This window comes from Loxodonta africana, chromosome 2 (genome assembly GCF_030014295.1).
Source record: "Loxodonta africana isolate mLoxAfr1 chromosome 2, mLoxAfr1.hap2, whole genome shotgun sequence".
Classification (NCBI taxonomy): Eukaryota; Metazoa; Chordata; class Mammalia; order Proboscidea; family Elephantidae; genus Loxodonta; species Loxodonta africana.
In genome coordinates, this window is record NC_087343.1 from 231,189,574 (window position 1) to 231,333,752 (window position 144,179).

General features: G+C 39.8%; 2 protein-coding genes, 1 long non-coding RNA gene, 1 other non-coding gene and 1 pseudogene across 4 annotated transcripts; 2 read left to right on the forward strand and 3 right to left on the reverse strand.

The window, feature by feature from the left end:
* Nucleotides 1-5,445: 5,445 nt before the first annotated feature.
* LOC135230408 (uncharacterized) lies at nt 5,446-39,630 on the forward strand. The gene is made up of 2 exons (XR_010321094.1): nt 5,446-8,033; nt 27,715-39,630. It is a non-coding gene; the product is annotated as an uncharacterized LOC135230408 (long non-coding RNA).
* Nucleotides 8,027-26,567, forward strand: LOC135230407 (olfactory receptor 2H2-like; annotated as a pseudogene).
* Nucleotides 39,625-75,757, reverse strand: LOC100658060 (olfactory receptor 2G3-like). Its single transcript, XM_023540329.2, has 3 exons — nt 75,505-75,757; nt 61,364-61,456; nt 39,625-42,085 (listed from the first exon to the last, which is right to left on the reverse strand). Exons 1-3 carry the CDS (start codon nt 75,554-75,556, stop codon nt 41,196-41,198), a joined length of 1,035 nt encoding a protein of 344 aa, XP_023396097.1. The 5' UTR covers nt 75,557-75,757; the 3' UTR covers nt 39,625-41,195.
* A 45,732-nt stretch (nt 75,758-121,489) lies between these two features.
* LOC135230409 (olfactory receptor 2G3-like) lies at nt 121,490-123,710 on the reverse strand. Its single transcript, XM_064279668.1, has one exon. The coding sequence runs from the start codon at nt 122,439-122,441 to the stop codon at nt 121,506-121,508; it is 936 nt and encodes a 311-aa protein (XP_064135738.1). The 5' UTR covers nt 122,442-123,710; the 3' UTR covers nt 121,490-121,505.
* Nucleotides 123,711-128,756: 5,046 nt separating this feature from the next.
* Nucleotides 128,757-128,859, reverse strand: LOC111748337 (U6 spliceosomal RNA). Its single transcript, XR_002784096.1, has one exon. It is a non-coding gene; the product is annotated as a U6 spliceosomal RNA (small nuclear RNA).
* Nucleotides 128,860-144,179: the final 15,320 nt, after the last annotated feature.

Sequence of the window (144,179 nt, forward strand, 5' to 3'; positions counted from 1 at the left end):
TATTCACTGACCTGCCTGTCCTCTATCCCAGCACAAATTATTGTTAGTATTTTTTTTTTTTTAATGCCACAGACTACTGACCTCTACGTCACTTTGAAGATTTTAGTTTTCAATCGTTAAGGACTAAACAGTTACCTTCATGGCTTGTATCAAAGGCCTTGGTTAAGGAATGGAGGTTTTATTAGCAGTTGGTGGTCTTAGCTGGGGAGAGACATCTTGGGGTTGAGTCACTGGGAATGCTCTTCCTATTCTAGGAAAACACAGCCCAGTTTCTCTGATGAGACTGCTGGGACTGCCCTTACCTGAAACTTGCCTTTGAGCAGATGTAGACTTTTTTTTTAGACAGATTATTCCCAATCTAGAAGAAAAACCTGCCTTCCATTGCAGCTTACTCACTGGGTGGGCTCAGTGCTTGTCTGGACTTTTCCTGGTTGGCTGGTGAACTTCAGGTTTTGCTCTAGCTATGGCCCCAAGAGCCCCCTCAGGGACTTTGAATAGTGGTGCGTGAACCTTAGGTCAAGATGGCTTCAGAGGAGAGATTTCAAGTGGTAAACAGTCTCCTCGACCTTCTTCCTGCCCATTTCAAAATTATCTCTCAGGTTAAACTTGATCTGATCTTCTCCATTCTATCCCATAAGGACTTCGCTGTTTCTCCCCAGGCTTCCCATTGGGAATAGTACCTTGTTCTCATATAGCTGGGAAGTTATCCCTGATGTTTTGTTTAATTAGTGTCTGAGGGTTTTTTTTTTTTTTTTTTTTTTTGAGGGGTTAGCTGATAATTGATGTAGTGTGTGAGCCTGGAGTACTTGCAATTAAATGATAAATCCTTGAAGATCAGAAGAACGGAGGAAATGGACCCATAATGGTGAATGAGAACTATGTTTTTAAATTCTGAGAGGAGAGATGGGGGTGCTCTAAAGTTAGAGCAAACAAATAACTTGTATAGCATGCAGTTCACTTACAGTGTGGGCCTCGAAGGAGGCTTCAACACCAAGCTCAGGCACTCACTGTCCATGTGCCTTCTAACAAGTGACCTAACCTCTCTGCCCTGCAAAGTACAAGAACCACTAGTATTGCCCTCTAGAGATATAACTGATTAAAAATTGAACAAAGAGTGAATAATCTTAATGGTCAAATAAATGATAATGAATACTTAATGCATCTATAGTGAGCGGAGACTATAGATGAGGGCGTCAGAAGATATTGATGTTTTCAAGTATTCTAGAATGAGGAGAGAGAAGGCTGGACTGCTTGGAACAAAACTAAGCCTTCTGTTGTGGGAATAGGGGTATCATAAGGATTCCTCATGTTTCTAGATTTAAATGCCTTTTCAGCTGTAGCTAGGGTTAGAGGAAAGAGATGAAAGATTTATGTTATAATCATAAGAAACAACTCTATGCCAATATTTATTTAACATGGGAACAACAGATGGTAGTGGTAAAATGAACAAACAACAAAAAGAACAACAACAAAAATGGACCTTTGCATTCAAATGAACTAGATTTAAATCCCAGATCCATTCATTAATTGTTTACCTTGAATGAGTTACATAAGTCTACTGAGGCTTAGTCTCCACTGCTCGTCTGTCAGTTCATCGTGCTGTGGTGGCTCACGTGTTGCTGATATACTGGAAGCTATGCTACTGGTATTTCAAATACTACCAGGGTCACCCATGGCAGACAGGTTTCAGAGGAGATTCCAGACTAAACAGACAGGAAGAAAAACCTGGTGGTCTATTTCTGAAGAAACTGGCAAGTGGAAACCTTAAGAATAGCAGCAGAACATTGTCTGATATAGTGCAGAAGATGAGCCCCTCAGGTTAAAGACTATCTCAAGAATAAGCTTGACACATTGAACACTACTGGCTGAAGACCAGACGAGTTGCAGGGTCACATCAAAGATATCATCATACACGAAGAAAGCAAAAGGTCATTAAAAAGACAAGAAAGAAAGAAAAGACCAAAATGGATGTCAGAATACTCTGAAACTTGCCCTTAGAGTTAGAGTAGCTAAAGTGAGTGGAAGAAATGAAGTAAAAAAGTTGAAGAGAAGGTTTCAAAGGGCAGTTCAAGAAGACAAAGTATTATAATGAAATGTGCAAAAACCTGAGTTAGAAAGCCAAAAGGTAAGAACATGCTCAGCATAACTTAAGCTGAAAGAACTGAAGAAAAAATTCAAGCCTTGACTTGCAGTATAGAAGGGCTCTATGGGCAAAGTATTGAATGATATAGGAAGCATCAAAAGAAGATTGAAAGAATACACAGGGTTCCTGTACCAAAAAGAATTGGTTGGCATTCAACCATTTCAGGAGGTAGCATATGATCAAGAGCGTATAGTATTGAAGGAAGAAGTCCTAGCTGCACTGAAAGCATTGGTGAAAAACAAGTCTCCAGGGACTGACCGCATACCAATTGAGATGTTTCAACAAATGGACACAAATGTCAAGAAATTTAGAAGACAGCTACTTGGCCAACTGACTGGAAGAGATTCATATTTGTGCCTAGTCCCAAGAAAACGATCCAAAGAAATTATCTAACAATATCATTAATATCACAAGCAAGTAAAATTTTGCTCAAGATCATTCAAAAACTGTTGGCAGCAGTACATGGACAAGGAACTGCCAGAAATTCAGGCTGGCTTCCAAAGAGGACTTGCAATGAGGGATGTCATTGCTGGTGCCAGATTAATCTTGACTGAGAGCAGAGAACACCAAATAAAAAAGTAGAAAAGCTGTGTTTTATTGACTAAGCAAAGACATCCAACTGTAAGGACCATAACAAACTAAGGATAGCATTGCGAAGAATGGGAATTCCAGAATACTTAATTGTGCTCTTGAGGAACCTGTACATAGATCAAGAGGCAGTGGTTCAAATAGAACAAAGGGACACTTCGTGATTTAAAGCCAGGAAAGGTGTGCATCAGGGTTGTATCCTTTCACCATAGTTATTCAACCTGTGTGCTCAGCAGATTGTCTGAGAAGCTGGACTGTAGAAACAAGGTGGCATCGGTATTGGAGGACGATTCCTTAATAACCTGTGTTATGCAGATGACACAACATTGCTTGCTGAAAGTGAAGAGAACTTGAAGCGCTTACTGATGAAGATAAAAGGCTAGATAGAGCGTTCAGTATGGATTACACCTCAATACAAAGAAAACAAAAATCCTCGCAATTGAGCCATTAAGCAACATCGGGATAAACGGAGAAAAGGTTGAAGTTGTCAAGGATTTCATTTTACTTGTATCCACAATCAAAGCCCATGGAAGCAGCCGTTAAGAAATCAAATGATGTGTTGCACTGGGCAGAGCTTCTCCAGAGGACCTCTTTAAAGGACCTGTTAAAAAGAAAACATGTCACTTTAAGGTGTGCCTGACCCAAGCCATGGTATTTTCAATCACCTCATATGCATGCAAAAGCTGGATAATGAGTAAGGAAGACCAAATACGAATTGATGCCTTTGAATTATGATGTTGGCAAAGAATGTTGAATATACCATAAACTGCCAGAAGAATGAAAAATCTGTCTTGGAAGAAGTACAGCCAGAATGCTCAGGGCAAGGGTGGTGATACTTCCTCTCATATGCTTTGGACATGTTATCGAGAGGGAACAGTCCCTGGAAAAGGACATCATGCTTGGTAAAGGAGAAGGTCAGCAAAAAAAAAAAAAAAAAAAAAAGGAAGACCCTCAAAGAGATGGATTAACACAGTGGCTGCAATGATGGGCTTAAGCATAACAATGTTTGTGAGGATGGTGCAGGACCAGGCAGTGTTTCATTCTGTTGTACATAGGGTAGGTATGAGTGATAACTGACTTGACAGCACCTAACAACAACAACATATTTGCAGCAAGTACAAATATGTATGTAGGAATATCTGCTGCCATCCGTATGTATGCAGGTGGGTGTACTTCCATATGTTCTCCCACTGCAGTTAATGAGCACAGTAAGTTCTTATTTGCTTGGAGTTTCTGATTTAAAGAATATGTCACTGTGTATCAATGTCTACAGTTGCCTTTTGTAAGAGAAAAACAGAGGTAATCTCACATAAGAATGGAAGTAAGATCAACTAAGAAAGTAGATGAATAAAAGAATGAGACGATAGATGCATTTATTTTTTAAATTATTGAATATTAATAACATTTAAAAGCTGTGGCAGGTATGCCTGGGAGATATAAACAAACTGTACACTGGCTAGCAATGCAAGTATTTGGAATGTGGTTGAAGAGAGAAATTAAATATATTAAATGGTTAGGTAGCAGGCAACATAGAATTTTTCTTTACTCCAAGAAACTGATACGAAATTAATTTCTATAAGACCTCCACAGTGACAGATACCATGATGACGTGGTAACTGGAGTATCCAGAAGGTGAAATAGACTGTTGATGCAAGTGGGGGATTGGGGTAGGGGAGAACCATCATTCTGGTGGGAGCACTTGCATGTGGAAATGTTTGGGGTGACTGATGTCAGCAGACTCTGCCTGGAACAGAGATCATAAGTTGGGGACTACCCAGAAATCGTTGTATGTTGTTGGGGGGTGGAGAATGGGGAACTTGGTTGTGATTGTTCAACTAATTTTAAATTTACATTATGATGCAGTCTATAAAAGAAGATTCTGACCCAGAAAAAGGAAGGCAAAAGGGATGTTTGTTGGAGGGAATGTGTGAGATGTCAGGGGCCTGTTGAAGCATCCTGGCATGATGGAAGCTGGACCTTGGCTGCAGTGAGAGTGAGTAGTGGAAAGGAAGGACCGGGGTGCACTATCAACAGCAGAAGGGAAAGTATGGACATAGCATGTGTGCACAGCAGGGGGAGGCAGGAGGGGGTTCTGAACTTCATTACATCCCCTATGCTATAGCTTCAGAGCCTTACATCCATTATGTCCTGCATAGAGCCCTTTCAGCTCTGTGCACAAGGGAAGTTTGTATGAAGTCTACATGAGACATTGTCTTAACCTCAATCTACACTCCTTTGTTGCTACTCTGTAGTTTTTTAATGTGCTCTGACCAGGAGTTTACTTCAATTCATGATTTTTCTCCACCACCTCTAACTACCACTTCCTTTAGTATTTTTCATGAGCTATCAAGACTGAACAGAGTAGAAAGATGGTACGGAAAAAGGCAAGTGTAGGGGTCAACTTTGAGAGGAATCTCCAAGTCAATATCTCAGGGTTTTGAGGGAATACAGGTACAAAGAAAAATCCATTAGACTGCCCAGTGCTGGTTGCAGAGGAAAGATTTTCAATAAACAGAATATTGGGTCCCTATACGTTTTTTTGTTTGTTTATTTTTTAGGAGCCCTGGTGGAGCAGAGGTTAAGCATTTGGCTGCTAATCCAAAGGCTGGCAGTTGGAATCTACCAGCTGTCCCTTGGAAACCATATGGGACAGTACTAATCTGTCCTATAGGGTTGCTATGAGTCAGAATCCACTCAACAGCAATGGCTTTTTTTTTTTTTTTTGGCTTATGCTTTTTTAAAGTCAGCTCCCTCACATGTGACTATCAGTAACAACAAATTACCAACAGTAACAGGGTCTTATATCCACAGACATTCTCATATGAGGTATCAATGTCCCCAGGGCTATATGTGCAGTTTGAAAATGTCTCCGAGGTAATTTTGATTTTCATTAACGCAAGATATTTTGAGATTTACAAACATGTATTATTAGGAAAACTGCAGTCAACTCCCTGGAACTGAGGGAAAGAAGGGATGAGCATATTTGTTAAATTAAAAATCTATAGTGGGAGATTAACTGGCACAGGCTTTGTGACAAGACATGAGAAAAGAGCGCCTTGCTACCAACCTCTGTCACAACACCCAATAGAATAGCACCTCATAGTGAATGTCATAATCTACACAGCATCTATTCAGGAAATCATGGTGGCGTTACCACAGCTCAATGTCAATGCCACCCAGTGACCCAACTTTAGATGAAGAATGTTGTATATTTGGAAAGAAGCAACATTGTTTATATGGAGCTAGAAAAATGCAAACTTTAAACATAAGTCACTTAAGCATAACTAAAGGTAGTTTTTCTCTAATGAAAAGAGTAAAGGAATCAAGTAATGCTGTTGCCCAAGCTATGGCAAGTCCCAAGAAGGAAGGAGCAAGGCCTCCTGCAGCTGCTCTTCCCCATTGGTGGTTGTCTTCCTCTTCTACTTCAGTGTCACTGCAGTCTACATCCAGCCCCAAAGCCATTTTTCCCAGAAAGGAGGGAAATTCCTGACTCTTTTCTACACCGTTGTGACTCCCATTCTCAACTCCCTCATCTACACCTTGAGGAATAAGAATATGAAGGGTACCTTCAGGAGGCTATTTGGAAATGACAGAATGGCCAGTGAGAACTGAGGGGCTCAGACTTAAGGGTGAGTTCAGCTTTTGTTCAGTTCAGCTTCTCACAGCATGGTCTTTGTGGTGCTTCATGTGTGGGTGATTTTCAATTATCAGTACAAATACAAAGGGTCAATGGTGTGCTTTTATAGACAGTGGACCAATAAAATTAAATTAACACACCACGTAGAGTTAATGTTAATTTTAAATACAAGTATAACATTGTTCCAGTCAAGGTATGGTCAGGAAATAGAAACAACTCCAGTTCTTTTAAAAAAGATAGTTTATTATAAGGAATGGTTAACTGGCTATTAAGGACAAGGAAAGGGAAATTGAAAAAGAAAAAGAGCAACCTCCTCTAGAGTTGGAGGACACAAGGAATGGATTGGAACTGTTAAAACTTATGGCTCAGAGGAGCAACCCGTTAAACAACAACAAGAACAAAAAAGGTTGCAGTCAAGTGGATTTGGGCTCATAGCAACCCTATAGGACAGAGTAGAACTGCCCCATAGGGTTCCCAAGGAGCAGCTGGTGAATTTAAATTGCTGGCTTTTGGTTAGCAGCCAAGCTCTTAACCACTGTGCCACCAGGGCTCCAGAAGAGCGACATAGGAAGCAAAATTCTTAAACCTCCTACTTCTGAGGAGGGACAAGGGCTGGTTATGCCAGTATCATTGATGGAACCTAATGCCCTTGTTCTACTCACCACAGCTGAGAATCTTCATTCAACTTAATTCAACTCCTCCTGCCTAATAAACTTCCACTGACACGGTGAAATAGTTACTAGGGTCATATTAACAAGAAGAGAAAGCAAACAGGAAGCAAACAGGGAAGAGAAAGGCTCTTCTCATCTCACCCACCAACCTGCCTGCCAGTATCGCCCCCTATGGGTGATGACTAATAAGAAAACAGCAAGCAAAGAAGAAGTGTATTGTGCACACTCCCAAATGCAGCCTCATGAAAGGGCTGATAAAAGTATGGATTTGGAGCTCAGAGACACACCTTAATACCTGGCTCACATGTGTGGTACATCACACAAGTCTTCACAGTATAACAGGAATCCAAAAGACAAAGTTCTAATTAAGAAGAAGACAAATATATAGACAGGTTGTTGATTCTGCTCAGTATTCTTCTCGCTCTTCACTTTCTTCTGAGAACACCATGTCAATAGACCGTGCTAATGAGCCTACCCTGCAAATGAAGCGTCTGTGGTCACCTGAGAGGGAATTGGTCAGTGTAGCCCTTGCTGGGAGGGGCCATGACTTGAAATTGACAAGGAGTTGTGTATATAAGCAGCCAAATCCACAGAGGTTTTAGAGACAGAAACAAGTAGGAAGAGATGTAGCAAGAAGAAGCAGAAGGAAGAAAGAAGAGAGAAGAAGCAGAAAAAGAGGAGGCAAGAAACCTCCTAAGGGAGCTGGAACGTGGGTCAAGGGCTGTAACACTGATGATAGCAAGAGGCCCAGAAGGGACCCAGTGACAGAGTCGTTGGTGACAGATGGCTGGGCCAAAAGGAGGCTGTCTTCAGGGGGCTGAGAGGAAACTGTCCCCATGGGGCTGAGGGTAACCTGTCCTCAGGGGGCCAAGAGGAGGCCTACACCACCAAGAGGAGCTGAGAGCTGTCCTGCACGGAAGAAGGGAGACTTTGACTACATGCTTCCTGACCTAGATCCTGAGTTGTAGCCTGTTCCTTAATAAATCACCTCACTGTAAGTATACCTGTGAGTTCTGTGTGGCCATTCCAATGAATTATCAAACCCAGCAGAGAAGTAGAGAGTGCTGTGGAAGGGACAACTTGCTTCAGAATTGGTAAAAGTATTGGAGAGTGGGGGCATATCTGACTTTTATCTCTTAGCAATCAGGCTTGTGCTGATCTTGTTTCACATTATCCCCCTTGAAGTTAGGCGGGTTCTGATGCTACTACTACTACTACCATTTTACAATTATGAACAGAATGTCTAATTTAAGCAGCTCAGAAAGCAGGAGGGAAGTCCTTCATGCTGAACTCCTGCAGATCTGCAGCTATAATAGTTCAGAGCCGGCATGGTTAGGTTCCATGGTGACTGAGAGAAAACTCCCTTCAACAGACATTCAGTTGTGAAGCTAATTTCTTTTGGGAAGGGGTGCCAGTGGCCTCATCAGTTTCACCAAGCTGAATCTTCATGGAATCGGCAGGAAATTTCCAGGGCATTAGTTACTGTTATGTCTTCCACACTGTGTGCTCTAAAATGCTAATATAAGATCTCTAATCCCAGACCTCCTCCAAATGCCACAGTGTCCTGAAAGTAGGTCATTTGCTCTAGTTTTCACTTTCTAGCCAAACCTGGGCTGAAATACTGTAAAATGCATTTGAGAAGAAAGCAGGGACCTAAGTTATGTCTTCGTGAATAGCTATGATTTGATAGATGGAAGGGAGAAGTGAACGAATTTCAGGCCGAGAGAGCAATACAAGCAAACCACAGTGGTAAAAAATAGTCAGAAATGCTGTATGCAGTTTGAGGAAGTAAAATTCCAAAATGATGACTAGGGCTGTTGAAGGCAAGTAGTCAATGTGTAGAAGCAAGGACTCTCACTCTAAAAGACAGAATACTTGGGTCTGACAGCAGTTCCATTCTGGAAACCAATAAAAATGATGGTATTTTAAGGGCCATAAATTCTGGTGCTCATTTGAATATCATTCCTGAATTTGAAAGATAAAGAAGAAAATCTTTAAAATTAATAAAATCCTCTATAATCTTTTGAACATTTGTATGACTAGCAGCAGATCTTAAGACCAGAAGCTTGTCGTAATATTTGTGTGTACCTCATTTTAATTTGTGCATTATTGTTTTCTATTGATTTTACAAGTAAATCAGATATGTTAGTTCACCAAGAATGAGCCCAAACCAAAAAAAACAAACTTGTTGCCATTGAGTCGATTTCAACTCATAGCAACCCCATAGGACAGAGTAGAATTGCCCCATAGAATAAGCCAAGTGTAACGCAAAATAGTGGTTGTTAAGATTGGCTGATGTTTCTCTTGTCAAGGTGTTCTGATGGTTCAACCAAAGCTGTGACAATCACTTTCATTCAGAATATTGTTCCACGGTGGTTATTTCTCAAATCCAGGAATGTTGGGGGAGAGTTCTCAGAGATGCCAGAAACCAATGAAGGAGGGTTTCCAAATACTAGGGTGAAGCATCTGAGAGCCAGAAAGGCAATACAACCAGTTCATCTCTGCCACTCCTTGGGTCTGTTGTTGCCTCCTTCGTCTTCGACACCCTCTGGCCTAGCACATGCCAACTTTAAGCCTCATAATCACAACTGTACACAACAAGTGTGTATACGTTTGCTCATTCAAGAACACCCCAGGAAAAACACGGGTGCTGTTAAAATATGGATGCTTGTATGGGAGGCATTATGCTGAGTGAAGCAAGCCAATCTCAAAAGGACAAATACTGTATGAGACTGCTATTATAAAAACTCACAAAAGGGTTTACACACAGAAAGAAATATTTGATGGTTAAGAGAGAGGGAAGGGATGGGGAGGGAAAAAACACTAACTAGACAATAGATAAGTGGTAAATTTGATGAAGGGTAAGACAGTACACAATACTGGGAAGTCAGCACAACTTGACCAAGGCAAAGTCATAAAAGCTCCATATACACATTCAAACTCCCTGAGGGACTGAATTACTGGGCTGAGGGCTGGGGACCATGGTCTCGGGGAACACCTAGCTCAACTGGCATAACATAGTTTATAAAGAAAATGTTCTACACCGTACTCTGGTGAGTAGAATCTGGGGTCTTAAATGTTTATGATGGCCATCTAAGATACTCCACTGATCTACCCCATCTGGAGCAAGGGAGAATGAAGGAAAACAAACATACAAGGGAAAGATTAGTCCAAAGGACTAATGGACCAGAACTACCACAGCCTCCACTAGTTTGAGTCCAGCGTAACTAGATGGTGCCCAGCTATGACCACTGACTGCTCTGACAGGGATCACAATACAGGGTCCTGGACAGAGGTGGAGAAAAATGTAGAACAAAATTATTATTTTTTTAATTGTACTTTAGATGAAGGTTTACAGAACAAACTAATTTCTCATCAAACGGTTAGTGTGCACACTGTTCTATGACATTGGTTAACAACCCCACAACATGTCAACACTCTCCCTTCTCAATCCTGGGTTCGCTGTTACCAGCTTTCCTGTTCCCTCCTGCCTTCCAATCCCTGCCCCAGGGCTGGTGCTCCCCTTTAATCTTATTTTGTTCCATGGGCCTGTTAATATTTGGCTGAAGGGTGAAGATCAGAAGTGACCACATTACTGAGCTGAAAGGGTGTCCAGAGGCCATACTCCCAGAGTTTCTCCAGTCTCTATCAGGGCAGCAAGTCTGGTCTTGCTTTTTGAGTAGAACAAAATCCTAACTCTCAAAAAGAGACCAGAATTCACTGGTCTAAGAGAGACTGGAAAAACCCCAAAAGCATGCCCCCCAGACACCCTTTTAACTCAGTACTGAGCCACTCCTGATGTTCACCCTTCAGCCAAGATTAGACAGGCCCATTAAACAAGCAATAATACATGTAGCTCAACCATGTATATGAGACTAAATGAGCACATCAGCCCAGGGGCAAGTATGAGAAGGTGGGAGGGGATAGGAAACTGGATAATGGAAATGGGGAAACCAAGTTTGAGAAGGGGAGAATTGACATGTCATAGGGTTGGCAACCAATGTCACAATACGATGTGTGTATTCATTGTTTAATGAGAAACTAATTTGCTCTGTACATCTTCATCTAAGCACAATTAAAAGAAGAAAAAATATAGATGCTGGTAAAACCAAGCAAAAGGAAAAACAAAACAAAGGAACAAAAACAAAAAACTTTCCCAAATCCATGGGCCATCAGAGACTTGTAATAACCTATTAGGTGGGTTGATGTGTCTAAAATTTGGCTTAAAAGGGTCACAGCAACCGTGGCAATAATTATATAGGAATTTAAGAAGCCACAACGGTGAAGCTGACATGGTCTAATAGACGACATGCTATTACGGAAAAGACCTTAGAGCACAGGTAATGGAAGACAGTTCTTAGAACAAAATGACCAGTGTTTACAGAATAATACAATCCTAGACTCATACGTGTCTGTCAGTTTGTCATACTGAGGGGGCTTGTGTGTTGCTGTGATGCTGGAAGCTATGCCACTGGTATTCAGACAGAAGCAGGGTCACCCATGGAGGACAGGTTTCAGCTGACCTTCCAGACTAAGACAGACTAGGAAGAAGGACCTGGCAGTCTAATTCTGAAAAGTATTAGCAAGTGAAAACCTTATGAATAGCAGCAGAACATTGTCTGATATAGTGCTGGAAGATGAGCTCCCCAGGTTCGAAAGCACTCAAAAGATGACTGGGGAAAAGCTGCCTCCTCAAAGTAGAGTCGACCTTAATGATGCGGATGGAGTAAAGCTTTTGGAACCTTCATTCGCTGATCTGGCACGACTCAAAATGAGAAGAAACAGCTGCAAATATCCATGAATAATTGGAACCTGGAATGTACAACATATGAATCTAGGAAAATTGGAAATCATCAAAAATGAAATGGAACGCATAAACATCGATATCCTAGGCATTAGTGAGCTGAAATGGACTGGTATTGGCCATTTTGAATCAGACAATCATATAGCCTACTATGCTGGGAATGACAACTCGAAGAGGAATGGTGTTGCATTCATCATCAAAAAGAACGTTTCAAGAGCTATCCTGAAGTACAATGCTGTCAGTGATAGGATAATATCCATATGCCTACAAGGAAGGAAGACCAGTTAATAGGACTATTATTCAAATTTACACACCAACCACTAGGGCCAAAGATGAAGAAACAGAAGATTTTTATCAGCTGCTGCAGTCTGAAATTAATCAAACATGCAATCAAGATGCATTAATAATTACTGGCGATTGGATTGCAAAAGTTGGAAACAAAGAAGAAGGATCAGTAGTTGGAAAATATGGCCTTGGTGATAGAAAAAATGCCGGAGATCGAATGATAGAATTTTGTAAGACCAACGACTTCTTCATTGCAAATACCTTCTTTCACCAACTTAAACGGCAACTATACACATGGAACTTGCCAGATGGAGCACACAGAAATCAAATCGACTACATCTATTGAAAGAGACAATGGAAAAGCTCAATATCATCAGTCAGAACAAGGCCAGGGGCCGACTGTGGAACAGACCATCAGTTGCTCATATGCAAGTTCAAGCTGAAACAGAAGAAAATCAGAGCAAGTCCACAAGAGCCAAAATATGACCTTGAATATATCCCACCTGAATTTAGAGACCATCTCAAGAATAGATTTGACGCACTGAACACTAGTGACCTCAGACCAGACCAGTTGCGGAATGACATCAAGGACATCATCCATGAAGAAAGCATGAGGTCGTTGAAAAGACAGGAAAGAAAGAAAAGACCAAAATAGATGTCAGAGGAGACTCTGAAACTTGCTGTCGAACGTCAGGCAGCTAAAGCAAAAGGAAGAGTTGATGAAGTAAAAGAACCGAACAGAAGATTTCAAAGGGCGTCTCAAGAAGACAAAGTAAAGTATTATAATGACATGTGCAAAGAGCTGGTGATGGAAAACCAAAAGGGAAGAACACGCTTGGTGTTTCTCAAGCTGAAAGAACTGAAGAAAAAATTCAAGCCTCGAGTTGTGATAGTGAAGGATTCATTGGGGAAAATATTAAACAACACAGGAAGCATCAAAAGAAGATGGAATACACAGAATCATTACACCAAAAAGAATTAGTCAATGTTCAACCATTTCAAGAGGTGGCACATGATCAGGAACCAATGGTACTGAAGGAAGAAGTCCAAGCTGCTCTGAAGGCATTGGCAAAAAACAAGGCTCCAGGAATTGATGGAATATCAATTGAGATGTTTCAACAAACAAATGCAGCACTGGAGGTGCTCACTTGTTTATACCAAGAAATATGGAAGACAGCTTCCGGGCCAACTGACTGGAAGAGATTAATTTTTATGCCTATTCCCAAGAAAGGTAATCCAACCAAATGTGGAAAATATAGAACAATATCATTAATATCACATGCAAGCAAAATATTGCTGAAGATCATTCAAAGCTGGCTGCAGCAGTATATCGACAGGGAACTGTCAGAAATTCAGGCCGGTTTCAGAAGAGGATGTGGAACTGATGATATCATTGCTGATGTCAGACAGATCCTGGCTAAAAGCAGAGAATACCAGAAAGATGATTACCTGTGTTTTATTGAATATGCAAAGGTTTTCGACTGTGTGGATCATAACGAATTATGGATAACATTGTGAAGAATGGGAATTCCGGAACACTTAATTGTGCTCATAAGGAACCTTAACATAGATCAAGAGGCAGATGTTCGAACAGAACAAGGTGATACTGATTGGTTTAAAGTCAGGAACGGTGTGTGTCAGGGCTGTATTCTTTCACCATACCTATTTAATCTGTATGCTGAGCAAATAATAGGAGAAGCTGGACTATATGAAGAATGGGGCATCAGGATTGGAGGAAGACTCATTAACAACCTGTGTTATGCAGATGACACAACCTTGCTTGCTGAAAGTGAAGAGGACTTGAAGCACTCACTAAAGAAGACCAAACACCACACCCTTCAGTATGGATTACACCTCAACATAAAGCAAAAATCCTCACAACTGGACCAATGAGTAACATCATGATAAACGGAGAAAAGATCGAAGTTGTCAAGGATTTCATTTTACTTGGATCCACAATCAACAGCCATGGAAGCAGCAGTCAATAAATCAAAAGATGCATTGAGTTGGGTAAATCTGCTGCAAAAGACCTCTTTAAAGTGTTGAAGAGCAAAGATGTCACCCTGAAGACTAAGGTGTGCCTGACCCAAGCCATGGTATTTTCGATCGCATCATATGCATCTGAAAGCTGGACAGTGAGTAAGGAAGACCGAAGAAGAATTGACTGCTTCGAATTGTGGTGTTGGCAAAGAATATTGAATATCCCACGGATTGCCAAAAGAACAAACTAATATGTCTTAGAAGAAGTATAACCAGAATGTTCCTTAGAAGCAAGGATGGCGAGACTGCGTCTTACCTAGTTTGGACATGTTGTCAGGAGGGACGAGTCCTTGGAGAAGGACATCATGCTTGGCAGAGTACAGGGTCAGCAGAAAAGAGGAAAACCCTCAGTGAGGTGGATTGACACTGTGGCTGCAGCAATGAGCTCAAGCATAACAAGGATTGTAAGGACGGCGCAGGACTGGGCAGTGTTTCATTCTGTTGTGCATGGTGTCATTATGAGTCAGAGTCGACTTGACAGCACCTAACAACAACAACGATCCTAAAAGTGAAAAGGAAGCCATTGGTCTAGAATGTCGATAATTAGATAATATAGACTAAAGGAATATATTTCAAATAAACAAACATTGATTGCCAAAATAAGGCTGTACATGGAGCCATTAAGAGACTGCTGAGCAGCTGTTTAGAAACAGAAGTACGACTAGAACTGAAATCAACATAGCTTCCATTTTAGCCTGCTCTTATCAGAAATGCAGGCTATCCATCAATATCTTTGTTAGACTGAAAAACAAAAACAAGTAATGACTAAAGAGTTGAGGGTTAAGAAAAAGTAAGGGGGAAAATCACATACACACACAAATTAACCTATTTTGAAATTGTCTTTCTAAATTGTGGCCCAGAAACTGCCTCTTCTTTCTCTGCTTTTCTAGGATGTCCTGTTATCCTAGTTCTTTTCACATTCCTCCTGCAGTTCTAAGTCTGAAATGCCTGCAAGAACTGCTCACAGACCAGAGGGAGGCAAGTAAGTGAACAAGTCTCTAATCCTTCCTTGAAGGATGCTAGTGTTGTTATACAAATGCATCATAAGGATTACTTGTGGATTGGGGAGAGTAAGCTTGAAAACAATTATGTCAGTTAAAAAGTCAATAGATGCAGTCACAAATATTGAATGATAATTTGATTTATATTGGTTTTATTACCGATTATTACTGACAAGTAGGTACTGTACAAACACGTACTGGCTCAGGCTGCAAAACAACAGATATTTTGTGGATGTTCTTCCTGTTACAGTCACATTGGGGTATGCTGAAATGAATGAAGCGAGATGCCTGTCTCGCTTAATTGAAAGTCTCTTGCAAATGAATGACATCTTGTCTACTCAAAAGGATGAAGGGCAGCCCATATATTTCCACTACTCAAAGCTAAATTTCTCCCACTTTTTCAAAAGCCTGAGAAATTCATATCTGCAATCAATTGGCACAGCAAGTTCTTATTTGGTTGGAGTTTCCGATGGCAGGAATTTGCAACAATTTATCAGTGTCCTTTTTTTTTTTTTTTTTAAAGTAGACACTTACATGAGATCTCACATAAGAATGAAAATAGGATCAAGTTCTCACTTAAAGAACTGTAGCAGCTATGCTTTTGAGACACACACACAGTCATAAAAAAAAAGTTGCCTTCGAGTCAAGTCTGACTCATAGCGACACACACACACACATACACGTACACACAACTCAAGTATTAAGAGTGTGGTTTGGGAAAAAATTTAAATACATTAAATAGTTCGGTAGTGGCCAAGATCACATTTTCTTTTGGTTCAAGTAACTGATGTAAAACTAGTTTTAGTAAAGTGTGGTGATCAGAGCAGCCAGAACATGGAATGGAAACTGACGTAATTGGGAGATTGGAGTAGGGGAGAACCATCATTCTTGTAGATGAATAAAATTAAATTATTAATTTTGCACGTGGACATGTTTGGAGTGGTTGATATCAGTAGACTTCATGCCTGGAGGAAATACCACAAGTTGGGGACTAACCAGAGATTTTTGGATTTTGTTGACAGTAAACGGGGAATGTAATTATGATAATTCAATTAATTACTTTAAATTTACAGGTAGGAAGACAGCCTATTAAAGAAGATTCCAACCTAAAAAGGGGAAGGAAAAAGGGATGTTGGCTGGAGGGGACATGTTAGAAGTTAGGGGCCTGCAGTACTATCACGGCAGGGTGGAAACTGGACCTGGGATGCAATGTGAGTGAGTAGTGGAAAGGCAGAGGCAGGGGGCACTGCCAGCATCAGAAAATAAAGTCTGGATACAGGCTTAGCATTGATGAGAGCGGGAGGAGGAAGTTCTTGACTTCATTATTCCACTATGATATACCTCCATGTCATAAAGTCCATAATGTCCAACACAGAACACATCCTGGCCCCCCAAAACCGACAATTTGTATGAAGTCTAGGTGAGACATTCATCTTACCTAATTTACATCCCTTTGTCGTCATAGTTAAATGTGTCCTTTCTGATCAAGAGTTCACCTGGATTCACTATTCTCCACTACCGTTAATGACTACTCCCTTTAATATAGGCCTTGACTAGTGTTTTCCATGAGTTATCAAGACTGAATTGAGTAGAAAGAGAAGGCACAACCAACTTGAGGAATCACAAAGCCAGTGCCTCAGAGTTTTGGTGATATGTCTATAGACCACTCCCTTGTTGATTACACCTGGTGTTGATTACAGTGAAAGGATTTGCAATGAACAGAATAGTGGGTCTTTATCCTGGGTGGTGCAAACAGTTAATACAATTGGCTGTTAACTGAAAGGTTGGAGGTTCAAGTCTGCCAGATGCATCAAGGAAGAAAGCTACTTCTGAAAAATCAGCCATTGAAAACCTGCGGAGCACAGTTCTTCTCTGACACACAAGGGCCTGTCATGAGTTGGAGTTCACTTGACATCAACAGATACTGGTTATATTCTTTTTTAGCCTAGCTCATTCACACTTTAATATCTGCATGGTCTCATACCATTTACATTCTCACATTAGGTCACTGTCCACCAAAGGAAGTACCAAAGTCACTAGGGCTATATGTACAGTTAGAAAATGTCCCTGAGGTAATTTTGATTTTTCACTAACCTAAGAGGTTTTAAAACTCACACACACACAAAAAACTCACAGACATGTATTATTTGGAAAAGCACAGTCAATGCCACAGAGCTGAGAAAAAAAAATGAGACAAGCATATTTATTACATAAACTATTTCTAGTGGAAGAGCAACTGGAACAGGCTTTCCCAGATGTAGGAAGAGAACAGCTAAATGGCTGTTTGCTACTAACCTCTATCACAGCATCCAAAAGAACAGCACCTAGCAGTGTAATGTCATAAAGAACACCTCCAATTTATGAAATTCTGGTGGCATTACAAATCAATGAAAATGCTGTTCAATGACCAAAATTAGATGAAGAATGCTGCTCATTAGGAAAGAAGTGGGCATGCTTCAGATTGAATACAGAAACACTATTGTTTTTATGGCACTAGAAAAATGTAAATTTTAACCTAAAATCACTTACCCAGAAACAGAAAGGTAGCTTTGATTCTAAAGAGAAGGGTAGAAGATTCAAGTAATGCTGTTACCGAAAGTTTAGCAAGGGTTAGTTTAGAACATTGATTGCCTACATTCTCACCTTCTGGGAGTTTGCTGGAATGATTAAGTCTGAAAAAAGAATAAGTGACAATATCCAAGAAAAGACAGTTATGACACAAGTGTCAGTAAAATGTTAGAGAAAACAGTAAGATATGACATGAGATTTTACCAAAATCAAAAGCACTGTTCTCGCTTAATCCCTGGGGTGTTGCTCTTTTCAATTTAAGAAGGGTCTGGATGGACATGACCAATAACACCACCCCACATGGCTTTATTCTTCTGGGCTTCCCGGATAACCCCAAGCTGAAAATTATTCTCTTTGTGGTTGTGTCCATCTTTTACATGGTCACGCTACTGGGCAACATCACCATCATATTTTTGTCCAATATTGACTCTCATCTCCACACCCCCGTGTACTTCTTCCTTGATCTTTGCTTCACCACTGGCTGCATTCCTCAGATGCTGGTCAACTTCTGGGGCCCAGACAAGACCATCAGCTACCTGGGATGTGCAGCTCAACTCTGCATCTTCCTGAGATTGGGTACTGCTGAGTGTGTCCTGCTGTTGGTCATGGCTTTTTTTTTTTAAATAATTTTTTTTGTGCTTTAAGTGAAAGTTACAAATCAAGTCAGTCTGTCACATATAAGCTTAGCCTTACTACATACTCCCATTTACTCACTCCCTAATGAGACAGCCTGCCTCCTTCTTCCAGTTTCTCCTTTCGTGACCATTTTGCCGGTTTCTAACCCTCTCTACCCTCCCATCTCCCCTCCAGACAGGAGATACCAATACAGTCTCAAGTGTCCACCTGATAAAAGTAGCTCACTCTTCATCAGCATCTCTCTCCAACCCATTGTCCAGTCCCTTCCATGTCTGATGAGTTGTCTTCGAAACTGGTTCCTGTCCTGGGCCAACAGAAGGTTTGGGGACCATGACCGCCAGGATTCTTCTAGTCTCAGTCAGACCATTAAGTCTGGTCTTTTTATGAGAATTTGGGGTCTGCATCCCACTGTTCTCTTGCTCTTTCAGGAGTTCTCTGTTGTGCTCCCTGTCAGGGCAGTCATCGATTGTGGCCGGGCACCATCTAGTTCTTCTGGTCTCAGGATGATGTAAGTCCCTAGTTCACGTGGCCCTTTCTGTCTCGGGCTCATAGTTATCGTGTGACCTTGGTGTTCTTCATTCTCCTTTGATCCAGGTGGATTGAGACCAATTGATGCATCTTAGATGGCCACTTGTTAGCATTTAAGACCCCAGACGCCACACTTCAAAGTGGGAGGCAGAATGTTTTCATAATAGAGTTTATTATGCCAATTGACGTAGAAGTATCCTTAAGCCATAGTCCCCAAACCCTCACCCTTGCTCCGCTGACCTTCAAAGCATTCAGTTTATACCGGAAACTTCTTTGCTTTTGGTCCAGTCCAGTTGAGCTGACCTTCCCTGTATTGTCCTTCCCTTCACCTAAAGTAGTTCTTATCTACTAACTAATCAGTAAATAACCCTCTCCCACCCTCCCTCCCTCCCCCCTCGTAACCACAAAAGAATGTGTTCTTCTCAGTTTATACTGTTTCTCAAGAACTTATAATAGTGGTCTTATACAGTATTTGTCCCTTTGCATCTGACTAATTTCACTCAGCATAATGCCTTCCAGGTTCCTCCATGTTATGAAATGTTTCACAGATTCGTCACTGTTCTTTATTGATGCGTAGTATTCCACTGTGTGAATATACCATAATTTATTTAACCATTCATCTATTGATGGACACCTTGGTTGCTTCCAGGTTTTGCTATTGTAAACAGAGCTGCAATAAACATGGGTGTGCATATATCTGTTCATGTGAAGGCTCTTACTTCTCTAGGGTATATTCCGAGGAGTGGGATTTCTGGGTTGTATGGTAGTTCTATTTCTAACTTTTTAAGAAAATGCCAGATAGATTTCCAAAGTGGTTGTACCATTTGACATTCCCACCAGCAGTGTATAAGAGTTCCAATCTCTCTGCAGCCTCTCCAACATTTATTATTTTGTGTTTTTTGGATTAATGCCAGCCTTGTGGGAGTGAAATGGAATCTCATGGTAGTTTTAATTTGCATTTCTCTAATGGCTAATGATCGAGAGCATTTTCTCATGTGTCTGTTAGCTGCCTGAATATCTTCTTTAGCGAAGTGCGTGTTCATATCCTTTGCCCACTTTTTGATTGGGTTGTTTGTCTTTTTGTGGCTGAGTTTTAACAGAATCATAAAGATTTTAGAGATCAGGCGCTGGTCTGAGATGTCATAGCTGAAAATTTTTTCCCAATCTGTAGGTGGTCTTTTTACTCTTTTGGTGAAGTCTTTAGATGAGCATACATGTTTGATTTTTAGGAGCTCCCAATTATCTGGTTTCTCTTTGACATTTTCAGTAATGTTTTGTATTCTGTTTATGCCTTGTGTTAGGGCTCCTAATGTTGTCCCTATTTTTCTTCCGTGATCTTTATCGTTTTAGTCTTTATGTTTAGGTCTAACTCCAAGTGTAGTTTTTGTGCATGGTGTGAGGTATGGGTCCTGTTTCATTTTTTTGCAAATGGATATCCAGTTATGCCAGCACCATTTGTTAAAAAGACTGCCTTTTCCCCAATTAACTGACACTGGGCCTTTGTCAAATATCAGCTGCTCATATGTGGATGGATTTATATCTGGGTTCTCAATTTTGTTCCATTGGTCTGTGTGCCTGTTCTTGTACCAATACCAGGCTGTTTTGACTACTGTGGCTGTATAATATGTTCTAAAATCAGGTAGAGTGAGGCCTCCAACTTTCTTCTTCTTTTTCAGTAATGCTTTACTTCTCCGAGGCTTCTTTCCCTTCCATATGAAGTTGGTGATTTGCTTCTCCATCACATTTAAAAATGACATTGGAATTTGAATCAGAAGTGCCTTGTATGTATAGATGGCTTTTGGTAGAATAGACATGTTTACTATATTAAGTCTTCCTATCCATGAGCAAGGTATGTTTTTCCACTTAATGTAGGTCCCTTTTAGTTTTTTGTAGTAGTATTTTGTAGTTTTCTTTGTATAGGTCTTTTACATCTTTGGTAAGATTTATTCCTAAGTATTTTATCTTCCTGGTGGCTACTGTGAATGGTATTGATTTGGTTATTTCCTCTTCGATGTTCTTTGTGTTGATGTAGAGGAATCCAAGTGATTTTTGTATGTTTATCTTATAACCTGGGACTCTTAGGCCAGGGCTTTTTTTTCATTGGGAGTTTTTTGAATACCTTTTCAATTTCTTTTTTTGTTATGGGTCTGTTTAGTTGTTCTACTTCTGATTGTGTTAGTTTAGGTAGGTAGTGTTTTTCCAGGAATTCATCCATTTCTTCTAGGTTTGCAAATTTGTTAGAGTACAATTTTTTGTAATAATCTGATATGATTCTTTTAATTTCAGTTGGGTCTGTTGTGATATGGCCCATCTTGTTTCTTATTCAGGTTATTTGTTTCCTTTCCTGTATTCCTTTAGTCAGTCTGGCCAATGGTTTATCAATTTTGTTAATTTTTTCAAAGAACCAGCTTTTGGCTTTGTTAATTCTTTGAATTGTTTTTCTGTTCTCTAATTCATTTAGTTCAGCTCTAATTTTTATTATTTGTTTTCTTCTGGTGCTTGATGGATTCTTTTGTTGCTTACTTTCTATTTGTTCAAGTTGTAGGGACAGTTCTCTGATTTTGGCTCTTTCTTCTTCTTGTATGTGTGCATTTATCGATATAAATTGACCTCTGAGCACTGCTTTTGCTGTGTCCCAGAAGTTTTGATAGGAAGTATTTTCATTGTCGTTGCATTCTATGAATTTCCTTATTCCCTCCTTAAAGTCTTCTATAACCCAGTCTTTTTTCAGCAGGGTATTGTTCAGTTTCCAAGTAGTTGATTTCTTTTCCCTGATTTTTCTGTTATTGATTTTCACTTTTACGGCCTTGTGATCTGAGAACATGCTTTGTAATAGTTCTATGTTTTGGATTCTGCAAAGTTTTGTTTTATGACCTCATATGTGATCTATTCTAGAGAATGTCCCATGTGCACTAGAAAAAAAAGTATATTTTGCAGCTGTTGGGTGGAGTGTTCTGTATAGGTCTATGAGGTCAAGTTGGTTGGTTGTAGCAATTAGGTCTTTCCTGTCTGTATTGAGCTTCTTATTGGAAGTCCTATCCTTCTCCGAAAGTGGTGTGTTGAAGTCTCCTGCTATAATTGTGGAGGTGTCTATCTTACTTTTCAGTTCTGTTAACGTTTGTTTTATGTATCTTGCAGCCCTGCCATTGGGTGCATAGATATTTAATATGGTTATGTCTTCCTGATCAATTGTCCCTTTAATCATTATGTAGTGTCCTTCTTTATCCTTCGTGGTGGATTTAACTTTAAAGTCTATTTTGTCAGAAATTAATATTGCTACTCTTGCTCTTTTTTGATTGTTGTTTGCTTGATATATTTTTTTCCATCCTTTGAGTTTTAGTTTGTTTGTATCTCTATGTCTAAGGTGTGGCTCTTGCAGGCAGCATATAGACGGTCATGTTTCTTTATCCAGTCTGAGACTCTCTGCTTCTTTATTGGTGCATTTAGTCCATTTACATTCAGCATAATTATAGATAAGTGTGTGTTTTTTTTAGTGCTGTCATTTTGATGCCTTTTTGTGTGTGTTGTTGACAACTTCATTTTTCCCCTTACTTTTTTGTGCTATGACATTTTTCTTTGTAAATTGTGTGTTCCTGATTTTCATAGTAGTCGAATTTATGTTTGCTGAGTTGTTATGTTTTTCTTGATTTTTATTTTGAGTTACGGAATTGCTAGACCTCTTTGTGGTTACCTTAATATTTCCCCCTATTTTTCTAAGTAAAAACCTAACTTGTATCGTCCTATATCGCCTTGTTTTCCTCTCCATATGGCAGTTCTATGCCTCCTGTATTTAGTCCCTCTTTTTGATTATTGTGATCTTTTACATATTGACTTCAATGATTCCCTGTTTTGAGCATTTTTTTCTTTTAAAAATTAATCTTAATTTGTTTTTGTGATTTCCCTATTTGAGTTGACATCAGGATGCTCTGTTCTGTGACCTTGTGTTGTGTTGGTATCTGATGTTATTGATTTTCTGACCAAACAATTTCCTTTAGTATTTCTTGTAGCTTTAGTTTGGTTTTTGCAAATTCTCTAAGCTTGTGTTTATCTGTAAATGTTTTAATTTCACCTTCATATTTGATAGAGAGTTTTGCTGGATAAATGATCCTTGGCTGGCTGTGTTTTCTCCTTCAGTGCTCTCTATATATCATCCCATTGCCTTTTTGCCTGCATGGTTTCTGCTGAGTAGTCTGAGCTTATACTTATTGATTCTCCTTTGTAGGAGACCTTTCTTTTATCCCTGGCTGCTTTTCAAATTTTCTCTTTATCTTTGGTTTTGGCAAGTTTGATAATAATATGTCTTGGTGATTTTCTTTTTGGATCAATCTTAAACGGGGTTCGATGAGCATCTTGGATAGATATCCTTTTGTCTTTCATGATGTCAGGGAAGTTTTCTGCCAACAGATCTTCAACTATTCTCTCTGTGTTTTCTGTTATCCCTCCCTGTTCTGGGACTCCAATCACACACAAGTTATTCTTCTTGATAGAGTCCCACATGATTCTTAGGGTTTCTTCATTTTTTTAAATTCTTTTATCTGATTTTTTCCCCAGCTATATTGGTGTCAATTCCCTTGTCCTCCAGATCCCCCATTCTGCATTCCAATTGCTCGATTCTGCTCCTCTGACTTCCTATTTGAGTTGTCTAATTCTGTAATTTTATTGTTAATCTTTTGGATTTCTGAATGCTGTCTCTCTATGGATTCTTGCAGCTTATTAATTTTTCCACTATGTTCTTGAATAATCTTTTTGATTTCTTCAACTGCTTTATCAGTGTGCTCCTTGGCTTTTTCTGTAGATTGCCTTATTTCATTTTTGAGGTCATTCCTGATGTCTTGATGCATTCTGTAAATTAGTTTTTTGTATTCTGCATCTGGCAATTCCAGGATTGCATCTTCATTTGGGAAAGATTTTGATTCTTTAATTTGGGGAGTTGTAGAAGCAATCTTGGTCTGCCTCTTTATGTGGTTTGTTATCGACTGCTGTCTCCGAGCCATCTATAAGATATTATAATGATTTATTTTATATTTGCTCACTGAGTCTTGTTTTGTTTTCTTTCAATATATGTAGATGGGCTACTAGATTGCGCTGTCTTGATTGTTGTAGCCTTTGAATCACTTATGTCCTATTACCAGCTGGTTTGGGCCATTACCAGAAATATAAGCTTAATAGTCCATTCAGTATTCTTGAGTAGAATCTGATTTTGGGTCACCAAATGTGTGGGGTAGACTGTCACCTATTCACTTAGACAAGTAATGGTGATAGTTGTGTACACCAGATTCTAGTAGCAGCAGCGGGTCATATTCCCAGGGAGGCAGGATGCTGACAGGCTTCCCCCAAATGCCAGTGAGGTAGGTGTGTCTCTATTCCTAAAGCACTTCAGTGGGTTGGCTCTGCAGCTGTACCTTAGGCACCCAATGCATGTACCTCTACGGATTGGTAGATGTCACTATCCTCAGACCCCTGTGGCAGGAGGTTAGGTGGTCCGGGTGGAGCTTCAGCCCTCAGTTCCCTGTTGTGGGTCAGTGAGGGCTCTGCTTAATAGGTAGAGATATCAGACCTGGGAAACTTGTCTTTCCAGTAATCTGCTAAAACAATTACAGTCAGATCACTATCAGAATTGTCTTTGCATTATAATAGCCACCTTGTTGCCTGTAGGGATGAAAGCCCAAGAAGGTGGATCTCATATGCTTGGCTGGAGGTGGTTCTGTATTTTTAGTCCAATTTTGGGAAGTCAGAGAAGGATTTTTGGTCCCTGGGTTTTTTGTAGCTAGCTGCTTCTCTTAGGCCAGGAGAATGGGTTAGAAAAAGACAAAAGAAACAAATAAACAAACAAACAAAAAACCCACAGAGCACTTCACTCTCTGGCCCAGGAAATTCCAATGTTAATGAAGCCACCTGGGAAAGGGAGGGGAGGGATCAGATAGACAGAAGAGAGTAGCACCCAGGAATATAGACAAAGTTACTTAACTTGCTTGGTGATGACTGTTTTATCTGAGATTCCCAAGGGGCGGGTAGCCTGTGTGCCTTGGCTGGGTCGAAATTGCCCCTGGGGGTCAGGCCCGCGTCCTGTGCATGTGCTGTCTCAGAAGCCGTGGTCAGTTCCTCCGCTCCTGGTCCAAAGCCCAGCGCCACGGTTTCCCAGCTGGGATGCCTCACTCCTGGCTCCAAAACCAGTTGCTACCTCCAGGTGATTTCTCCTGTCAGCTGCCTCCCTGCGCTGCCTGCGTGCACCGGCTGGGCTTCCCCCAAGGTCACTTCAGGGTGCTGGGGCTGCGTCCCGTGTTTGTGCCATCTCAGGATGCCATGCTCAACTCTCCTGCAACCATTCCAAAACCCGGCGCCAAAGTTTTCTGACTGGGCTGCTGGCTCCAGGCTCTGAAAACAGTTGCTGCTCGTTTGTTCTCTCCTTAGCCCTGTTAGTGTGCAGCCTGCTTGCCTTGGCTGAGTCTCTACGGAGGTTACCCCAGGGGCCTAGGGGTTAGAGCTGTGTCCTGTGCCTGCCCCACCTCAGCAAGCCGCTATCAGCCCCACCGCTAGGCGCCAGGGAACCGCGAGGTCTCAAGGCTGTGGAGTGGGTCACGGGTTCCGGAAGCGGTAGCTGGTTCAGGGTGCAGCTTTTCACTCACCTGTCACTCAAGTCAACTCTTTAGATCTGTGTTTGATGGTCAGTGTTCGTAGATTGTCATGTATGTGATCGATTCACTTGTTTTTCCCAGTCTTTGTTGCAAGAGGGATCCGAGGCAGCGTCTACCTAGGCAGCCATCTTGGCTCCGCCTCTGGTCATGGCTTTTGACTGCTACGTAGCAGTGTGTCGGCCCCTGCACTATGAGGTCATTATGCCCCCAAAGTTGTGTCAGAAGCTGGCACTCCTGGTCTAGGTGAGTGGGATGGTGCATTCCCCCACCACAATGAAGCTGCCTTTCTGCCGTCACCACCAAGTGGATGACTTTATGTATGAAGTTACTGCATTGATCCACCTGGCCTGTGGAGACTCACGCATCAATGAACTTCAGACATCAGTGATTGGGGCCATTGTCCTAATGGTGCTGCTACTGCCCATCCTTGTCTCGTACAGACACTTTGCCTGGGCAGTGCTGGCCATCCAGTTCCAAGAGGGAAGGAGCAAGGCCTTCCACACCTGCTTTACACCTGGTGGTTGTCTTCCTCTTCTACTGTAGTGTCACCACAGTCTACATGCAGCCCTGAAGCCGTTTTTCCCAGAAAGGAGGGAAATTCCTGACTCTTTTCTATACTGTGGTAACCCCCCCCAACCCCCTCATCTACACCTTGAGGAACAAGGATGTGAAGGGAGATCTCAAGAGGCTATTTGGGAAAGACAAAATGGCTAGTGAGGACTGAAGAACTCAAATTCAAGGGTAAGGTCAGTTTTTGCTCAGCTCAGTTTCTCATGGCACTTAGGTGTGGGTGACCCTCAACTATCAATACTAATACAAAGGGTCAATAGTGTGCTTTTTAGAGAGTGAGACAATAAAAGAACAATTTGGTGCACCATGTAGACTTAATCTTGAGTTTAAATATAGGTGCAACTTTGTTCCAGTCAGGGTACAGTCAGGAAATAGAAACCACTCTAGTTATTTGAAAATAATTTATTATCGTAAACTGTTAGGTAGAAGTTGAAGAAGAAGAAAAAAAAAAAAAGAAATAAGCAGACCACTGGAGGTGGAAGGACAGAAGAAAAATACTGGAATTTTTAGAACTTACGTATCATAGAAGCAGCCCAGGGAGGAGAAAAACTCAGACTTCCTATTTCTAATGAGGGACCATCAGCTGGCCGTACCGTTGCTGTCTATGTGATGCAATATGCTGACTCAGCTCACCACATGTTGGAAATCTTGATCTACTGTGATGCAACTACTGCTTCCTAATAAACTGTCACTGATGGTGTGAACAAACATTGTTATAGTCATATTTGCAAACAGGAAGCAAACACAGAAGAGCAAACCCACCACTACTACCAGCCTTCAACACACTTGCCTTTCTCTCCCCTTGTGGGTGAAGAAAGAAACCCTGGTGGCACAGTAGTTAAGCACTTGGCTGCTAACCAAAAGTTGGCAGTTCGAAACCACCAGCCTCTCTACAGGAGAAAGATATGTCAATCTGCTTCTGTAATGCTTACATCATAGGAAACTCTATGGGGCAGTTCTAGTCTGTCCTCTAAGTTCATTACGAGTTGGAATTCAATCCACAGCAACAGGTTTGTTTGTTTCTTTTTTGGTGGATGAAAACTAGTAAGGAACCAGCCCCAGCCTCATAAAGGAGCTGATATAAGTGTAGGTTTGAAGCTGAGAGACACAGACTTAATAACTGGCACACATCAATAACATATCACACAACTCTTTGCGTTACAAAAGAAATCCAAAATACAAAGTTCTAATTAAGGAGACAAACATGTGGCCAGCTTATTGATTTTACTCCATATTCTTTCCACTTTCTCCTGAGAATTAACACCATGTCTGATCAGAATAATGATAAGGAGAAAATACGAGTGCTCATTCACAAAATATCCTAAAGAAAAAAATAAAACAGCTACAGACTTATGATTAAAGATATTCTCCCTGCACTGACTACAATGGAATTTATTTATTATTATTTTTTTAAAATAATTTTTATTGTGCTTTAAGTGAAAGTTTACAGATCAAGTCAGTCTCTCACACAAAAGCCCAAATACACCTTGGTACTCACTCCCAATCACTCTTCCCCTAATGAGACAGTCTGCTCTCTCCCTCCACTATCTCTTTTCGTGTCTTTTTCGCCAGCTTCTAACCCCCTCCACCCTCTCATCTCCCCTCCAGGCAAGAGATGCCAACATAGTCTCAAGGGTCCACCTGATCCAAGAAGCTCACTCCTCAACAACATCCCTCTCCAGCCCATTATCCAGTCCAATCCATGTCTGAAGAGTTGGCTTCGGGAATGGTTCCTGTCCTGGGGCAACAGAAGGTCTGGGGGCCATGACCACCGGGGTCCTTCCGGTCTCCTGCACACCATTAAGTCTGGTTTTATGAGAATTTGGGGTCTGCATCCCACTGCTCTCCTGCTCCCTCAGGGGTTCTCTGTTGTGTTCCCTGTCAGGGCAGTCATCAATTGTAGCCGGGCACCATCTAGTTCTTCTGGTCTCAGGATGATGTAGTCTCTGGTTCATGTGGCCCTTTCTGTCTCTTGGGCTCATAATCGCCTTGTGTCCTTGGTGTTCTTCATTCTCCTTTGATCCAGGTGGGTTGAGACCTATTGATGCATCTTAGATGGCTGCTTGCTAGTGTTTAAGACCCCAGATGCCACTCTTCAAAGTGGGATGCAGACTGTTTTGTTAATAGATTTTATTATGCCAATTGACTTAGATGTCCCCTGAAACCATGGTCCCCAGACCCCTGCCCCTGCTACGCTGGCCTTCGAAGCATGGAATTTATTTTTAATTAAACATTTTTATTTTCAGATAACTGTAGATTTATTATGTAGCTATAAGAAATAATACAAAGATCCTTTACTTAGTTTTCCCAGTGGTAACATCTTGCAAAACTGTGGAACATGTCTCAACCAGGAAGTTGACACATAATAAATAAAAGACAAAATATAGAAAACTTCCATCACCACCAAATCCCTCGTTGCCTTTTCTAGTCACACCACTTTCTTTGCAACCCCCCAATTAAGCCCTGGCAGTAACTCATCTATTCTCTGTTTCTATATTTTTGTCAATTGAAAATCTGATATAATTGAGATTACACAATACGTAGTCTTTTGGAATTGACTGTTTTTTGCTGAGTATAATCCTCTGGAGATTCATCCACAGTTGTGGCTTGTACCAATAACAACATTTTCCTTTTGATTACCAAAGAGCATTAAATGATATTGATGTACCACAGTGTTATGGATTGAATTGTGTTCTCCAAAAAGAGATTTCAAAATCTTAACCCCTGTTCCTAGGGGTTAAGAAGAAGCCCTGGTGGAGCAGTGGTTAAGCGCTTGGCTGCTAACCGAAAGGTTGACGGTTCAAACACACCAGCCACTCTGTTGGAGAAAGATGTGGCAGTCTGCTTCCGTAAAGATTATAGCCTTGGAAACCCTTTGGCACAATTCTACTCCATCCTATGGGGCCCCTATGAGTCAGAATTGACTCAAAGGTAGTGTTTTTTTTTTTTTTTTGTACCGGTGACTGTGACCTTGTTTGAAGGGTCTTTCTTTGAAGATATTGTAAGTTAAGTCATACCAGAGTAGGGTGTGTCCTACTCCTAATCCCTTTTGAGTGGTGTCTTATAACAGGAGAGAACAGACACAGAGAGAGGCATACATGGGGGAAGACACCACTTGAAGACGCAGCCATAAGCAATAAAGGAACTCCAAAGATTGCCAGAAGAACCAGAAGCTAGGGAAAACTCATGGAACAGCTGCTCCCTCAAAATCCGCAGAAGGAATTGCCAAGGCCAGTACTTCAAATTCAACTTCTAGTTTCCTGAACTGTGTATAAATAAATTTCTGTTCTTTGAAATCACCCACTTTGTGGTATTATTATTATCATTATTTTTGTGGCAGCCCTGGGAAACTGTGACAGCATTTGGTATGGGGTGTTGCTCTAAAAAGTACCTAAAAATGTGGAAGTGGCTTTGTAATTGGTTATAGGGTACAGGCTAGAATTGTTTTGAGGTACTTTGACGGGGAAAACCTAGATTGCCAATCTCTCCCACTTAACCTGATCTTCCTGCAGTCAACGGCAAGCCCTATATCCAATTTCCCGGGCAATCCAGTTTCTTTTTTGGGCCTTCTATTCTGTTTCAATGGTCTATTTGTCTATTTTTTCAACAAAATCACCAGATCTTTATAATAAATTTAATACTTGATAAGTAGAGCCCTTTGGGCTAATTTATCTTCCTTAAAACAATTCCTTATTTTTTTTTTCCATCCATATTCCTTGTCACTTTTTACCACATGCTATGATTTTTAAAAAATATTCTTTTAGTGTTTCCTTCACCCCATAGAACATGTATTCCTTGAGGGTACAGATTATTTCTTTTTTCCCCATTTATACCTAGAGCAGTAACTAGGAGATGCAAATAATTGTTGCATGTGTGAATGAATTTAGGTCCTAGCCAGCCACTTTTCAGCTGTAGGGTCAAAGACACCTTAAGGATCATTCTTCAGTTTATCTCTATTTTCCATTTGTGAAACATGGCTAGTAATAGTAGCTGCTTCACCAGTTATTTTTAAGTGAGATAATTCATATAAAGTGCTTAATAAACTACTTGTTATGTAGTATGTAATATAACTAGGAAAGAAAAATAAACATAACATGAAGCCCCTAGAAATCAGAAAGGGAAGGAAATTCGTAATAAATAGGATAATTAGTAACTAGAAGTTTGCAGCACAAGGAAACAGTCTGTAACTAAACCTTCAGGTGGGTAGTTTTACAATCTTTACTTCAAAAAAAAAATCATTAAGGAATATAGGTTTTTGAATCTCTGTTTTTACACAGATGAGAGAGAGTATGATTTAGAGGCAGGAGACTGAGGGGGGAGGTGGTCACTACCCCTACTGTGACAGTGTTTCTCAAAGAGGACCAGAGGACTCCTTTCCCAGACCCCATAAAGCTTTTATTTGAAATGCTGCCTCCTGACTCAATGCCAGAGCAATAAACCCAAAGATGATGAGGGTGGAACCCAGGAATCTGCTCATTTAACAGTCTCCCTGAACGTTTCTCAGACACCCTAAATACCCGTAGGCTTTAAGCAGAGGAAAGGACTTGCTCAAGGCCCCATAGAGGTTAGTGGAAGACAGAGCAGGTGAATCAGGTCACAGGGGAAGATAAGGGAAGATATCCCAATGGAAAAGGGGGAAAAGTATCTGAAGAAAGTAAAATAGGGCAAATAAAATGTAGAAGATAAGCAAGTGCAGGGCCTTTGTAGAGAATAGTGAGACCAACGCTAATAAAGTGCACATTTCATTATAGATCAAGGTTGGAAAAAGAGGAAAGTAGTGGAAGAACTTAGAAAAACATACTTTCAGCTAATTCGGTTTAGATGATTGACTAAATTTTCATGTATACAATTCATCCTCATAGTCGTCCACAGTCACACTCATTGTTAGCCGGACTTCCCCAAATGATGTCATCAACTCATGAAAACGCAATGGCTTAAAGCAGTCTATTTTTGGAAAAAATATCACGTTGATAGCTTGCCAAATTATTTCCATAAAAAAGGGGGGGGGAATATAATCCTAAGTAAAAATGTATCTATATAAAAAAAAAAAAAAAACAGAAGATAAAATGTCAAGACTGTATATATCTTGAGGAAACACCTGATGCCAGATAATACCCTAAAATATTTTGCAATGTATTCTTTCACTCTCAGTGATTCCCAATGTTCCTAGAGCTCTTCCCACTGAGGTCAACCAGCCATTGCTTCAGTGGTGAAAGAAGCCAATCTTAACCTTGAGAACTATCTTTAAACACACAAGTGGAGGCTATGGTCATGATTATTGTGGGCCAGGGATTCAGGCAGGGCTTGACTAAGTGATTCTTAAGCTCCATGTGGTATCTGCTGATGTTGATCCCTGGCTGGGCTTAACTGGCGCTTGGGCTGAGCCTGGGCTGGACACTCCATGGGGCCTCTCTCTCCGTGTGGATCTATCCTCCAGAGTCCCTCTGTATGCTTGCCAGGGCTACCTCAGAATCACAAGAAGAATGTTTGGTGCAAGTAAGGGGAAGCTGACAGTTTCTTTAAAGGTTAAGTGTCATATTCCCCACATTGTGGTGGTTAATTCATGGCAGACATCAGCCCAGATTCAAGAGGAAAAGGAATAAAAATACCACTCAACGGGAGATTGAGAGAGATTCTGCAGCCACCTTAACATACACTTTGGATCAAAACCCTGGGACAGAAGAAAGAGACCAGGAGAGTTGAGATGATGAGAAGTGCCTGCCTCCATCCCCATCTCTCTGAGTTTGGAAATTTAAGACTTGAGAAGTTGTGTGTCTCATTTCCTGATGGAGGGAATGAGGGGCAACTTCATCAAGTACTCTGTGCCAACTTGTGGAGACTGTTAAAGAAAAGACATGTTGGTATGTGCAAAAGAGAAGGTCAACTATAGAAAAGTGAAAATTACATTTCTGGCAAAATGCATTATGGTCTGGGAGAGAAATTTAAATATATTAAATGTTTGGGTAGCAGGCAAAATTGTTTTTCTTTATCCCAAGTAACTGATATGAAACTAATTTCTGTAAGTCCTCAGAGGCAGCAGACACCATTATGACATGGAGATCAGAGTAGCCGAAGGTGAATGGACCATTGATATGAGCAGGGAATTGGGGTAGTGGAGGACCATCATTCTGGTGGGAGCACTTGCATGTGGATATGCTTGGAAAGATTGATGTTAGCACGTTCTGTGCCTGGAGGAGAGGTCACAAACATATACAAATATTTTAGAGTCAGAGTAAAAAAATAGAGGCAAGATAAGACCTGGAAAAACTGGAGGAGAAAACAATCAAGATGATAATAAATTTCAATATCTTGGAGCTGACAGTTTCTTTAAACTAATTAATTATTGTAGATAAAGATAGTTTATAGGTACATCTTTAAATTTTTGGGTTAATATCCCTAATTGTTCATCTATTCACAGAATGTTTGCTAAGGGACTACACTTTACCAGTATGTGCAAGGCAGTGAGGCTACATGAAAGGTAAAAATTATTTATTTATTGAGTTTTGTCAATAAGCAAGTAGGTGTCTTAAAAGGCAAAGACACAAGAAGTGTTAAGAAGTAAATTTATTTGGCAATATCTGTTGGAAACCATTTTAGCTAAATGGTCAGAGAAAACCTCTCTGAAGAGGTAAGATTTGAGCTGAGCTAGAAATACTGGGAAGAGCTAGCATCGTGAGAAGCCAGGAGTGAGTCCTTTACAATTAAAGAATAAGGGCCATGGGCTATAACGCAGACCTCGCACTTCCCAAAGCCGGAGCAAAGAGGAAACTATAGTCAGTTACAGACTCAAAAGTCACAAGCTAGGACCAAACTAAATGCTCGAGGGATACACAGCTTTCCCAAGCAGGGAAAAAGCGTTCCCGTGACTCTGTAGAGTGGGAATTGTGAGTGGTAAGAATATATCATCTTCACATCAGAATACAGTGGAAAGAAGCTTCGCATGGATGGTTTCTTAGAAACAGACACTGACCCAGCAGGAGCTGTCATAAAACAGGGTTATTTAAAGATACGTAGGGCCTAGCCCACCCAATGGCATCAGATAGAGTGTATCATAAACACATTTCTTTTTGATTCCATTGCACTAGGATTTTAAGTCACTTCGAGGTATGCTGAAATGACTGAAGTGAGACGCCTGCCTCATTTAATTGAAAGTCTCATATAAATAAATGACATCCTTTCTACTCAAAGGAGGGAAGAGCAGCCTGTGTATTTCCGCTATTCAAAGTTAAGGTTCTCAGCATTTTCAGAAGCCTGAGAAATCCGAATCTCAGATTTAATGGCCACAGCAAGTTCTTATGTGCTGGGAGTTTCTGATGGAAGGGATTTACCACTGTGTGCCAATGTCTAGGGTAAATGTTTGTAAGAGAATAAATAAAACAGATAATCTCACATAAGGATGAAAACTAAAAAAATCAAGAAGTAGGTGAATAAAAGAGTAAAATGATAAGATGAATTTTTTTAAATTACTAAATATTAATAACGACTAAAAACTGTGTCAGGTATGGTTGGGTGATACAAAAAAATTGAAAAATGTTGACAATCCAAGTACTTAAAATATGGTCTGGAGAGAAATTTAAACATATTAAAGGGTTAGATAGCAGGCAAAATTGCATTTTTCTTTATTCCAAGTATATGATAAGAAGCTAGTTTCTGTAAGTCCTCAGAGGCAGCAGACACCATGATGACATGGGGATCAGAGTATCCAGAAAGTGGATGGACCATTGATATGAGCAGGGAATTGGGGTAGTGGAGGACCATCATTCTCGTGGGAGCACTTGTATGTGGACATGTTTGGAGAGACAGATGTCAGCAGATTCTGTGCGTGGAGGAGAGGTCTCAAGTTGGGGACTAAATGGAGATCATTGAATTTTGTTGGCCGAAAATGAGGAACCTAATTTTGATTGTTCAACTAATTATTTTAAATTTACATTATGGGAAGGCAGCCTGTAATAGGAGACTCTGGCCAAAAAGAAGGATGAATAAATGAATTTTTTTTTTAGAGGGGATACTGAAGCATCCCACCATGATGGATGATGGACCTGGACTGCAGTGTGAATGAGGAGTGGAAAATAAGAAGGCAGGGGACACTGCCGACAGCAGAAAAGAAAGTCTGGGAATGGACTTAGTGTAGATGAGCTGCAGGGAGCAGGAGGAGGGCATTCTCGACTTCATGATGTCCCCTGTGCTATTACTCTATAACATAGCATCTATAATGTCCAACAAAGATATTTCTCGGCTCCCCAAAGTGGGCAATTTCCAGAGTCTACATGAGACATCGTCCTAACCTCAATTGACACCCTTTGCTATTACTCTGCTGTTTCTTCAGCGTGCCCTAAGAGTTTAGCTGAACTCATGATTCTTCTCCACCACCTCTATTACTTTCTTTAATATGGGCCTTGATTAATGTTTTCCATGAACTAATAGATGGCACAGTGGTTAAGGGCTCGGCTGCTAACCAAAAGGTAAGCAGTTTGAATCCACCAGCCGCTTCTTGGAAACCCTATGGGGCAGTTTTTCGCCATCCTATGGGGTCACTATGAGCCAGAACTGACTCAATGGCAGTGGTTTTTTTAGTAAGACTTAACCAAATTGAAAGATTTGTAATAGTTGTTAGATGCCATTGAGTTGGTTCTGACTCATAGCAAACCTATGTACAGCAGAATGACACACCGCCTGGTCCTGAGCCATCTTAACAACCATTGCTATGCTTGAGCCCATTGTTGCAGCCACTGTGTCAATCCATCTCATTGATGGTCTTCCTCTCTTGTGCTGACCCTCATTTTACCAAGCATAATGTCCTTCTCCAGGGACTGGTCCCTGCTGATAACATGTCCAAAGTATGTGAGACAAAGTCTCACCATCCCGACTTCTAAGAGCATTCTGGCTGCACTTATTCCAAGACAGGTTTGTTTATTCTTCTGGCAGCCCATGGTGTATCCAATATTCTTTGCCAGCACCACAATTCAAAGGCATCAATTCTTCTTCAGTCTTCCTTATTCATTGTCCAATTTTCACATGCATATGAGGCAATGAAAATATCATGGCTTCGGTCAGGTTCGCCTTAGTCCTCAAAGTAACATCTTTGCTTTTTAACACTTTAAAGAGATCTTTTGCAGCAGATCTGCCCAGCCTTTGATTTCTTGACTGCTGTTTCCATGGACGTTGACTGTGGATCCCAGTAAAATGAAATGCTTGAAAAAGTCAATATTTTCTCCATTTATCACGATGTATGTATGTAAGTACCACAGTGTGTTTATCCATTCATCTGTTGATGAGCACTGTGGTTGTTTCCATCTTTATGCTATTGTGATTAACACCGCAATGAACATGGGTGTGCATATGTCTGTGTCATGGCTCTGATCTCTCTAGGATATATACCTACGAGTGGGATTGCTGAATCATGTGATATTATTATTCATAGCTTTCTGAATAAGCATGTAGCGTTCTCCATAGTGGTTTTACCAGTTTACACTCCCACCAGCAGTGTATGAGTTTCAATCTACCTGAAGCCTCTCCAGCATTTGCTGTTTTCTGTGTTTTTGATCAGTGCCATCATAGCTGGTGTGAGATGGTATCTCATTGTAGTTTTAATTTGCCTTTCTCTAATGGCTAATGACCTTGAGGATTTCTTCACGTACTTATTGGTCTACTGAATGCCTTCTTTGGTGAAGTGTCTGTCCATGCCCTTTGCCCATTTTTAAATTGGATTCTTTGTCTTTCATTGTTGAAGTGTTGGAGTTTTCTATAAATTTTAGAGATTAGACCCTTGTCAGATATGTCATTGCCAAAAATTTTTTCCCAGTCTGGGGGTACTCTTTTTACTCTTCTGGAAAACTCTTTCGATGAGCATAAGTATTTGATTTTTTAGGAGGTCTAGTCATTTAGTTTATCTTCTGCAGTTTGTGCATTTTTAGTTATGCTTAATAGTCTAGTTTTGCCATAAATTAGGGCCCCTATGTTTGTCCCTATTTTTTCTTCTGTGATCCTTATAGTTTTAAGTTTTACAATTTGGTCTTTGATCTACCTTGAGTCAGTTTTTGTGTAGGGTGTGAGGTATGGATCCTGTTTCATTTTTCTGCAAACGGATATCCAGCTTTGCCAGCAGCCATTTGTTAAAGAGACTATCTCTTCCGCATTTGATGGATTTCGACCATTTGTTGAAGATCACCTGTCCATACGTGATGGATTTATTTCTGGGTTGTCAATTCTGTTCCATTTGTCTATGTGTCTATTGTTGTACCAGTACCAGGCTGTTTGACTATCGTGGCTGTATCAGAAAGTGTGAGACCTCCTAGTTTGCTCTTCTTCAGTAATGCTTTATTTTTCCAGGGCCTCTTTCATTTCCGTATAAAGTTGGTGATTATTTTTTCCATCTCACTAAAGAATGTTCTTGGAATTTGGGTTGGGATTGCCTTACATCTGTAGATTGCTTTAGGTGATAGCGACCTTTTCACAATGTTAAGTCTTCTTATACTTGAGCGTGGTATGTTTTTCCATTTATGTAAGTCTCTTTTGGTTTCCTGCAGTAGTGTTTTGTACTTTTCTGTGTATAAATCTTTTACATCTCTAGTTAGGTTTATTCCCAGGTATTTTATCTTTTGATGCCCATTGTAAGTGGTGTTGTTTTCTTGATTTCCTTTTTGGAGTTCTCTGTATTAGTGTAGAGGAATCCAACTGATTTCTGTATGTTGATCTTGCACCCTGCCACTTTGCCAAATCTGACTATTAGTTCCAGTAGTTTTCTTGGGGAGTCTCTTGGGATTTTCCATGTATAGGATCATGTCATCTGCATATAAGATAGTTTAACTTCTTTCTTACCAATTTGGATGTCTTTTATTTCCCTTTCTTTCCTTATTGCTCTAGCTAGGACTTCCAGTACAATATTGAATAAAATTCGTGGTAAACTGCATCCTTGTTTGGTTCCCATTCTCAAGGCGAATGCTTTTAGTCTCTCTCAGGTGAGAATAATGTTGGCTGTTGGTTTTGTATATATGCCTTTAATTATGTTGAAGAATTTCCTTTCTATTCCTATTTTGCTGAGAGTTTTCATCAGGAATGGGTGTTGGATTTTATCAAATCCCTTTCCACTTCAATTGAGATGATCATGTGATTCATTTCTTTGTTTTACTTATGTGGTGTATTATGTAGATTGATTTTCTAATATTGAACCATCCTTGCATACCTGGTATGAATCCCACTTGGTGGTGATTTTTTTTTTTTTTTTTTGATGTGCTGTATAAGATCTATTGGCTAGAATTTTGTTCAGAAATTTTCCACCTGTATTCATGAGGAATACAGGTCTGTAATTTTCTTTTTTTTTTGTCACATGGTTGCCTGGCTTCAGTATCAGGGTTACTTTGGCTTCATAGAATGAATTCTTGACTATTCCTTCCTTTTCTATACTCTGAAATAGTTTGAATAGTGTTTGTATGAGCTTTTCTCTGAATGTTTGATAGAATTCTTCAGTGAAGATGTCTGGGCCAGAGCTTTTTTGACTGGAATTTTTTTTTTTTTTTAATTATCTCTTCAATCTCTTCTTTTGTTATAGGTCTGATATTATTTATTGCATTTTGGTTTTATTTAAGGTTTCCCTGGCTACACTAAAATTTCAATTTTCTGAGTCTTTCTGTTGTTTCCCAAGAAGTCTTTTGCTCATCTTTGCTCTGCTCTTTGAAAAACTGTCAGGGCATGGCACTGAGAAGACTTGCTCACTAAGTACCATTTTTTTTTCTTTCAGAAAATGTTTTCACAATTTCTAGGCACAGAAGTCAGGTAGCTTCTGTCCTGTCTCACCCTTCATTCTAAAATAAAATAATTTCTGAAATTCCAAAAGGCTGCATGAGAGGTATTACATTAAAAAAAAAAAAAACAGAAACTGGAAAAAACATTTTTGAGAGATGCTTATGCTTCACCTATCATGTTCTTTTTAGGAGCTAATAACCCAGAAGCAGACTACCAGTTCTTTTTCCCATACCCCTTTACACAATCAACTTTTTCCCATCCCCCTTTGCACAATCACACTTCTTCCAGGGGAATTATTTCTGGATTAAGGCTTCTTATTTGAAGGCATTGCTACATCTCTGTGGGCAAGACTTTGGCTTCATTACCTTGAAAACATCTGGAAAGATCAATTATCAGAAAAAAAATCACAGTTGGTAAAATAGAGGTCAGCAAAAAATGAGGAAAACTCTTAGTGAGATAGAATGACACAATGCTACAACAATGGACTCAAACACATCGATAATCATGAAGATGGAGTAGGACTGGGTAATGTTTTGCTCTGTTATACATATACATTTTTTTCATCCATCCCGAGTACTACTGATACTAAGAAGGATTGTTCTGTGGGGCAAAATCACCACCAAATAAACTGGTAATTAAAAAAAATTATCATTTATGGCATGGAATCTCAAGAGTGTAGTTAACTTAGGTAGGAAATGAGGGGCAGCGGTGGTTCAGTGGTAGAATTCTCATCTTACATGTGGGAGGCCCAGATTCGATTCCCGGTCAATGCGCCTCATGTACAGCCACTGCCCATCTGTCAGTGGAGGTTTCTGTGTTGCCATGATTTCAGCAGAACTTCAAAACTAAAACAAACTAGGAGGAAAGGCCTGTTGATCTACTTCTGAAAAACAGCCAATGAAAGTTCTATAGATCACAACTTCCCAGTTCACAACCAATCATAAGGAAGGACAGGACTGGGCAGTGATTTGTTTCCTTGTGCATGGGGTCATTGCATATTGGGGGACAGCTCCATGGCAGCTAACAACCACACAACATGTAGGAAATATTGAAGGAAGCATCAGCTGATTTCATCCAGGTGATAGACTCAGGCCAAAGCTTCCTGCCTCTCCTTCATCCATCCATGTTTGTCAATCTACATCAGTTTGCCTGTCTTCTATTTCTCATCTTTTGGTGGTCAACTTCTATTTTAGTATTAGAATCCAGTCTTTAGAAAGAAGTCACAGAGATTCATATTTATCATGCTTGTTTAATCAAAAAGAAATAAAGCAAAGGTTTTCAGATGAAAAGTATATTTGATTACTTTTATTATGATTTCCAATGACTTCTTTTTTATATAAGCAGTCATCTTGTGAGTTTTAAGAAAGTGTCGCACAGACCCAGAGTATATGAGTTTCCGGATCAACAGAGTTGAGATTTACACTCAAGAATGAAGTATGTTGCTAGCAAGCTACTGCCATTATCTTTAGTGGCCAGCTGGCTTTACTCTTTAATATCTCCCATTATAAATCACTATTCACTAGTTCATAAATTTCTTTCTCAGAAACGAGCCTCTCTTCTTGACAGAGATCTCCCGAGAGTATCTCTGGGAGGCTCTTGCTTAATTTCCCATTAAAGGTTCTGAGGTGCCTTAACACTTAACTTTAATGCTTTTCCTCTTTCTTGGAAAACAAGTTAAAGTTAATAACTGTGATGACAAAGTAATTTACAGCAAGAGTGTGCCGTTCTCTCTCCCCATCCTAAAAAAAAAAAAAAACCAAAAACCATTGCCCTTGACTCATGGTGACCCTATAGGATGGAGTAGAACTGCCCCACAGGGTTTTCAAGGAGCAGCTGGTGGATTTGGACCACCAACCTTTTGGTTAGCAGCTGAATGCTTAACCACTGTGTCACCAGGGCTCCTCAGAAAGAAAAAATTAAAAGGTTACAACAAATGGTACAGTTTATGTTTTCAGAATTTCTAAAAAAAGTTCCTGCTTAATGTTTAATATATTAAAGATAAGAGACAAACCTGTCCATTAGACCTGATTCGAATGAGCTAATGGAGTTCTGACTGTATATCATCCTGGAAAGTCATCTCTGATCTAAGGAAGTTTAAAGGAGAGTTCAGGGCCATTACCTCTTTGAAGCAGATATTTCATTTTGAGGAAAGCATTGTCTCCATCCCTAAAATGTTGGGCCGAGGAATCTATTTCTGCAGATGTATGAAAAAAGGAAGACAGCTCACAAAGAAGATGGTTGAAGATAATTTTGGTAATATCTGCTCTTAAATAGTATTACTGGGTAAAGAATAAAGTGTCAGTATAAAAGCCTGATTCATGTTTCTTAATGAACTAAAATCCCTACCTCTTTCTTTGTAACAAGAGATCAAAAGTAGACATCATCTAACAAAGGGAGTCACCCATGGTTTTAGCCGGTGCATAAAACAAATCCAAAAGTAACATTCCGTGTTTCCTGTTCACATCACCTTTGTACTTATTTACCCCTTAGTTTAAACCTCAGTTCAAGCACAGGGCCACATTATAGTTTTAAGTATTTAGAGCTTAATATTTATTGATCAGTATCCTAAGGAAGAGAGATTCCCTGAATGTTTAAAAGCTTACAGTGAAATGCAGAAACTAGACAAATGCAGGTGATGATTCATACACATGGATGCAATATGAATGCATGTTGAATCATGTTTTATCCGTCCTACATTAATTGAAAGAAAATTAAATTATTTTTGTCTTGAAGGTGAAATTATTGTCTCAAACAAATGATCAAAAAGGAGTAGAGGGAATCGATGAAGTACGACTGTGGTAAAATGTAGGGTAGCCCGGTGTTTGAGGAAGGGAAGAGTTTGCGAGTGACTAAGAGCAAATAAACCAGGACAGGTTTAAAAGAAACTTGTGCAGGAGATGTGATAAATCCAATGCAAGTGTCCTTTAAAAATCTTGTTTTTTAAATCACATTTACTTGGAGAGTGCCAGGCAAGTAAGAGGAAACGTGAAAAAGATGGCGTCATTCATCCTCCCACAGAGGCGTGAACATTCCTGATTTTCCTGTCCACTGAAAACAGGGCATTTGGTAACAGTTGGGATACAATGGCTCTATCTGAGCTTTTAGAAGATAGCATTTTCTGATAAGATGAGTTTCCCTAAACATCAGGGTGGTTGATGAGATATGGGCATCCTTCCCTGAAGTTCTTGGGTATTCCTTTGGAAGCACCGAAGTAGCAGTACTCATTGAAAGTTTGCATGTGGCTGTTCTAAGAGGCAGGATTTTTATGACTTTTACACTTTTTAGGATTTTATCCCTCCGTGGAACTGTAGAATCCTCTTTAATGCCCTCTTCACATCCTTGTTTCTTCAGGTGTAGATAAGTGGATTCAGCAGTGGGGGGATAATACAGTAGATGAAGGACATGAATTTGGCCTGGGTGCTCTTGGCTGGTGGCTGGAGGTACAGGTAGGTGGCAGGCCCATAATACATGGTGACGACGACCATGTGGGAACTGCAGGTGCTGAAAACCTTGCGCCTTCCTTCAGCTGAAGATAACTTCAGCACAGCCCTGGCAATGAAGGCATAGGAGACCAGCACAAGAAATGGAGCTACCAGTGCAAAGGGGATGGCTCCCATGGATAAGGACAAGTCATTAGCAGTGGTGTCTTCACAGGCTAGCTTGATCAGAACAGGCACCTCACAGAAGAAGTGGTCTATGGTGTGGTGACCACAGCGGTGAAGTTGAAGGGTAAGGGTGGCTTGGAGCAGAGAATTGGCTAAGCCACTGGCCCAGGCGGCAGCTGCCAGCTGCACACACATCTGGGGACGCATGATGACAGTGTACTGGCGTGGCCGGCAGATAGCCACGTAGCGATCAAAGGCCATTGCTGCCAGCAGGATGCATTCAGTGCATCCCGTCCAGTGGATGAGGTAGGCCTGTGTGAAGCAGCTCCAGTAAGCAATCACCTTTTTTGTTCCCCAGAGGTTGACCAGCAGCTGGGGTACAATGGTGGTGGTGACACAGAGGTCCAGCACAGAAAGATTGTCTAGGAAGAAGTACATAGGAGTCTGAAGTCTAGGATCCAGCAGGGTGAGAAGGATGATGGAGCTGTTTCCCATCAGAGTCAGGATGTAGGAGACTAAGACCACTCCAAAGAGGGGCATCTCTAGCCACGGATGATCTGAGAAGCCCAACAAGATAAACGCATTTGGGAAACTCATATTTTCTCCTTCCATGACTGCTATCTTATGTACAGCTGCAATGAAAGAGACAAGATGTGGAGGATAAGCCTGACTTTTTTGCTTCAATCACTCCATGGCAGCATTTCCAACCTACAACATGCTGTTGAGATAATTTTCAAAATCATTAGAAGTTTTCACAAAAGAAGACTGATTTATATAAACACTGCCCCAGCAGTGGCCACTGAGCTGGAATGTCCTAGATATGATTAGATCTTCTATATGAATCCTAATCATTTAAGTATCTGTTTATATGAAGATCTCTCTCTCTCTCTCTATCTCATCTCTATTTCTCTCTCCCTTCCTCCCTCCCTCCCTCTCCTCTATCTACCTAGCTTCTCAAGTCTGACTGCCATAAAGTGGAGTGTTAAGCATGAAAAATCAGGAGTGGTCTGCTGAGTTTATGTCTCCATCACTTCGTTCTTGGCCAAGTCATTGAACTTCTCTGTGTTTCAATTTCCTGATTTTAAAATTAAGAATAATCTTATATGGATTTGTACAAATATTTGAAAATTTTAAATTAATTTTGTCTATCCACCTACCTATCAGTCATCTATCACATGGTGAGCTCTGTTTAAGTGTTAGAAAACCAAACCAAACCTGTTGCTGTTGAATCAATTCCAACTCCTAGTGGCCCTGTAGAACAGAGTAGCACTGCCCTAGAGGGTTAATAAGGCTGTAATCTTTACAGAAGCAATCTGCCACATATTTCTTCCATGGAGCTGCTGGTAAGTTTGAACCCCTGACCTTTTGGTTAGCAGCCAAGTGCATAGCCACTGCCCCACCAGGGCTTCTGTGTAAGTGTTAAGTCATCTATATCTAATTTACCACTGTATCTATATCTATCTAGTTGTCTCTCTTACTCCCTCCATCATCCTCTCCCCAGCTCTCTTTCATCTCTCCCTTCATTCATAAAATATATTGCCCTCATGTCATGATGAAAGGAACATGGGGTTCTTTGCATCTGGCACTCTCCTTTAGAGAATTCTTAAACAAAATGTTACTCAATGTTTCCTTTCAGTCTAGTTAGGCGAAGGATATTTGTATGCTCAGATAAACACATTAGAGGTTGGCAGTGCTATCACAGCAATGTAAAGGTCTGAACGCTATCTGTGGGGAGAAGATCAGCAAATGTTAGATTGTTCTATGCAATCCTGTCTTTCTTCGTTTTTCATGTAACTCCTTTCTTCCAAGTTTTTCAATGGTGCTTTTTTTCTCCTTACTCATTTGCTTTTATTCTTTTACGTCTTTATCCCTTATTTCACTCCCCCTTGCCTTTTCATCTCATATTCTATTTTCCTGTGCATTTGTCCACATTCTTTCCAAAACAGCACTGTTTCTTATCCTTAAACCTTAGGTTCTTGATTTTCAAGATGTATAAATTTCAAATCTCAAATTTCCTACCTCGTACAGGAGATTTCTTCCTTAGGGCCCCATCAATATCTCAAACTTAGCACATCCCAAACTTAGCTTACCACCACTTAGTGAAAAGGTAAGCATTTTCCACCAGTTCCTTTATTGTGTTAAATGAAATGATCATTGCTCTACTGTGCAGCAATTTTGAATTATCCCCTGAATAAGCCAGAAAGGCAGTTTACAGTTGTGCTGTAATTTAAAAGCCATGAATACCACACTGCTTGAATTCATTTCCCTTATTAGTCTGTTTGTACTTCTCATATTAACTCATTTTTATTCTGTCTGGCAAAATTTTGCCATGGTGGGTGATAATAAAGGAGTTGTCACATAACAGCTCATAACAACTGTATGTGCTACAGTTTTGTGGGTGTTTATCAGACTAATGACTTTTTAGAAAAAAAATTACTGACTTTTTTGGAAAGTTGACTGTTGAGAGGGACAGATTTTGGGTAGCTGAAAAGATTGCCTTTCCAGATGTCAAAGTCAGGTTGACCATCATTATTTACAACCTGAATTCATCTTCTTTTAATTGCAGTTTTATACTTTATATTTAAGAGGGAAATGTCTATCTACCCAAGTGGTGTTCTTCAATCTTAGTAAAGAACATTAAAACCGACAAAAGCTACTGCATGATTTTGTTTATTAGTTTTTCATTCTCCCAGCCCTAGGTTTTATTTTAGATATGATGAATTTGCTCTTTTATTTTTTCTGCTTGAACTGTGGGGTCTAGCTGAGATGGATTATAAATGGCCCTTCATCTCCACACATAGTTTTTTCATTTAAAACCTAACTGGCTGAGTAGCTAAATATAATCTTGTTTTTTTTAATTTCTTTGCTTCTTACACTTCTGTAGAAAATAAAGGTTTCCATGGACATTAACTAAGACAATGTCTCAAAGAAGCTTTTACCTTCCATGTTTAGAAGCAAAGACTGCTTGAACAAAATCGATTTTCCATAGACATAGCTAGACAATGTTTTGTAGACATTATCAGTGTCGCTATTTGACCATAGTACTGTTTTCACTATTGTTTGATATTCCCCATGTTCTTCCAGTTTTCCACATGAAAATCATTCTGATATAACTGGCAGGTTGACTTTTTCTAAATACCTCAGTGATTACCTTTATTGTCTGATTTCTCTATTTTCTGATTCATTCTTCTATCCTTTTAATCTCAATCTTTTGTCTTTTACTATACACCACAAAGTCTGGCTACACAGAAAATATTTTCATATGCCCTAAATTTTGAAGAACATTTTATTTCACAAATGGTAAGTGTGTACATGGTATACATGACCTGAATTCAATAAAACAAATACCATATACTTGGAAAAATAATTTCAGGGAGCCTGGGAAAAACAACATGATCCAAGGTTTTGGAAAAATAAAAAACAGTATCAATTTTACTTAAGCTTGAAGTGAAAGATAGAAAAATATGGAACAATTTTTTTTTGCTAAATACAGTCAATCTTCTTCAGAAAAGAGAGCAGTTTTAAACTGGGAGATTTCCCAGAGGGCATTTCAGTGCCATTCTGTTAAGCCACTCTAAGAATGAGCACCTTGCATTTTGACACGTGTAATTCTTTAGATTCATAGAAATTACAACATGACATGTTGAATTAACTTGCAAATGACTACACTCATGGACAGCTATTGTGGAACGAAGAAGTACCACCGGGTAACACGGGCAAATGTTATGCCAATTTTCAGAAGGAGAGAAGGCAGAATCCTGGGATTAAATATCGCTGAGCTTGATGATCAACAGTGGAAAAACCTTGAGAACACTGTTAAACAATTGGTTTGTCAACATGTTGCGCAAGTGTGATCGGTAGGAGCAAACGTAGGTTAATTCTAATAAAATATAAAAAAAATAGCACATTTGGGGAAATGAGGTTTTGCAGGTTGTTGATGAGGGAGTGGACGCTGCATACATTTGGTGGAGGGCGAAAGTACCATCTTCCTATCCAGACAGAACATATCTGAATCCATGTTTGGCCAGTCCTGGCCACAGTGACTTTGAGAACTTTGGGTGAGGAATGTCAGCATCTTCAGCCTCAGTCTTCTTTCATGAAAGTGAAAGAAATAATGTTTACCCTGAGCGTTTGGAGAGGGCTAAATGCCCCAGAAGCATGTGTGAGAAGAGTCTACTGTACAGAAGTAGACACTGGTACATAGAAGACATACTAAAACTGATGAATTCATCACTCTCAAAAGAATTATCTTTCTAAAAAATAATAATAAACAAAAACACAACAGCACATGAGGATCAGTGTGGTCACAGTCCAAATCCTGCTTCCTACACTAAACAGCTATAGTGTCCTTCACTATTAAGTGAGTATTCATATCCTCTTGTCTACACTGAGAATCATCACAATTTATACACTCATTGCATGTAATACATTGGTGCTAAATAAATGGTAGGCACATACTGTTAATGTAGAGGAAACTGAGCCACAGAGAATATATTAGGAAACCTGCAAGGGATGCAGAGCTATACCTCGATAAATTCACAGTTTGCACCCAGGCCCCGATCCTAAGCCTTTTAGTCCACTGTCATATAAAAGAAATACAAATCTAAGATGACTCAGAGTTGGCAGGGATAGACAATCCACATTATCTCAATAGGCAAGAGTCTCATTCTGAAGCAAGAAGGTCACATTTAATAGGGATAAATGGAAAGCCTAGGATTTTGCTTAAATTTAATTGCACAATTACAGGATGGAAAATTTGTTTGGGAAATTGTACCTGTGATACTATTCTGGAGGTTTTCTTTGATCAGAAGCTTGAAACAAATAGTTCAATGGAGAAATTATGAGGACATCTAATGGATTCTTTGTCTTCCTTAATAGAAATATAGCACAGACTATGAGAAGCTAAAAGTAAATGCATGTGGTGCTACTAGCCCGTGTCTGGTTCTTTGTTTAGGCAATATTTTAAAATTGGGTTATTGATCCACCGGAGTATCTGTTGGGGGATTGAGTTGGAGTCTGGAAAAGTGCTATTGGAGACCCTTTTTGAAGGATATGCTGCTATTGAAAATGATAATGTTACATAGAAATAATATTCCCTAAATGGGTTTTCTTTTGGAACAGAAAAAAAACACTCTGCGTGCTTTCAATGCAAGAACTACATCAAACATGGAAAAATTCTAGAGAGGCCCATTTTAGGAAAATAAAAATAATTTTCTCTCTGTAAGGATATTACAGGAAGTAAATTGCTTATGGCTGGATCACCAGCTTTTGTAATACCACAAAAAAGAAGACTTCTTCATGATATTCAAGAAGGAGTTAAATGACATACTGGGTAGCCCTATTGCCGTAATGTGAGACTGGTTATCTGTCACTATGATCATTCTGCCTCCAGAGTCACCCAAATTAACTCATTCTTGATGTTAATGTGCTTGAGTATCCTTCAAAAATTACAATCCTCATTTTGTCACTCCATTGTTTTAACATACTCAGAGACCCTCAAACACCAACATGTGGCACCCTACCTCATCTCTGATCTGGTCTCTGTTGTCTCACTTTTCCTTTCCCCAATCTCACCCTCTCACCAGTTGCTCCAACCATGATTGGAAAGCCACACACTCAAGCGTATGTTCCTTTGCACATGCTGGTTTCTCTCTCGTCCCCCTACAGTAGCTTGCTGAAGATCTCTTTATCCTATAAGACCTGGATCAAGCATTGTCCCTTCTGCGAAACGTCCCCTGACAGCCCCTTCTCTCTGTTCATATTTTGCTTCATCTTCCTCCTCTATTTAGTTTTTTTTTTTTTCTTCCTTATGAACAGTTTAGAAGCTTGATCTGTGTTTAAGTTCCCCTTGCCTTCCAAATGCTTAGCCTAGTTTTGGCCTGTAGAAGCTATTTAATAAATGTATGACATTTATTATTTAATTTTATTTTTTATTATTTAATATTATTTAATTTTTATTATAAAATAATTTTTATTTTTTATTATTTAATATTATTTAAGAAATGTATGATATTTAATAAGTATTATCACATACTTTGGACATGTTATCAGGAGTGATCAGTCCCTGGAGAAGGACATCACGCTTGGTAAAGTAGAGAAAAAAAAAAAGGAAAACCCTCAACAAGATGGATTGACACAGTGAGCTCAAGCATAATAATAATTGTGAGGATGGCGCAGGTCCAGGCAGTGTTTTCATTCCGTTGTACACGGGGTTGCTATGAGTCAGGACCAACTCGATGACATCTAACAACATGAGATGAATAGGTAGATTCTGTGGTTACTCAGATTGGTATATTTAATTTGCTTCCGTAGTTAATCTATTCCCATCTTCAACTATTGCCCTCTGTCCATAAATTCTCAGGTTATGTTGATCTTAGCAATTTTTTTAAAGCCCACTTAGAGTTATTGTTATTTCAATTCAAGGTCTTTCAGCTGTTGTATTTTCCCTTGCCACAACATATTTTTTCCAGTCCTAATATGTAGCCAGGACTGAAATTTACTGGTGGTGTTTGTGGGAAGGGTGTCATGATTAGGCTTGAGAGGACTATCTGTTAATATTTTACCTCATGTTACCCAGAATAATCCACCTTAAGTGAGAGGATTTGCTTTAGGGATCCCTCCGTGGTATTTACTAGAAGAGAAAGCAAATGTTAACACATGTACTCAAACTTAACCTGGCCTCTCCCACCCACTTTACCTTGAAGTTGAGAGAAGGGGTGTAGCGAAGCCAGGAACCAGCACTTGGTATGTTAAGATCTGGGTCAGAAAGATGTGGATTTTCTTCATCTGGGAGAGGGGCGGGACTAAGCGGAATTCAGTCACAGGAGAGGAGTCTTGCTGTAGTGAGAAGGTTCCTCGCTGAAATTTATTCTTTTGTCTCCTCTGAGACCAGAGATATTTGATGTATTTTTTTTTTTTTTTATTAGTCCAGGTGCCACATTTGGAGAGAGAAGCATGTAGAGGGATTTCTTCTCCTTTTAAAATCTCAGCTTCAGAATAATCTTTGCTCTGGGGAATATGCCTGAATGAGCTGAGGGGAAAATCCTGAAACAATAAAACTGTCCTAGAGCAGGAATGGAAAAGAATCCCTGGGGATGTTTGTTTTCGTATCAAATAATGTGCAGAGGGATAGACTGAAGTCCATCAAGGGAACTCTTTGTAAAAATTACAATCAATTATTTGTGAACCAGTATATATTAAACATAAATATATCACTTCAGCAGAAAACTAAGTAGCTTTGTAAATGCCATCTTTATGAAATACTATATTTCACAATACTGTTTTTCCTAAAAATTTCTTTTTACATACTATAAAACCATCATACTATTTTTCTCTTCCCATATTGCTAACATCATCACTGTTAGTGGAACCCTGTTGTTGTTGTTGTTAGGTGCCATTGAGTCGATTCTGACCCATAGCAACCCTATGCACAACAGAACGAAACACTGCCCGGTCCTGAGCCATCCTTACAATCGTTGCTATGCTTGAGCTCCTCATTGCAGCCACAGTGTCAATCTATTTCACTGAGGGTCTTCCTCTTTTCCACTGACGCTGTACTCTACCAAGCATGATGTCCTTCTCCAGGGACTCATCCCTCCTGACAACATGTCCAAAGTAGGTAAGATGCAGTCTCGCCATCCTTGCTTCTAGGGAACATTCTGGTTGTACTTCTTCTAAGACAGTTTTGTTCGTTCTTTTGGTGGTCCATGGGATATTCAATATTCTTTGCCAACACCACAATTCAAAGGAGTCAATTCTTCTTCAGTCTTCCTTACTCATTGTCCAGTTTTCACATGCATATGATGCGGTTGACAATACCATGGCTTGGGTCAGGCACACCTTAGTCTTCAAGGTGGCATCATTGCTATTTGACACTTTAAAGAGGTCCTTTGCAGCAGATTTACCCAATGCAATGCATCTTTTGATTTCTTGACTGCTGCTTCCATGGCTGTTAATTGTGGATCTAAGTAAAATGAAACCCATGACAACTTTAATCTTTTCTTCTTTTATCATGATGTTGCTCATTGGTCCAGTTGTGAGGATTTTTGTTTTCTTGATGTTGAGGTGCAGTCCATACTGAAGGCTGTGGTCTTTGATCTTCATTAGTAAGTGCTTCAAGTCCTCTTCACTTTCAGCAAGCAAGGTTGTGTCATCTGCATAACGCAGGTTGTTAATGAGTCTTGCTCCAGTCCTCATGCCCCATTCTTCTTCATATAGTCCAGCTTTTCGGATTATTTGCTCAGCATACAGATTGAATACGTATGATGAAAGAACACAACCCTGACGTACACCTTGCCTGACTTTAAACCAATCAGTCTCTCCTTGTTCTGTCCGAACAACTGCCTCTTGATCTATATAAGGGTTCCTCATGAGCACAATTAAATGTTCTGGAATTCCCATTCTTCGCAATGTTATCCATAATTTGTTATGATACACACAGTCGAACGCCTTTGCATAGTCAATAAAACACAGGTAAACATCCTTCTGGTATTCTCTGCTTTCTGCCAGGATCCCTCTGGCATCAGCAACGATATCCCTGGTTCCACGTCCTCTTCTGAAACCTGCCTGAATTTCTGGCAGTTCCCTGTCAATATACTGCTGCAGCCATTTTTGAATGATCTTCGGCAAAATTTTGCTTGCTTGTCATGTTAATGATATCGTTCTATAATTTCCACATTGGGTTGGATCACCTTTCTTGGGAATAGGCATAAATATGGATTCCTTCCAGCCAGTTGGCCAGGAAGCTGTCTTCCATATTCCTTGGCATAGATGAGTCAGCACCTCCAGCGCTACATCTGTTTGTTGAAACATCTCAGTTGATATTCCAACAATTCCTGGAGCCTCGTTTTTCGCCAATGCCTTCGGAGCAGCGTGGACTTCTTCCTTCAGTACCATCGGTTCCTGATCATATGCCACCTCTTGAAATGGTTGAACATCGACTAATTGTTTTTGGCATAATGACTCTGTGTATTCCTTCCATTTTTTTTTTTAAACAATTTTTATTGTGCTTTAAGTGAAAGTTTACAAATCAAGTCAGTCTGTCACACATAAGCCTATATACACCTTGCTACATACTCCCATTTACTCTCCCCCTAATGAGTCAGCCCGCTCCCTCCCTCCAGTCTCTCCTTTCGTGACCGTTTTGCCAGTTTCTAACCCTCTCTACCCTCCCATCTCCCCTCCAGACAGCAGACGCCAACACAGCCTCAAGTGTCCACCTGATACAAGTAGCTCACTCTTCATCAGCATCTCTCGCCAACCCATTGTCCAGTGCCTTCCATGTCTGATGAGTTGTCTTCGGGAATGGTTCCTATCCTGGGCCAACAGAAGGTTTGGGGACCATGACCACCGGGATTCTTCTAGTCTCAGTCAGACCATTAAGTCTGGTCTTTTTATGAGAATCTGGGGCCTGCATCCCACTGATCTCCTGCTCTCTCAGGGGCTCTCTGTTGTGCTCCCTGTCAGGGCAGCCATCGGTTGTGGCCGGGCACCATCTAGTTCTTCTGGTCTCAGGATGATGTAAGTCCCTAGTTCAAGTGGCCCTTTCTATCTCTTGGGCTCATAGTTATCGTGTGACCTTGGTGTTCTTCATTTTCCTTTGGTCCAGGTGGGTTGAGGCCAATTGATGCATCTTAGATGGCCACTTGTTAGCATTTAAGACCCCAGACGCCACACTTCAAAGTGGGAGGCAGAATGTTTTCATAATAGAATTTATTTTGCCAATTGACTTAGGAGTCCCCTGAAGCCATAGTCCCCAAACCCCTGCCCTTGTTCCGCTGACCTTTGAAGCATTCAGTTTATCCTGGAAACTTCTTTGCTTTTACCCAGTCCAGTTGAGCCGACCTTCCCTGTATTAAGTATTGTCCTTCTCTTCACCTAAAGTAGTTCTTATCTACTAACTAATCAGTAAATAACCCTCTCCCACCCTCCCTCCCTCCCCCCTCTTGTAACCACAAAAGAATGTGTTCTTCTCAGTTTATACTATTTCTCAAGATCTTATAATGGTCTTATACAGTATTTGTCCTTTTGCCTCTGAATAATTTCACTGAGCATAATGCCTTCCAGGTTCCTCCATGTTATGAAATGTTTCACAGATTCGTCACTGTTCTTTATCGACGCGTAGTATTCCATTGTGTGAATATACCACAATTTATTTAACCATTCATCTATTGACGGACACTTTGGTTGCTTCCAGCTTTTTGCTATTGTAAACAGTGCTGCAATAAACATGGGTGTGCATATATCTGTTCGTGTAAAGGCTCTTATTTCTCTAGGGTATATTCTGAGGAGTGGGATTTCTGGGTTGTATGGTAGTTCTAACTGTTTAAGACAATGCCAGATAGATTTCCAAAGTGGTTGTACCATTTGACATTCCCACCAGCAGTGTATAAGAGTTCCAATCTCTCCGCAGCCTCTCCAACATTTATTATTTTGTGTTTTTTGGATTAATGCCAGCCTTGGAATCTCATCATAGTTTTAATTTGCATTTCTCTAATGGCTAATGATCGAGAGCATTTTCTCATGTATCTGTTACCTGCCTGAATATCTTCTTTAGTGAAGTGTGTTCATATCCTTTGCCCACTTTTTGATTGGGTTGTTTGTCTTTTTGTGGTTGAGTTTTAACGGAATCATAGAGATTTTAGAGATCAGGCACTGGTCGGAGATGTCATAGCTGAAAATTTTTTCCCAATCTGTAGGTGGTCTTTTTACTCTTTTGGTGAAGTCTTTGGATGAGCATAGGTGTTTGATTTTTAGGAGCTCCCAGTTACCTGGTTTCTCTTTGACATTTTCAGTAATGTTTTGTATTCTGTTTATGCCTTGTATTAGGGCTCCTAATATTGTCCCTATTTTTTCTTCCATGATCTTTATCGTTTTAGTCTTTCTGTTTAGGTCTTTGATCCACTTGGAGTTAGTTTTTGTGCATGGTGTGAGGTATGGGTCCTGTTTCATTTTTTTGCAAATGGGTATCCAGTTATGCCAGCACCATTTGTTAAAAGGACTATCTTTTCCCCAATTAACTGACACTGGGTCTTTGTCAAATATCAGCTGCTCATATGTGGATGGATTTACATCTGGGTCCTCGATTCTGTTCCATTGGTCTATGTGCCGGTTGTTGTACCAGTACCAGGCTGTTTTGACTACTGTGGCTGTATAATATGTTCTGAAATCAGATAAAGTGAGGCCTCCCACTTTCTTCTTCTTTTTCAGTAATGCTTTACTTATCCGGGGCTTCTTTCTCTTCCATATGAAGTTGGTGATTTGTTTCTCCATCACATTAAAAAATGTCATTGGAATTTGGATCGGAAGTGCATTGTATATATAGATGGCTTTTGGTAGAGTAGACATTTTTACTGTGTTAAGTTTTCCTATCCATGAGCAAGGTATGTTTTTCCACTTAAGTAGGTCCCTTTTAGTTTCTTGCACTAGTACTTTGTAGTTTTCTTTGTATAGGTCTTTTACATCTTTGGTAAGATTTATTCCTAAGTATTTTATCTTCTTGGAGGCTGCTGTGAATGGTATTGTTTTGGTGATTTCCTCTTCGATGTTCTTTTTGTTGATGTAGAGGAATCCAAGTGATTTTTGTATGTTTATCTTATAACCTGAGACTCTGCTAAACTCTTCTATCAGTTTCAGTAGTTTTCTGGAGGATTCCTTAGGGTTTTCTGTGTATAAGACCATGTCATCTGCAGATAGAAATAATTTTACTTCTTCCTTTCCGATCCGGATGCCCTTTATTTCTTTTTCTAGCCTAAGTGCTCTGGCTAGGACCTCTAGCACAATGTTGAATAAGAGCGGTGATAAAGGGCATCCTTGTCTGGTTCCCGTTCTCAAGGGAAATGCTTTCAGGCTCTCTCCATTTAGAATGATGTTGGCTGTTGGCTTTGTATAGATGCCCTTTATTATGTTGAGGAATTTTCCTTCAATTCCTATTTTGCTGAGAGTTTTTTATCATGAATGGGTGTTGGACTTTGTCAAATGCCTTTTCTGCATCAATTGATAAGATCATGTGGTTTTTGTCTTTTGTTTTATTTATATGGTGGCTTACTTTAATGGTTTTTCTAATATTAAACCAGTCTTGCATACCTGGTATAAATCCCACTTGATCGTGGTGGATTATTTTTTTTATATGTTGTTGAATTCTATTGGCTAGAATTTTGTTGAAGATTTTTGCGTCTATGTTCATGAGGGATATAGGTCTGTAATTTTCTTTTTTTGTGGTGTCTTTACCTGGTTTTGGTATCAGGGATATGGTGGCTTCATAGAATGAGTTAGGTAGTATTCTGTCATTTTCTGTGCTTTGAAATACTGTTAGTAGTAGTGGTGTTAATTCTTCTCTGAAAGTTCTGTAGAACTCTGCAGTGAAGCCGTCTGGGCCAGGGCTTTTTTTTGTTGGGAGTTTTTTGATTACCTTTTCAATCTCTTTTTTTGTTATGTGCCTATTTATTTGTTCTACTTCTGAATGTGTTAGTTTAGGTAGGTAGCGTTTTTCTAGGAATTCATCCATTTCTTTTAGGTTTGCAAATTTCTTACAGTACAATTTTTCATAATAATCTGATATGATTCTTTTAATTTCATTTGGGTCCGTTGTGATATGGCCCATCTCGTTTCTTATTTGGGTTATTTGTTTCCTTTCCTGTATTTCTTTAGTCAGTCTAGCCAATGGTTTGTCAATTTTGTTAATTTTTTCAAAGAACCAGCTTTTGGCTTTGTTAATTCTTTCGATTGTTTTTCTGTTGTCTAATTCATTAAAAAAAATATTTTTTTAATTCATTTAGTTTCGCTCTAATTTTTATTATTTGTTTTCTTCTGGTGCCTGATCGATTCTTTTGTTGCTCGCTTTCTATTTGTTCAAGTTTTAGGGACAGTTCTCTGATTTTGCTCTTTCTTCTTTATGTATGTGTGCATTTATAGATATAAATTAAGCTCTGAGCACTGCTTTTGCTGTGTCCCAGAGGTTTTGATAGGAAGTGTTTTCATTCTCTTTGCATTCTATGAATTTCTTTATTGCCTCCTTAATGTCTTCTACAACCCAGTCTTTTTTGAGCAGGGTATTGTTCAGTTTCCAAGTAGTTGATTTCTTTTCCCTGATTTTTCTGTTATTGATTTCCACTTTTATGGCCTTGTGGTCTGAGAACACGCTTTGTAATATTTCTATGTTTTGGATTCTGCAAAGGTTTGTTTTATGACCTAATATGTGATCTATTCTAGAGAATGTCCCATGTGCACTAGAAAAAAAAAGGGTACTTTGCAGCTGTTGGCTGGAGTGTTCTGTATAGGTCTGTGAGGTCAAGTTGGTTGATTGTAGCAATTAGGTCTTCCGTGTCTGTATTGAGCTTCTTACTGGAAATCCTATCCTTCTCTGAAAGTGGTGTGTTGAAGTCTCCTACTATAATTGTGGAGGTGTCTATCTCACTTTTCAGTTCTGTTAAAGTTTGTTTTATGTATGTTGCAGCCCTGTCATTGGGTACATAAATATTTAATATGGTTATATCTTCCTGGTCAATTGTCCCTTTAATCATTATGTAGCGTCCTTCTTTCTCCTTTGTGGTGGATTTAACTTTAAAGCCTATTTTGTCAGAAATTAATACTGCCTTTTTTTTTTTTTTTACTCCTGCTCTTTTTTGCTTGTTGTTTGCTTGATATATTTTTTCCATCCTTTGAGTTTTAGTTTGTTTGTGTCTCTAAGTCTAAGGTGTGGCTCTTGCAGGCAGCATATAGACGGATCATGTTTCTTTATCCAGTCTGAGACTCTCTGTCTCTTTATTGGTGCATTTAGTCCATTTACATTCAGGGTAATTATAGATAAGTATGTGTTTGGTGCTGTCATTTTGATGCCTTTTTATGTGTGTTGTTGACAATTTCATTTTTCCACTTACTTTTTTGTGCTGGGACATTTTTCTTTGTAAATCGTGTGTTCCTGATTTTCATAGTAGTCGAATTTATGTTTGCTGAGTTGTTATGTTTTTCTTGGTTTTTATTTTGAGTTATGGAATTGCTAGACCTCTTTGTGGTTACCTTAATATTTCCCCCTATTTTTCTAAGTAAAAACCTAACTTGTATCATCCTGTGTCGCCTTGTTTTCCTCTCCATATGGCAGTTCTATGCCTCCTGTATTTAGTCCCTCTTTTTGATTATTGTGATCTTTTACATATTGACTTCAAAGATTCCCTGTTTTGAGCATTTTTTTCTTTTAAAATTAATCTTAATTTGTTTTTGTGATTTCCCTATTTGAGTTGATATCAGGATGCTCTGTTCTGTGACCTTGTGTTGTGTTGGTATCTGATGTTATTGATTTTCTGACCAAACAATTTCCTTTAGTATTTCTTGTAGCTTTAGTTTGGTTTTTGCAAATTCTCTAAGCTTGTGTTTATCTGTAAATGTTTTAATTTCACCTTCACAGTTGAGAGTTTTGCTGGATAAATGATCCTTGGCTGGCTGTGTTTTCTCCTTCAGTGCTCTATATATGTCATCCCATTGCCTTCTTGACTGCATGGTTTCTGCTGAGTAGTCTGAACTTATTCTTATTGATTCTCCTTTGTAGGAGACCTTTCTTTTATCCCTGGCTGCTTTTCAAATTTTCTCTTTATCTTTGGTTTTGGCAAGTTTGATGATAATATGTCTTGCTGATTTTCTTTTTGGATCAATCTTATATGGGGTTCGATGAGCATCTTGGATAGATATCCTTTCATGATGTCATCATGATATCTTTCATGATGTCAGGGAAGTTTTCTGTCAACAGATCTTCAACTATTCTCTCTGTATTTTCTGTCATCCCTCCCTGTTCTGGAACTCCAATCACACACAAGTTATTCTTCTTGATAGAGTCCCACATGATTCTTAGGGTTTCTTCATTTTTTAAAATTCTTTTATCTGATTTTTCTTCAACTATATTGGTGTCAATTGCTTTATCCTCCTCCTCCCCCACTCTGCATTCCAATTGCTGAATTCTGCTCCTCTGACTTCCTATTGAGTTGTCTAATTCTGTAATTTTACTGTTAATCTTTTGGATTTCTGAATGTTGTCTCTCTATGGATTCTTGCAGCTTATTAATTTTTCCACTATGTTCTTGAATAATCTTTTTGATTTCTTCAACTGCTTTATCAGTGTGTTCCTTGGCTTTTTCTGTAGATTGCCTTATTTCATTTCTGAGGTCATCCCTGATGTCTTGACACATTTTGTAAATTAGTTTTTTATATTCTGCATCTGGCAATTCCAGGATTGTATCTTCATTTGGGAAAGATTTTGATTCTTTAATTTGGGGAGTTGTAGAAGCAATCATGGTCTGCTTCTTTATGTGGTTAGATATCGACTGCTGTCTCCAAGCCATCTATAAGATATTGTAATGATTTATTTTATATTTGCTCACTGAGTCTTATCTTGTTTTGTTTTCTTTCAATATACATAGTAATATACATAGTATACATAGATGGGCTACTAGATTGCGCTGTCTTGATTGTTGTAGCCTTTGAATAACTTATGTCCTCTTACCAGCTGGTTTGGGCTGTTACCAGATATATAAGCCTGAGTCCATTCACTATTCTTGAGTAGAATCTGATTTTGGGTTGCCAAGTGTGTGGGGTCGACTGTCACCTATTCGCTTAGAGGAGTAGAGGTGATAGTTGTGTACACCAGATTCTAGGAGCAGCAGGGGGTCATATTCCCAGGGAGGCAGAATGCTGACAGGCTTCCCCCAAGTGCCAGTGAGGTAGGTGTGTCTCTATTCCTAAAGCGCTTTGGTGGGTTGTCTCTGTAGTTGTACCTTAGGCACCCAATGCATGTACCTCTACAGATTGGTAGGTGTCACTATCCTCAGACCCCTGTGGCAGGAGGCTAGGTGGTTTGGGTAGAGCTTCAGCCCTCGGTTCCCCATTGTGGATCAGTGAGGGCTCTGTTTAATAGGTAGAGATATCAGACCTGGAAAACTTGTCTTTCTAGTAATCTACTAAAACAATTACAGTCAGATCACTATCAGAATTGCCTTTGCATTATAATAGCCATCTTGTTGCCTGTAGGGATGAAAGCCCAAGACTGTGGATCTCATATGCTTGGCTGGAGCTGGTTCTGTATTTTAATCCAATTCCGGGAAGTCAGGGAAGGATTTTTGGCCCCTGGGTTTTTTGTAGCTGCTTCTCTCAGGGCAGGAGAATGGGTTAGGAGAAGACAAAATCAAATCAAAACAAAACAAAACCCACAGAGCACTTCACTCTCTGGCCCAGGAAATTCCAATGTTAATGAAGCCGCCTGGGAAGGGGAGGGGAGAGATCAGATAGATAGGAGAGATTAGCACCCAGGAATATAGACAAAGTTACTTATCTTGCTTGGTGATGACTGTTTTATCTGAGATTCCCGAGGGGTATGTAGCCTGTGTGCATTGGCTGGGTCGAGATTGCCCCCCGAGGGTCAGGCCTGTGTCCTGTGCTTGTGCTGCCTCAGAAGTCATGGGCAGTTCCTTTGCTCCCAGTCCAAAGCCCAGTGTCAAGGTTCCCCGGCTGAGACGCCGCACTCCAGGATCCAAAACCAGTTGTTGCCTCCAGGTGATTTCTTCTCCTGTCAGCTGTGTCGCTGCGCTGCCTGTGTGCACCAGCTGGGCTTCCCCCGAGGTCACCTTTGGGGGCTAGGGCTGTGTCCCATGTTTGTGCCATCTGAGAATGCCGTGCTCAGCTCCCTGTGCCCAGTCCAAAGCCCGGCGCCAAGGTTTTCTGACTGGGACGCTGGCTCCAGGCTCCGAAAAGAGTCGCTGCTTCCCCATGGTTGCTTGTTCTCTCATTAGCCCTGTCAGTGTGCAGCCTGCTTGCACTGGCTGATTCTCTATGGAGGTTACCATAGGGGGCTATGGGTTAGGGCTGTGTCCCGTGTCTGCCCCACCTCAGCATGCCGCAATCAGCCCCGCCACTCGGCACCCGGGAATCGCGAGGGCTCAAGGCTGTGGCGCGGGTCACTGGTTCCAGAAGCAGTCGCTGCTTCAGGATGCAGCTTTTTGCTCCCCTGTCACTCAGGTCAACTCTTTAGATCTGTGTTTGATGATCAGGGTTCGTGAATTGTCATATATGTGATCGATTCACTTGTTTTTCTGAGTCTTTGTTGCAAGAGGGATCCGAGGTAGCTTCTACCTAGTCGGCCATCTTGGCACTGCCTCCTCCTTCCATCTTTTTTTATGCTTCCTGTGTTGTTTAATATTTTCCCCATAGAATCCGTCACTATTGCAGCTTGAGGCTTCAATTTTTTCTTCAGTTATTTCAGCCTGAGAAACACCAAGCTTGTTCTTCCCTTTTGGTTTTCCACTCCCAGCTCTTTGCACATGTCATTATATTACTTTACTTTGTCTTCCTGAGACAATCTTTGAAATCTCCTGTTCAATTCTTTTACTTCATCAATTCTTCCTTTTGCTTTAGCTGCTTGATGTTCAAGAGCAAGTTTCAGAGTCTCCTCTGACATCCATCTTGGTCTTTTCTTTCTTTCTTGTCTTTTCAATGACCTCTTGCTTTCTTCATGGATGATGTCCTTGATGTCATTCCACAACTCGTCTGATCTTCAGTCACTGGTATTCAATGAGTCAAGTCTATTCTTCAGATGGTCTCTAAATTCAGGTGGGATATACTCAAGGTCATGTTTTCACTCTCATGGACTTGCTCTGGTTTTCTTCAGTTTCACCTTGAACTAGCATATGAGCAATTGATGATGTGTTCCACAGTCGACCCCTGGCCTTGTTCTGACTGATGATATTGAGCTTTTCCATCGTTTCTTTCCACAGATCTAGTCAGTTTGATTTCTGTGTGTTCCACCTGGCGAGGTCCATGTGTATAGTCTGCGTTTATGTTGGTGAAAGAAGGTATTTGCAATGAAGAAGTCGTTGGTCTTGCAAAATTCTGTCAAGCGTCTGTCATTTTGTCCTAATATGGGGGCTTGCTTGTTGCTGTGATGCTGGAAGCTAAGCCACCGGTATTCAGATACCAGCAGGGTCACCCATGGAGTACAGGTTTCAGCTGAGCTTGTAGGCTAAGACAGACCAAGGAGAAGGACCTGGCAGTCTAATTCTGAAAAACATTAGCCAGTGAAAACTCTATGAATAGCAGCGGAACATTGCCTGATATAGTGCTGGAAGATGAGCCCCCCGGGTTGGAAGGCACTCAAAAGGTGACTGGGGAGGAGCTGCCTCCTCAAAGCAGAGTCGACCTTAAAGACGTGGATATAGTAAAGCTTTTGGGGCCTTCATTTGCTGATGTGGCTTGACTCAAAATGGAAGAAATAGCTGCAAACATCCATTAAATAATCAGAACCTGGAATGTATGAAGTATGAATCTAGGAAAATTGGAAATCATCAAAAATGGAATGGAATGCATAAACATTGATGTCCTAGGCATTAGCGAGCCAAAATGGACTGGTATTGGTCATTTCGAATTAGACAATCATATAGTCTACTATGCTGGTAATGACAACTTGAAGAGGAATGGTGCTGCATTCATTGTCAAAAAGAACGTTTTAAGATCTATCCTGAAGTACAATGCTGTCAGTGATAGGATAATATCCATATGCCTACAAGGAAGACCAGTTAATATGACTACTATCGAATTTATGCACCAACCACTAGGGCCAAAGATGAAGAAATAGAAGATTTTTATCAGCTGCTGCAGTCTGAAATTGATCGAACATGCAATCAAGATGCATTGATAATTACTGGTGATTGGAATGTGAAAGTTGGAAAGAAAGAAGAAGGATCAGTAGTTGGAAAATACGGTCTTGGTGACAGAAGCATTGCCAGAGATGTAATGACAGTCGAGCTTTAGAGATGATAAAAACTGACTGGATTTGTTTTTGAACATATTATTGACTGCAAAGACTGTTTTCATACCAGGGGAGGCCGGCAGTGACCTGATGCAAGCCTAATTTGGAGAGAGAAATGCCACAAATATTTTATAATTAAATTTCAACCAACTTTATTTTATTTATTTATTTTTTTACTATCTGTTCTTCTACAGCCACATTATTTTACTGAAGTGTAACCCAGATTTGATTCACAAGAAGTCATTCTCTCCCCTGTCTTCTGCCTTTTCCTCCTTATCTGGGTCTCATTCATGTAGTTGGTTATACAGACTCCAGGCCTCTACATTTTAAGAGAAATCTGGCTTCTATCAGATAATGGTTATGGAACACGTTAGTTAAAAAAGACTCAGAAAAATAGCAGGAGTTACAAAGAGGTTGTTTGAGGGAAATAGAAGGAACACTTGAAAACTGTTAATGAAATACAGCTTCTTGGGAATGAAGTCGGAATCCTTTGAGCAAAATAATAGTTTATTGTTCACAAGTGTCTGCTGGAGCTGCCAATAATATTGGAACATGGGCTTCCTCAGGGTCAATATTTAATTTTTGTAGTATCAAAACTCCTCTGTATTCTTAAAATATTAATGTCTCTTAAAAGCAGTGTTTTCACATTTCAGAGAGCACCAAAGTTTCCTTCCAGGAGTATTAAGGTGCAAATATATTCCTGCTCCATTGTAGTTTGCAAGCTGTACCAAAAAACCTAAACCAGATCCACTGCCATGGAGTCGATTCTGACTCATAGCGACCCTATAGCACAGGGTAGAGCTGCCCCATAGGGTTTCCAAGGCTGTAATCTTTACTGAAGCAGACTGCGACATCTTTCTGCCGTGGAGCGGCTGGTGGGTTCAAATTGTCAGCCTTTTGGTTAACAGCTGAGCACTTTAACCACCATGCCACCAGGGCTCTTTTCCTCCTCTAAACCAAAAGCAAAACAAAACCCGTTGCCTTTGAATTGATTCCGACTCATAGTGGCTCTGCGGAGCAGAGTGGAACTGTCCTATAGGGTTTCCAAGGAGCAGCTGGTGGGTTTGAACTGCTGACCTTTTTGTTAGCAGCTGAACTCTTAAACACTGTGGAAGAAGGAGACTTACCTGAGAGTATGAGCTTTTGAACCTGGAGGCAGAGATTAGCAGATGCTGGAGCCAATGGTGTTACCTCAGTGTAGAAATTCCCTGGCCTATGAACTGGAGGACAGGAAAACAAGGGAAGAAAAAAACTTGACTTTTCTCACAAGATCTGCTCCTCCCTCAATCTTCCCCAAGTTACCTAGGCCGGAAGTCTTGATATCATCCTTGATTCCCATCTCTTCTCCATTTCCCACATCCAATCCATCAGAAAGTCCTCTTGGTTCTACCTCAAAATTATCCTAGATAAAACCACTTCCCTGGTCCACATTTTTCAAGTGGATTACTGTGCTACTCTCCTACTCAGTGTGCCTGCTTCCTCTCTTGCCACTGCTTCAATCCAATATAGAAACAGGAGTTTAAAACATGAATCACTTCCCAGCCTGCATAAAGCTCTTCAGTGGCTTCTCAGTACACGTAGAATAAAATCCACTCTCCTTAGCCTACCTTACAGGCTGTACATCATCTACTCTCTGCCCTAATTTGTATTATTCTCCCTTTGCTCACTCTGCTCCAGCTACCTAGCCCACCACATGGGCCACGTGGGTATTCTGTTTCTCAAACATGCTCTTACTCACCTTGGGTCTCATGCATTTGTTGTTCCCTTTTCCTAGAACACTCTACCCCTAGATTTGCATGTGGCTGGCTCCTCATCATACAAGTCTCAGCTAAGAGAGGCCTTTATAGGCCACCCAGTCTTAAGTACCCTCTTTCCAGTCACTCTACTACATTATTCTGTTTTCATTTATTTTTGTTCCATAGGGCAAGGAGTATTCCTTATTTAATACCATATCCTTAGTGCCTAGAACAGTGCCTGGCACACAGCTTGTTGGTGTTGCTGTTAGGTGCCATCCAGTCAGTTCCAACTCACAGCTACCATATTTGCAACAGAATGAAACACTGCCCGGTCCTGCACAATTCTCACAATCGTTATTACGCGAACCCATTGTTGCAGCCACTGTGCCTATCTATCTAGTCGAGGATCTTCCTCTGTTTTGCAGACCCTCTTACTGCACCAAGCACAACATCCTTCTCCAGGGACTGGTCCCTGCTGATAACATGTCCAAAATATGTAAGAAGGAGACTTGCCGTCCTTGCTTCTAAGGAATATTTGCCTGTACTTGTTCCAAGACAGATTTGTTTGTTCAATATTCTTTGCCAACACCATAATTCAAAGGCATCAATTCTTCTTTGGTCTTCCTTATTTATTGTCCAGCTTTCACATGCATATATACAAGGCAATTGAAAACACCACAGCTAGGGTCAGGCAGACCTTAGTCCTTAAAGTGACATCTTTGCTTTTTAACACTTTAACGAGGTCTTTTGCAGCAGATTTGCCCAATGCAATGCATCTTTTGATTTCTTGACTGCTGCTTCCATGGGTGTTGATTGTGAATCCAAGTAAAGTGAAATCCTAACCAACTTCTTTTCTCCATTTATCATGGTATTGCTTATTGGTCCAGTTGTGAGGACTTTTGTTTTCTTTGTGTTGAGGCTCCATACTGAAGGCTGTGGTCTTTGATCTTCATTAGTAAGTGCTTCAAGTCCTCTTCACTTTCAGCAAGCAAGGTTGTGTCATCTGCATAATGCAGGTTGTTAATGAGTCTTCCTCCAATCCTAATGCCCCATTCTTATTCATATAGCCCAGCTTCTTGTATTATTTGCTCAGCATACAGATTGATTAAGTATGGTTAAAGGATGCAACCCTGACGCACACTTTTCCTGACTTTAAACCATGCAGCATCCCTTGTTCTGTTAGAATGACTCTTTTTTTTTCCATATTTTATTGTGCTTTAAGTGAAAGTTTACAAATCAAGTCAGTCTCTTGTACAAAACCTTGTATACACCTTGCTATATACTCCTAGTTGCTCTCCCCCTAATGAGACAGCACATTCCTTCTCTCCATCCTGTGTTTCCTTGTCTATTCAGCCACCTTCTGTCCCCCTTAGCCTTCACATCTCCCCTCCAGACAAGAGCTGCACACATAGTCTCCTGTGTCTACTCGATCCAAGAAGCCTACTCCTTGCCAGTATCATTTTCTGTCTTATAGTCCAGTCCAATCCCTGTCTGAAGAGTTCGCTTTGGGAATGGTTTCTGTCTTGTCCTGACAGAAGGTCTAGGGACCATGTCCTCTGGGTTCCCTCTAGTCTCAGTCAGAGCATAATGTCTGGTCTTTTTACTAGAATTTGGGCTCTAGATCCCACTGCTCTCCCACTCCTTCAGGGATTCTCTGTTGCGCTCCCTGTCATGGCAGTTGTTGGTTCTAGCAGGGCACCATCTACTTCTTCTGGTCTCAGGCTGATGTAGCCTCTGATTTATGTGGCCCATTCTGACTCTTGGGCTCATACTTATCTTGTGTCTTTGGTGTTCTTCATTCTCCTTGTGGGTTGAGACCAATTGTTGCATCTTAGATTGTCGCTTGCTATTTGTTTAAGACCCCAGACGCCACTCTCCAAAATGAGAACAACTGTCTTGATCTATGTGCAGCTTCCTCAGGAGCACAATTAGGTGTTTTAGAACTCCCATTCTTTGCAATGTTATCCATAATTTGTTATGATTCCCACAGTCGAATGCCTTGCATAGTCAGTAAAACACAGCTATACATCTTTCTGGTATTCTCTGCTTTCAGTCAGGATCCACCTGGCATCAACAATGATATCCCTCATTACATGTCCTTTTCTGAATCCATCTTGAATTTCTGGCAGTTTCCTGTTAATGTACTGCTGCAACCACTTTTGAATGATCTTCAGCAAAATTTTGCTTGTGTGTGATGTTAATGATATTTTTTGATAACTTCCGCATTTTGTTGGGTCACCTTCTTTGCAATGGGCACAAATGTGGCTCTCTTCCAGTTGGTTGGCCAGGTAGCTCTCTTCCAAATTTCTTGGCATAGACGAGTGAGCACCTGTAGCATTGCATCCGTTTATTGAATAATGTCAAGTGGTATTCTCAATTCCTGGAGACTTATTTTTCGCCAATGCATTCAGTGTAGCTTGAACTTCTTTCTTTGGCACCATTGGTTCTTGCTACCTCCTGAAATGGTTGAATGTTGACCAATTATTTTTGGTACAGTGACTCTGTGTATTCCTTCTATCTTCTTTTGATGCTTTCTGCATCCTTCAATATTTTCCTTCTAGAGGCTTTTAGGACAGGCACCTGAGGCTTTAATTCTTCTTTATTTCTTTCAGCTTGAGAAATGCTGAGTGTGTTCTTCCCTTTTGGTTTTCTAATTCCAGGTCTTTACACATTTCATTATAGTACTTTTCTTCTTGAGCTGTCCTTTGAAATCTTCTGCTCAGCTTTTTTACTTCATTTCTTCCTTTTCTTTTAACTACTGTAATTTCAAGAACAAATTTCAGAGTCTCTTTTGACATCCATTTTGGTCTTTTCTTTCCTGTCTTTTTGGTGAGCTCTTGCTTTCTTCATGTATGATGTCCTCGATTTCATTTTACAACTGGACTGGTCTTTGGTCATTAGTGTTCAATGTGTCAAATCTGTTTTTGAGATGGACTCTAAATTGAGGTGGGATATATTTAAGGTTGTACTTTGGCTCTAGTGGACTTGTTCTAATTTTCTTCAACTTCAATTTCAACTTGAATATGAGCAATTGATAGTCTGTTCCACAGTTGGCCCCTGGCCTTGTTCTGATTGATGATATTGAGAATTCCCATTGTCCCTTTCCTTATTCCTTGGCCTCTTGGCCCTCGAGCCTCATGTCCACATATGTCCTCCTGGGACAAGTGTTTCAAAGCTCTGTAGCTCCACTGATAAGTGCCAGACGCACCCCACTCCATCAGTAAACTTTGCCCAGAAGGCTGATAGAGAAAGAAAGCCTCCCCCTGGAGCTGACACCCTGAATTTGGACTTCTAACCTACTTTACTGTGAGGAAATAAATTTTTCTTTGTTAAAGTCATCCACTTGTGATATTTCTGTTAGAGCAACACTGTATAGCTAAGACAATGCTCCAACTACTAAGGCCAAAGATGAAGAACTTGAAAACTTTTGCCAACCTCTGCAGTTGGAAATTGGCCAAAAATGCACTCAAGACACATTGATACTTAATGGATATTGGAATGCAAAAGTCAGAAACAAAGAGGGATTGGCCTTGGTGATAGAGTGATAGAAACGATGCCAGAGAAAACATGATAGAAGTTTGCAAGACCAACGACTTACTCGTTGCAAATACCTTTTTCCAAAAACATAAATCGTGACTGTAAAGTTGGACCTTACATAGGAATCAAATCGTTCCATGGGTCAGCAAGCCTACCTCCATTGATAAGTGGTTGGAGCACCCCACTCCACTAGGAGGCCTCCTGTGAACAAACACTCAGCTCTCTCACTCTGTGAGTTAGCTCTAGCACTGTCTGACTCAGGTCTTCTGGTTGTGGTGCTGCCAGTTCTCTGCTGCTGCTGGTCCTCTATCCATTCACAGTTTAAAAACCGCTTCCACATTTTAGGCGTCTGTTAGAGCAGCACTCCACTCTCTCGGTACCAAATTCTGTGTTAGTTATTTAGTGCTGCTATAATACAAATACCACAAGTGGATGACTTTAACAAAGAGAAATTTATTTCCTCACAGTAAAGTAGGCTAGAAGTCCAAATTCAGGGCCTCAGCTCCAGGGGAAGGCTTTCTCTCTCTGTTGGCCCTGGAGGAAGGTTTTTCTCATCAATCTTACCCTGGACTAGGAGTTTCTCTGTGCAGGAACCCCAGGTCCAAAGGATGCACTCTGCTCCCAGCACTGTGTTCTTGGTGGTATGAGTTTCCCCTCTCTCTTTGCTTGCTTCTTTCTTTTATATCCCCCCAAATCGGCTGAAGATATCATCCAATCTTGTAGATTGAGTCCTGCCTCATTAACATAACTGCTGCCTATCCCTCCTAATTAACATCATAGGGGCAGGATTTACAACACATAAGAAAAATCACATTGGATGACAAAACGGTGGACAATCATAATACTGGGTATCATGGCCTGACCAAATTGATACAAGGCACACATTCTTTTGAAGAAATGCCTGTATGTTCTAAATATATAAAGGATTATGGTCCTAAGGATGTTATATACAATGTTGGGAATCTTTGGTACTTCATGGCCAAGTTCTCACACCTACCCAAACTCAAACAAGTGAACACAGACACAAATACATAAATTTGAACATCAATATGCAGACTGAATAAGAATTAGGATACAAAACAAAACATAATAAGGAGTCCTGGACGTACAATGGTTAAGTGCTCGACTGCTTACTGAAAGATTGGTAATTTGAACCCACGTGGTGGCTCCTCAGGAGAAAGACTTGGTGATCTGCTTCCATAAGATTACAGCCAAGAAAACTCCATGGAGCAGTTCTATTCTGTCACATGTGGTCACTGTGAATTGGAATCAACTGTATGACACCTAATAGCAACAAAAATGTTTATAATACTATACAAAAGTTGTTGGTAGCTAAATTTAAGCTACTTTATGTGACTGTCATCTACATAAAAGCAGACACAGAGAAACACGTATACAAATAGTTACAGATACTTTTAGAAAAGATATAGTTACACTTAAACACACATATGCATACACAAATTCACAGATCTAACAAGATTTTAGAAAGAAGTTTAGCATTATTTTTTATCTGAATGAAGAAAATAGGCTTATTACCATTCACAAAGTACTTAATTGTATGTTAAAAAAAACTTCACATAACTTTCTGAAATAAGAAAAAAGATCATTTAGGCATGGGATAATTAGTCCCATGAACATCAATTCTCATTCCATTTCTGTCACAGATCATATTGTGAACCTAATGCACATTGCCCCTCCAGTGTAAGAAAATGCTTAATCAAAGAAAAAATTCCAAATCCCAATATTGAAGCAGAAAAAAAAGATGTAATGTTAAGACCCAAATGTAAAATCTCCATTTTTAAGTGTTACTACATATTTTATAAGTCCAAGAAAATACAGGATCCTGTGTAACAAACCATGTCTTACTGCTTTAAAAACAATACTGAAAAATTGTGATTTGTGGTCTGAAAAACTAAAGTTTGAATATATTTACTAATTATATTTCACCTCAATGAGTCTTCATTGCATTATATTTGATTGAATGGAAAGGGAGAGGTAAGATGGTTTGGGAGAGTTGGTTCTAGATTGGGTAGCCACTAGGCTACTAGCTATTTGACCTTAAAAAAATCACAACTTATCTGGAAATTAACTTCCTCATATGCAAAATTAGAAGTTAAAATTATCTTTTTCGAGCTGCATTCAAGATTATATATATATATTTTATCAATAAAGTGTGAACAGCTGGAATCCAAGAAAATAAAATGTATTGTTTTCTGACACTTCTCCTAAAGAATCCTCTTTACTCAATGCAAGTGGTAGTGCCAACGCCAGTTTAAAGAGCTAAATAAAATGCTACACTCAAATTATTTTACCAGCCGTGTGGAAGGCTGACATTCTTGTCTGGACTGTTTGGGAAGTTGCCTGCAGTCAGTGAGACAAGGTAGCTTTGGCCCCGGTGAAGACACATGCATAGTTCATGTAGGGGAGAGGTAGAGCACAGACACTGAACGGTCAGAATGGACAAGACCTTCAACAATGAAGGATATGCTTATACTGGACTGGACTGGCTGGGCAACAGCCTCCTTATGTGGCACAATCACAGTTGGGAGGTTAAGACTTATTGGGTAGAATAGAGAGAAGTGAAGTTTCCCATGGCTTCTCAACCTGGCAGTGCAGATCCCAAAATTTCCTGTCTGTTTTCCCCTTCCTGCATTGTCTCTCATGCTGTTGTTGCTGTTAGGTGCCATCGAGTCAGTTCTGACTCACAGTGACCCACAACAGAACGAACCACTGCCCAGTCCTACGCCATCCTGACAATCATTGCCATGCTTGAGCCCCTTGTTACAGAGACTGTGTCAATCCACCTCATTGAGGGTCTTCCTCTTTTTTGCTGACCCTCTATTTTATCAAGCATGATGTCCTTCCACAGGGACTGGTCCCTCCTGATAACAGGTCCAAAGTGAGACGAAGTCTCACCACCCTCGCTTCTAAGGGTCACTCTGGCTGTGCTTTTTCCAAGACAGATTTGTTCATTCTTTTGGCAGTCCATGATATTCAATATTCTTTGTCAACACCATAATTCAAATATATCAATTCTTTTTAAAACCCACTGCCATTGAGTAGACTCTGACTCAAAATGACCTCTTAGGGTTTCCAAGGCTGTAAATCTCTATGGAAGCAGACTGTCACATCTTTCTCCCAAGGAACCACTGATAGATTCAAACCACCAACCTTCTGAACGCTTAACCACTGGGTCTCCAGGACTCCTTTTAGGGATCAACTCATCACACACCATTAAACAGCTAGGAATTTAAACAAATCACAAGGTCTTTGCAGGTAGGATCAATATAATTTTCTACTACTTCTTGTACTAGAATGCTTGGCACAATAGTGGGTGCATAATAGATCCCTTGTGAACATATTGATTTAATAATAATTAATACAAAAAGTGGAAAATAAAGCTCAAGCTTCATTGTCATCCACAATTTCATAATACTAAATTGCTACTTATTATGAATATTTATAAGTGATACTACATTTAATGTCCCTAACTCTGCCTTTGAAGAATGTTTCTCAAACTAGAGCTTTGAGAACATAATTAGGACATTGGCCAAAGTTTTGATATATATGTATATATAATTTGATATATATATATATAAATAGAAAATAAATTCCCCCAAAATATTAATTAATCATTCACTTGTTATTCCATCAGTTTTTTTCTTTTTCATTCAGCATACACTTATTTCACACATTTACTGAATATCTACATCATGACACACAGTATGCTAGGACAAAGGAGATAAAGATAGGAAAGCCTTATGGAAAAGTAAATGCAACCTCAGACCAACAATATGCTCTGGGATGAACTTGGTGGGCACTTGGGTTGGTCATTGAAGTTCACATTTCCTGCAGGAGATGGTGACCTTTGTGTTTTGAAAGATAAGTAAGGAAGTAAAATAATGGGAAGAAAGTATTACAAGGAAAGAATATCAAGCATGTTCTAAGGCAGGAGATGATGGAAAGAATTTTGAGTTCAATAGTTCTACTAGTTTGGGTATAGGGCCTCTACAGCAACTGGTTACTGGCAAATATGGAAGCACAGGTAAGGGACAGGTCAACAAACACCCTCCCTAATATTTAGCTAGCAGCTTCTATTTTACCCTGTCTAACAAGAAATAATGGACTTTTTCTTTTTTTGTGTGAAAGAGAATGCTATTATTAGGGTACCGTTTTATGTAGATTCTTTTGCAAGTTGAGAGATGTCTTAGAAAAGAGAAGAAAAAACATTTCAATAATCTAAAAAAAGGTTATGAAAATTTAATTAAGGAAATGAGAGTGTAAATTAAGAAAAGAAAATGAGTTTTGGAAATATTAGACAAATAGAATTCTTGGGATTTCAAATTTGATTGGAAGTGAGAAATAAGTAAGACAAAACAACCTAGATTTAATCTCAGGTGTCTGGTTTGCTTTTTTGGGTGAAGAGCAAGCATGTTGAAAGAGTGGCTAAAGTGTTTAGTTTTAGTCACATGAGTTGGTAATTAGCATACTTTTCTCCCAAATTAGAAGGAAGTTTCTTAAGAATCATAATTTCAAAACTAAGGGAACAAATCCCATGAAAATAACGATCTCAAATTCATCATCTCCTCTGAGACAGGAGCGCTGGTCCCAGAAGGGTTCATTAATCTTTTGCAAACAGGCTTCATGCTGTGGAAAAAAAAAAAAATTTTTTTAAAGGGCCATTAAAAAGTTTGATGTACTCATGTCCTGTTGGGCCTCTGAGGCAACAGTTTCTTGGGGATTTCTTTGTCATCCCTTCCAGCATGACTTCTAAGTCCTGGGTGGAGGATGACAACCCCAGTGAGAGATCCGTATAATAAGTCAGTATGTGTAAAATCTCATTGCCTGGCTCGAAGATGGGAATAGATTCATCCCCTGGGTCTTGAATCATCCGTCTGACTCAATTTTGTTTCAGTGCAGTAAATCCATAAGTGGATAAAACCACATAATTGGCCACAAATTCAAAACCTGATGAACTAAATCAGTAAACTGTCCAGTTCAAACTGCATTTTTTTTTTAAACTCGGATTATTTGACTGAATTGATCATGCCACTCCATTATTTTGCCATTGGAGATGTAATTACACCAAGCAATCAAAGCACTCTTTCCCCTAGTCACGCTCAGGCTAAGCAAAGAGAAGAATTATGATACTTCATGTTAACAAATGTTTCTCCGAGTTATCCAGTCTTGGATCTTCTAGCCATTGTACCTGTTTTTTTCATCATAATGGTCTGAGAAATAGTATATTCCAAATAGAGAAACTAAAATTTGATTATCATTTCTGCTTGACAGCTTTTCAAATAAAAGTTCATAGATGTAATAAAAGCAATGCTTTTTTCTGGATTGTTTTAAATTTAATTTTATCATTCAGCAGAATTGTATAATTTTTAGTGAAGAGTCCTATGAAATTTGTTCATGTATAGATTCATGTGACAACCACCAATCAGCACATTGAATAGTTTCATCCTCCAAAACTTTCTAATGCTATCTCTTTATTGATATACTCTTCCCCAAATCTACTACCCAGTAGCCATTAATCTGTTTCCATCACTAACATTGTGTCTTTTTTGAGAATGGTACATACACGAAATCATAAAGTGACTTGATTGATTTTAAGATTGACTTCTTTTCTAATTGACATAATGCCTCTGAGACTCATTCAACTTGTGTGTATCAATGGTTCATTCTTTATTTTTGCTGAGTAGAATTTCATTGCAAGTGTGACTTCAGTTTGCTTATTTATTCACTGATAGAATGATATTTGGGATCTCCCAGAGTTGAGCCATTGAGAATAGAGCTGTTGTAAAATTTGAATACGGGTTTCCATGGGAACATAAGATTTCATTTCTCTAGGGTAGTATTAAAAATAATAAAAATTCAGCAGTACATGCCATGTTCTAATTATTAATGGATATTTGCAGCTGTTTCTTCTCATTTTAAGTTGTTCCACATCAGCAAATGAAGGTCCCGGAGCTTGACTCCATGCACATCATTAAGGTTGACTCTACTTTGAAGAAGCAGCTCTTCCCCAGTTGTATTTTGAGTGCCTTCTAACCTGAGGGGCTTGTCTTCTGGCACTATATCAGACAATGTTCCACTGTTATTCATAGAGTTTTCACTGGCTAATGCTTTTCAGAAGGAGACTGCCAGATCCTTCTGTCTAGTCTCTCTTAGTCTGGAAGCTCAGCTGAAAACTTTCCACCATGGGTCACCCTGCTAGTATTTGAATACTGGTGGCATAGCTTCCAGCATCACTGAAACATATAAGCCCCCATAGTACGACAAACTGACAGAGACATGGGGCCATTAATAATAATAACATTGAATGTACAAAGTATGAATCTTTAAAAATCGGAAATTGTCAAAAATGAAGTAGAACGAATAAAAATCAATATTCTAGGCATTAATGAGCTGAAATGGACTGGTATTGGCCATTTTTTAAACTGTACTTTAGATGAAGATTTACAGAGCAAAATAGTTTCTCATTAAATGACTAATACACATATATATTTTTTACATTGGTTGCCACCCATGACACATCAACATTCTTCCCTTGTGGAACTTAGGTTCCTCTTCACCAGCTTTCTTGCCCCCTCCTGCCCTCTTGCCCTTTTCCCTGGGCTTGTGTGCCCCTTCAGTCTTTTTTTTCTTTTAATGGGACTGTCTAATCTTTGGCTGAAGGGTGAACCTCAGCAGTGACTTTAGTACTGAGTTAAAAAGAGGGTTTGGGGGCCACACTCTTGGGGTTTCTCCAGTCTCTGTCAGACTAGTAAATCTGGTGTTTTTTGCATGTGTTTGAATTTTCTGCATTTTTCTCCAGCTCTGTCTGGAACCCTCTATGTTATCCCTGGTAACCAGACACCAACTAGTTGTGCTGGACTCAGTCTGGTGGAGGTTGTGGGAATTGTGGTCTATTACTGCTTTTGACTCATCTTTCCCTTATGCCTTTGGTTTTCTTTGTTCTCCCTTGCTACAGATGGAATGGGACTAGTGGAGTATCTCAGATGGTGCTCACAAGCTTTTAAGACCCCAGACACTATTCACCAAAGTAGGATGTAGAACATTTTCTATATAAACTATATTATGCCAATTAAGCTAGCTGCCCTCCAAGACCATGGACCCCACAGCCCAGTAATTTGGTCCTTCGGGGAGTTTGCATGGGTCAAAAGGTAGGCAGTTAACATTGTGCTAGAAGTCTTAGCTATGGCAATAACGCAAGAAAAAGGAAAAGAAGTAAAAGGCTTCCAAATTAGTAAGGAAGAATTAAAATTGTCTCTATTTGCACATGATATAATACTATACATAAACAAAACAAAAAAAACCCATTGCCATTGAGTCGATTCCGACTCATAGTGACCCTATAGGACAGAGTAGAATTGCCCCATAGAGTTTCCAAGGAGCACCTGGCAGATAAAATCCACAAGAAAGCTACTGAAACTAATAGAAAGATTCAGCAGAGGAGCAGGATACAAGATTAACATACAAAAATTAGTTGGATTCCCATGCACCAATTAAGAAAACTGCAACAAGGAAATCAGGAAAATAATACCATTTATAATAACCCCTAAAAAAAGAAAATATTTAGGAATAAATCTAAGCAGGTATGTAAAAGTCCTATACAAAGAAAGCTACAAAACACTACCACAAGAAACCAAAAGAGACCTACATAAATGGAAAGACGTACCATACCAATTCAACCCAAAGAAATCTACAAATACAATGCAATCCTGATCCAAATACCAACAGCATTCTTTAATGAGATGGAAAAACTAATCATTAACTTTATATGGAAAGGAAATAGGCCCAGATAAGTAAAGCATTATTGAAGAAGAACAAAGTAGGAGGCCTCACACTACCTGACCTCCGAACCTCCTACGCAGCTACTGTTGTCAAAACAGCCTGGTTCTGGTACAACAACAATAGACACATTGACCAATGGAACAGAATTGAAAACTCAGGTGTAAATTCATCCACCTATGGTCATCTGATCTTTGAGAAAAACCAAATCCATTAAGGGGAGAAAGGACAGCCTTTTTAACAAATGGTGCTGGCAAAACTGGATGTCCATCTGCAAAAAAAAAAAAGAAACAGAACCCATATCTCACACCATACACAAAAACTAATTCAAAATGGATCGAAGACCTAAATATAAAACCAAAGCTATAAAGATCATGGAATTAAAAATAGGATCAATGCTAGGGGCTCTAGTCCATGGCATAAATAGGATACAAACCGTAACTAACAATATACAAATGCCAGAAGGTAAGCTAGATAACTGGGATCTTCTAAAAATTAAACAAGCTCATCAAAAGACTTAACTAAAAGAGTAACAAGAGAACTTACAGACTGAGAAAAAAATTTTGGCTATGACATATCTGACAAAGATATAATCTCTCAAATCTATAGGAAAATCTAACACCTTCACAAAAAAGACAAATAATCCAATTAAAAAAATGGGCAAAGGATATGAACAAACACTTCACCAAAGAAACATCCAGACAGGTAACAGAAACATGAGGAAATGTTCGCGATTGCTAACCATTAGAGAAATACAAATGAAAACTACAATAAGATACCACTGCACATTGACATTACCATCATGAATCAAAAAACGAGAAAATAACATATGTTGGAGAGGTAGCAGGGAGATTGGAAATGTTATGCACTGCTGGTGGGAATGCAAAATGGTACAACCACTTTGGAAAACAATATGGCACTTCCTTAAAACGATAGAAATAGAAATACCATATGATCCAGCAATCCTACTCCTAGGAATGTATTCTAGAGAAATAAGAGCTGTCACACAAATAGACACATGCACATCCATGTTAACTGCAGTGTTATTCACAATAGCAAAAAGATGGAAACAACCTAAGCTCCCATCAATGGATGAGTGGATAAACAAACGGTGGTACATACACACAATGGAATACTATACAATGATAAAGAACAATGATGAATCCTTGAAACATCTCACGACATGGATGAATCTGGTGGTCATTATGCTGAGTGAAATAAGTCAATCACAAAAAGACAAATACTGCATGAGACCACTATTATAAAAACTCGTGAAAAGGTTTACACATAGAAAGAAACAATCTTTGATGGTTCGAGAGGGGGGAGGGATGGGGAGGGAAAAACACTAACTAGACAATAGATAAGTAGTAACTTTGATGAAGGTTAAGACAGTTCACAATACTGGGGAAGTCAGCACAGCTTGACCAAGGCAAAGTCACAGAAGCTTCATAGACACATCCAAATTCCCTGAGTGACTGAGTTACTGGGTTGAGACCTGGGGACCACAGTCTCAAGGGACATCTACCTCAATTGGTATAGCATAGTTTATAAAGAAAATGTCCCACATTCTACTTTGGGGAGTAGTGTCTGAGGTCTTAAAAGCTTGCGAGCGGCCATCTAAGATACGTCTATTGCTCCCACCCTGTGTGGAGCAAGGGAGAATGAAGAAAACCAAAGACACAAAGATGAGTCCAAAGCACTAATGGACCACAGCTACCACAGCCTCTACCAGACTGAGTGCAGCACAATTAGATGATGCCCACTACCACCACCAACTGCTCTGACAGGGCTCACAATAGAGGGTGCCAGACAGAGCTGGAGAAAAATGTAGAACAAAATTCTAACTCATACAAAAAAGATCAGACTTACTGGTCTGACAGAAACTGTAAAAAAACCCTGAGAGTATGTGCCCCGGACACCCTTTTAACTCAGTAGTGAAGTCACAGCTGAGGTTCATCCTTCAGCCAAAGTTTATACAAGTCTGTAAAACAAACTAACACACATAGTTCAATCTTGTATATGAGATTAAATAGGCACACCAGCCCAGGGGCAATGTCTTAGTCATCTAGTGCTGCTACAACAGAAATACCACAAGTAGATGGCTTTAACAAAGAGACGTTTATTCTCTCACAGCCCATTAGGCTAGAAGTACCAACTCAGGGTGCTGGCTCCAGGAGAAGGCTTTCTCTCTCTCTTACCTCTGGAGGAAGGCCCTTGTGTTGCATCAGTCTTCCCTTGGTCTGGGAGCATCTCGGTGCAGGAACCTCAGGTCCAAAGGATGCGCTTTGCTCCCAGCACTGCTTTCTTGGTAGTATGAGGTCTCCACGCCTCTCTGTTCACTTCTGTCTTTTATATCTCAAAAGAGATTGGCTTAAGACAGTATCTAATCTTGTAGATCTCATCAGTGTAACTGCCACTGACCCATCTTATTACATCACAGTGATAGAATTTACAACACATAAGAAAATCTCATCAAACGACAAAATGGGGGACAATCACGTAATACTGGGAATCATTGTCTAACCAAGTTGACACATATTTTTGAGGGACACAATTCAAACCATGACAGTCAAGGAAACAAGAAGGCAACAGAGGACAGGAAAGCTGGAGGAACGGAAATGGAGAACCCAAGGTTGAGAAAGGAAGAGTGTTGACATGTCGTGGGGTTGACGGTCAGTGTCAGAAAACAATGTGTATATTGTTTAATGAGAAACTAATTTGTTCTGTAAACTTTCACCTAAAGTACAGTAAAAAAATCATAATCAAGAAAAGAAAAAAATTTAAAAATCCTAGTCCAACAGAGAGGTGAAAAGTCCTTTAAAACAAAAGCCTTATTATAGAAATGATGTCCATGGTCTAGGATATTAATAAACAATGACCTTCCTGAGGCATGAGTGGTAGCGAACGCACCAGATACACTATCTACAGACTGAACAAGGAGAAGGAAATGTCATGAATACAATTAGGTGCTCTCTGGGTTTTTCAGGTTTCTTTCTCCCCCCTTGCTTCAGTCTCTCCAGAGCACTCTGCTGCCCTGCACCTGATGTACTGGGTGTGTAGGGGTGTACTCTTGAAACCTTTTCTCCATGCTCAGATACTTTTCTGTACATACATATGTAAAATATGTATGTATATTTATTCTCTTATATTATGAAATGTGCAATATAAATATTTATATTTATGAATTTACAAATATTTATATTTATAAATATAAATAATTCATATAAATATACCTTATACATTAACACAGTTATATATTAATCTAATCAGTTTTTCTACAAAATGGGGTGATGTATTAGAGATTTCTGTGTACCTTGATATACTGGGTGGAATATCCCCCTCCTCCCAAATTCATGTCCTCCCAGAATCTTAGTATGACACCTTAGTTAGATATAGAAACTTTGCTGATGGAATTATATAAGGGGAACTCAGACTGCACTAGAAAATGAAAATTTGTTGCAGTTGAGTTGATTCCAACTCATAGTGACCTTATAGGACAGAGTAGAGCTGCCCTATAGAGTTTTCAAGGAGCGCCTGGTGGATTCGATCTGCCAACCTTTTGGTTAGCCGCTGAGCTTTTAACCACTGTGCCACTAAGTCTCCACTGCTGGGTTAGAGTGGGTCCCAAATCCAATGACTAGTGTTCTTACAAGAAGAGGAGAAGGCACATGGAGAAACATGCAGAAGAGAAGACCATGTGACAACAGAGGCAAAGTTTGGAATGATGGAGCTAGAGTCAAGGAATGCCAAGGATCACAGGCACCACCCAAGGTCAGGAGAGATATGTAGAATAGATTGTCCTACAGAGCCCAGAAAATGAACCAACCCTGCGAAATCCTAGATTTCAGACTCCTGGCAACCTAAATTGTGAGAGAATACATTTCATTTGGTTTAAGCTGCACGATTTGTGGTAATTTGTTATGGCAGCCCTAGAAAATGAATATATTTGCTTTATCACTGAACTTGTAGAAATTTCTTCACTTGGGCTGGCCAAGAATTTGCTCACCTTTTACAGTGGCTGGACTCCCCTTGTTCCTGCACAAATTATAATCAGTACAAAAGTCCTACTGAATTTCTGTTAAAGAATTGTGATCCTACTATAAAATGAGCTACCAGTAAAACTTGATACCATTATTTATTGTGTGTTGCTTTTATTTAATTCAAGACCCAATTATTTTCTCCTTTTAATTTTTTGTTGATACCATGGGTTTTCACTAATGAAGGCATACTGATTAAAGGACCAATTCATAATTTTTGTTATCAGTTATGGATTTTGATATCCATTATCTTGGATCACATATGTTTCAGGAGCCTCTGGACAACATAAATCCTGCCGATGTGAATCAATGATAAAATCATTTTTTAAAAGATTTTTTATCTTGAAAATTGGTAAAATATGAAGGCCTATGATAATGACTGCCCATTTTTTTTCTAGTCTCCTTGTTTTTAGCCTTTTTATTTTTCATGAAACTTTTCAAAACATGGTACAGTACATTCTTCCTCACTGAAAAAGCAGTATTTATACCCCAAATAAATAAATAAAGCCAAGGATTTTCTTTCTTTTTTTTAAATCTCAGGAAAATTACCACTACAGTGCCTTTTTCCTTACTACAAAAGCAGCACTTAGGGGCAAAATAAATAAAACTAAAGAAATTTGAACCTCAGGAAAATTACCACTACCATGTACTCTCCATTATAGCAAAAACAGCGTTAACAGCTAAGAAGCAGAAACAGCTGCTCTGGAATACTGCAGAACTGCTCCTAGCAGTGCATACCACCTGCTACACATGGAAGAAATGATTGGGCCCTAAGATCAAAAGCAGGGTAAGAATAAATTATAGGAGTTCCAATCTCTTGAAAAGTACCATTTCAATGCACTATTCCTTATATGAAAGGCATTATTTACTGTTCAGAAGCTAGAAAAGAAGGGAGCCAGTAACACCTGGAAACAATGAATGACGTAAAGGAGAAAATGGCCAGTATGACTGAATGAAGGCTGCGCAATAGCTTATTCTCACGGTAAGTAAACTCTCATGAGAACATAGTAAAAGGAAAACAGTGAGGAGGCTTATCTCATAGAAATAAAGGCAAAGCTGTCAAAACCTGTCAAAATTTTAGAAAAGTCACACATCTGGGAGGCATCGCCTAAGAGTTCTTAATCTATACAAAAATGAAGCTCCCACTCAGGATTTTTGAGTTTCACACATTTCAAAAGGATCCCACCTTGGGGCTAAATGTGTTAAAATCAGGCTTCCCCCTTTCCAAAGAACTCCAGAGGCATAAAAAGTGGGTGGGATACCATATGTACCACAGGCTTGAAAGGTCTAAGGCTTCTCTGATTGGACTGCAATTTCAATTTTCTGAGTCTGTTGTTACCCATGAAGCCTCATGCTCTTCCTGGTTCTCTTTTGGAGACCATTCTCTGGACATGGAAGTGTGAATGGTTTCTCACCAAGTACCAGTTTTTCTTCTAGATAACGTTGTTCTCACAATTTCTAGGAGGGTGAACCAAGTAGCTTCTGTCCTATCTCTTCCTTCATTCTAAAGTGAAACAAATTCTGAAATTCCAAAAACCTGCATGAAAGGTTTCACACAGAAACTGAAAAACAAAACAGTTTTGAGAGATACTATAGAATATATGCTTCTACTGTCAGGTGACAAACTTAACCTGAGATTTGCTGTCTCCCTCTCATCTATCCATGCGTATCAACCTACGTTGGTATTTCTGCCCTCTTGTTTCTCATCCCTCTGTCAATTTTTGTTTTAGGATTACAGTCCTATCTCTGGTAGAGAAGTAATGTGTTTAAACTGCCAAGACTTTTGGTTAGAAGCCGGGCAGATAACCATTTTTCCACAGCATCAAACATGATGTTGTTGTTAGTTGCTGTTGAGTTGGCTCCAACTCATAGTGACCTTATGTACAATAAAACAAAACACTACCTGATCCTGCGCTGTCCTCACAATCGTTGCTATGTTTGAGCTCATTGTTGGAGCCACTGTGTCAATCTGTCTTGTCAAGGGTCTTCCTCTTTTTTTGCTGACCCGCTGCCTTATCATCCATGGTGATGAAGATAGCAAATTCCACTCATTATCAATCTGCAAGATTTCTGTGGAGACTATTGGTTTTATTATGTGGGTACCTAGGATCAAACTATGTAGTGCATTGGCCAAATTTGCTGCAAAAGGCCACTTTTTAACTTTTAAAAAGCCAACCCTTCTTCCCAAGATGTCACTTTAATGACTAATGTATGCCTGACCCAAGCTATGGTCTTTTCGATTGCCTCACATGCATGTGAAAGCAGGACAATAAAAATGGAATACAACTGAAGAATTGATACTTGGGAACTGCGGTGTTGGCAAATAACACTGAATATACCATGGACTGCCAGAAGAGCAAACACATCAGTCTTACAAGAAATAAACCAGAATGCTGCTTAGAAGCAAGGATGGGGAGACTTTGGTTTGATTATTTTGTCATGTCATCAGGAAAGATAACCTCTAGAAAAAGACATCATGCTTGGTAAAGTAGGTCACTGAAAACAAGGGAAGCCTTCAATGAGATGGATTGACACAATAAACAAAACAATGGGCTCAAACATAGCAATGATCCTGAAGATGTTACATAGCTAAGCAATATTTTGTTCTGTTAGACGTAAGATTCCTATGAGTCAAAGCCGACTAGAAGGCAACTAACGACAACAACCTAGGAAGCAAGAGAGTGTGCAGTGTGAGCTTGTAATTTTCCATAGGGTAGATATTTCTGTAAACTTTTACATACCAAATAAGTAAAATTCATTTGAACATATATACTCCATTGCATGAAAATGCAGACCGTTGCAGACCATGTTTACATCTGTTGGCCTTTGAGACCTCAAGTGACCTGTCACACTATGTCACATGGCTGTCCTCTTGAAACTGGACCAATGGGTCTGAGCATAGCATGTAAGAAGGCAAACTCTCCCATGCTGTCTTTGAGAGGAAGAAAGAGTTTATTTCACAGGCTAACCAGCGGGAACCCAGAGGTATCGACCTCAGCTGGAGTTCCCCTATCTGTGCAAGCAATGTACAATTTATACTTATACATATTCCTTCAGGGTGGAGGGAACAAGTAGGCAGGATCAGAGCTTTTACCTAGTCATAGTTTCTACTGATTATTACGAGGCCAGGCTAAGACTCGGCACAGAAGTGGCCAATGAACCAAAGCTTGGCTATTGTCAGTGAAGCATTTCCAGTGATTCTGGTTCCTTGGCAGGAGTCTTTTGGTTCCTTGACATAAGTTCTCTTGCGTTCTTGAGCATGTGTGGCAGCCCAGGGTCCTCTGCCGGTCATCGAGGTCTGCTCTGCGCATGTCAGGCTCCTCTGAGCCTGTTAGATCGGGACTCTTCCGGCGCTCTCCGGAGGGTCTGAAAAACAACTTGGAGAAAGTGAGTGAGGTGGTGGGGAGGTGACTGGGAGTGGCCTGATAGCTGGTGGAGTACTAATTAGTTAGGTGTCTTCAGCCTCCAGAGTCCCCTAACACTCTAATTTATTTATCATGGCGTCACAGCACTCTCTGATGTACTGCTCAGTTTTTTTTTTTTTTAATAACTTTTATTAAGCTTCAAGTGAACGTTTACAAATCCAATCAGTCTGTCGCATATAAGTTTACATACATCTCACTCCCTACTCCCACTTGCTCTCCCCCTCTTGAGTCAGCCCTTCCAATCTCTCCTTTCTTGACAATTTTGCCGGCTTCCCTCTCTCTCTGTCCTCCCATCCCCCCTCCAGACATGAGTTGCCAACACAATCTCAAGTGTCCACCTGATATAATTAGCTCACTCTTCATCAGCGTCTCTCTCCCACCCGCTGACCAGTCCCTTTCATGTCTGATGAATTGTCTTCGGGGATGGTTCCTGTCCTGTGTCAACTGAAGGTCTGGGGAGCATGGCCGCCGGGATTCCTCCAGTCTCAGTCAGACCATTAAGTTTGGTCTTTTTATGAGAATTTGGGGTCTGCATCCCACTGATCTCCTGCTTCCACAGGGGTCCTCTGCTGTGCTCCCTGTCAGGGCAGTCATAGATTGTGGCTGGGCACCAACTAGTTCTTCTGGTCTCAGGATGATGTAGGTCTCTGGTTCATGTGGCCCTTTCTGTCTCTTGGGCTCTTAGTTGTCGTGTGGCCTTGGTGTTCTTCATTTTCCTTTGCTCCAGGTGGGTTGAGACCAATTGCTGCATCTTAGATGGCCGCTTGTTAGCATTTAAGACCCCAGACGCCACATTTCAAAGTGGGATGCAGAATGATTTCATAATAGAATTATTTTGCCAATTGACTTTGAAGTCCCCGCAAACCATGTTCCCCAGATCCCTGCCCTTGCTCCGCTGAGCTTTGAAGCATTCATTTTATCCCGGAAATTTCTTTGCTTTTGGTCAAGTCCAACTGAGCTGACCTTCCATGTATTGAGTGTTGTCTTTCCCTTCACCTAAAGCAGTTCTTATCTACTGATTAATCAATAAAAAACCCTCTCCCACCCTCCCTCCCTCCCCTCCTCGTAACCACAAAAGTATGTGTTCTTCTCAGGTTTACTATTTCTCAAGATCTTATAATAGTGGTCTTATACAATATTTGTCCTTTTGCCTCTGACTAATTTCACTCAGCATAATGCCTTCCAGGTTCCTCCATGTTATGAAATGTTTCAGAGATTCGTCACTGTTCTTTATCGATGCGTAGTATTCCATTGTGTAAATATACCACAATTTATTTACCCATTCATCCGTTGATGGACACCTTGGTTGCGTCCAACTTTTTGCTATTGTAAACAGAGCTGCAATAAACATGGGTGTGCATATATCTGTTTGTATGAAGGCTCTTTTATCTCTAGGGTATATTCCTAGGAGTGGGATTTCTGGATTGTATGGTAGTTCTATTTCTAACTGTTTAAGATAACGCCAGATGGATTTCCAAAGTGGTTGTACCATTTTACATTCCCACCAGCAGTGTATGAGAGTTCCAATCTCTCCGCAGCCTCTCCAACATTTATTATTTTGTGTTTTTTGGATTAATGCCAGCCTTGCTGGTGTGAGATGGAATCTCATGGTAGTTTTAATTTGCATTTCTCTAATGGCTAATGATCGAGAGCATTTTCTCATGTATCTGTTGGCTGCCTGAATATCTTCTTTAGTGAAATGTGTGTTCATATCCTTTGCCCACTTCTTGATTGGGTTGTTTGTCTTTTTGTGGTTGAGTTTTGACAGAATCATGTAGATTTTAGAGATCAGGCGCTGGTCGGAGATGTCATAGCTGAAAATTCTTTCCCAGTCTGTAGGTGGTCTTTTTACTCTTTTGGAGAAGTCTTTAGATGAGCATAGGTGTTTGATTTTTAGGAGCTCCCAGTTATCTGGTTTCTCTTCATCATTTTTGGTAATGTTTTGTATTCTGTTTATACCTTGTATTAGGGCTCCTAGGGTTGTCCCAATTTTTTCTTCCATGATCTTTATCGTTTTAGTCTTTCTGTTTAGGTCTTTGATCCACTTGGAGTTAGTTTTTGTGCATGGTGTGAGGTATGGGTCCTGTTTCATTTTTTTGCAAATGGATATCCAGTTATGCCAGCACCATTTGTTAAAAAGGCTATCTTTTCCCCAGTTAATTGACACTGGTCCTTTGTCAAATATCAGCTGCTCATACGTGGATGGATCTATGTCTGGGTTCTCAATTCTGTTCCATTGGTCCATGTGTCTGTTGTTGTACCAATACCAGGCTGTTTTGACTACTGTGGCTGTATAATAGGTTCTGAAGTCAGGTAAGGTGAGGCCTCCCACTTTTTTCTTCTTTTTCAGTAGTGCTTTGCTTATCCGGGGCTTCTTTCCGTTCCATATGAAATTGGTGATTTGTTTCTCTGTCCCCTTAAAATATGACATTGGAATTTGGATTGGAAGTGCGTTAAATGTATAGATGGCTTTTGGTAGAATAGACATTTTTACTATGTTAAGTCTTCCTATCCATGATACTGCTCAGTTTTTAATGTTTTTTTATAAGACTCCTTAAGACCTCTTGAATTTTTTTTCTTTTTTGTAGAAAAGGCATAACCACCCTAAAATTTATTTGAAAACTCCAGTTTGAAAAACAATGACCACTACACAGAATAGCACACAGAAATGGTTAACAGACACAGATTAAGAGTGAAGATATTTACATTTTCAAAATACACACATTATTTGCACCTCCAAGGACCAAAGTGAATTATCATGAAGTAGAAAGAGATAACCAGCTTGGGCTGGGAATGGAGCGAGGACAACAAAGGAGGCCCAAGTCCGCCTTCCTGCACAGATTCCTGAAAGTTCCTGCTTCTTGCCTGAGCCACAAGCCTTGTCTCCCTTACACAGCACGGCATGTGGTTCAGAGAGCTGGCTCTGTAGCTGGACTGTGTGAGTTCAAATACTAGCTCTGACGTTGGGAAACTTACTTGACTTCTCTAGGCCACCCTTTTCTCATTTGTAGAATAGGAATTATTTCAGTTTGTTTATGTGAATGAGTGGCACATTGTCTAGCACATAGTCAGTGTTTAGCAAATTATCCTAGGATCTTGATTCATACTACACATCCTAGTCTTCAACCCAGTGTTCTGTCCTCCTGCCCTGTAAAGAGGGAACAGCATTCCTCCTCTTATTCAGGTTAACCCTCTCATCTCTGCCCTGGGCCCCACCATCCCTCCCTACCTTAGGGACTTGCTCAGCTGACTGCCCTTCTCCCTTTCTGCCAGACACAGCTAGTCAGCATCCTAATGACCTCTTCCATCCTGAAATTTCCTTCCTTGACCCTGAAATTCTACTTCCCCACTTCTATCCTCTCCCTCACAGAAACTTACAGAAAAAGTGGTCTACATTTTTCAAAAACCAACTCATAAAAGGTGGTCTCCAACTCTTTCTCTTCCATTCACTCCTCCACCCCTGCAGCTGAGTTTTTTTTTAATTTTTATTGTGCTTTAAGTGAAAGTTTACAAATTAAGTCAGTCTCTCACACAAAAACCCATATACATCTTGCTACACACTCCCAATTACTTTCCCCCTAGTGAGACAGCCTGCTCCCTCCCTCCACTCTCTCTTTTTGTGTCCATTTCCCCAGCTTCTAACACCCTCCACCCTCTCATCTCCCCTCTAGGCAGGAGATGCCGGCATAGTCTCAAGTGTCCACCTGATTCAAGAAGCTCACTCCTCACCAGCATGCCTCTCCAACCCATTGTCCAGTCCAATGCATGTCTGAAGAGTTGGCTTCAGAAATGCTTCCTGTCCTGGGCCAACAGAAAGTCTAGGGTCCATGACCACTGGGGTCCTTCCAGTCTCAGTCAGACCATTAAGTCTGGTCTTATGAGAATTTGGTGTCTGCATCCCACTGCTCTCCTGCTCCCTCAGGATTTCTCTGTTGTGTTCCCTGTCAGGGCAGTCATCGGTTGTAGCCGGGCACCATCTAGTTCTTCTGGTCTCAAGATGATGTACTCTCTGGTTTGTGTAGCCCTTTCCGTCTCTTGGGCTCATAATCGCCTTGTGTCCTTGGTGTTCTTCATTCTCCTTTGGGCCAGGTGGGTTGAGACCAACTGATGCGTCTTAGACGGCTACTTGCTGGTGTTTATGACCGAGATGCCACTCTTCAAAGTGGGATGCAGAATCTATTCTTAATGGATTTTATTATGCCAATTGACTTAGATGTCCCCTGAAACCATGGTCCCTAGACCCCTGCCCCTGCTACGCTGGCCTTCGAAACATTCAGTTTATTCAGGCAACTTCTTTGCTTTTGGTTTAGTCCAATTGTGCTGACCTCCCCTGTATAGTATGCTGTCTTTCCCTTCAGCTAAAGTAGTTCTTATCTACTATCTAATTAGTGAATGTCCCTCTCCCACCCTCCCTCCCCCCTCGTGTAACCACAAAAGAATGTTTTCTTCTCAGTTTAAACTATTTCTCAAGTTCTTCTAATAGTGGTCTTATACAATATTTGTCCTTTTGCAACTAATTTCACTCAGCATAATGCCTTCCAGTTTCCTCCATGTTATGAAATGTTTCACAGATTCCTCACTGTTCTTTATTGGTGCATAGTATTCCATTGTGTGAATATACCATAATTTATCCATTCATCCGTTGATGGGCACCTTGGTTGCTTCCATGTTTTGGCTATTGTAAACAGTGCTGCAATAAACATGGGTGTGCATATATCTGTTCGTGTAAAGGCCCTTATTTCTCTAGGATATATTCCAAGGAGTGGGATTGCTGGATCGTATGGTAGTTCTATAGGGTCACTATAAGTTGGAATCGACTCGACAGCACTGGGTTTTTTGGTTTTGGGTTATGGTAGTTCTATTTCTAGCTTTTTAAGGAAGCGCCAAATCGATTTCCAAAGTTGTTGTACCATTTTACATTCCCACCAGCAGTGTGTAAGTGTTCCAATCTCTCCACAGCCTCTCCAACATTTATTCTTTTGTGTTTTTTGGATTAATGCCATCCTTGTTGGAGTGAGATGAAATCTCATTGTAGTTTTGATCTGCATTTCTCTAATGGCTAATGATGGTGGACATTTCGCTACCTAAATGTCTTCTTTAGTGAAGTGTCTATTCATATGTTTTGCCCATTTTTTAATTGGGTTATTTGTCTTTCTGCAGTTGAGTTTTTGCAGTATCACGTAGATTTTAGAGATCAGGCGCTGATCAAAAATGTCATAGCTAAAAACTTTTTCCCAGTCTGTAGGTAGCCTTTTTACTCTTTTGGTGATGTCTTTGAATGAGCATAGGTGTTTGATTTTAGGAGCTCCCAGTTATCTAGTTTTTCTTCTACATTCTTAATAATGATTTATATACTGTTTATGCCATGTATTAGGACTCCTAACATTGTCCCTATTTTTTTTTTCCATGATCTTTATCGTTTTAGATTTTATATTTAGGTCTTTGATCCATTTTGAGTTAGTTTTTGTGCATGGAGTGAGGTATGGGTCTTGTTTCATTTTTTTGCAGATGGATGTCCAGTTATGCCAGCACCATTTGTTAAAAAAACTGTCTTTTCCCCATTTAACTGTTTTGGGGCCTTTGTCAAATATCAACTGTTCATATGTGGATGGATTTATGTCTGGATTCTCAATTCTGTTCCATTGGTCCATATATCTGTTGTTGTATCAGTACCAGGCTGTTTTGACTACTGTGGTGGTATAATAGGTTCTAAAATCAGGTAAAGTAAGGCCTCCCACTTTGTTCTTCTTTTTCAGTAATGCCTTATTTATCTGGGGCCTCTTTCCCTTCAATAAGAGGTTGGTGATTTGTTTCTCCATCTCATTAAAGAACATCCTTGGGATTTGGATCGGAATTCCATTAAATGTATAGATTGCTTTTAGAAGAATAGACATTTTTATAATGTGAAGTCTTCCTATCCACGAGCAAGGTCTGTTCTTCCACTTATGTAAGTCTCTTTTGGTTCCTTGCAGAAGTGTACTGTACTTTTCTTTGTATAAGTCTTTTACAGCTCTGGTAAGATTTATTCCTGAGTATTTTATCTTTTGGGGGGCTACGGTAAATGGCATTGATTTGGTGATTTCCACTTCGATGTTCTTTTTGTTGGTGTAGAGGAATCCAACTGATTTTTGTGTGTTTACTTGTATCCCAATACTCTGCTGAACTCTCCTATTGGTTTCAGTAGTTTTCTGGAGGATTCCTTAGGGTTTTCTGTGTACAAGATCATGTCATCTGCAAATAGAAATACTTTTACTTCTTCCTTGCCAATCTGGATGCCCCTTAGTTCTTTATCTAGCCTAATTTCTCTAGCTAGGACTTCCAGCACAATGTTGAATAAGAGTGGTGATAAAGGGCATCCTTGTCTGGTTCCCGATCTCAGTGGGAATGTTTTTAGGCTCTCTCCATTTAGGATGATGTTGGCTGTTGGCTTTGTATAAATGCCCTTTATTATGCTGAGAAATTTTCCTTCTAATCCTATTTTGCTGATAGTTTTTATCGTGAATGAGTGTTGAACTTTGTCAAATGCCTTTTCTGTATCAATTGATAAAATCATGTGATTCTTGTCTTTTTTTTATTTATGTGGTAGATTACATTAACTGTTTTTCTACTGTTGAGCCATCCCTGCATACCTGGTATGAATCCCACTTGGTCATGGGGAATCATTTTTCTGATATGTTGTTGAATTCTATTGGCTAGAATTTTGTTGAGGATTTTTGCATCTACATTCATGAGGGATATAGGTCTATAATTTTCTTTTCTTGTGGTGTCTTTACCTGGTTTTGGTATCAGGGATCTGGTGGCTTCATAGAATGAGTTTGGTAGTATTCCATCCTTTTCTATGCTCTGAAAACCTTTAGTAGTAGTGGTGTTAATTCTTCTCTGAAAGTTTGGTAGAACTCTGCAGTGAAGCCGTCCGGACCAAGGCTTTTTTTTTGTTGGGAGTTTTTTGATTACCTTTTCAATCTCCTCTTTTGTTATGGGTCTATTTAGTTGTTCTACCTCTTTATGCGTTAGTTTAGGTAGGTACTGTGTTTCTAGGATTTCATCCCTTTCTTCTAGGTTGTCAAATTTGTTTGAGTATAGTTTTTCATAGTAATCTGATATGATTCTTTTAATTTCAGTTGGGTCTGTTGTAATATTGCCCATTTCTTTACTTCTTCCGATTATTTGCTTCCTCACCTGTTTTTCTTTTGTCAGTTCGGCCAGTAGTTTATCAATTTTGTTGAGTTTTTAAAAAATCTAGCTTTTGGTCTTCTTAATTCTTTCAATCGTTTTTCTGTTTTCTATTTCATTTAGTTCAGCTCTAATTTTTATTATTTGTTTTCTTCTGGTACCTGTGGATTTCTTTTGTTGCTCTCTTTCTATTTGTTCGAGTTGTAGGGTAGTTCTTTGATTTTGGCCCTTTCTTCTTTTTGGATGTGTGCATTTAGTGATGTAAATTGGCCTCTGAGCACCGCTTTTGCTGTGTCCCAAAGCTTCTGATAGGAAGTGTTTTCATTCTCATTGTATTCTCCGAATTTCTTTATTCCATCCTTAATGCCTTCTACAATCCAGTCTTTTCTGAGCAGGGTATTGTTCAGTTTCCAAGTGTTTGATTTCTTTTCACTGCTTTTCCTGTTATTAATTTCCACTTTTATGGCCTTATGGTCAGAGAAGATGCTTTGTAATATTTCAATGTTTTGGATTCTGCTGAGCTTGCTTTATGACCTAATATGTGTTCTATTCTAGAGAATGTTCCATGTGCACTAGAAAAGAAAAGAAAGTATAGTTGGTTGCTGTTGGGTGGAGTGTTCTGTATATGTCTACGAGGTCGAGTTGGTTGATTGTGGCATTTAGATCTTCCATGTCTTTATTGAGCTTCTTTCTGGATGTCCTGTCCTTCACCGAAACTGGTGTGTTGAAGTCTCCTACTATTATTGTGGAGCTGTCTATCTCACTTTTCAATGCTGATAGAGTTTCTTTTATGTATTTGCAGCCCTGTCATTGGGTGGATAAATATTTAATGTAGTTACATCTTCTGGTGTATTGTCCCTTTAATCATTATATAGTGTCCTTCCTTATCCTTTCTGATGGATTTAACTTTAATGTCTGTTTTGTTAGAAATTAATATTGCCACTCCTGCTCTTTTTTGATTGTTGTTTGCTTGATATATTTTTTTCCATCCTTTGAGTTTTTTTTTTTTTAGTTTTAGTTTGTTTGTATGTCTAAGGTGTGTCTCTTGTAGGCAGCATATAGACAGATCTTGTTTTTTAATCCATTCTGCCGCTCTCTCTTTATTGGTGCATTTAGTCCATTTTATTCTGGGTACTTATGGATAGGTATGAATTTAGTGCTATCAATTTGATGTCTTTTTTTGTGTGTTGTTGACAGTTTCTTTTTCCCACTTGATTTTATGTGCTGAGTAGATTTTCTTTATATATTGTCTTTTCCTTATATTTGTTGTTGTTGATTTTGTTTCTGCTGAGTCTCTATTTTTCCCTTGTATTTTATTTTGATGAGTAGGATAGTTTGTCTCCTTTGTGTTTACCTTAGTATTTACCCCTATTTTTCTAAATTTAAAACTAACTTTTATTTCTTTGTATTGTGGTATCTTCCTCTCCATATGGAAGGTGTATAATTACATTTCTTAGTCCCTCTTTATGATTTTAATGTTGTCTTCTTTTTATAATAACATCGCTGTTACCCTCCTTTGGGCTTTTTTTTAAATCTTGGTTTTTTCTTTTTTTTTGGATTTCCCTTTCTGGGCTGACTTCTGGTTGCTCTGCCCAGTGTTCGAGTCTTGGGTTGATACTTGATATTATTGATTTTCTAACCAGAGAACTCTCTTTAGTATTTCTTGTAGTTTTGTTTGGTTTTTACAAATTCCCTAAACTTGTATTTATCTGGAAATGTCTTAATTTCACCTTCATATTTAAGAGACAGTTTTGCTGGATACATGATTCTTGGCAGGCAATTTTTTTCTCTCAATTTTTAAAATATGTCATCCCATTGCCTTCTTGCCTGCATGGTTTCTGCTGAGTATTCCGAGCTTATTCTTATTGGCTCTCCTTTGTAGGTGACTTTTCTTTTATCCCTCGCTTCTCTTATAATTGTATCTTTATCTTTGGTTTTGGCAAGTTTGATTATAATATGTCTTGGTGACTTTCTTTTAACATCTACCTTATGTAGAGTTCAATGAGCATCTTGGATAGATATCTTCTCATCTTTCACACAATATCAGGGAAGTTTTCTGCCAACAAATCTTCAACAATTTTCTCTGTATTTTCTGTTATCCCTCCCTGTTCTGGTACTCCAATCACTCGTAGGTTATTTCTCTTGACAGAGTCCCGCATGATTCTTAAGGTTTCTTCATTTTTTAAACTCTTTTATCTGATTTTTCTTCAAATATATTAGTACCAAGTGATTTATCTTCAAGTTCAGAAATTCTAGCTTCTACTTGCTCAATTCTGTTCCTCTGATTTTCTACTGAGTTATCTAATTCTGTAATTTTATTGTTAATCTTCTGAGTTTCTGATTGCTGTCTGTGTATGGATTTTTCCAGCTTATTCAACTTTCATTATGTTCCTGAATAATCTTTCTAATTTCTTCTGTTGCTTTATCTGTGTGTTCCTTGACTTTTTCTGCATATTGCCTCATTTCTTCCTGATGTCTTGAAGGGTTCTGTATATTAAACTTTTGTATAATGCATCTGGTAATTCCAGGAATGCACTTTCGTCTAAAAGATCCCTGGATTCTTTGTTTTGAGAGCTTGCTGAGGTGATCATGGTCTGTTTCTTTATGTGACTTGATATTGACTGTTGTCTCCAAACCATCTATAAGTTATTGTATTAGTTTATGCTTGCTTACTGTGTCGTAGCTACTTGCTTTGTTTTGTTTTGGTATACCCCTTTGGGTTGCTTGAGTGAGCTAGCTTATTTTCACCTTTGGGGCTCTGACGTCCTGTCCCCAGCTGGCTAGAGCTATTATCAGGTATATCAGTCTAGGAGTCCATTCAGTTTTCTTGTATGAATTCAGCTCAGGTTTCCAGGTAGGTGATATCAAGTGTGTGGTACAGGCTCTGTCCTACAGTCTTGGAGGGGCAGGGGTGATTGGCATATATACTGGTATCTGATGGCAGCAGGCGGTCACGCTCTGAACAAGGGAGAGGGCTGAGAACCGACCTCCAAGAGTCTCTGAGGAAAACTCGTCTCTGTTCCCTAAAGCATGCTGGTGGGTGGGTTCTGCAGAGGGACCATGGGTACCCAAAGTTTTTGGTTGTAAGGACTGGGAGGTACCAGTTATCTTTGGACCCCTGTCACAGGTGGTTGGGTGACCTGAGTGTAGCTACCAGTCCTTAGTTCTCTGATGTGGGTAGGTGAGGACCTTGTTTAATAGGCAAAGGAATGTCAAACGTCAAGCACCTACCTCTCCACCACAGAGCTGAAATGGTTGGAGTTCGCCAACAAGGGCCTATTCTCCTGAAATAGGCCCACACAGGTCCATGCAGAAGGGAAAGGTGCTCAAGGTCCATGGACGGCTTATGCCTATACAGGAGCCGCTTCTGTCCTGAGTTCCCCCGGTTAATGGAGCTAGCAAATTATCTTTTCCCCCCAGTTGCAAATTTTTTCTTTCCCCAAGGCTGGGAGGATGGCTCTAGGAGCTCACCAGGGTCTATCTCAGGCCCAGGGATTTGGCCGCTGAAGCCGGCTTGGGGTGGGGGCACAGTAAAATATCCACAAGTACTTAGCTTTTGCCGAGAGCGCCCTTCTCCTCAGGTTCCGGAGGTGTGAGTGGGCTGTGTGGCTGGCTGCTTCTCCCTGAGGAAACTGCCACCGAATGCTAGGACCTGCCCGCCGCCGCTCCGGGAATCGTGCCTGAGGGCTCCCCGTGATTCAGGGCCGGTACCTCCTTCTGAACAGCCTCTTCCTCCCCCTGCCCCTCAGTTCATTGTCTAAGCTTGCCTTTGATGCTCAGGGCTCCCAGCTTGTCACAAATATACTTGTTTTACTTGTTTTTTTGGGTCTTTTTTGTAAAGAGAGGTAGACAGAAACCTCTGTCTATTCTGCCATCTTGGCTCCACCCCCTTGAAATTTCTTTTTATCACCAAGGTTAGCAGTATACTTTTCTGTCCTGGATCAGACTGCTACTGTGAGGAAGAAGCCCTGGAAAACACCCCCAATCTCAGGATACATCGGCTGCATGTCCCAACCATGAGAGAGAGAGGCATTGACAGTTACTATATAGGGAGCTATGGTGAGTTACCCCGTGAATTAGCTGGTAAAGGCAAGACAAGGTCATCCTATGAGAATCATCTCAGAAAAGCCATCCAATGACCCAAATGAGTCAAATGCAGATATAACCTTCTCTAACTCTTACTAACATGTTTTTGTTATTTAGCCTAAGCAGAGTGGCCCCATACTTAAAATATAACCCTATCAGCCAGTTGCCTTGAGTTGATATGACTCATTACAACCCCGTGTTTGTCGGAGTAGAAATGTGCTCTATAGTCTTTTATTACTATTATTATTGTGGTGAAAATACTCACACCAGAACACATAGAAATTCAATTAAGTTTTACATGTATAATTCAGTGACGTTGGTTACTTTCTTCAAGTTGTGCAATTATTCTCCAAATTATCCCACCGCCATGAATATACATTCAATTTACCCTAAAAAAAAACTCCCTTCCACCCCTTGTAACTATCAATAATCTTTGTTATCTACATATTTGCTTATTTCATATAAGTGAGATCATAAAGAATTTGTATTTTTGTGAGTAGCTTATTTTGTTCAGCATAATGTTTTCTAGGTTTATCCATATTGTGGCATGCATCAGGACTTCATTACTCCTTAAGACTGAGTCATATTCTAATAACACATTTTGTTTACCCCATCATCAGTTGATGGACATGTTGGTTGTTTCCTCTTTTTGGTTATTGTAAATAGTGCTGCAGTGAGGATTGGTGTGCATGTGTCTGTTAACGTTGAGGCTTTCAAGTCTTTTGAGTATATACCTAAAAGTAGATAGCAGGGTTATATATTCAACTTTTTGAGGAACTGTCAAACTGTTTTCCGCAGTAGCTATATCCTTTTGCATTACCACCAGCAATGGATGAGGGTTAGTGTTGTCCACAATCTTACAAACAACTAATGTTTTGTTTTTTAGATCATTGATTTTTTTCATTTAAAATTTTATTGTACTTTAGATGAAGGTTTACAGCACAAACTAGTTTCTCATTGAGCAGTTAGCATACATATTGTTTTATGACATTGTTTAACAACCCCAGGACTTGTTAACACTCTCCTTTCTGGACCTTGGGATCCCTATTACCAGCTTCCTTACCCCCTCCTGCCTTCTAGTTCTTGCCCCTGGGCTGTTGTGTCCCTTTGGTCTTGTTTTGTTTTATGGACCTGTCTAATCTTTGCTTAAGGGGTGAAACTCCAGAGTGAGTCCATTAGTGAGCTGAAAGGGTGTCCAGGGGCCATACTCTCAGGGATTCTCTAGTCTCTGTCAGGCCAGCAAGTCTGGCGTTTTCTTTTTATTATGCTTTAAGTGAAAGTTTACAAATCAAGTCAGTGTCTCATACAAAAATTTATATACACTTTGCTATGTACTCCTAGTTGCTCACCTCCTAATGAGACGCCATACTTCTTCTCTCCACCCTGTATTCCCTGTGTCCATTCAGTCAGCTCCTGTCCCCCTCTACCTTCTCATCTCCCCTCCAGACAGGAGCCGCCCACATAGTCTCATGTGTCTACTTGAGCCAAGAAGCTCACTCCTCACCAGTATCATATTCTATCTTATAGTCCAGTCCAATCCCTGTCTGAAGACTTGGCTTTGGGAATGGTTCCAGTCTTGGGGTAACAGAAGGTCTGGGGACCATGGCCTCTGGGGTCCTTCTAGTCTCAGTCAGACCATTAAGTCTGTCAGTTCTTTTTATGAGAATTAGAGGTCTGCATCCAACTGTTCTCCTGCTCCTTCAGGAATTCTCTGTTGTTTTAACTCTGTCAGGGCAGTTATCGGTTGTAGCCGGGCACCACCTAGTTCTTTTGGTCTCAGGTTGATGTAGTCTCTGATTTATGAGGCCCTTTCTATCTCTTGGGCTCATAATTACCTTGTATCTTTGGTGTTCTTCATTCTCCTTTGCTCCAGGTGGGTTGAGAACAATTGATCCATCTTATAGGACCGCTTGCTAGCATTTAAGACCCCAGACTCCACTCACCAACGTGGGGTGCAGAATGTTTTCTTAATACATTTTGTTATGCCAATTGACCTAGATGTCTCCTGAAACCGTGGTCCCCAGACCCCCGCCCCTGCTACTCTGGCCTTCGAAGTGTTAGTTGTATTCAGGAAACTTCTTTGCTTTTGGTTTAGTCCAGTTGTGCTGACCTCTCCTGTATTGTGTGTTATCTTTCCTTCACCTAAAATAGCTCTTGTCTGCTTTCCAATTAGTGAATACCCCTCTCCCTCCATCGCCTCCCTCTAACTATAAAAGAATGTTTTCTTCTGTGTTTAAACTATTTCTTGAGTTCTTATTATAATGGTCTCATACAATATTTGTCCTTTTGCAACTGACTAATTTCACTCAGCATAATGCCTTCTAATTCCTCCATGTTATGAGGTGTTTCATGGATTCTTCTTTGTTCTTTATCATAGCGTAGTATTCCATTGTGTGAATATACCATAATTTATTTATCCATTCATCTGTTGATGGGCACCTTGGTTGCTTCCATCTTTTTGCTATTGTAAACAGTGCTGGAATGAACATGGGTGTGCATATGTCTGCTCATGTAAAGGCTCTTATTTTTCTACGATATACTCCAAGGAGTAGGATTGCTAGATCCTATGGTAGTTTTATTTCTAGCTTTTTAAGGAGGCGCCAACTGATTTCCAAAGTGTTTGTACCATTTTACATCCCCACCAGCAGTATATAAGTGTTCCAATCTCTCCACAACCTCTCCAACATTTGTTATGTTGTGTATTTTGGATTAATGCCAGCCTCGTTGGAGTGAGATGGTATCCCATTGTAGTCTTGATTTGCATTTCTCTAACGGCTAATGATGGTGAGCATTTCCTCCTGTATCAGCTGCCTGAATGTCTTCTTTGGTGAAATGCCTCTTCATATCCTTTGCCCATTGTTTAATTGGGTTATTTGTCTTTTTGTTGTTGAGTTTTTTAGTATCATGTAGATTTTAGAGATTAGACGCTACTCAGAAATGTCGCAGCTAAAACACTTTTTCCCAGTCAGTAGGTAATCATTTTACTTTTTCGGTGAAGTCTTTGGATGAGCATAGGTATTTGACTTTTTAGGAGCTCCCAGTTATCTAGTTTCTCTTCTGGTGTTTGTGCATCGTTAGCAATGCTTTATATACTGTTTATGGCATGTATTACAGATCCTAGTGCTGTCCCTATTTTCCTTCCATGATCTTTATCATTTTAGATTTAGGTTTTCGATCCATTTTGAGTTAGTTTTTGTACATGGTGTGATATATGGGTCTTGTTTCCTTTTTTGCAGATGGATATCCAGTTATGCCAGCTAGCACCATTTGTTAAAAAGACTGTCTTTTCCTCATTTAACTGAATTTGGGCCTTTGTCAAGTATCAGCTGCTCATATGTGGATGGATTTATGTCTGGATTCTGAATTCTGTTCCATTGGCCTATATCTGTTGTTGTACCAGTACCAGGCTGTTTTGACTACTGTGGCGGTATAATATGTTCTAAAATCAGGTAGCGTGAGGCCCCCCACTTTGTTCTTTTTCAGCAATGCTTTATTTATCAGGGGCCTCTTTCCCTTCCATATGAAGTTGGTGATTTGTTTCTCCATCTCATTAAAAATGTCACTGGTTCTTGGATCGGAATTGCATTGTATCTATAGATCGCTTTGGGTAGAATAGACGTTCTACAATGTTGAATTTTCCTATGCATGAGCAAGGTATGTTTTTCTACTTATGTAGGACTCTTTTGGTTTCGTGCAGTAGTGTCTTGTAGTTTTCTTTGTATAGGTCTTTAATGTCTCTGGCTAGATTTATTCCTAAGTACTTTTATCTTCTTGGGGCCTACTGTAAATGGTATTGATTTGGTTATTTCCTCTTCGACGTTGTCTTTGTTGGTGTAGAGGAACCCAACTGATTTTTGTATGTTTATCTTGTATCCCGATACTCTGCTGAAATCTTCTATTGGTTTCAGTAGTTTTCTGGAGGATTCCTTAGGGTTTTGTGTATACGATCGTATCATCTGCAAATAGAGATACTTCTACTTCTTCCTTGCCAATCTGGATGCCCTTTATTTCTTTATCTAGCCTAATTGCTGTGGCTGAGACTACAGCACAATGTTGAATAAGAGTGGTGATAAAGGGCATCCTTGTCTGGTTCCTCTTCTGAAAGGGAATGCTTTCACTCTCTCCATTTAGGGTGATGTTGGCTGTTGGCTTTGTATAAATGCCCTTTATTATGTTGAGGAATTTTCTTTCTATTTCTATTTTGCTGAGAATTTTTATCATGAATGTGTGTTGGACTTTGTCAAGTGCCTTTTCCACATTCATTGATAAGTTCATGTGGTTCTTTTATTTTATTTATATGATGGATTACATTGAATGTTTTTCTAATGTTGAACCATCCCTTCATACCTGCTTTGAATCCCACTTGGCCATGGTGAGTTATTTTTTTCATATGTTGTTGAACTCTATTGGCTAGAATTTTATTGAGGATATTATCATCTGAGTTCATGAAGAATATAGGTTTGTTATTTTCTTTTTTTGTGGTGTCTTTACTTTTTTTTTTTTTTTTTTAACCTGGTTTTAGTGTCAGGGTTATGCTGGCTTCATAGAATGAGTTTGGGAATATTCCATCCATTCTATGCTCTGAAATACCTTTAGTAGTAGGGTGTTAACTTTTCTTTGAAAGTTTGGTAGAACTCTCCAGTGAAGCCATCACAGCCAGGGCTCTTTCTTGTTGGGAGTTTTTAAATCACATTTTCAGCCCCTTCTTTTGTTATGGGTTTATTTAGTTGTTCTATCTCTGTTTGTGTTAGTTCAGGTAGCTAGTGCGCTTCTAGAAATTCATCCATTTCTTCTAAGTTTTCAAATTTGTTAGAGTACAATTTTTCATAGTAACCTGTTATGATTCTTTTAATTTCGGTTGGTTTTGTTATTATATTGCCCATCTCATTTCTTATCCAGGTTATTTGCTTCCTCTCCTGTTTTTCTTTTGTCATTTTGGCCAATGGTTTATCAATTTTGTTATTTTTTTCAAAGAACCAGCTTTTGGGCTTGTCAATTCTTTCCATTGTTTTTCTGTTTTCTATTTCATTTAGTTCTGTTCTAATTTTTATTATTCGTTTTCTTCTGGTGCCTGATGGATTCTTTTGTTGCTCTCTATTTTTTCTAGTTTTAGGGATAATTCTTTGATTTTGGCCCTTTCTTCTTTTTGGATGTGTGCATTTATTGCTATGAATTGACCTCTCAGCACTGCTTTAGCTGTGTCCCAAAGGTTCTGATAGGAAGTTTTTTCACTCTCACTGGATTCTATAAATTTCTCTGTCCTTAATGTCTTCTATAACCCAGTCATTTTTGAGCAGGGTGTTGTTCAGTTACCAAGTGTTTGATTTCTTTTCTGTTACTGATTTCTACTTTTATGACTTTATGGTCAGAGAAGATGCTTTGTAATATTTTGATGTTTTGGATTCTAGTAAGGCTTGCTGTATGACCTAATATGTGGCCTATTCCAGAGAATGTTCCATGTGCCTTGGAAAAGTAAGTATACTTGGCTGCTGCTGGGTGAAGTGTTTTAAAAAAAAATGAGGTCAAATTGGTTGATTGTGGCATTTAGATCTTCCGTGTCTTTATTGAGCTTCTTTCTAGCTGTTCTGTCCTTCACTGAAAGTGCTGTGTTGAAATCTCCTGCTATAATTGTGGAGCTGTCTATCTCACTTTTCAATGCTGACATAGTTTGTTTTATGTATCTTGCATCCCTGTCATTGGGTGCATAAATATTTAATATGGTTGTATCCTCCTGGTATATTTTCCCATTAATCATTATATAGTATTCTTCCTTATCCTTTGTGGTGGATTTAACTTTAAAGTTTTTTTTTTTTTGTCAGAAATTAATATTGCCACTCCTGCTGTTTTTTTGATTGTTGTTTGCTTGATATATTTTTTTCCATTCTTTGAGTTTTTTTTGTTTTTATTTGTGTCTTTAAGTCTAATGGTGTCTCTTGTAGGCAGCATAGAGATGGATCGTGTTTTTTTATCCATTCTGCCACTCTCTGTCTCTTATTTGGTAAAGGTAGTCCATTTACATTCAGTGTAGTCACAGATAGGTATGAGTTTAGTGTTGTCATTTTAATGTCTTTTTTTGTGTGTTGTTGACAGTTTCTTTTTTCTACTTAATTTTTTGTGCTGAGTAGTTTATATATTGACTTTTCCTCTTATTCATTGTTGCTGATTTTGTTTTTGCTGAGTCTTTATGTTTTTCTTGTATTTTATTCTGATGTATAGGATTGTGATTCTCCTTTATGGTTACCTTAATATTTACCCCTATTTTTCTAAGTTTAAACAAAAATTTTATTTCTTTATATCACCTTGACTTCCTCTCCATGTGACAGATCTATGACTACATTTTTAGTCCCTCTTAATTATTTTAATATTGTCATCTTTTACATAATGACATTGCTGTTTCCCTGTTTTGAGTGTTTTTTTGTAATCTTGATTTATTTTTGTGATTTCAGTATCTGGGTTGATATCTGGTTGTTCTGTCCTGTGTTCTAGTCTTCCGTTGATATCCGATACTATTGATTTTCTAACCAGAGAACTCCCTTTAGTATTTCTTGTTGATTTGGTTTGGTTTTTACAAATTCCCTGAACTTCTGTTTATCTGGAAATGTCCTAATTTCTCCTTCATATCTGAGAGACAGTTTTGCTGGAGATATGATTCTTGGCTGGAAATTTTTTTCCTTCAATGCTTTATATAAGTCATTCCATTGCCTTCTTGCCTGCATGGTTTCTGCCAAGCAGCCCGAGTTATTCTTATTGCCTCTCCTTTGTAGGTGGCTTTTCGTTTATCCCTAGCTGCTCTTAAAATTCTCTCTTTCTCTTTGATTTTGGCAGGTTTGATTATAATATGTCTTGATGCCTTTCTTTTGAGATCTTCCTTATGTGGGGTTCGATAAGCATCTTGGATAGACATCTTCTCATCTTTCACGATATCAGGAAGTTTTCTGACAACAAATCTTCAACAATTTTCTCTGTATTTTCTGTTATCCCTCCCTGTTCTGGTACTCCAATAACTCGTAGCTTATTTCTCTTGATAGAGTCCCACATGATTCGTAAGGTTTCTTCATGTTTTAAAAATTCTTTTATCAGATTTTTTCTTCAAATATATTAGTGCCAAGTGATTTATCTTTGAGTTCAGAAATTCTGCCTTCTGCTTGCTCAAATCTGCTTCTCTCACTTTCTATATAGTTGTCTACTTCTGTAATTTTATTGTTAATCTTCTGAATTTCTGATTGCTATCTGTCTATGGATTTTTCCAGCTTATTAAATTTTTCATTATGTTCCAGAATAACCTTTTTAATTTCTTCAATTGCTTTATCTGTGTGTTCTTTGGCATGTTCTGCGTATTGCCTCATGTCCTTCCTGATGTCTTGAAGGGTTCTGTATATTAAACTTTTGTATTCTGCCTCTGGTAACTCCAAGAAGGCACTTTCATCTAGAAGATCCCTTGATTCTTTGTTCTGAGAGCTTGTTGAGGCAATCATGGTCTGTTTCTTTATGTGACTTGATATTGACTGTTGTCTCTGAGCCATCTATAAGTTATTGAGGCAATCATGGTCTGTTTCTTTATGTGACTTGATATTGACTCTTGTCTCTGAACCATCTATAAGTTATTGTATTAGTTTATGCTTGCTTACTGTGTCGTAGCTGCTTGCTTTGTTTTGTTTTGGTATACCCCTTTGGGTTGCTTGAGTGAGCTAGCTTGATTATTTTCACCTTTGGGGCTCTGACGTCCTGTCCCCAGCTGGCTAGAGCTATTATCAGGTATATCAGTCTAGGAGTCCATTCAGTTTTCTTGTATGAATTCAGCTCAGGTTTCCAGGTAGGTGATATCAAGTGTGTGGTACAGGCTCTGTCCTACAGTCTTAGAGGGGCAGGGGTGATTGGCATATATACCGGTATTGATTGCAGCAGGAGGTCACACTCTGAACAAGCAGAGGGCTGAGAATCATCCCCCACATGTCTCTGAGGAAAGCTTGTCCCTGTTCCCTAAAGCATACAGGTAGGTGGGTTCTGCAGATGGACCATGGGCACCCAATATTTTTGGCTGTGAGGACTGGGAGATACCAGTTATCCTTGGACTCCTGTCGCTGGTGGCTGGGTGACCTCAGTAGAGCTATCAGTTCTTAGGCCCTGATGTGGGTAGATGAGGACCCTGTTTAATAGGTAAAGCAATATTAAACATCAAACACTCACCCCTCTGCCGCACAGCTGAAATGCTTGGAGTCTGCCAACAAGAGCCTATTCTCCTGAAATAGGCCCACCCAAGTCCATGCAAAGGGGAAAGGTACTCAAAGTGCATGGACCATTTATGCCTGAACAGGAGCCGCTTTTGTCCTGATCTCCCCTGGTTAGTGGAGCTGGCAAATTATCTTTTCCCCCAATTGTGAATTTATTCCTTCTCTGAGGCTAGGAGGATGGCTCTATGTGCTCAACAAGGCCTATCTCAGGCCCGGGGAAATCAGCTGCTGAAACTGGCTTGGGAGTGGGGGGGGGCATGGTAAAATATATGCAAGTACCTAGCTTTTGCCGAGAGTGCCATTCTTCTCTGGTTCTGGTGGTGTGGGTAGGCTGTGTGGCTGGCTGCTTCTCCCTGAGGAAACTGTGGCCGAACGCTAGTACCAGCCCACCACCGCCACTCCCAGGAATGGTGCCTGAGGGCTCCCCACAATTCAGGTCTGGTATTTCTTCTCTGCTTCTGAACCACCTCTTCCTCTCCCTGCCCTTCAGTTCATTTTCTAAGCTTGCCTTTGATGTTCAGGGCGCCCAGCTTGTCATAAATATATTTGTTTCACTTGTTTTTTAGGTCTTTGTTGTAAAGAGGGCTCGCTGGAAGCTTTTGTCTATTCTGCCATCTTGGCTCTGCCTCCAGGCCGAGTTTATTCATGTGAATTCACTAAGCACAGATCCTTTATTCAGTGTTTCAGCTCGAGAGGTTAGAAAAGGATCCAGTCGTTTATTTAGCTGGTTCAGTGAAGCATGTATTAAGTGGTAGCCTATACTAAATCAAGTTAAAGTACCAGAACTACCTTGGTATACAGTAGAAGAAGGTATCCAAAGGCTTAGGGAATTGGATGTTAGAATGAATTTCTCAGGTTAGATCCATAGACCCACACGTGGAGTGCCAAGAGGACACAACTTGTACCACAGCAGTGAGAATCAAATTCGTGAAGATAGCCCCACCATACTTGAAGATTGCTGCGATTATTATTTTATGTAAGTCAAATTTGTCAGTGGGAACTTCCCTAACTGAATTAAGATACTTAACTACAGTGGGGCTGATTGGGCCACATGGTGGAAGAGGCCAAGTGGCAGCACTTAATGGACAAGGACAAGGTGAGCATGGTTACTGTAATGGACAGCAGAGTCAAAGCAGTAATCTGAATAGCCTGACTCCTGTGGACTTATGACATTGGCTACTTAGTCATGGTGTCCCTAGGAGTGAAATAGATGAGAAATCTACTAAATATTTATTTGATCTGTGCAAGTGAAATGATTCTAGTTCACATGAATAGCAGTCTAACTTGAATCACCACAATAGAGAGTCATGGCCCCTCAATTAGTTCCCATACATGAGCCAGTGTATTGACTCACAACCCCTTGAGTGAAGAAGAGGCTGGCTCCTCTTGAGGAAGGGCCCCTCTACACTGCCCAAAATTTATACCGTTGGTCTTACTTCCAGTCTTCTCCAAAGGGATCTATGACCTTTTACGAGAGTTTGTTCGTTGGGGAAAAGTAAATAACCAGACTTTTGGGGGATTACTGGGCACTGGTACTTGTCTGACTCATAGGGACCCTATGTACCACAGAACAAAATACTCCCGGGTCCTGCACCATTCTTACAACTGTTGTCATGCTTGAGCCCATTATTGCAGCCACTGTGTCAGTCCATCTCATTGAGGGTCTTCCTCTTTTCTGCTGACCCTGTACTTCACCAAGCATGATGTCCTTCTCCAGGGACTGATCCCTCCTGACAATATGTCCAGAGTATGTAATACACAGTCTCGCCATCCTTGCTTCTAAGGAGCATTTTGGTTGTACTTCTTCCAAGACAGATTTGTTTGTTCCTTTGGCAGTCCACGGTATATTCAATATTCTTCTCCAACACCACAATTCAAAGGCATCGATGCTTCTTCTGTCTTCCTTATTCATTGTCCAGCTTTTACATGGGTATGATGTGACTGAAAATACCATGGCTTGGATCAGGTGAACTTTAGTTTTCAAGGTGACATCTTTGCTTTTTGACACTTTAAAGAGGTCCTTTGCAGCCAATATGCCCAATGCAATGGGTCTTTTGATTTCTTGACTGTTGCTTCCATGGGTGTTGCTTATGGATCTAAGTAAAATGAAATCTTTGACAGCTTCAGTCCCCTCTCCATTTATCATCATGTGGCTTATGGGTCCAGTTGTGAGGATTTTTTTTTTTTTTTATGTTGAGGTGTAATCCATACTGAAGGCTGTGGTCTTTGATCTTCATCAGTAAGTGTTTCAAGTCCTCTTTACTTTCAGCAAGCAAGGTTGTATAATCTGTGTATCTCAGGTTGTTAATGAATTTTCTTATGGTCCTGATGCCCTGTTCTTCTTCATATAGTCCAGCTTCTCAGATTATTTGCTATCATAGAATAGGTGTGGTGAAAGGATACAACCCTGATGGGCACCTTTCCTGGCTTTAAACCACTCAGTATCCCCTTGTTCTGTCTGAACAACTTACTCTTGATCTATGTACAGGTTCCTCTTGAACACAATTAAGTGTTCTGGAATTCCCATTCTTTGCAATGTTATCCATAATTTGTTTTGATCTGCAGAGTCAAATGCCTTTGCATAGTCAGTAGAACACAGGTAAACATCCTTCTGATATTCTCTGTTTTCAGATAGGATCCATGTGGCATCAGCCATGATATTCCTGGTTCCAAGTCCTCTTCTGAATCTGGCCTGAATTTCTGGCAGTTCCCTGTTGATATACTGTGGCAGCTGCTTTTGAATGATCTTCAGCAGAATTTTTCTTGCATGTGATGTTAATGATATTGTTCGCTAATTTCTGCATTCAGCTGAAACATTTTCCTCGGGAATAGGCATAAATATTTGGCTGTCTTCCAAATGTCTTGGCATGGACTACTGAGTGCTTCCAGCACTGCATCCATTTTTTGAAACATCTCAATTGATATTCCATCAGTTCCGGAGCCTTGTTTTTTGCCAGTGCATTCAGTGCAGCTTGGACTTCTTCCTTCAGTTCATGATCATATGTTACCTCTTGAAATGTTTGAACACCGACTAATTCCTTTTGATATAATGACTGTGTATTCCTTCCATCTCCTTTTGATGGTTCTTGCATCGTTTAATATTTTCTTCATAGAATTCTTCACTATTGCAACTCAAGGATTCAATTTTTTCTTCAGTTCTTTCAGCCTGAGACATGCCAAGCGGGTTTTTCCCTTTTGGTTTTCCATCTTCAGCTCTTTGCACGTCATTATAATACTTTACTTTGTCTTCTCAAGCCACCCTTTGAAATCTTCTGTTCCGTTCTTTTACTTCATCATTTCCTCCTTTTGCTTTATCTGCTTGATGTTCAAGAGTAAGTTTCAGAGTCTCCTCTGACAGCCATTTGGTCTTTTCTTTCTTTCTTGTCTTTTCAATGGCCTCTTGCTTTCTTCATGTATGATGTCCTTGATGTCATTCTACAATTCATCTGGTCTTTAGTCATTAGTGTTCAATATGTCAAATCTATTCTTGAGATGGTCTCTCAATTAAGGTGGGATATACTCAAGGTCATATTTTGGATCCCATGGACTTGCTCTGATTTTCTCAGTTTCAGCTTGAACTTGCATGGGAGCAACTGATGGTCTATTCCACAGTCAGCCCCTGGCCTTGTTCTGACTGATGATACTGAGCTTTTCCATCTTCTCTTTCCACAGATATAGTTGATTTGATTCCTGTGTATTCCATCTGGTGAGATCCGTTTGTATAGTCACCATTTATGTTGGTGAAAAAAGGTATTTGCAATGAAGAAGTCACTGGTCTTGCAAAAGTCTATCGTTCAACCTCCGGCATTGTTTCTATCACTAAGGCCATATTTTCCAACTACCAGTTGTCCTTCTTTGTTTCCAGCTTTCACATTCCAATCACTAGTAATTATCAATGCATCCTGATTTTATGTTCAATCAACTTCAGACTGCAGAAGTTGAAAAAAATCTTCAATTTCTTCATCTTTGTCCTTAGTGGTTGGTGTGTAAATTTGAATAATAGTCATATTAACTGGACTTCCTTGTAGGCATATGGATATTATCCTATCACTTACAACATTGTACTTCAGGATAGATCTTGAAATGTTCTTTTTGGTGATAACTGCAACACCATTCCTCTTCAAGTTGTCATTCCCAGCATAGTAGACTATATGTTTGTCCAATTCAAAATGGCCAATCCCAGTCCATTACAGCTTACTAATGCCTAGGATATTGATGTTTACTTAACTGACACTAATTCCAGGAAACCCAAAATGTCACTGTGGCCCACTAGTCAGAGTGTGGTTGTATGGAAGTCAGGTTATTAATGGAGTCTTAGCTCAGGTACTTCTCATAGTGTGTCCATTGGGACCCTGAACCCATCCTGTAGTGATTTGCCCAGTTCCAGAATGCATAATTGGAATACATATACTCAGCAACTGGTAAAGCCCCCACACTGGATCCCTGAAATGTGGAGTAATGGCTATTATGGCAGGAACAGCCAAGTGGAAGCCATTAGAACAGCCTCTAATTACAAAAATAGTAAACAAAAATCAGTACAGCTTTCCAGGAGGGATTGCAGAGATTACTGCCAACATCAAAGACTTGAAGGATCCAGGGGTAGGGATTCCCACCACTTCCCCTGGGAAACTTGCTTATTTTGCCTGTGCAAAAAACAAATGGATCTAGAAGAATGAGAGTGGATTATTGTAAACTCACTCAGGTGGTGACTCCAATTGCAGCTGCTGTTCCAGATGTGGTTTAATTATTTCAGCAAATTAATACATCTCTTGGTACCTGGTATGCAGCTGTTGATCTGGCCAGTGCCTTTTTCTTGATTCTGGTTTCAAAGAATCACCAGGAGCAGTTTGCCTTCATCTGGCAAGGCCAGTAATATACCTTCACTGTCCTTCTCCAGAGTTATATCTACTCTCCAGTCCTATGTCCAAATTTAGTCTGCAGGGTCCTTGATCACCTGTCCCTTCCACAAGATATCACACTGATATATTGCCTTGATAACAATATGCTGATTGGACCTAGTGAGGAAGAAGTATTAATGACTCAGGACTCATTGGTAAGACGTTTGCGTGCTAAAAACAAACAAACAAACAAACAAACAAACCCGTTGCTGTTGAGTTGATTCTGACCTACAGTGGCCTTATAGGACAGAGTAGAACTGCCCCATAGAGTTGCCAAGGAGCACCTGGTGGAATTGAACTGCCGATCTTTTGGTTAGCAGCTGTAGCACTTAACAACTACACCACCAGGGTTTCCAGTTTGCATGCTTCAGGGTAGAAAATTAACCTGACAAAAATTCAGATGCCTTCCACCTCAATGAAATTTCTAGGGATCCACTGATGTGGGGGCATGTCAAGATGTTCCTTCTAAAGTGAAGTATAAGTGATTACATATGACCCCTCATATAACTAAAAAGGGGGCACTATACCTGGTTGGTCTCTTTGGTTTTGGAGGCAACATATTCCTCATTTACATGTGCTGTTCTGGCCTGTTTATCAAGTGACTTGAAAATCTGCTAGTTTTGAGAGGGGCCTGGAACAAGAGAAAGCTCTGAAACATGCAAACTGCCCTGACACTTGGGCCATGTGATCTAGCTGATCCAATAGTACTTGAATTGTCAATGGCAGATAGAGATGCTGTTTGGAGTTTTTAACAGGCCCTTATTGGTGAATCACAGTGCAGACCCTTAATATTTTGGAGCAAAGTGCTACTGTCCTCTGCAGATAACTACTCTCCTTTTAAGAAACAGTTTTTGTCTCACTACTTGTCCTTAGTAGAGGCTGAGTGCCTAACCACGGACCACCAAGTCACTACGTGGCTTGAGCTGCCTATCATGAACTGAGTGTTCTGAGTGTTGTCTGACCCACAGAATCATAAAGTCAGACGTGCACAGCAGTACTCCATCATTAAATGTAAATGGTACATATGAAATTGGGTCCAAAGAGGACCTGAAGGCACAAGTAAGTTGCATGTGTTAGTGGCTCAAATGCCCAATATTCTCCACTCCTGTCACATTACTGTCCCCCTCCCAGTTTGCACCTGGCCTCAAGGGGAATTCCTTATGATCGGTTGACAGAGGAAGAGAAAACTCGTGCCTCATTTATAGATGATTCAGGCATCACTTGAAAGTGCACAGCAGCAGCACTGCAGTCTTTTCTGGGACATCCCTGAAGGACAGCGGTGAATGAAAATTCTCCCAGTGGGCAGAACTCTGAGCAGTGCACCTGGTTTTTCACTTTGCTTGGAAGGAGAAATGATCAGATGAGTGATTGTATACTAATTCACAGGCTGTCGCCAATGGTTTGGCTGGATGATTTGGGACTTGGAAGGAACATGATTGGAAAATTGGTGACAAGGAGGTATGGGAAAAAGGTATGTGGACAGACCTCTCTAAATGGGCCAAAATAGTGTAGATATTTGCATCTCATGTTCATGCTCACAAAAGGGTGGCCTCAGCTAAGGAAGATTTTGACAATCAAGTGGATATGATGCCAGTCATCCTCTTTAGCCAGTCACTCCTGTCCATTGTCCAATGGCCTCATGACCAAAGTAGTTATGGTCATACAGATAGAGGTTATGCATGGGCTCAACAACGTGAACTTCCACTCATCAAGGCCAACTTGGCTACAGCCACTGCTGAATGCTAAATCTGAAATCTGCTGGCAGCAGTGACCAGCACTGAGTCCCCAATATGGCACTATATTTTGAGGCAGTCAGCCAGCAACCTGGTGGCAGGTTTATTACACTGGACTGCTTCTATCATGGAAAGCGCAGCATTTCATTCTTACTGCGATAGATACTTTCAATGGATATGGATTTGCCTTTCCTTTACTCAATTCTTCTGCCAAAACTACCATCTGTGGACTCAATGAATGCCTTATCCACCTCCATGGTATCCCACACAGCATTGCCTCAGATGAAGGGACTCACTTCACAGCAAATGAAGTGCAGTAGTGGGCCCACGCTCATGGAATTCACTGATTCTACCATGTCCCTCATCATCCTGAAGCACCTGGCTTGATAGAACTATGGACTGGCCTCCTAAAGACACAATTACCATGCCAACTATGTGGCAATACTTTGTAGGGTTGGGGCAATGTTTTCCAGGAAGCTGTATATGCTCTAAACCAGTGTCCAGTATATGGTGCAGTTTCTCCCAAAGCCAGGATTCATGGGTCCATGAATCAAGGGGCAGAAATGGGAGTGGTGCCACTCACTATTACCCCTAGTGACCCACTTGAAAGTGGGTCACTAGGGGTAATAGTGCCTCCAATTTTCAGCTAATGTACAGAGTTCCAAGATTATCAATTCTGTCAATTTTTACTTGTTTTCTTCTACGATTGTGGGGAGATGTGAGGTTGTGACTGATTATGCCTCCATCTTGGCCCTGTACCTTGCTTCCTGTTCCCATGACCCTATGCTCTGTGGGTCTAGAGGTCTTAGCTCCAAAGAGAGGAATGCTCCCACCTGGAGTTATAACACTGATATCATTGAACTGGAAGTTAAGAATTCTACCTGGCCACTTTGGGCTTCTCATGCCTCTGAATCAACAGGAAAGAAGGAAGTTACCATATTGGCTGGTGTGATTGATTATGTTTATTATTGTTGTTATTATTGTTCTAGCCTCTGACCAGGGTGCTCATAAATTCTGATTCATGCTGTTCTCCTGATATTGCTCTTTCCTGAGCCATGGGAGCTCAAGCCTCTGCTGCTGCATACTCTCCTTGTGGCCTTTCCCAGGGCTGTTCATTCTGGATTTCTGGCCCCTGACCTGGGCACTCTTACAGCCCAGTCCACACTGTTCTCTCCAGAGTGCACTTTCCTGGAGGTTCCGGGGACTCAAACCTGCGATGTACCCATACTCAATTCTCTCCCAGACTTACCCAGTCCCTGTGCATGCGGTGCCCACATTAGTGCTCCCAGTACTTCTATTCCAGCCTGTGCCTTCCATGCTGTTCCCAAACTGGGCTCCCAGCTCAGGGGTGCTGGCTGTAGCTGCCACAAAATAGCCACACCAAGTCAGCCTGGTAGGTATGGAGTGTACAGTCATATATCTCCATTTTCCCACCATTTTATTCTGTCTCTATGTTGATGCGGTGTTCACTTTTTTCTCCAAATTTTCAGCTAATGTACAGAGTTCCAAGATTATCGATTCTGTCAATTTTTACTTGTTTTCTTCTACGATTGTGGGGAGATGTGAGGTTGTGACTGATTATGCCTCCATCTTGGCCCTGTACCTATAGGGTTTTCAATGACTGATTTTTTGAAAGTAGATCACCAGGTCTCTCTTCCTAGTCACCTCTGGGTGGACTCGAACCTCCGATCTTTCTGCTAGCATCCAAGTGTGTTAACAGTTTGCACCACCCAGGGTCTTCATAATGTAACTAAGGAGAGTTAAAAATGAGTCAGGGGCTTTATAGCAGAATAGCAACCAATAAAATGCATCTAAAGGGTCAAAGGGAAGAACTTTGTCATTCAAGAAGAGGGAGCCCTGGACTTTCATCCCATGACAGATATGTTCTCTTAGTGAAGATGGATGTACATGGATTAATAAATCTCTCCCAGTTGATGATGAGGGTCCATTAAGACACTCAGTCCTGCCTCTTGCTTTGGATTCCATATGGTATTCCAGAGAGACTTTCCTAGAGCAGAGAGTAAATTGTCTTGCTGACATAAAGATCATATTCTATAAGCCAGTCTCTTGTGAGTTTTAAAAAATTGTTGCACAGACCCACAGGTTTGCATTTTATGCTCAAGATGAAGGTTTATTTCTAACAAGCGTCTGCCTCCATCTTAATAGACAGGTGGCTTTCCTCTTTAATATTACCGTTTGTAAATCAATATTCACTAGTTCCAAAAACTCCTGTCTTGGAAAGAAGCCTGTGGCCTTGACAGAGCTCTTCCTAGTGTACCGTCTGGAAGATCCTTGCTCAATTACCTATTAAGAGTCCTGAAACCCCTTAACGCCAAGAATTAATGCTTCCTCTCTGTCTTGGAAAACTTGTTAAAATTAATAAACTGTGACAGTAAGGTCACAGCAAGAGTTTTTTCAACCTTCCTTCACAGAAAGAAAAATTTCAAAAGCTACAACAAATGAAACATGTTTTCAGAAATTCTACAAAAAAAAAAAAAAAAAAAGAAAGAAAGAAACGCCTGCTTGCTGTTTAAAGTAATTAAAGGTAAGAGATGAACTTGCCCGTTGAAACTGATTCAAATGAACAAATAGAGTTCTGATTGGATATCATCTAGGACAGTTCTCTGGCCTAAGAAAAGTTTGAGGAGGTGTCTTAGTCATCCAGTGCTGCTATAACAGAAATACCACAAATGGATGGGTTCAACAAAGAAAAATTTATTTCTCTCACAGTCTAGTAGGCTGCAAGTCCAAATTCAGGGCATCAGCTCCAGGGGAAGGCTTTCTGTCTGTCGATTCTGGAGGAAAGTCCTTGTCCTCAATCTTCCCCTGGTAGAGGAGCTTCTCAGGTGCGAGGACCCCAGGTCCAAAAGGACACATTCTGCTCCCAGTGCTGCTTTCTTGGTGGTATGAGGTCCCCAGCTCTCTGCTTGTTTCCCTTTCCTTTTATCTCTTGAGAGATAAAAAGTGGTGCAGGCCTCACCCCAGGGAAACTCCCTTTATATTGGATCAGGGAGTAAGGGTGGTGTTACAATTCCACCTTAATCCTCTGAACATAAAATTACAACCACAAAATGGAGGACAACCACATAATACTGGGAATCATGGTCTAACCAAGTTGATACACACATTTTTTGAGGGGACATAATTCAATCCATGACATTCCACCCTTTGACCCCCTCAAAATCGCATCCTTGCAACATGCAAAACATATTCACCTCATCATATCATAGCAAAAGTCTTAACTCCAAGTCCAAAATCCAAAAATTCCTCTTCATCTGTGAAATCCAGAATACAAGTTATCTGCTTCCAAGGGTACAATGGCAGAATAGGTACAAGATAGACATTCTCATTACAAATGGGAAAAACTGGAGGAAAAGAAGGGATAACAGGCACCAAACTGGTAAGCAGAACATATTACACTAGCCCTCAAAGCTTCAAAAATAACTCTCTGTTCTCTGAGACAATTTACACAGTGGCCCTGCCCTCCAGACTCAAGGTATTGGCCACACTCTTCAGATTCTGAGTGGAGGCCCCTCGACTCTGGGCTTAACTTCCACCTTCCAGGCCCACTGGGATAGCAGCTCAGTTCCCTCGGCTTTAGATGCACCATTCTCCTCTTCCATCTGAGTGGCAACTATACCCTTAGAAACACCAGAGGCCTTGTCTCCACCTTTTGAAACCCCTGAGGTCATGGCCATACCTTTTGAGACTGAAGGAGCTCAGCTTCTTGTGTTCTTTTTCTCTTCACCTTCTGCTTCCTGGTTTCTTGGCCTCTTGGCTTCTCGGGCCTCACACACACATCTGCCCTGCTAAGGCAAGTGTTCCAAAGCTCTGTAGCTCCACCAATAAGCACCTAGAGCCCCCACACTCCACCAGGAAGCCTCTTGCACGCAGGCACTCAGCTCTCTCGCTCTGTGGGTTGGTGTCAGCGCCATGTTGTGATGGTCTCCTGGTTCTGCTGCTGTTGGTTCTCTGCTGCTGCTGCTTCTCTGCCACTACAGGTGTTCTGGTGCTGCTGGCTCTCTATCCATTCACGGTTTCAAAACCACTTCTACATTTTAGGTATCTGTTAGAGCAGCACCCCACTCTCTTGGTACCACATTCTTAGTCATCTAATGCTACTACAACAGAAATGCCACAAATAGATGGATTTAACAAAGAGAAATTAATTTCTCTCACAGTCTAGTAGGTTACAAGTCCAAATGCAGGGCGTCAGCTCCAGAGGAAGGCTTTCTGTCTCTGTCTGTTGTGGAAGAAGTCCTTGTCCTCAATCTTCCCCTAGTTGAGGAACTTCTCAGGTGCAGGGATCCGGGGTCCAAAGGATGCGGTCTGCTCCCGGTGCTGCTTTCTTGGTGGTATGAAGTCCTCAAATCTCTGCATGCATCCCTTTCCTTTTATCTCTTGATAAAAATTGATAAGCAGAGGTGGAGCCAAGATGGTGGAATAGACAGACGCTTCCGGCGAGCGCTCTTTACAACAAAGACCCAAAAAGACAAGTGAAACGAGTATATTTTTGACAACCTGGGAGCCCTGAGCATCAAAGCCAAGCTTAGGAAATGAGCTGAGGGGCAGGGGCAGGAAGAGACCATTCTGAACTGGTGAGGAGTTACCAGACCTGAATCGTGGGGAGCCCTCAGGCACCATTCCTGGAGCAGCGGTGGCGCCAGTGGCAACGGGCTGGTACTAGCGTTCGGCCACAGTTTCCTCAGGGAGAAGCAGCCAGCCACACAGCCTACTCACACCTCCGGAACCTGAGGAGAATGGTCCTCTAGGCAAAAGCTAAGTACTTGCATATACTTTACTGCGCCCCCGGCACCCCCAAGCCAGCTTCAGCGGCTGAATCCCTGGGCCTCAGATAGACCCTAGTGAGCATCTAAAGCCATCCTCCCAGACTTGGGGAAGGAAAAACCGTCCGTGGACCTTGAGAACCTTTCCCTCCTGCATGGACCTGTGTGGGCCTATTTTGGGAGAACAGGACCTTGTTGGCAAACTCCAACCATTTTAGCTGTTTGGTGGAGAGGTGGGTGTTTGATGTTTGACATTCCTTTGCATATTAAACAAGGTCCTCACCTACCCACCCCAGGGACCTAAGGACTGGTAGCTCCACTCAGGTCACCCAGCCACCTGTGACAGAGGTCCAAAGATAACTGGTACCTCCCAGTCCTTACAACCAAAAACTTTGGGCACCCATGGTCCCTCTGCAGAACCCACCCACCAGCATGCTCTAGGGAACAGAGACGCGTTTTCCTCAGAGACACTTGGGAGTCAGCTCTCAGCCCCCTGCCTTGTTCAGAGCTGCAATCAGATACTGGTATATATGCCAATCAGCCCTGCCCCTCCAAGACTGTAGGACAGAGCCTGTACCACACACTTGATGATCAGTTACCTGGAAACCTGAGCTGAATTCATACAAGAAAACTGAATGGACTCCTAGACTGATATACCTGATAATAGCTCTAGCCAGCTGGGGACAGGACATCAGAGCCCCAAAGGTGAAAATAATCAAGCTAGCTCACTCAAGCAACCCAAAGGGGTATACCAAAACAAAACAAAGCAAGCAGCTACGACACAGTAAGCAAGCATAAACTAATACAATAACTTATAGATGGTTCGGAGACAAGAGTCAATATCAAGTCACATAAAGAAACAGACCATAATCACCTCAACAAGCTCTCAAAACAAAGAATCCAGGGATCTTTTAGATGAAAGTGTATTCCTGGAATTACCAGATGCAGAATACAAAAGTTTAATATACAGAACCCTTCAAGACATCAGGAAGGAAATGAGGCAATACACAGAACAAGCCAAGGAACACACAGATAAAGCAACTGAAGAAATTAGAAAGATTATTCAGGAACATAATGAAAAGTTGAATAAGCTGGACAAATTCATAGACAGATAGCAATCAGAAATTCAGGACATTAACAATGAAATTACAGAAATAGACAACTCAATGGAAAGTCAGAGGAGCAGAATTGAGCAAGTAGAAGCTAGAATTTCTGAACTCGAAGATAAATCACTTGGCACTAACATATTTAAAGAAAACTCAGATAAAGGAATTAAAAAAAAAATGAAGAAACCTTAGGAATCATGTGGGACTCTATCAAGAGAAATAACCTATGAGTGACTGGAGTACCAGAACAGGGAGGGATAACAGAAAATACAAAGAAAATTGTTGAAGATTTGTTGGCAGAAAACTTCCCTGATATTGTGAAAGATGAGAAGATATCTATCCAAGATGTTCATTGAACTCCACATAAGGTAGATGTTAAAAGAAAGTCACCAAGACATATTATAATCAAACTTGCCAAAACCAAAGATAAAGATACAATTATAAGAGAAGCGAGGGATAAAAGAAAAGTCACCTACAAAGGAGAGCCAATAAGAATAAGCTCGGAATACTCAGCAGAAACCATGCAGGCAAGAAGGCAATGGGATGACATATTTTAAAAACTGAAGGAAAAAAATTGCCTGCCAAGAATCATATATCCATCAAAACTGTCCCTTAAATATGAAGGTGAAATTAAGACATTTCCAGATAAACACAAGTTTAGGGAATTTGTAAAAACCAAACCCAAACTACAAGAAATACTAAAGGAAGTTCTTTGGTTAGAAAATCAATAATATCAGGTATCAACCCAAGACTAGAACACTGGTTAGAGCAACCAGAAGTCAACCCAGACAGGGAAATAAAAAAAACACAAAGCAAGATTATTGAAAAAAAGAAAAAGCCCAAAACAGGGTAACAGTGATCTTATTATATAAAAGAAGACAACATTAAAATAATAAACAGTAACTAAGAAATGTAATGTAATCATACACCTTACATATGGAGAGGAAGAAACAGCAATACAAAGAAATAGAAGTTAGTTTTAAATTTAGAAAAATAGGGGTAAATACTAAGGTAACCACAAAGGAGACAAACTATCCTACTCATCAAAATAAAATACGAGGGAAAAATAGAGACTCAGCAGAAACAAAATCAACAACAACAAATATGAGGAAAGGACAATATATAAAGAAAATCTACTCAGTACATAAAATCAAGTGGGAAAAAGAAACTGTCAACATACAAAAAAAAAGACATCAAAATGTTAGTACTAAATTCATACCTATCCATAATTACTCTGAATGTAAATGGACTAAATGCACCAATAAAGAGACAGAGAGTGGCAGAATGGATTAAAAAACAAGATCCGTCTATATGCTGACTACAACAGACACACCTTAGTCTTAGAGACACAAACAAACTAAAACTCAAAGGATGGAAAAAAAATATCAAGCAAACAACAATCAAAAAAGAGCAGGAGTGACAATATTAATTTCTGATTAAATAGACTTTAAAGTTAAATCCATCAAAAAGGATAAGGAAGGACACTATATAATGATTAAAGGACAATACACCAAGAAGGTATAACTATATTAAATATTTATCCACCCAATGACAGGGCTGCAAATACATAAAAGAAACTCTATCAGCATTGAAAAGTGAGATAGACAGCTCCACAATAATAGTAGGAGACTTCAAACCACTTTTGGTGAAGGACAGGATATCCAGAAAGAAGCTCAATAAAGATGTGGAAGATCTAAATGCCACAATCAACCAACCTGACCTCATAGACATACACAGGACACTCCACCCAACAGCAACCAACTATACTTTCTTTTCTAGTGCACATGGAACATTCTCTAGAATAGACCACATATTAGGTCATAGAGCAAGCCTTAGCAGAATCCAAAACATTGAAATGTTACAAAGCATCTTCTCTGACCATAAGGCCATATAAGTGGAAATCAATAACAGGAAAAGCTAGGAAAAGAAATCAAACACTTGGAAAAGGAACAATGCCCTGCTTAAAAAAGACTGGATTATAGAAGACATTAAGGATGGAATAAAGAAATTCATAGAACCCAATGAGAGTGAAAACACTTCCTATTAGAACCTTTGGGACACAGCAAAAGCGGTGCTGAGAGGCCAATTTATATCAATAAATGCACACATCCAAAAAGGAGAAAGGGCCAAAATCAAAGAACTACCTTACAACTTGAACAAATAGAAAGAGAGCAACAAAAGAAACCCAAAGGCACCAGAAGAAAACAAATAATAAAAATTAGAGCTGAACTAAATGAAATAGAAAACAGAAAAACGATTGAAAGAATTAACAAGACCAAAAGCTGGATTTTGGAAAAACTCAACAAAATTGATAAACCATTGGCCAAACTGACAAAAGAAAAGCAGGAGAGGAAGCAAATAACCTGAAGAAGAAATGAAATGGGCAATATTACAACAGACCCAACTGAGATTAAAAAATCATATCAGATTACTATGAAACACTATACTCAAACAAATTTGAAAACCTAGAAGAAAAGGATGAATTCCTAGAAACACACTACCTACCTAAACTAACAGAAACAGAGGTAGAACAACTAAATAGACCCATAACAAAAGAAGAGATTGAAAAGGTATTCAAAAAACTCCCCCCCAAAAAAGCCCTGGTCCGGACAGCTTCACTGCAGAGTTCTACCAAACTTTCAGAGAAGAGTTAACACCACTACTACTAAAGGTATTTCAGAGCATAGAAAAGGATGGAATACTACCAAACTCATTCTATGAAGCCACCAGATCCCTGATACCAAAACCAGGTAAAGACACCACAAGAAAAGAAAATTATAGACCTATATCCCTCATGAATGTAGATGCAAAAGTTCTCAACAAAATTCTAGCCAATAGAATTCAACAACATGTCAAAAAAAATAATTCCCCATGACCAAGTGGGATTCATACCAGGTATGCAGAGATGGTTCAACATTAGAAAAACAATGTAATCCACCACATAAATAAAACAAAAGAATCACATGATTTTAACAATTGATGCAGAAAAGGCATTTGACAGAGTTCAACACTCATTCGTGATAAAAACTATCAGCAAAATAGGAATAGAAAGAAAATTCCTCAATATAATAAAGGGCATTTATACAAAGCCAACAGCCAACATCACCCTAAATGGAGAGAGCCTGAAAGCATTCCCACTGAGATCGGGAACCAGACAAGGATGCCCTTTATCACCACTCTTATTCAGCATTGTGCTGGAAGTCCTAGCCAGAGCAATTAGGCTAGATAAAGAAATAAAGTACATCTGGATTGGCAAGGAAGAAGTAAAAGTATCTCCATTTTCCAATGATGTGATCTTATACACAAAACCCTAGAGAATCCTCCAGAAAACTACTGAAACCAATAGAAGAGTTCAGCAGAGTATCGGGATACAAGGTAAACATACAAAAATCAGTTGGATTCCTCTACACCAACAAAAAGAACATCGAAGTGGAAATCACCAAATCAATGCCATTTACAGTAGCCTCCAAGAAGATAAAATACTTAGGAATAAATCTTACCAGAGATGTAAAAGACTTATACAAAGAAAACTACAGTACACTTTTGGAAGAAACCAAAAGAGACTTATGTAAGTGGAAAAATATACCTTGTTCGTGGATAGGAAGACTTAACATTATAAAAATGTCTATTCTACCAAAAGCGATCTATACATTTAATGCAATTCCAATCCAAATCCCAACAATGTTCTTTAATGAGACGGAGAAGCAAATCATGAACTTCATATGGAAGGGAAAGAGGCCCTGGGTAAATAAGGCATTACTGAAAAAGAAGAACAAAGTGGGAGGCCCTACTTTACCTGATTTTAGAACCTATTATACTGCCACAGTAGTCAAAACAGCCTGGTACTGGTACAACAACAGATACATCGAGCAACTGAACAGAGTTGAGAATCCAGACATAAATCCATCCACGTATGAGCAGTTGATATTTGACAAAGGCCCCAAAACAGTTAAATGGGGGAAAACAAATGGTGCTGGCATAACTGGACATCCATCTGAAAAGAAATGAAACAAGACCCATACCTCACTCCATGCACAAATACTAACTCAAAATGGATCAAAAACCTAAATATAAAATCTAAAACGATAAAGATCATGGAAGAAAAAATAGGGACAAAGTTAGGAGCCCTAATACATGGCGTAAACAGTATAGAAAACGTTATAAAGAACGTAGAAGAAAAACTAGATAACTGGGAGCTCCTAAAAATCAAACACCTATGCTCATCCAAAGACCTCACCAAAAGTGTAAAAAGACTACCTACTGACTGGGAAAAAGTTTTTAGCTATGACATTTCTGATCAGCGCCTGATCTCTAAAATCTACATGATACAGCAAAAACTCAACTGCAAAAAGACAAATAACTCAATTAAAAAATTGGCAAAAGATATGAATAGATACTTCGCTAAAGAAGACATTGAGGTAGCTAACAGATACATGAGGAAATGTTCACGATCATTAGCCATTAGAGAAATGCAGATCAAAACTACAATGAGATTTCATCTCACTCCAACAAGGCTGGCATTAATCCCCAAACACAAAAGAGTAAATGTTGGAGTGGCTGTGGAGAGATTGGAATACTTCTACACTGCTGGTGGGAATGTAAAATGGTATAACCACTTTGGAAATCGATTTGGCGCTGCCTTAAAAGTTAGAAAGAGAACTACCATACCACTCCTTGGAATATACCCTAGAGAAATAAGAGCCTTACACGAACAGGTATATGTACACCCATGTTTATTGCAGCAGTGTTTACAATAGCAAAAACATGGAAGCAACCAAGGTGCCCATCAACGGATGAATGGATAAATAAATTATGGTATATTCACACAGTGGACTACTATGCATCGATAAAGAACAGTGAGGAATCTGTGAAACATTTCATAACATGGAGGAACCTGGAAGGCATTATGCTGAGTGAAACTAGTCAGTTGCAAAAGGACAAATATTGTATAAGACCACTATTATAAGAACTTGAGAAATAGTTTAAACTGAGAAGAAAACATTCTTTTGTGGTTATGCTAGGGGGGAGGGAGGGAGGGTGGTAGAGGGGGGTTCACTAATTAGATAGTAGATAACTACTTTACATGAAGGGAAAGACAGCACACAATACAGGTCAGCAGAATTGGACTAAACCAAAAGCAAAGAAGTTTCCTGAATAAACTGAATGCTTCAAAGGCCAGTGTAGCAGTGGCAGGGGTCTGTGGACCGTGGTTTCAGGGGACATCTAAGCCAACTGGCATAATAAAATCTATTAAGAAAACATTCTGCATCCCACTTTGAAGAGTGGTGTCTGGGGTCTTAAACACTAGCAAGCAGCCATCTAAGATGCATCAATTGGTCTCAACCCACCTGGAGCAAAGGAGAATGAAGAACACCAAGGCCACAGGCAATTATGAGCCCAAGAGACAGAAACGGCCACATGAACCAGTGACTACATCATCCTGAGACCGGAAGAACTAGATGGTGCCTGCCTACAACCGATGACTGCCCTGACAGGGAACACAACAGAGAAATCCTGAGGGAGCAGGAGAGCAGTGGGATGCAGACCCCAAGTTCTCATAAGACCAGACTTAATGGTCTGACTGAGACTAGAAGGATCCCAGTGGTCATGGTGCCCAGACCTTCTGTTGGCCCAGGACAGGAATCATTCCTGAAGCCAACTCTTCAGACATGGATTGGACCGGACAATGGGCTGGAGAGGGATGCTGGTGAGGAGTGAGCTTCTTGGATCAGGTGGATACTTGAGAGTATGTTGCCATCTCCTGCCTAGAGGGGAGATGAGAGGGTGGAGGGTGTTAGAAGCTGGCGAAATGGACACGAAAAGAGAGAGTGGAGGGAGAGAATGGGCTGTCTCATTAGGGGGAGAGTTATTGGGAGTGTGTAGCAAAGTGTATATGGGTTTTAGTGTGAGAAAAAAAAGTGCAAGAGACTGACAATCTGTAAACTTTCACTTAAAGCACAATAAAAAGTATAAAATAAAAGTTGATACACACATTTTTGGGGGTACATAATTCAAACCATGACAGGAAGGTTCAGAGCCATCACTTCTTGGAAGCAGATACTTAATTTGAACAAACATTTGTCTTCATCTCTAAAATGTTGATCTAGAGAGTCCATTTCTGCTGATGTATGAAAAAAAGAAGGCATATCACAAAGAAGATAGTTGGAGCTGCTTTGGATAATATCTGCTTTTAAAGTTTAAGTGGGATTCAGAAGAGGGCTCAATGTTGGATAGATCTTAGCTGAAAGCAGAGAGTATAAGAAAGATGTTTAACTATGTTTTATTAACTACACAAAGGCATTTGGCTTTATGGATCAGAACGAATTATGGATACCAAAACAAAGAATTATAATTCCAGAACACCTAATTGTGCTCGTGTGAAACCTAAACATAGATCAAGATGCAGCTGTTCCAACAGAACAAGGATATACTGCATGGTTTAAAATGGGAAAAAATGTGGAGCAGGATTGTATCCTTTCACCTTAGTTATTCAATCTGCATGCTGAGAAAATAATCGCAGATGCTGAAGTATATGAAGAACACAGCATCGCGATTGAAGAAAGACTTATTAACAACTTGCGACATGCAGATTACATACGTTGCCTGCTGAAAACGAAGACAACTGTGAGCACTTTCTGATGAAAAGTAAAAGACTGCAGCCTTCAGAATTGATTACAACTAATCATGATGACGTCAAGGACATCATACATGAAGAAAGCAAGAGGTCATTAAAAAGACAGGAGAGAAAGAAAAGACCTAAATGGATGTCAAAAGGCATGGCCATGACCTCAGGGGTTTCAAAAGGTGGAGACAAGGCCTCTGGTGTTTCTAAGGGTAGAGTTGCCTCTGAGATGGAAGAGGAGATCGTTGTGCCTAAAGCCGAGGGGACAGAGTTGCTGTCCCTGTGGGCCTGGAAGCGGAAGTGAATTATTATGATGACATGTGCAAAGACCTGGAGATAGAAAACCAAAAGAGAAGAACACAGTCAGCATTTCTCAAGCTGAAAGAACTGAAGAAAAAGTTGAAGCCTTGGGTTGCAATACTTAGGGATTCTACAGGGAAAATACTAGACAATACAGAAAGCATCCAAAGAAGATGGAAGGAATACATGGAGTCACTATACCAAAAACGGTTGGTTGGTGTTCAGCCACTTCAGGAGGTAGCATATGATCAGGAACTGATTGTACTGAAGGAAGAAGTCCAAGCTGCACTGGAAAAAAAAAAAAAAACTTTTTTTTTTTTTAGGCATTGGCAAAAACCAGGGCTCCGGGAATTGACAGAATACCAATTGAGATGTTTCAACAAATGGATGCAGCCCTGAAAGTGCCTACTCTTCTATGCCAGTAAATTTGGAAGACAGCTTCCTGCCCAACTGACTGGAAGAGATCCATATTTATGCCTATTCCCAAGAAAGGTGATCCAAACGAGTGTGGAAATTATTGAACAATATCATCAATATCACATGCAAGCAAAATTTTGCTGAAGATCATTCAAAAGCAGCTACGGAAGTATATTGCCAGAAATTCAAGCCAATTTAGAATAGGACATGGAAACAGGGGTATCATTGCTGATGTCAGATGGATTCTGGCTGAAAGCAGAGAATACCAGAAAGATGTTTTATTGACTATACCAAGGCATTTGACTGTGTGGATCATAACAAATTATGGATAACATTTCAGAGAATGGGAATCTGGAACACTTAATTGTGTTCATGAGGAATCTGTACATGGATCAAGAGGCAGTCGTTCGAACAGAACACATGAGGAAGGCCCTCCACAAGATGAATTGACACAATGGTTTCAACAATGGGCTCAAGCACAATGATGACTATGAGGATGGCGCAGGACCAGGCAGGTTTTTCTTTCTGTTGTACGTAGGGTCGCTATGAGTAGGAATTGACTGGACGGCACCTATCGCCAACAACAACCAGAAGAAAGAGCAAATCGGTCTTGGAGGAAGTACAGCCAGAATGCTCCTTAGAAGTGAGGATGGTGAGATTTTGTGTTACTTAGTTTCGATATATCATCAGGAGGGACCAATTGCTGAAGAAGGACATCATGCTTGGTAAAGGAGATGGTCAGCGAAAAAGAGGGATGGAATGACACAGTGGCTTCAATAATGGGCTTACACGTAGCAACAATTGTAAGAATGGCAAAAGACCTGGCAATGTTTCTATTGTTATACCTAAGGTAACTTTGAGTTAGAATTGACTTGAAAGCACCTAACAACAATAAAATGGTGTTTAAAAAAGGAGAGAGTTTGCGAGTTTCTCTGAGACAGGAAAGGTTGAAAGATTTTGGGTAGGATGTGTGATGAATCCAATGCAAATCTTGTTTTAAATTATTGTGATGATATGTACAAAAGTTTTTTTTAGCACATTTACTTGGAGGGTACCATTTAAAGAGGATCAGTTGTAGGAGGGAATTTACAAAGTATGGTGTCATTTATCCTCCTACAGAGGTATGAACACTTCTGCTTGTTCTGTCACTGAGAACAGGACATATGGGAAGAGCTAGGAAGGAGTACAATGGTTTGTTTGAGATTCTAAAAGATAGCACTTTTGGGGAGGATGAGCTTCTCAAACATGAGGATGGTCGATGTTGAGATATGGGACATCTTTTCTTGGAGCTCTTGAACACCCATTTGGAAGCACAGAAGGACCAATACTCATTGATGGTGTGCTCGTGGTTGGTAGAGGCAGGATTTTTATGACTTTACGCTTTTTAGGATTTGTCTCCTTTCTCGGATTGTAGCAGTCTCTTCAATGCCCTATTCACATCCTTGTTTCTTAAGGTATAGATGAGTGGATTCAGCAGTGGGGTGATAAGGCAGTAGAGGAAGGATGTGAACTTGGCCTGGGTACTATTGGCAGGGGGCTGGAGGTACACGTAGATGGATGGCCCGTAGTACATGATGACAACCACCATGTGGGAACTGCAGGTGCTGAAGGCCTTACGCCTTCCTTCAGCTGAAGGTAACTTCAGCACAGCCCTGGCAATGAAGGTATAGGAGATCAGCACAAGCAATGGAGCCAGCAGTACAAAGGGAATGGCTCCTGCAACCAGTGTCAGGTCGTTAACAGTGGTATCTTCACAGGCCAGCTTGATCAGGACAGGTAGCTCACAGAAGAAGTGGTCCAGAATATGATGACCACAGTGATGAAGCTGGATAGTTAGGGTGCCTTGGAGCAGAGAATTGGCTAGGCCACTGCACCAGGCTGAAACTGCCAGCTGCATACATACCTGAGGATGCATGGTGAGGGTGTACTGGAGTGGCCGGCAGATAGCTAAGTAGCGATCAAAGGCCATCACTGTTAGCAGAACGCATTCGGTGCATCCTATCCAGTGGAAGAAGTAGGCCTGTGTGATGCAGCCCCAGGAAGCAATTGTCTTCTTTGGCCCCCAGAGGTTGGCCAGCAGCTGTGGCAAAATAGTGGTGGCGATACAGAGGTCCTGCAAAGAGAGATTGTCTAGGAAGAAGTACATGGGAGTGTGGAGCCTGAGATCCACAATGGTGAGAAGGATGATGAAGATGTTTCCCACCATGGTCAGGATGTAGAAGACCAGGACCACTCCAAAGAGGGGCCTCTCCAGCCACGGATAATCTGAGAAGCCCAACAAGACAAACATACTTGGGAAGCTCATATTTTCTCCTTTCATGGTATCTAAGATTTGTATAGCTGGAATACGAGAGACAAGGTGTAGAGCATAAGCCTAACTTTTAGGTTTCAGTCGCTCCATGGCAACATTACAAAATCTTCCATATGTTAGTAAGATAAGTTTTGAAAATGTTAGGAGAAATTTTCAAAAAATGGGACTAATTCTGTTTAAACACTGCCCTAGCAGTTGCTACTGAATGAGAGACAGAATTGGAATAAACTAGATATGATGAGAACCTCTATCTGGAGCCCAGTATTCTAAGTATTTGTTTATATGAAGATTTCTCCTCTCTTTCTGTCTTTCCCATACTCCCTTTCTCCCTCTGTCTGTATCCCTGGCTTTCTCAAATGTGTCTGTCGTATACTGAGTATTAAGCATGCAGAATCTGAGGTAGCTGCTGAATTTGAGTGTGCGTCACTCATGGACTTGGCCAGATCACTCAGCCTCATTATGTTTCAATTTCCTTATTTTAAAATTAAGAAAAAGAAGAGTCCTTACCTTATTTGGATTTGTTTGTTTATTTGAAAATTTTGAATGAATTTTATATATCTATGTCTGTATCTGCATTTGGAAACTCTGTAAGTGCTACAGCTGCTAACTGAAAGATAAATCTGCATCTATCTATCTATCTATCTATCTATCTATCTATCTATCTATCTATCTATCTATCTATCTATCTATCTATCTATCTGTCTATCATCTGTCTGTCTATCATCTATCTATCATCTATCTATCTATCTATCTATCTATCTATCTATCTATCTATCTATCTATCTATCTATCTATCTATCTATCTATCTATCTATCTATCTATCCATCCATCCATCCATCCATCCATCCATCCATCCATCCATCCATCCATCCATCCATCCATCCATCCATCCATCCATCATCTATCTATCTATCATCTATCTAACTATCATCTGTCTGTCTGTCTGTCTATCTATCTATCATTTATCTAACTACCTACCTATTTATGAATGGTAATCTCTATATAAGTGCTGTTGTTCTTGTTAGGTGCCATTGAGTTCGTTCTGACTCATAGCAACCCCATGTACATCAGAACGAAATACTGCCCAGTCCTGGACCATCCTCATGATCATTGTTATGCTTAAGCCCATTGTTGCAGCCATTGTGTCAATCCATCTCACTGAGGGTCTTCCTCTTTTTGGCTGACCCTCTACTGTACCAAGCATGATGTTCTTCTCCAGGGACTGGTCCTTCCTGACAACATGTCCGAAGTATGTGAGACGCAGCCGTGCTATCCTTGCTTCTAAGGAGCATTCTGGTTGTTCTTCTTCCAAGACAGACTTGTTTGTTCTTTTGGCCAACCCTCCCAGTGCCGTCGAGTCGATTCCGACTCATAGCCACCCTTTAGGACAGAGTAGGACTGTTCTTTTGGCAGCCAATGGTATATTCAGTATTCTTCTCCAACACTACAATTCAAAGGCATCAGTTCTTCTTCAGTATTCCTTATTCATTGTCCAGCTTTCACAAGCATAGGAGGCGATTGAAAACACCATGGCTTGGGTCAGGGGCACCTTAGTCTTCAAGATGATATCTTTGCTTTTCGACACTTTAAAGAGGTCTTTTGCAGCAGATTTGCCCAATGTGTCTTTTGATTTCTTGACTGCTGCTTCCATGGCTGTTGATTGTGGATTCAAGTAAAATGAAATCCTTGACAACTTCAATCTTTTCTCTGTTTATCATGATATTGCTTATTGGTCCAGTTGTGAGTGCTTTTGTTTTATGTTGGGTTGTAACCCATACTGAAGGCTGTGGCCTTTGATCTTCATCAGTAAGTGCTTCAAGTCCTCTTTACTTTCAGCAAGCAAGGCTGTGTCATCTGCATAACGCAGATTGTTGATTGTTGATGAGTCCTCCTCCAATCCTGATGCCCCATTCTTCCACATATAGCCCAACTTCTCAGATTATTTAGCCAGGATATAGAATGAATAGTATGGTGAAAGGATACAGCTCTGACACACACCTTTCCTGATTTTAAACCATGCAGCATCCCCTTGTCCTGTCTGAACAACTGCCCCTTCATCTACATACAGGTTCCTCATGAGCACCATTAAGTGTTCTGGAATTCCCATTCTTCACAATGTTATCCATAGTTTGTTATGATCCACATGGTTGAGTGCCTTAGCATAGTCTATAAAACACAGGTAAACATCTTTCTGGTATTCTCTGCTTTCAGCCAGTATCCATCTGACATCAGCAATGATATCCCTGGTTCTGTATCCTCTCCTGGATTCTGCTTGAATTTCTGGCAGTTCCCTGTCGATATACTGCTGCAGCCACATTTGAATGATCTTCAGCAAAATTGTGTGTGTGATTTAATGGTATTGTTCGATAATTTCCACATTCATTTGGATCACCTTTCTTGGGAATAGGCATAAACATAGGGTTCTCCCAGTTGGTTGGGCAGGTAGTTGTCTTCCAAATTTCTTGGCATACATGAGTGAGTACTGCATCTACTTGTTGAAATATCTCAGTTGATATTCCATCAATTCCTGGAGCCTTGTTTTTTTGCCAATGCCTTCAGTGCAGCTTGGATTTCTTCCTTCAGTACCGTAGGTTCCTGCTTATATGGTACCTCTGGAAATGGTTGAATATCAAACAATTCTTTTTGGTGTAGTGACTCTGTATATTCATTCCATCTTCTTTTGATGCTTCCTGAGTTGTTTAATATTTTCCACGTAGAATCCTTCAATATTGCAAATCAAGGCTTGAATTTTTTCTTAGTTATTTTAGCTTGAGAAATGCAGAGTGTGTTCTCTCCTTTTGATTTTCCATCTTCAGGTCTTTGCACATGTCATTTGCACATGTCAGTATAATGGTTTTCTTTGTCTTCGTGAACCCTCATTTGAAATCTTCTGTTCAACTCTTTTACGTCATCATTTCTTCCTTTTGCTTTACATACTTGACATTCAAGAGCAAGTTTCAGAGACTTCTGACATCCATTTTGGTCTTTCTTTCTTTTCTGTCTTTTTAATGACCTCCTGTTTTCTTCATGTATGATGTACTTGATGTCATTCCACACCTCATCTGGTCTTTGTTTATTAGTGTTCAATTTGTTAAATCTGTTCTTGAGATGGTCTCTAAATTCTGGTGGGCTATACTCAAGGTTGTACTTTGGCTCTCGTGGACTTGTTCTAATTTTTTTCAGTTTCAACTTAAACTTGGATATGAGCAACTGATGGTCTGTTCCGCAGTCCCCCCTGACCTTGTTTTGACTGATGATATTGAGGTTTTCCATCGTCTCTTCCCACAGATGTAGTTGATTTGATTCCTGTGTATTGCATCTGGCAAGGTACATGTGTATAAACAAACCAAAAAACCAAACCCACTGCCGTCGAGTTGATTCCAACTCATAGCAACCCTATAGGAAGAGGAGAACTGCCCCGTAGAGTTTCCAAGGAGTGCCTGGCGGATTCGAACTGCCGACCTTTTGGTTAGCAGATGTAGCACTTAACCACTACGCCACCAGGGTATGCACATGTGTATAGCCACCGTTTATGTTGGTGACAAAAGGTGTTTGTAAGGAAGAAGTAGTGGTCTTGCATAATTCTATAATTCAATCTCCGGCATGGTTTCTATGACCAAGGCCATATTTTCCAACCACTGATCCTTCTTCTTGTCTCCAGCTTTCACATTCCAATCTCCAGTAATTATCAATGCATCCTGATTGCATGTTCGGTCAATTTCAGACTGAAGAAGTTGGTAAAAATCTTCAATTTCTTCATCTTTGTCCTTAGTGGTCTGTGTGTAAATTTGAATAATAGTCCTATTAACTGGTCTTCCTTTTAGGCGTATGGATATTATCCTATCATTGACAGCATTGTACTTTGGGATAAATCTTAAATTTTTTTTTTTTTTGATGATGAATGCAATGCCGTTCCTCTTCAAGTTGTTTCCCGCATAGTAGAACATATGATTGTCCAATTCAAAATGGCCAATACCAGTCCATTTCAGCTCACTAATGCCTAGGATATCGATGTTTATGTGTTGCATTTCATTTTGGATGACTTCCAGTTTTCTTAAATTCATACTCTGTACATTCCACATTCTGATTATTAATGGATGTTTTGCAGCTGTTTCTTCTCATTTTGAGTTATTCTGTATAAGCAAGTGAAGGTCCCAAAAGCTCGACTCCATCCACGTCATTAAGGTCGACTCTACTTTGACGAGGGAGCTCTTCCCCAGTTGCCTTTTGAAAGCCTTCCAACCTGAGGGGCTCATCTTCCGGCCCTATATCAAACAACATTCTGCTGCTGTTCATAAGGTTTTCACTGGCTAAATCTTTTCAGAAGTAGACTGCTGTGTCCCTCTTCCTAGCCTGTCTTAGTCTGGAAGCTTAGCTGGAACGTATCCCCCATGAGTGACCCTGCTGGTATTTGAGTACCAATGGCAAAGCTTCCAGCATCATAGCAACATGTAAGCCCCACAGTACAACAAACTGAAAGATACATGGAGGGTATAGGTGTTAGTTACTATTATGTATATCTAATCTACATCTGTATCTGTACCTATGTCTGCCTGGTTCTCTCTCTCTTTCCATTCATTTACAAAACATTGCTCTCCTGTCACAATGAAAGGAGCTGGTTGTCCTTTTCATTGGGCATATCCCTTTAAGAAAATTCCTCAAGGAAATATAACCTAATGTTGCCTTTCATCCAGTTAGGTGAAAGATATATGTATGCTAAGATTACCAAATTAGAGGTTGGCAGTGCCATTATAACAACTTGTATGTCTGAACTCCTTCTCTGAGGAAGTGAGCAGCAAATGGTTTACTTTATGTAGTCCTCTCTTGTTTTCTTTTTTTGAGTAACTCCTGTGTTCCCAGTTTTCAATGCTTCTCATTTCTCCTTACTCATTTGCTTATTCTTTTACCTCTTTCTCTCTTATTTCACTCACTTTTGCCTTTGCATTTTAAATAATATTTTATTGTGTTTCGGTGAAAATTTACACAGCAGTTTAGGTTCCTATTCAACAATTTCTACACAAGTTGTTCAGTAACATTGGTCACATTCTTCACAATGTGTGAACGCTCTCATTATTTCTGTTCTAGTTGTTCCATTTCCATTATTCTAGTTTCCCTGCCCCCCTTACATTCTCATCTTTGTTTTGAAGTAATTGTTGACTGTTTTGTGTCACGTAGGTGATTTTTTTTAAAGAGTACACTACTTACAGGTGATATTCATTATTTTTTAGCCAATTTGTCATTTAGCTACAGGGTGACCTCAGGGGTTAGTTTTGGTTCAAGTTTTGTAGAGTATGTCAGGGCAGTAATCTCAGGGAGTCATCCAGTCACAACCAATACAGTAGGTCATTGTTTTTTTTTTTAAATAAATTTGAAGTTCTGTTCCACATTTTTCTCCGCTCCTATCAGGGCCTATCTATTGTGGCCCTGATTAGAATGGTTGGTAACAGCAACCTCGTACCATCTAGTTCTGCTCTTAGGGTAGATGAGGCTGTGGTTCATGTAGACTATTCGTTTTGTAGATCAATTTCTTCTTTGAGTTTATGGTTTACTTCTTTCTATTTTGCTCCATATGAGTAGAGACCAAGGGTCGTATCTTAGATGGCCACTCGTAAGCTTTGAAGATTCCAGACTCAACTCACCAAACTAAGATGTAGAGCATAACTTTATGAATGTATTATGCCAATTGCTTGAGATGTCCCATGAGATTATGGTCTTAATCTTTCAAATGCAGAAATCCAGGCCTGTGAGGTGGTTGATTATGTCTAAAAAGTATCCATAACTGTGCCTTCTATGTGATTTATTATATATATGACTATATATGCATGTAGTCACATAGATGCATGTATATAAAAAAATATACATATGCATATATCTATAAATGCATACATATATGCATACTTATACACATATATGCCTACATGCATACATATATAGTTGCACATATATGTTTTGGTTATTTTTGCTGCCAGTTCAAAATTATAAATACCACAGCAATTTCCAACAGGTCCTTTTTTCTTACGTACTTTTTAGAGAAATCATTTACCTCCATCAAGCTGTGTATACTTTATCCTCCTTTGGTGTTACCTTTCCCATCACCAGGTGTATACTGTCTAGAGAGTGAATTCCCCTCCTCCCCATCCCTAGTAACTAAAACCACTGTCATCAAGTTGATTCTGACTTATAGCAACCCTATAGGACAGAGTAGAACTGCCCCTATAGGGTTTCCAAGAGGTGGCTGGTGGATTCGAACTGCCAACCTTTTGGTTAGCAGCTGAACAATTAACCACTATGCTACCAGGGCTCCTTCCTGGTGACTCCTAATGAAAAATATGGAACACTTCACAAATTTGCACACCATCTTTATGCAAGGGCCATACTAATCTTCTCTGTATTGTTTCAATTTTAGTATATTTGCTGCTGAAGTGAGAATGCCCCCCCTTGCCTTTTCATCTCATATTTTATTTTTCTCTGTCTTCCTACAGATTCTTTTTCCAAAATTGTGTTATCTCTTATCTGTAGGCTCTGGATTTTCAAGATGTGTAATTTCATTTTCATCTCAAATTTCCTACCTTTTATAGGAGATTTCTTCTTGAGTATCCCACCAATATCTCAAATGTGGCACATCCCAAACTTAGTTCACCACCACTTATTGGCGAGGTAAGCACTTTCTCCCAGTTCTTTTAATGTGCTCAGTGCGATCACCGTTGTTACACCCCCAGTAGTTTGGCGTTATCCCCTGAACAGGCCAGAAAGGCAGTTACTGTTGGGCCATCATTTAAAAGCCCCGATTGCCGCAATGATTGAGTACATTTCCCTTAAAAATCTGTTTGTAATTCTCATATTATCTCACTTTTTATTTACATCACAAAATTTACCAGGTAGGGAATTATTAAGGAATTTTCACATAGCAACTATAACTGCTACAGTTTTATGGATATTTATCAGACTGTGGCTTTCTAGAAAAATTTACTGATTTATTTGGAAATAGGATAAATAGAATTGATTCATGAGAGGGAGAGATTCTGGACAAGGTAAAAGATTCCCTTTCCAGAAGTCAAAATCGGGTTGGCTGCCATTAGTTACAATCTGAATTAATCTCGTTTTAGTTGCACTTACAGTCTCTGTATTGAAAGGGGATCTTCTACCCAATCCTCAGCCTTCAGTCTTAGCAAATGGCATTAAAAATAGCAAAATCCACCATGTGGTTTTGCTTTTTAGTTTTTTCATTCTCCCAGCCCTAGGTTTTGTTTTGGATATGGAGACTTTCTCAAAAAGATTATTATCTCCTTAGGAACTTTTGGGTCCCAGAGAAGATGGATTATGAAATGCCCCTTGAGCTCTATACTTAATTTTCCTCTTAATAATAACCGGCTTGACTGACTAAATGTAAGTTTGCTTTTGGGTATTTCTTTGCTTTTCATACTTTTCCTGGTGAATTGACAATTTTGTGGACCTTAATTAAGACAATGTCTTGAAGAAGCTTTTACATTCCATGCTTAGAAGTGATGTTTGCCTGAAAAAAAAAAATCTATCCTCCATAGGCATAGCCAGATAACATTTTGTAACCATTTTCAATGCCACCGTTTGACACCATTATTACCAAAATTGTTTGGTATTTTCTACACTCCTCTGGTTTTCCACCTGAAAACTATTTTGACAGAACCAGTGGATTAACTTTTTCTAACTACCACATTAATTGCATTTATTATATTATCTCTGTGTTCCCTTATTCATTCTTCTATCCTTTAATCTCACTCTTTTATAGTTCACTATACAACACAAAGTCTGTCTACACAGCACATGTTTTCATATGCACCAAATTTTAAGAAGATTTTATCCCACAATTGGGAAGTGTGTAGATGATGTACATGAACTAGATTCAATAAAATAAATATCAGGTACTTGGAAAAATAATTTCAGGAGGACTGAAAAAACCACATGAGCTAAGATTTTAAGAAAAAATACAGCAATATCATTTTTATTTATGTTTGAAATAAAAAAATAAACAAGCATTGCAAAGGCACATTGTGATACAGTCAACCTTCTTCAGATAAGAAAATAACTTTAAACAGGAAAGGGATCCCCGAAATTCTGTTGCCACCAAGTCGATTCTGACTCATATCGACCCTGTAGCACAGAGTAGAACAGCCCAATAGGATTTCCAAGGAGCAGCTTGGTGGATTCAAACTGCCAACCTTTTGGTTAGCAGCCTAGCAGCCAAACTCTTAACCACCGCACCAGGGGACTCTGAAATAATTCCCAGAGGGCATTTTAGCACTATATTTTTAAGCAACTGGAATGAGCACCATACATTTTAACATGTATAATTCTTTGGCAAGTCTCTGGGTAGTACAAATATTTAATGTACCCAGCTACCAAACGAAGGCTAGATTGGAGATTTGAGTTCATTAAGACGTACCTCAGAAGAAAGGCCTACTGGCCTACTTCTGATAAATCAGCTATTGAAAACCCTATGGAGTGCAGTTTTACTCTAACACTAATGGGTCAGCATGAGTCAGAGCTGACATGATGGCAACTGGTTGGTTGTAATTCTTTAGGTTCATGGAAATTACAGCATGATATGTGGAATTGACTAGAAAATGTCTACCATCATGGACAATTCTTGAGGAACAGAAGAACTACCACAGACAGCAGAGTCACATATTATGCCAATATTCAAAAGGAGAGAAAGCAGAATTCAGGAACTAAATATCACTGAGCTTGTTAGGCAACCCTGGAAAAACCCTTGAGAACATTATTAAATAAATAGCTTGTCAGGACATTGAGAAAGTGTGATCAGTACAGCAAATGTAGGTTAATTCTAATAAGGCATGAAAAAATAGCTTAATTAGGGGGTTAGGGCTTTATAGGTTGATTGAGTGTGGGAGGGGCACTATGTACATAAGGTGGGGCATCAGCATACAAAAGAAGTACAGTTTTTGTATCTAGAGTGAATGTATCTACATCTGCATTTTGCTGGTCACAGACACTGTGACTCTAGGCAGGGCTTTGGGTAAGGGAGTCAGCACCTAGAGCCTCAGTTGTGGTTGAATCACCAAATTTTGGTAATACCGCAAAAAAGAAGAATTCTTCCCGATATTCAAGAGGGAATTAAATGCCCTACTGGGTTCCCTTATTTCCGTAATGCGAGACTGGTTATCTATCACTGTGATCGTTCTGTTTCTAGAGCCACCCAACCCAACCTATCCTTCATGAAAAATCCTCAGAAACTACATTCCTCATTTTACCTCTCCGTTGTTTTAGCGATAACAGACCCTTAAACAACAACATATGACACTCAGACCCATCTCTGATTTAGCCTCTGTTTTCTCTCTCTTACTCTCCCCAAGATCATCCTCTCCATTAGTTGCTCCAACCGCGTTTGAAAAGCCACGTACTCCAGGCTATGTTCCTTTGCATGTGAGAGTTTCTCTCCTGTCCCCCTACAGTAACCTGTTGTAGAGCTACTTATCATATAAGACCTGGATCAGGCATCATCCCTTCTGTGAAACTCCCTTGACCGCCTCTTTTTTGTGCCCATATTTTACTTCATATTCTTTTCCCACTGAAGTGTCTAGCTGGCCTCCTTTTCTGCCTTGAGAACATTTTAGGAGGTTGATCTATGTTTTTCCCCTTGCCTCTCTAGAGCCTAGCCTAGTTTTGGCCTATAAAAGAAGCTATTAAATAAATGCACAATAGTTGGATTCTGTGGTTACTCAGATTTGCACATTTAATTTGCTTCCATCATGTCAATCTAATTCTATCTTCAGCTACTGCCCCTCATAAATGCTCAAGTTAGGTTGATCTTATCTACTTTTTTAAAGCTCACTCACAGTGATTTTTGTCTCAATTCACTTGCTGATTATGTTTCTTTCACCTATTAACGCTGACATCTTTCCATTTCCTTTCCCAAATTCTTCATTTGGTCCAAATTTTACCTTTTTTAAAGCCATTTGTCTCTACCAGCATGTAAGATGCTGGGTGGGAGAAATTTTACTTTCTGTTGTCTTGGTTTTTTTTTTTTTTAATATTATTACTCGTACAAGGCTTGATGCATACTAAAGGCTAAATGTGTGCTTCGATGATTACTTTTCTCTGTTTCTTCTCTCTCAGTTCTTCAGCTGATGTCTTTTTCTTTGCCATGACTTCAAGAAATGTATATATTTATACATGTATATGTACAGTGAAGAGCTACGGCTACTAACCAGAATGTCGGCAGTACAGATCCACCAGTTGCTCCTCAAAAACCCTATGGGCCAGTCCTACTCTGTCCTGGAGCGTTGCTCTGAGCTGAGAGTGACTCAGCGGCACACAACAACACCATAGATGCATCTATTTATATTTTTAATTTTTTTCTTCCTAATATGTACCTGGGCTTGAAAATTACTGGTGGTGTTGGTGGTGGGAAGGGGGTTATATTTAAGTTTAAGAGAACTATCTGTTAATATTTTACCTCATGTTACTTTTAAAGTTCATTTGATATGTGAGAGAATCTGCTTTAGGAATCCCTTTGTGGAATTTACTAGAAATGAAAGCGAGAATTATTAACACACACCCTCAAAGCTAGACTAGCCTCTCATATTCACTTTACCTTGAGGCTGAAAGAAGGAAGAGGTATACAGAATCCAGGAACCAGGTCTTGGTATGTTAAAAACTGTGTCAGAAAGGTGCAGATTTTCTTCAGTTGAGAGAAGGGCAGAACTAATCCAACTTCAGTCACAGGAGAGGGCGCTTGTTGACACGGGGTGGGTCCTCACTGAGATTTCTTCTTTTGCATCCTTTGAGACCTGAGGTATTTCATGTATGTAATTAGTTCAGGTGCCACGTTTGTAGAGACAGGCATTCTGGAGGGATTTCTGCTACTTCTGATGTCTCATTTTTAGAAAAATCTTTGCCCTAGGGAATACACCTGAATGAGCTGATGGCAAGATTCCAAAACAATAAAACTATCCCAGGACAGAATTGAAATGAGACTCTAGTGACATTTGTTTGTTTTCATATCTAATAATACACAGAAAGGTAGACTAATGTCCACCGTAGGGAACTCTTTGTAAAAATCACTTGGTCTATTGCATGTGAAGCAGCACATATTAAATATAAATACATCACTTAAGCAGAAAACTAAGTAGTTTTTAGAAAGATTTAAATCTTCTTGTCATGGAGGGTATCTTTTGGCCATGTTTACGAAATATTGTATTTCACAATACTGTTTTTCTTGAAATGTTTTTTCCAAATTGTAAAACCCTCTTCCCATATTGCTATCATCACCACCCTTAAGATAACTTCAGAGAAGATAAAAATTGACTGGGATGTTTTTGAACAGTTTATTGACTATATAGACTTTTTCCACACCAAGAGCACTGACGATGACTTTATGTAAGACGAGCTTGCAGAGAGAAATGGCACATTTATAGTTGAGCTTCAGCCCAGTTTATACAAGGAGATACACCCATCTTCTGCATCCACCCCACGTTATTGAAAGATAAGCAAGACTATATTCACAGAAAGATCTTGTTCTCCCTCCTGTGGCTTGCAGGCCCCTGCTGTCTTTTCCACATTCTCTGAAATGTTTAAGTGGTTCATTATACAGACTCCAAACTCCTAAATTTTATGTAAAGAGAAACCTGGCTTCCATCAGAGTATCAGTAATAGCTCACATTAGGCAAAAAGAGTCATAAAAGTAGCAGGGTTTGCCATGAAAATAACAGGAAGTTGTTTGAGGGAACTAGGCTGAAAAAAAGAAACCTGTCAGAGAAATATATCATCCCGAAAATGAAGGCGGAATACTTTGAGCAAAACAATAACTTACTGTTTGCAAGCATCTGCTGGATAGGCCAATAATGTTAGAACATGGGCTTCCTTCCTATCAGTACTTAGTTTTTGTAGTATCACAACTCCTCTGTATCCTTAAAATGTTAATGTCTCCTGAAAGCATTATTTTAATGTTTCACAGAGGGCTGCAGCTTCCTTTCAGAAGTATTAAAGTGTAAATATGACTATGCTCTGTTGTAGTTTGCATGTTGAACACATGAATTATTTTGTTTAGGTTTTAAAAGTGATTTTTAAGTCATAAGGGAACAAAATATTTTGCCCAATTTTGAAATTAATCTTAAAGAATGAAAAGTTAGAATTTTTTAAAATTATTAAGAATAATACCAATACTTCATTTGAAGAACAATTAAAAAATAACTTGTTCTGCATATTGCCTGATTTCCTTCCTGATGTCTTGAAGGGTTCTGCATATTAATCTTTTATATTCTGCCTCTGGTAATTCCAAGAAGGCACTTTCATCTAGACGATCCCTTGATTCTTTGTTCTGAGAGCTTGTTGAGGCAACCATGGTCTGTATCTTTATGTGACTTGATAATGACTTGTTGTCTCTGAGCCATCTATAAGTTATTGTATTAGTTTATGTTTGCTTCCTGTATCGTAGCTTCTTGCTTTGTTTTGTTTTGATATGCACAAGTGGGTTGCTAGAGTGAGCTAGCTTGATTATTTTTGCCTTTGGAGCTCTGATGTCCAGTCACCAGATGGCTAGAGCTGTTATCAGGTATATCAGTCTAGGAGTCCATTCACTTTTCTTGTATGAATTCAGCTCAGGTGTCTAGGTATCTGATCATGAAGTGTGTGGTACAGGTTCTGTCCTATAGTCTTAGAGGGGCAGGGGTAGTTGGTATAGGTACTAGTATCTGGTTGCAGCAGGGGATCACACTCTGAACAAGGCAGAGGGCTGGGAATTGTCCCCCACGTGTCTCTGAGGAAAGCGTGTCCCTGTTCCCTAGAGCATACAGGTGGGTGGGTTCTGCAGATGGACCATGGGCACCCAATATTTTTGGTTGTAAGGACTGGGAGGTACCAGTTATCCTTGGACCCCTGTCATGGGTGGCTGGGTGACCTGAGTGGAGCCACCAGTCCTTAGGTCCCTGTTGTGGGTAGATGAGGACCCTGTTTAATAGGAAAGGTAGTGTAAAACATCAAATGCTTACCTCTCCACCGCACAGCTGAAACAGCTGTAGTCTGGCAACAAGGGCCTATTCTCCTGAAACAGGCCCACACAGGTCCATGCAGAGGGGAATGGTACTCAAAGTCCATGGACAGTTTATGCCTGGACAGGAGCTGTTTCTGTCCTGAGCTTCCCCAGTTAGTGCTGGCAAATTATCTTTTCCCCCTATTGCAAATTTATTCCTTCTCCAAGGCTGGGAGGATGGCCCTAAGTGCTCAACAGGGCCTATCTTAGACCCAGGGAAATCAACAGCTGCTGAAGCTGGTTTGGGGGCGGGGATGCAGTAAAATATACGCAAGTACTTAGCTTTTGCCAAGAGCGCCATTCTTCTCTGGTTCCGGAGGTGGGCAAAGGCTGTGTGGCTGGCTGCTTCACCCTGAGGAAACTGCGGCCGAATGCTAGTATCAGCCCACTACAGCCCCTCCCAGGAATGGTGCCTGAGGGCTCCCCACGATTCAGACCCGGTAATACTCTCCGCTTCTGTACCACCTCTCCTTCCCCCACCACTCAATTCATTTTCTAACTTTGCCTTTGATGTTCAGGGCCCCTAGCTTGTCATAAATATACTCGTTTCACTTGTTTTTTTTTGGTCTTTGTTGTAAGAGGGTTTGCCAGAAGCGTCTGTCTATTCTGACACTTTGGCCCCTCCTCCCCAATGATCATTTTTTTAAATTTGTTTGATGAGTGTTTTTCATATGATCAGTTGTTTTGATTGACTTTTAAAATAATAATCCAATTGTGTTGCTCACATGATCAATTGTTTTGATTAACTTTTAAATAACAATCCTGTATTCCTGGGACAAATCTCATTGAATCATGAGTATTACCTATTTAATATATTGTTGTATTTGCTAGGTTAAATGTTCATTTAGGACATCAAGTATGTTAACGAAGGATATAGGTGTATAGTTTTCTTTTTTGTCACATCTTTGTCTGATTTTGGTAAAAGGATAAAACTGACCTCAAAGAGTAACTATAAACTGTCCCTTCATCTTAAATTTTCTAAAACAGTTTGTGTAGAATTGGTACCATTTATTCCTTAATGGTCTTGTAGAATTTACCAGTGAAGCTTCCTGAGCCTGAGACTTTCCTTGAGAGGTTTTCACCTACAAATTAAATTATTTTTATAGTTACGAGCTATTCAGATTTTCAGATTATGTACTTGTTGAGTAAGCTTAGTTTGTGTCTTTCAAGAATTTGTCCATTTTATCTCAGGTGTCAAATTTATAGGAATAATGTTGTTCATCATATTCATATTTTTCATTGTTGTTAGGTGCCACAGAGTCAGTTCCAACTCATAGTGACCATATGCACAACAGAACAAAACACTGCTCAGTCCTGCACCATTCTCACAATCGTTGCCATGTCTGAGCCCATTGTTGCAGCCACTGTGTCAATCCATCTCATTGAGGATCTACTTTTTCACTGACATTCTACCTTTCCAAGCATGATGTCTTTTTCCAGGGACTGGTCCCTCCTGATAACATGTCCAAAGTACGTAAGACGAGATCTCACCATCCTCATTTCCAAGGAGCACTCTAGCCGCACTTCTTCCAAGATAAACTTGTTCATTCTCCTGGCATTCTGTGGTATATTTAACATTCTTTTCCAACACCATAATTCAAAGGCATATAATTCTTCTTTGGTCTTCCTTATTCGTTGTCCAGCTTTCACACGTGTATGAGATGATTGAAAATAGCATGGCTTGGGTCAGGCACACCTTAATCCTCAAAGTGACATTGCTGCTTTTGAACATTTTAAAGAGGTCTTTTGCAGCAGATTTACCCAATGTAATACATCTTTGGATTTTTTGACTCCTGTTTTGTTCTATGGGCATTGATTGTGTATCCAAGTAAAATGAAATTCTTGACAGCCGCAGTCTTTTCACTGTTTATCATGATGTTGCTTATTGGCCCAGTTGTGAAGATTTTTGTTTTCTTTATGTTGATGTGTAATCCACAGTGAAGACTGTAGTCTTTGATTTTCGTTAGTAAGTTTTTCAAGTCCTCTTCACTTTTTGAAAGCAAGGTTGTGTCGTGTTTCTTGTTTCATTCGTATCAGTATTTTGGGTGTTTTTTTTTTTTTTTTCCATGATTAGTCCGTTTATAAGTTTTTTTATTTATTGATTCTCTTAATTTTTTAGTCAATTGATTTTTATCTTTTTAATTCAGTGGTTGCTTTAAGAATTATTGTATATAATTTTAATTTGTCACAATCTACCATCAACTGATAAAATTACATGTGTATTATATAAAACCCAAAACCAGTTGTTGGTGAGTCAATTCTGATTCATAATGACCCTACAGGACAGAGTAGAACTACCTCAAAGGGTTTCTAAGGAGTGGCTGGTAGATTTGAACTACTGACCTTTTAGTTAGCAGCCAACCTCTTGGCCACTGCTTGCTGTTTCTTTTCTAGCCTTTTTGTAATTTTTGTCATATTCTAGTTATACTATAAATCTGAAAATAGGTTCTTATTTTTGTGTAAACAGTCAATTATCTTTTAAAGAGATTAAAACAATAATAAAAATATCTCATACTTAACATAGTTACCATTACCAATGTTCTTTCCTTTCTCTATACTCTTTTTTCCACCTTGTATCATTTTTCTTCTGTCTGAAGAGGTCATTTACATTTCTTGTATACAGTTCTGCTGGTAATTAGTTCTTTCAGCTTTTGTATGTATAAAAAGTCTTTATTCTCCTTAGTTTTTAAATTATATATTCTCTGGGATAGGCTTTTCTTCCCTCCCCCCTTCCTTTTAGTACTTGGAAGGAGCCCTGGTGGTGCAGTGGTTAAGGTGCTCGACCACTAACCAAAAAGTCAGCGGTTTGAAACCACCAGTGGCCGCGTGGGAGAAAGATGTGGCAGTCTGCTTCCATAGAGGTTTACAGCCTTAGAAACCCTATGGAGTCGTTATGAATCAGAATCAACTAGAAGACAGTGGGTTTGGTGGATTTAGTACTTGAATGATGTTGCTTCTCTGGTTTCTTGATTGCATTGTTTTCAACAGGAAGTTTTCTGTCATTTTCATATTTTGCCTTTCATATATTATATGTCATTTTTATCTGGCTACTTTTAAGATTTTGTTTTAATAACTGATTTTGAACATTTATTTCTGCAACCTGGATTCTTTTTTCTGAGAACCATTATTTCATTCATTCATCTAACATGCTCTCATCGAGTGTGCACTAAGTGCAAGTCATTGATGCATTGTTTAGCAGCATAAACAGCAGGGGCAAAAATTGCTGCCTAGGGGTCTTATATTTTTCATGGATGAATAAAAAGTAAGCAATAAATACATAAAGTGGATAAATCATTAGTATGTTAGGAGGTGTAAAGAAAGGACTATAAGGAAGTATTTCAGAGTGGCAGGGGTCAAAAAGACTATGTGTGGGCAAATATAAAATTAATTTTGTTATATGGTAAGACTAATTAAAAAGATAATATTTAAGAAATGGATCGAAGAAGTAAATGAAGGTGATATCTATGTAAATATCTGGGGGAAGAGTAATTCAGAAAAAAAAAGGTTCAAATAGTAAAAATACCCAAGTGGGAGTAGATTTTGACTTCTTATTTTTGTTTTCTGTTTTTGTGTGTGTGTGTGCGCATAAAATAAAACAAAATGGAACAGGAATTGGTAACTGTTGAAACAAGCTAAACCCACTCTGAGTTCTCTAAATAGCCTCTGTATTTTGTATTTACTAGAAAATAAACAGTATATATTTTTAATTTAAGTAATTTTCCCTTTCTCATTCAGATCCCCTTAAAATTAAGCAGTCATGAGTTTCTCCCTCCTCTGGAAACAGTAACATAGCAGCATTATGGATATGTCAATTATAGACGGTGACAAGATGAGGGAATAGAAGCTACAATTCATAGCAAATGAGTTTTGCAGCAGAAAAATGTGTATTTTAGTGAGGAGAAGAGTCTGATTATGGGGTTCCATAAAATGAAGTTGTGAGATCTGGGATTTTATCAGAGTGACTTCCACTAACTTTGCATCTGTGGCTGTTGACCTTAAGCAAAGGAAATATGCATTAACTAAGGGGTTGAGAGAGACCATAACATACAATGTGTCTCTGATTCCCTTATGATTCTAAGCTAAAATTCCAAGAATTTGACTACCCCTTTCATTTACAGAAAGAAAAAAAAAGTTTATTATAATTTGGAAGACAAAGAGTTGAAGAAAAGTAGCCATGAGCTGGTCAAAGTTTAAAAAAAAAAAAAAAAATTGCCGTCGAGTCAATTCCGACTCATAGTGACCCTTTAGGACAGAGAAGAACTGCCCCATAGGGTTTCCAAGGAGCGCTTGGTGGATTTGAACTACCGACCTTTTGGTCAGCAGCCGTAGCTCTTAACCACTACACCAGTGGGGTTTAAGTCTGTCATATACTTCTTGGTCATAGGTAAAGGGATAACTTTTAGGCAGTTTTATACAGAGGTCAGGTAATTCAGAAGAGCTGACATCCACTATCAGCGGCTTACATTAAGTACTAGGAATGCTCTTTCTTTTGATAAAAATTGAAGGAAAAATTTAAATGATGTAATTTCAAATGGCTGTAGTTAATGCTATTCTGGTATGTTTCATGGTCAAGCTTGAGACCTTGAGTCTGCTAAAATTTTAATTTATCCTTGGAAACATTTTATAGCCAAAGCTTTTGGGGAACAATAAGACTCCTATTGATAAATGGTTATATCTGGTGAACATGAGATCAAGTTGTCTATATATTAAATCAAGGTAGAAAAACAGAAAAATTAAATATTTGAATATTACAGTTAAGAACCTGAGATAATAGTGAAGGGGCTTCAGTGAAGTTTTGTGGTTCAGATGTATTTTTGTTTTTCCCATATAAGGGAGATAGGATTTTTGGAGTCAGGATGTAAGGAGAACTACTGCTTGGAAGTATATTGAATTTGGAGATATAAGAAATTGGGGTGATATCTGGATTGTGGACCACAGGAAAATATGGGCGCACTCTACTACTGACAGTACTTAAGTCTTATGCAAAGAGGTACACATATTCATTACACATTATTGGGAGGGTAGCAGCAACTATCACAAGGAATGGATAAGATCTTGTTTTGAAATCTGCAACACTGGGTCGTATAGTCCCTCTAGTGCTTCAGTATGTAGAGGCTACTGGGGAAAATTAATCGGAGGCTTTATAAGGTCAATATTGACTTTACAAATTCCATGTTTTCTTTTTACCCACATCTGTAGATGAAGCAGTCCAAAGAACATTAGGCATTGAGGGAAGTAAATCAGAAAACTGAGGTTATGCTAAGTGGGGAGTGAATTATAGACAAAGGTATGAAGGGTAATCAAGGAAAGCCACCACAAGGTGATATACTGGGTTATCTGAGTCTGAATAATCAAGTAAAAGTCCTTTTGGTAGTCACCTAATGGTGGTCTCCCATTTGTTCAAAAGTTCTGTCCAGATAGGTTACTGGTGGTGGAAGGACTGAAAAGAAAGGTATGTTGAGAAGATAAGGTCTCGATAAACAAAGGGACAGAAATATAATGCATTTTATTAATGAGTCCTAACACTGAGATCTTTTTTTAACTCTCATAGGAGGGGTAGTGGAAAACTGAAAGGAATTACAGGTGGAAAGTGTGACTCTATCGTCTAAAATCTGAGGTTAGATAAACAAATATTAATAGAGTTATTTCTCCTTTATGATACAAAATTAACTGGGACCCTGAAGGATGTCTTCTTCAGAGGGGAACCATTTTGCTTCAAATTTAACAGCATTTCTTGTGAATAAAGGAAAATTGTGAGTCTAATAGTTATTATCTTTTTAATACCTGTAAATATGTTTGTCTACCAGTGTTGAATTTATTAAGGACCTATTGTTTGCTCCAAACTCTTTAAGTCATATTGTCAGAAGTTTCTTGCATCTGGTCTTTTCTTTGTTTATCATGCTATTCTCAAACTGTTGGGGGTAAGGATTAAATCATGGATGGGTGTGGTCTGTCAAGCTGTTTTATTCTCTAGAATACCCACCAAAACCCACTGCCGTTGAGGCGATTCCAACACATAGTGGCCCTATAGGACAGAGTAGAACTTCCCCATAGAGTTTCCAAGGAGTGCCTGGTGGATTTGAACTGCCAACCTCTTGGTTAGCAGCTGTAGCACTTAACCACTATGCCACCAGGGTTTCCTTCTCTAGAATAGTGTATAGTTTTTCTGGTGTAAAGCCATTACCCAAAGAGACAGAGATTGCCAGTGTGTATCACCATTAACAATAGCCCAGAATATTCCTTGCGAATGGTTTCTATTCAGTTCCTGTGTTTAATTATCTACAAGAAGGCATTTGATCTTGTGGAACGTAACACATTACGAATAACATTACCAAGAATAGGAATCCCAGGACACCTAATTGTGCCCATGCTAAACCTGTATGTGGATCATGAGGTAGTCATTTGAATAGAAAGAAATGATATCACATGGTTTAAAACTGCAAAAGGTGTGACCAGGGTTGTATCTTTTCACCCTACATATTTAACCTATATGGTGAACAAAAAAATTCCAGAAGCTGGACAGTATAAAAAAGAACAGGACATCAGAATTGGAGGAAGACTCAATAACAACACCCAGTGTGCAGATGATACAACCTTGCATACTGAAAATGAAGATGACATGAAATACTTAATGATGAGGGTAAAAGACTATAGTTTTCAGTATGGTCTACACATGAATGTAATGAAAACAAAAATCCTCACAACGTGGCCAATGAACAACAGCATGGTAAAAGGTGAAAAAATTGAAGTCAAGGATTTCATTCTACTTGGATCAACAATCACATCCATGAAAAAAGCAGTTAAGAAATAAAAACAACATATTTCATTAGGCAAATGTGCTGCAAAATGCCTCATTAATATCTTAAAAAGCAAATATACTACTTTAATGACTAAGATGCACCTGACTCAAGCCACAGTGTTTTCAATTGCCTCATACGCATATGAACTGGACAATTAAAAAGAAGGCCAAAAAAGAAATCACACTTCCAAATTGTGATTTTTTGAAGAATACTGAATATACCATGGACTGCCAGAAGAATGAACAAATTCATTTGTAAGGAAGCACAGCCAGAATGTTCCTTAGAAGTGAGGACAGCAAGACTTCATCTTGCTTACTTTGTACATGTCTCAGGAAAGACTAATTGCTGGAAAAAAAAATCACGTTTGGTAAAATAGATGGGCAGTGAAAATGAGGGAGACCCGCATTGTGATGGATTGACAAAATAGCTGCAACAATGGGCAGAAACGTACCAGTGACTGTGAAGATGCCTTGCACCATACATTGCCCCCCACTGCAACCAGAGACATGTGCCTACTCCAAACATTTCCATGCAGCCCTGCCCACCTAGGACTGTAGGTGAAAGTCTCCATACCACACACTTGGAGAACGATGACATAGACAACTGTGCCCTGAATAACTGCACCCCCACAAGATTAGTGAACAGACTCCTGGGCTCACACACCTAGTAGCTGCTCTGACCACTTGGATACAGGACATAAGAGCTTCAACAACACCAAAAAACCAAAGTAGCACAACTGCCCAGCCTACATGGCCGTATCAAAACAAAACAAAACAAAAATGCAGGACACAGTAAACAAAAATACAATAAATAAATTAAAAAAAAATAACTTATTGTTGCTTCAGAGGCAACACTCAATATCAAATCGCATAAAGAAGCAGGACAAGATAGCTCCAGGAAATGACCAAAAAAAGAACCAGAGTTATAGTAGGAGACTTCAACATTCCACTTTCGGTGAAGGACAGAACATCCACAAAGAAGTTCAATAAAGACACGGAAGATCTAAATGCCACAATCAACAAACTTGACCTCATAGACATATACAGAACACTCCACCCAACGGCAGCCAAGTACACTTTCTTTTCTAGTGCACATGGAAAGTTCTCTTGAATAGACCACATATTAGGTCATAAAGCTAAAGCAAGCCTTAGCAGAATCCAAAACATTGAAATATTACAAAGCATCTTCTCTGACCATAAGGCCATAAAAGTAGAAATCAATAACAGGAAAAGCAGGGAAAAGAAATCAAACACTTGGAAACTGAATAATACCCTGCTCAAAAAAGACTGGATGATAGAAGACATTAAGGATGGAATAAAGAAATTCATAGAATGTAACGAGACTGAAAACACTTCCTATCAAAACCATTGGGACACAGCAAAAGCAGTGCTCAGAGGTCAATTTATATCGATAAATGCACACATACATAAAGAAGAAAGAGCCAAAATCGAAGGACTGTCCCAACAACTTGAACAAATAGAAAGAAAGCAACAAAAGAAACCCTCCGGCACCAGAAGAAAACAAACAATAAAAATTAGAGCTGAATTAAATGAATTACAGAGCAGAAAAACAATTGAAAGAGTTAACAAGGCCAAAAGCTAGTTCTTTGAAAAAGTAACAAAATTGATAAACCATTAGCCAGACTGACTAAAGAAATACAGGAAAGGGACAAATAACCCGAATAAGAAATGAGATGGGCCACATTACAACAAACCCAACTGAAATTAAAAGAATCATACCAGATTACTATGAAAAATTGTACTTTAACAAATTTGAAAACGTAGAAGAAATGGATGAATTCCTAGAAACACACTACCTACCTAGACTAACACAAACAGAAGTAAAACAAATAAATAGACCCATAACAAAAAAAGAGATTGAAAAGGTAATCAAAAAACTCCCAACAGAAAAAGCCCTGC

Bases quoted from the DNA above. Each gene is read 5' to 3' on its own strand.
- LOC135230409 (XM_064279668.1), bottom strand. From the start codon at position 122,441: ATGAAAGGAGAAAATATGAGCTTCCCAAGTATGTTTGTCTTGTTGGGC.
- LOC100658060 (XM_023540329.2), bottom strand. From the start codon at position 75,556: ATGCTCCCAGACCAAGGGAAGACTGATGCAACACAAGGGCCTTCCTCC. The intron at 61,457-75,504 runs GTAAGAGAGAGA...CCTGTCCTCCAG, and splicing joins ACAAGGGCCTTCCTCCAGAG to TTCATAGGCCAGGGAATTTC. The intron at 42,086-61,363 runs GTAAGTCTCCTT...CTTTCATTGCAG, and splicing joins TCAAAAGCTCATACTCTCAG to CTGTACATAAGATAGCAGTC.